The 121,896-nt window shown below is 44.4% G+C and overlaps 6 protein-coding genes, 1 long non-coding RNA gene and 1 pseudogene across 15 annotated transcripts; 1 reads left to right on the top strand and 7 right to left on the bottom strand.

The window, feature by feature from the left end:
- The first annotated feature begins 1,116 nt into the window (after positions 1 to 1,116).
- On the top strand, positions 1,117 to 9,564 carry LOC139564955 (transmembrane protein 98-like). 3 transcript variants are annotated; one of them, XM_071384901.1, is made up of 8 exons: positions 1,118 to 1,278; positions 5,011 to 5,246; positions 5,524 to 5,595; positions 5,845 to 5,976; positions 6,190 to 6,223; positions 6,314 to 6,429; positions 6,527 to 6,586; positions 6,850 to 9,564. In XM_071384901.1, exons 2-8 carry the CDS (start codon positions 5,116 to 5,118, stop codon positions 7,049 to 7,051), a joined length of 747 nt encoding a protein of 248 aa, XP_071241002.1. In that variant the 5' UTR covers positions 1,118 to 1,278; positions 5,011 to 5,115; the 3' UTR covers positions 7,052 to 9,564. The 3 variants fall into 3 exon arrangements, with proteins under 3 accessions (XP_071241003.1, XP_071241002.1, XP_071241004.1); XM_071384902.1 differs by lacking the exon at positions 5,524 to 5,595 and having other exon boundaries at positions 1,117 to 1,278; positions 5,824 to 5,976; XM_071384903.1 differs by lacking the exon at positions 5,524 to 5,595.
- Positions 9,565 to 9,847: 283 nt separating this feature from the next.
- Positions 9,848 to 42,061, bottom strand: LOC139564954 (supervillin-like). 4 transcript variants are annotated; one of them, XM_071384896.1, is made up of 32 exons: positions 41,699 to 42,061; positions 33,373 to 33,956; positions 32,228 to 32,401; positions 31,541 to 31,566; positions 29,955 to 30,016; positions 28,689 to 28,837; positions 27,152 to 27,386; positions 25,994 to 26,511; positions 25,605 to 25,713; positions 21,732 to 21,782; positions 21,470 to 21,532; positions 21,209 to 21,283; positions 20,957 to 21,113; positions 20,758 to 20,853; positions 20,583 to 20,663; positions 20,225 to 20,426; positions 19,789 to 19,961; positions 19,428 to 19,583; positions 19,087 to 19,223; positions 18,683 to 18,830; positions 17,466 to 17,611; positions 17,062 to 17,237; positions 16,825 to 16,963; positions 15,975 to 16,436; positions 15,641 to 15,743; positions 15,316 to 15,523; positions 15,073 to 15,206; positions 12,689 to 12,844; positions 11,278 to 11,421; positions 10,869 to 10,981; positions 10,475 to 10,630; positions 9,848 to 10,035 (listed from the first exon to the last, which is right to left on the bottom strand). In XM_071384896.1, the coding sequence occupies exons 2-32, from the start codon at positions 33,693 to 33,695 to the stop codon at positions 9,949 to 9,951; spliced, it is 4,959 nt and encodes a 1,652-aa protein (XP_071240997.1). In that variant the 5' UTR covers positions 33,696 to 33,956; positions 41,699 to 42,061; the 3' UTR covers positions 9,848 to 9,948. The 4 variants fall into 4 exon arrangements, with proteins under 4 accessions (XP_071240997.1, XP_071240998.1, XP_071241001.1 ...); XM_071384897.1 differs by lacking the exon at positions 21,470 to 21,532; XM_071384900.1 differs by lacking the exon at positions 32,228 to 32,401 and having other exon boundaries at positions 41,699 to 42,060.
- Positions 42,062 to 44,770: 2,709 nt separating this feature from the next.
- Positions 44,771 to 47,007, bottom strand: LOC139564839 (cyclin-dependent kinase 4-like; annotated as a pseudogene).
- A 122-nt stretch (positions 47,008 to 47,129) lies between these two features.
- Positions 47,130 to 56,987, bottom strand: LOC139565527 (all-trans-retinol 13,14-reductase-like). Its single transcript, XM_071385940.1, has 11 exons — positions 56,494 to 56,987; positions 55,443 to 55,625; positions 54,575 to 54,816; positions 53,531 to 53,732; positions 53,136 to 53,333; positions 52,927 to 53,046; positions 52,037 to 52,175; positions 49,567 to 49,676; positions 48,724 to 48,893; positions 48,352 to 48,511; positions 47,130 to 48,165 (listed from the first exon to the last, which is right to left on the bottom strand). Exons 1-11 carry the CDS (start codon positions 56,651 to 56,653, stop codon positions 48,020 to 48,022), a joined length of 1,830 nt encoding a protein of 609 aa, XP_071242041.1. The 5' UTR covers positions 56,654 to 56,987; the 3' UTR covers positions 47,130 to 48,019.
- Positions 56,988 to 60,785: 3,798 nt separating this feature from the next.
- LOC139564996 (uncharacterized) lies at positions 60,786 to 67,800 on the bottom strand. Its single transcript, XM_071384969.1, has 8 exons — positions 66,554 to 67,800; positions 66,104 to 66,300; positions 65,777 to 65,976; positions 65,545 to 65,644; positions 65,090 to 65,452; positions 64,253 to 64,409; positions 63,798 to 63,925; positions 60,786 to 63,584 (listed from the first exon to the last, which is right to left on the bottom strand). Exons 1-8 carry the CDS (start codon positions 67,104 to 67,106, stop codon positions 63,213 to 63,215), a joined length of 2,070 nt encoding a protein of 689 aa, XP_071241070.1. The 5' UTR covers positions 67,107 to 67,800; the 3' UTR covers positions 60,786 to 63,212.
- A 3,709-nt stretch (positions 67,801 to 71,509) lies between these two features.
- On the bottom strand, positions 71,510 to 72,169 carry LOC139565518 (uncharacterized). Its single transcript, XR_011672915.1, has 2 exons — positions 72,041 to 72,169; positions 71,510 to 71,662 (listed from the first exon to the last, which is right to left on the bottom strand). It is a non-coding gene; the product is annotated as an uncharacterized lncRNA (long non-coding RNA).
- A 1,557-nt stretch (positions 72,170 to 73,726) lies between these two features.
- LOC139565517 (glycylpeptide N-tetradecanoyltransferase 1-like) lies at positions 73,727 to 90,769 on the bottom strand. Of its 4 annotated transcripts, none has more exons than XM_071385928.1 (12): positions 90,592 to 90,769; positions 83,340 to 83,445; positions 82,913 to 83,057; positions 78,051 to 78,169; positions 77,774 to 77,865; positions 77,455 to 77,571; positions 77,099 to 77,269; positions 76,853 to 76,961; positions 76,531 to 76,701; positions 76,092 to 76,259; positions 75,244 to 75,381; positions 73,727 to 74,940 (listed from the first exon to the last, which is right to left on the bottom strand). In XM_071385928.1, exons 1-12 carry the CDS (start codon positions 90,699 to 90,701, stop codon positions 74,920 to 74,922), a joined length of 1,467 nt encoding a protein of 488 aa, XP_071242029.1. In that variant the 5' UTR covers positions 90,702 to 90,769; the 3' UTR covers positions 73,727 to 74,919. The 4 variants fall into 4 exon arrangements, with proteins under 4 accessions (XP_071242029.1, XP_071242027.1, XP_071242028.1 ...); XM_071385926.1 differs by having other exon boundaries at positions 83,334 to 83,445; XM_071385927.1 differs by having other exon boundaries at positions 83,340 to 83,448; positions 90,592 to 90,727.
- Positions 90,770 to 93,365: 2,596 nt separating this feature from the next.
- On the bottom strand, positions 93,366 to 121,459 carry LOC139565045 (1-phosphatidylinositol 4,5-bisphosphate phosphodiesterase delta-3-A-like). The gene is made up of 15 exons (XM_071385058.1): positions 120,213 to 121,459; positions 110,724 to 110,891; positions 103,458 to 103,686; positions 102,397 to 102,526; positions 101,121 to 101,346; positions 100,601 to 100,802; positions 100,276 to 100,420; positions 99,675 to 99,827; positions 97,279 to 97,419; positions 97,010 to 97,163; positions 96,658 to 96,774; positions 96,329 to 96,507; positions 95,960 to 96,095; positions 95,517 to 95,666; positions 93,366 to 95,422 (listed from the first exon to the last, which is right to left on the bottom strand). The coding sequence occupies exons 1-15, from the start codon at positions 120,304 to 120,306 to the stop codon at positions 95,274 to 95,276; spliced, it is 2,373 nt and encodes a 790-aa protein (XP_071241159.1). The 5' UTR covers positions 120,307 to 121,459; the 3' UTR covers positions 93,366 to 95,273.
- Between the last annotated feature and the right edge of the window lie 437 nt (positions 121,460 to 121,896).

Here is a 121,896-nt window from a genome sequence, read left to right on the forward strand (position 1 = left end):
GATCCCTATTCATTAAACCATCTCTCTTGTCTCAATGGACTTTGGGTGTAGCCACAGGAAGTAATTTGGATCTGGGGGTGCTGTACATCTTTCCTCCAACGAGGCAGGGATTAATCTTTTTGCCCTCGCTGGTGCTGCAGACTATATATCATCCACTAATACAGGACTATTAAATGCCCAGTGCACTACTAAATAAAACTATTAATATATTTTTTTTTATTACGATTTTTCAGGAGGTGCTGCAGCACCCTCAGCACCCCTACTTCCCACAGCTATGCTAACTTGATACCTGAAAGCAAGGGTTTGAAGGAGTCTTCAACCATTGAACCTATGGCTTGTATGTATTTGATTTCATAATTGACCCTCGCCACAATGTTACGACTACATTGGCTAACATGCTCCCCTCCATCTAGCTTCTTTTGTTTTTACAAAAAGCTTATCTTCATCCAAAAGAGGTAGGCCTCCGAGATCTGACGGACGGGCACGCCATCAAGCGGGTTTTTGAAGATCTGCTAAATGTTGAATTTTAAATCAATAGCCTATATCGGAAATGGTAATAAAAAAAAACGTATGCATTCTATATTTAACAAAACTGTAACCAAATAAAGGAATGATATGATAATAATACTAGACCTATCTGCTGCTAATAGGCTGCATAGCGTATTAATTGGTGTTACAAGTGTCCTGAAGGCCTTATGGTCAGAGTTACGTCAATAACGTCAAAAAGGTAGTAGGCTAACAATAAACCCTAATTATTTATCACCTCTGAAGGGCCCGTGGGTTCGGTTGGAGTCTGGTTACAAGGAAGTTCCTTTCTATAGTTTAATTAGAATCCAAGCGAAGTTAGCCTGGCTGACGCAACTCATGTGAGTCTCCACTAAATACATCTGGGAAGGGTAGACTGTTGTCAGAATAAAAGTCCCTAATATCAAGTATCAAGTAGATGACTTGCCGCCTAAAGGTTAAATAAATAAACTAGGCCTATTTCATAGCCGGTTACAAACAAAGTATTTCAGCAAGCAGACCATACATTCTTGTGCGCGCGTACCCGTAATCCTTTGCTCATGCACGGCACTGTTCATTTGAGTTCACTCCTGCAAAGTTTAGGCGAACTTCCATCACTGCTCACTCACTGGCCGCCTGCTCAGTGCTGAGCCGTTCACGTATCGCCTGTGCGCGTTCCCGGTTTGGAGAGGTCCGTGCCATCTCCACCCGCATAGGGGAAAAGGTGCTTTGCTTCTCAAAGCTATAATTCAAGAAAACGGACTAAATGTATCGGTAAGTACATTATTCTCTAACACATGTATGATAGGTGTGTTTCGTTTTCTTTCTGTATTCAGAATAGGATGATTCAAGTGTGAATTATATTAGGTTGGGGGGAATTCATTGTATCACTCTATGGAATGTGTACTGTTCCTCGAGGAACAATAATGATTTGGGGGTTTATTTGGAGTTCGCTGACCTAACAATTCTGCAAATATTGAAAATGCAGTTCTGATACCACAACACAACTGAGAAACTGTAACTTTGACTAGTGCACAGAAATATCTATTTATTTATCATGATTTATTTACTCATTTCAAACGTATTATTTCAAAGATTGGAGATGATGAGATGAGGCGCTTTTGCTTTTTTTGCAGAACATTGTTCCATGAATGATCTGTAGTTGGAAATTCAACTTGATTCAGTTAAATCGTTGTTTTTAAAGAGCTTGGTCTCCCATTGCTGATATTCCTCAAATGACTGGATGCACCTCTGTGTCACTATTCCATCATAAACATTGTTGGTGTAGTGAATTTGGGGGTGTGGGAACTGCAATCTGGGACAGAATGTGGCCCTTTGTGAGGGGGCACAGAGATGTTTACATTAAGCCTACAAAATGTCTCCAGGCTCTAGTATACTGTGTCTCACTACAAAAGAATCAAAGATGGTGACCACAATACTGATGGAGATGCATTAGGATCAAGTTGAGAAATGCCAGAGCATGCCCCCTGTGACCTAACTAAAGGGGTAAATTGACTAAATCAGTTTGACGATCAGTTTGAGGTTCTAGTGCAGGGATCATCAACTAGATTCAGCCATGGGCCGATTCTTTCTTGAGTGGATGGTCAGGGGACCGGAACATAATTACAAATAACTTGAAGCCTGCAGATTGACCGCAAGAAGCCCAAACAGATATAATATTTGACTAAAATATAAAAATCTCAAACCTGGCTTACATTTGTATACAATCACATATATTCCTCTTTTATGCGTGGGAATACTTTGGAACAAATTTCCAAAATAAAAATCACTTGGAGCTGATTTTATGTTTTTTTACAATCTTTTATGTCCAACAATAACAAATTCTAAAAATATAAAGTACCAGTTAAAAGTGTGGGCATACCTACTCATTCAAGGGTTTTTCTTTATTTTGACCATTTCTACATTGTAGAATAATAGTGATGACATCAAAACTATGAAATATCACATATGGAATCATGTAGTAAATAAAAAAGTGTTAAACAAATCAAAATATATGTTAATTTGAGATTCTTCAAAGTAGCCATCCTTTGCCTTCATAACAGCTTTGCACACTCTTGGCATTCTCTCAACTAGCTTCATGAGGTAGTCACCTGGAATGCATTTCAATTAACAGGTGTGCCTTGTTAAAAGTTAATTTGTGTAATTTCTTTCCTTCTTAATGCTTTGGAGCCAATCAGCTGTGTTGTGACAAGGTAGGGGTGGTATACAGAAGATAGCCATATTTGGTAAAATACCAAGTCCATATTATGTCAAGAACAGCTCAAATAAGCAAAGACATGAAGCTCAGCCAATCAGGCAAATTTCAAGATCTCTGAAAGTTTCTTCAAGTGCAGTTGCAAAAACCATCAAGCGCTATGAGGAAACTGGCTCTCATGAGGACCGCCACAGGAATGGAAGACCCAGAGTTACTTCTGCTGCAGAGGATAAGTTCATTAGAGTTAACTGCACCTCAGATTGCAGCCCATGTAAATGCTTCACAGAGTTCACGTAACAGACACATCTCAACATCAACTGTTCAGAGGAGACTGCGTGAATCAGGCCTTCATGGCCGAATTGCTGCAAAGAAACCACTACTAAAGGACACCAATAATAAGAAGAGACTTGCTTGGGCCAAGAAACACGAGCAATGGACATTATACCAGTGGAAATCTGTCCTTCGGTCTGATGAGTCCAAATTTGAGGATTTTGGTTCCAACCGCTGTCTTTGTAAGACGCAGAGTAGGTGAACGAATGATCTCCACATGTGTGGTTCCCACATTGTAGTACTTCAATCTTCAAATGGTTTAATACATCCTTCACTCATCTGACCAAAGAATATTCTGGAATAATGTCACGCTGGTATAAAGGATTTGGAGACAGGCGCAGGAATACACAATAGGGGTTTTTAATACACCCAAAACAAACACGTATACAAAAACAATTGGCTGTACCCAAACAAAAGAGTGAAGATAAACCTCGTTGAACGACACGGGACGATACCCGTAATACACAATATATGAAGCACGCAGCACGTAGACCTCCGGAACTGGTGAACAGAATGAGCATCAGTACCGGGGGGGGATCTGTGACAGTTCAGGGGATCTATGTGTTTGAGGGTGTGAGTTGGAAGCAGACGTTACAGTTTGGCCCAATGGATCTGCCCACAATTACAGAATAAAACAGTCCTCTGTCTATCAAATCATCTTTTTGCAATGGAAACGTGTGGAGAAACCAGTCGAAACTCCACCCTGAGTGAGTGCCTCTGAAACCAACAGGCTTTAAAAGAGACCGTTGGCCGTTGAAGAGAAAAGGAGTCAGAAATGCTTGATTGAAAGAGAGGGGTGAAAGAACTGTATGATTCGGCCAGTGTGCTGCAAATTAATCTGCTTAAAGAATTACAACATTCCAAATCAGAACCTCATATAATCATCTGGATCAAAATGCTGGTTGGGAATGTTGTAATTCGGTAATTCCGTTGCCCATAGTGACTGCATAAAAGCTGTGTTTCAATGGTGTCTCTCCACTGTATGAGTACCAACTAATTCCAAAGCTATTATGCTATACCAGAAGGAATTCTGTCTTTCTGCTCATGGCCTCTTATAGTAGTAGTGACACGCACGCACGCACGCACGCACGCACGCACGCACGCACACACACACTGGGCTCCCAGGTAGGGCAAGGCTAGGATAATGAGTGACTACACTAGGCAGAGGACAGGTACTGTATGTTGTGTAGTCTTGTTTTACACATCCTGTGTGAAAACTACTCACTGTGGTAAGACCATCAGAAGTACATTACAGATTCGCACAACTAGGACTTGAGAACCCCAAAAAGGGTAAGAGGGTAGACAACGGATATTGTTCATTCTTGAAAGGATATCGTTTATTTTGCTGTGTGTATATTTGGATCCTGAACAGCTGGTCATAAAGTATGTCAGATACCAAAAACACAACACTCACATAACTCTGATTAAAAGCTTTTGAGAAACTCCGGTTTGGATCTGAAATAGGTTATAAAACATTCACATCATTTATCATGGGTTTCTTGTAGGATGTGGCTGCACCGAGTCAAAAAAAGTGTGACACATGCAATAACCTGTTAATATCTTCCTATAATGTATGATTATATCATTTTAGGTTGAGATTCGGATGTTATGATCAACTAACTGTGTTGTATTAATGGACAGTGTGTACTCTGCTACAGTAAACGAAACAACCACAAAGGGCTTGTCCAGCTTTCTATCAGTTCAGATAGAGATCAGAGTTTTGTGTGTGTTTTGGAGTTGTTTCATATTTAGTAGCCAAGTCACAGGGCATGTTCTCTGTGGTTTGTGACGTACAGTAGGCTATGTCTAACTACGTGGTTACACGTGGTCGAAATGGAAGTATGTCGTCTTCAGACAGATTTCTCAGCTAAAACTTATTTTAAGATGTAACCGCATGTCTACAAATCAACTGTCTGTAACCACAAAACTACAAACCACTAATGACCAACTCAACTCCACAGATGAGCGAGCAGCCATAAACGCAGACAACCAGAACCCTGGTCTGATCAGAACCCCTTTCTCTCCCCCTGTTACCGACTGCCGACGCCCTGGGACCCGTCGTCACCATGGAGACGGTGGTGATCGTGGCCATTGGGGTGCTGGCCACCATCTTCCTGGCCTCCTTCATTGCCCTGGTGGTGGTGTGTCGACACCGCTACTGCCACCCCCACCACCTGCTGCACCACTTCAACTCCAAGTCAGTGCCTAGTATACCTACTAGCTACATACAATACATCTTGGAGGGGAGGGAGGGAACAGTGGCATCTTGGGTCGCCTAGTATACCTAGCTAGCTTCATCTGGGAGGGGGAGGGAAGGGACAGTGGCATTTTGGATGGTTATGGGTAGGGCCCTGAGTTTGTCCAGACCAGGAAAACTCTTGGCCCTAGTGATGGGGTATGGGGCCTATAGTGCATTAGGTGGTGGTAAGGGGTCCTGGATATATCTGATTCAACTGTATCCCACTCTAACCCAGGTCCAATGGACTGACCTGCTGGTTTGAAGCTATAAGTCTATGGATTGAACAGAGCGACTTCACAGCACTAAGGTCAAAACGATACATGGGATTAATACTAAGTCAACATACAGGGGCAAAGTTCTAGAGCCAGTAATATCTCTCTGTCTCACTCTCTTGTTCTCTCGCTCTCCTTCGTGTTCCCCCTCTCTCTCATACACACACGTATTCTATTCAATACATTCCCTCCCTCTCACACACCTATTCAATACACATTCCCTCCCTTTCACTCTCACACACTCTCTCTCTTCCCTTCATCAGAACTTCTCTGCTTCCCCACAGACCCAATGTTGACCTGATCGGTGCCATGGAGACCCAGAGTGAGCCGTCTGAGCTGGAGCTGGACGACGTGGTCATCACCAACCCTCACATCGAGGCCATCCTGGAGAACGAGGACTGGATCGAGGACGCCTCGTACGTCTGCCATGTGACACTGACATGTGCCAGGAGTAGATCAGGCTAGCTGTTGTAGCTATTCGTATATATATATATATAGCCTTCCATGGTTACAAGAGTAACAACTTCAACATGATCATAACATCATCAAGTTCAAATAGGTGCTACATCTCTGACATGATCATACAATAATGAACCCTTATTTAAAGCTATTCTCTCTTTCTTTAACAGTGGCTTGGTTTCGCATTGTATATCCATCTTAAAGGTAATGTCTGCGTGCTGTACACCCTGCATGAATACGTTGTTTTCATTAGGATCTAACTCAATGATATTTACACGCTCTCTCATTTGGCAGATCTGCCACACCCTGACTGAAAAGCTGGTTGCCATGACAATGGGCTCAGGCACTAAGGTGAAAGCCCCAGCCAGCCTCAGTGACATCATCACTGTCGCTAAACGCATCAGTCCGAGGTAACTGTCAGGTTATACAGCACTATCACACAACCCGTAAATTGCCTGACCGTCCTACGTCCTTCATGACCTCCCATCGTCCTGTGCGTGTCTGTAGGGTGGATGACGTTGTGCGATCTATGTACCCTCCACTGAACCCCATACTCCTGGATGCCAGGTAGCTAATGACGTTTTCTTCTGTTAGATAACATCATTTATAATGGTTTGAGGGGGACAAAGAAAACTGGGCAAATAGACCATATAGATCATAGCTCTGCTGATAGAACTCATATGATGGTCTGACCTGACCAACAAAGTGACTATAGGTGGGGATGGTACAATATAAGCCATGGTAATCAGACAGACTTGTGCGTCAATGTTTCCCTGTCCAGTCTTGATGGAGAAATTCTACATGCCCTTTTGTCTATTTTGTCCCCTCAGGGCAACCGCCCTCCTCCTGTCAGTCAGTCACCTGGTGCTGGTGACCCGCAACGCCTGTCACATGTCTGGCAGCATGGACTGGATCGACCAATCCCTGCACGCCGCTGAGGATCACATGGTGGTGCTGCGGGAGGCGGCGCTAGCGTCCGAACCGGAACGGAGTCTACCTGGAATAGACATGCAGAGAGAGCAGGCTATCTAGAACACACAGACACGTACATACACACACGCACACATTCACATGGCAAGGCACATACACTCCTTCTCTATACATTATACACATCTCGGACACATTCTCACACATACACAATACTTGATAAACACACAATAAAAAAACTCAACACATTCCCAAAACACACATTTCCACTTTCCCACTGCTGTTCTGTGCTGATTTACATACAGATGGGTTGCCAGATAATAGAAAAAAGCTGGTTTTAGAAACTGATAGGTGCCAGATCCTTGTGCTATTTTCCTCTTGATCCTTTCACTTTTACCATGTTTCTGGTTTTGTATATAGTTATGTATAACCATAATGCATGTTATGATTAGGATTTATATAGGTTTTATGTTACACTCTCAGATTCAGATTGTATTGTAAGTAAGTGGAGAGCTCACTGAGATAGGCTTGTGTGTAGTTGCCAGACGACTGGCCCCTTGATATTCATTCCTGAGTGTCTTCCATCTCCCAGCGGTGAGCAGTAATCCGCCCCGTTAGGAGTGCACAGTCACATGGAAGCTTAAATTTAGTCAACTAATCCATGTGGGGGAAAACCCTGGACACCCAATAGGACCAAAGGCCTGGGAAATAGATGCACACCTACTCAGAGCAATACACTCCTATTTAGAGCAATACACTCTTACTCAGAGCAATACACTCTTACTTAGAACAATACACTCTTACTTAGAGCAGTACACTCTTACTCAGAACAATACACTCTTACTCAGAGCAATACACTCTTACTTAGAGAAATACACTCTTACTTAGAGAAATACACTCTTACTTAGAGAAATACACTCTTACTTAAAGAAATACACTCTTACTTAGAGAAATACACTCTTACTCAGAACAATACACTCTTACTTTGAGAAATACACTCTTACTTAGAGCAATACACTCTTACTCAGAGCAATACACTCTTACTTAGAGAAATACACTCTTACTTAGAGAAATACACTCTTACTTAGAGAAATACACTCTTACTTAGAGAAATACACTCTTACTTAAAGAAATACACTCTTACTTAGAGAAATACACTCTTACTTAGAGAAATACACTCTTACTTAGAGAAATACACTCTTAGTTAAAGAAATACACTCTTACTTAGAGAAATACACTCTTACTTAGAGAAATACACTCTTACTCAGAGCAATACACTCTTACTGAGAACAATACACTCTTACTGAGAACAATACACTCTTACTTAGAGCAATACACTCTTACTCAGAACAATACGCTCTTACTGAGAACAATACACTCTTACTTAGAGAAATACACTCTTACTCAGAACAATACACTCTTACTTAGAGAAATACACTCTTACTTAGAGAAATACACTCTTACTTAGAGAAATACACTCTTACTCAGAACAATACACTCTTACTTAGAGAAATACACTCTTACTTAGAGAAAAACACTCTTACTCAGAGCAATACACTCTTACTCAGAACAATACACTCTTACTCAGAGAAATACACTCTTACTCGGAACAATACACTCTTACTTAGAGAAAAACACTCTTACTCAGAACAATAGACTCTTACTCAGAGAAATACACTCTTACTCAGAGCAATACACTGCTACTTTTTTTTTTAGAACCAAGACAAGCCTCCGTACCAGCTGAAGGTGTTGGACGGCTTTATGCAGGTCCCTGTTGCGTTTGTTGGGCGGATGAACTATTTAATTGGCTGTTATCGTAAGGGAGGGTCAAATGTGTGTGTATGGGGGAAGGTTTCTTTGTTAGCCATGTCAAATGAGGTGGAGGTGAATTTGCGTGCCTTGTGCTGACCGGTGGCGCGATGTTATTGGAGCATGGCTCGCTGCCTCTCCATGCATGCCTAATACCGTAGCTAGAACTGAAAACCAAGAGCAGTAATCACAGTATAACCCAGCTTTACACACACACTCTCCAGCCCTAACACAGCTCACAGAGCTGCAAACACTGCACCACACACTCGAGCTCACGGAGCAACTGTAACAGAGCTCACACACTGCTAACCTAAGGAGCAACTGTACACAGTGATACACACACTTACGCAAAGAGACAGCGTCGATACTGTAAATACACACATTAGACTTTTATAGGCAAAACTATACTGTTAAACACACGGTCAAGCTTAGAGACAAATCAGGCGTTTTTTTTTCTTTCCGTTGTCTTTCTGAGAAGACATGCTTTTTTCCTTCTTATATTTCAAGCTCTGATATTCAGCCTAAGAGAAGACTGCCAGTATAACCGCAGCCTACATCAGATAAGCAGAGCTCAGTGATGGAACGATATTGATTTAAGATGAAACATGAAGGAAGTAGCCACTCCTTTATTTTCCTGGTTTCCGTTGTTTATTACAATTGATTGCTTTTGTATGTAACCACTCCTGTGTCCTCTCCTCACCCACCCACCGTTTGTGATGTTTCCTTATCCCTCTTCTTTTTCAACTTTCTCTTTGTTTCCTTCCTTGATTTGTACAGGTAAATTAAAAGTTTCATAGGAAAATGTGAAATGCTGTTTCTTCTTCTTTTTGGTTAACATTTCTGAGGGAATCCACAGTCGGTAGGAAAACCACACACTCCTGTAAGCTCTAGGAATAAGAAAATGGATCCAGTTGATTGATTGGGGATCAGGATGGTTGTCCTTCTGTTTGAAGGTATAGGCAGTCCTGTCTCTCTGCAAGCGAGAGCGATTGGCTGAGAACGAATAAGGCCCTAAAGCACCATACTTAAAGAAGACACACAGATACGACTTAAAAACAGCTACTAAGAAAACACTGTACGCAATTGTCATCACCTGACAAGAAAATATAATTCTCTTAATAATAGAAAATACAACAAAAAAATCTCAGGATATGTTGACATAAATGGGATCTTTTTTGTGTTTCTTTAGGTTTTCAACAGAGTCCTTTGCTTTTTTTCAGGCTGATTTGTTTCCAGTTTGGGAGGGAGTCATACTCATCTCTCTTCATCTCCAAAATAGTCTGAAACATACAAACAAACAAACCTTACTTCAGATACCGTAGAATACTGGAGAAAAGCAAGCATCCACTGGTCTTAGGGATGAACGTTTTGTGAAATATATTTCCATAGAAACATATTCAGTCACATTTTCTCTCAATAAAACATCTGTTTTTATCAGCTGGAGACGACCACACAAGAAGACATTTCAATTGGCCATATCAGACCACAGCCATCATTAAGACGTTAGTGGTGCGCCCTAGTGGCTGTCAGGTGTAGCTGCACTCTGTTTTACATAACGTCATAATACTGTGCATGACATTCAGCAGACAAATTTATCCAAAGCGTGAATACACTTTCATATGAGTGGCACCAGTGGGAATCAAACCCATTATCCTGACGTTGCAAAGGGTCATGCTCTACCAACTGAGCCACACAGAACTGGCGTGTTTGTGTGTCAACCTGGAAGTCGTGGTCGGAGAGGTATATCTCCAGGCGCTGGGGGTCCACTCCCTCTGGCAGAGGGGTCTGCAGCAGCTCCTCTAGGGGGTACTGGGTCTTACTGAGCTGGGCCAGGGCGTCCTGCACCAAGGTCAGCTTGACCCGCCCGGCCTCCCCCTGGACAACAGCATTCACAAGTCAGCATATCTAAATGTAAAACGTACCTGACTTTGAAAGACAAAGACCGTGGTGCTTCTATGACACAGCAGTCTTTACCCCAACCAGATAATACTGAACTGGGTTTACTGCTGTTTTGTGAAGTTATTACCGATGATGCTACTGATGTGTACAGATGCTATTATTGATAATGATAGTGATTGTGAGGAGGATGACGAATAGTCCTCTTTTCCTGTACCTGTGTGGTGGGTGTGGGTCTCTTCTCCCAGCGGGGGAAAACGTTGGTGAAGGTGAGGGGTTCTGCTCCGTCCTGGATGAGGTAGGCCTGAAGGGGGCGCCTCGGGTTCCTCTCTAAAACAACACACCGCAAACCGTCAGAGAACCACAGAACAACTTAACCCCTAACTACAGCACATCCCCAACACACTCCTGATAATGACCAACAGCCATGTAAACACCTCAAATTAAAATCTGGACCTCGAAGCCACTTCCTCTGCATTTTTACTTCCTCTACTTATTCCTCTCCTCTAATCAAGGTGGGTGCAATTACAGCAGTACTCTGGACCACATGGGGTAAGATGTATATACCCCTGATCTAAACAATCAACTATTCTATTAGCTGCCTTGCTTTGTCTACTTGCTCTCACCTTTGCAGTACTGGAGCACTGTCTGCATGGCACACCTTCTCTCGTTAGCCCAGCGGATACAGGCTGAGCCAGCGGTCTCACTGTCCTCAGGTTCACCTGCCTGCCACAGATACAGCTCCATACAGTTATCCAGCAGGAACAGGGCTGGAGAGAGAGCGAGAGAGAGAATATGAGAGAGAGAGAGAAAGAGAAAGAGAGAGAGAAAGAGAAAGAGAAAGAGAAAGAGAAAGAGAGAGAGAGAGCGAGAGCGAGAGCGAGAGCGAGAGCGAGAGCGAGAGCGAGAGAGAGAGAGAGAGAGAGAGAGAGAGAGAGAGAGAGAGAGAGAGAGAGAGAGAGAGAGAGCGAGAGAGAGAGCGAGAGCGAGAGCGAGAGCGAGAGCGAGAGAGAGAGAGAGAGAGAGAGAGAGAGAGAGATGGTCCTGGGGCTGAGTTCACAAACCTGTTCTACTAACACACTGAAGCCTCAGGACCAGAACATCCAATCAATCAGAATAAAACAAATTACAACACAGTCAAAACAAAACTACATTGCTTATTGGGAAACACAAGCACAAACACAAATCAAAATGCAGTGCTATCTGGCCCTAAATCGACAGTACACCGTGGCTAACTATTTGCCCATGGTTACTGATCAAAACCTTAGAAAAACCTTGACAAAGTACAGGCTCAGTGAGCACAGCCTTGCCATTGAGAAGGGTAGACACAGGAAAACCTGGCTCCCTGTAGAGAAAAGGCTGTGCAACACTGCACAACAGCAGAACCTGAGACAGAGCTGCATTTCCTGACAAAATGTAAAAAATGTAAAACAATTAGAGTGTCATTTCCCCAAATTTGAAACCCTTATTCAAGGTTTCAAAGACCTCTCTGATGAGAATAGGCAACCCGTCCTGTTAGGGGAGGATGCAGAGAGCTGTGGGTTGGCAGCGCACTACATTGCTGCCTGCCATAAGATGAGGGACAGTGTCTGACAGACCAATCAACCTGCACATGTCCTCTACTGTGTGCTTTTTGTTATTGTTCAATGTATGGTTATTTTGACTCTTGGTTATTGTTGTCACTGTTGTCCCGTTAACAATTTTGATTCTTATTATTTTAATATGGTAAATATTCAAAATAAACTTTGGCAACATGTACATTGTTACGTCATGCCAATAAAGCAAATTGAATTGAATTGAATTGAGAGAGTGAGAGGGAGAGGGAGAGGGAGGGAGAGAGAGTTAGAGAGTGAGAGGGAGAGAGAGTTAGAGAGTGAGAGGGAGAGAGAGAGGGCAGAGAAACAGTGAGAAAGGGAAAGAAAAGGAGGGATATTAGGTGAGTGTTTTGTACCTCAAGTCCCTGTGATAACAATGGAAGTTGTGTTTATGAGTGCCTGCGTGCATACGTGTGTGTTTGGGCATTGAGCGGACACTCACCTGGCTGTGGCACAAAGTACAGGCTCTCCTGGACAAAGGGCATTGCCATGACAACCCCTGGCAACCGGGCAGGGCTCTGCAGCTCCTCCCCCTGGAAGTTTCCGGAACGGGTGCTCAGATGGAAGAGGCGTGGCGTGAAGTTATACTTCCCTGGATCTGAGCGATAACAACACACAGCATCTCATCACATCAACCTCTCAACCTTCCAGCACTCAGAGAAGTTCAGCTGGTGTATACCTTCTTACATTAGTCATTTGTGTGTTCATTGTCAGAACAGAAATGACAAGATTATGTTATAATGCTGTAATTGCATCAAAGGGTTGTTTAATGCAACAGAATAACGGGTTGTTAGATCACTCATCTGTGTGTGTTCTACTGAGGATGGGCCTCTGGAAGATTTATGATGTCTTTGGGTGATACCGCATTCCAGAGCATGAGTTAATGTTTCTGTTCTATAAGGTACCAGGGAGAGATGACCCCAGGGCGAGACCCTGGTCTCTACACAATGAGTCTGCTGTGAATTCTAAGTATCTTTCATACTAGTCTTAACCTTGTGACCCATTCCATACATCTGTTGTTTGTCATGTAGCCTGAAGGGGGTGTATCTTGGCTATAAAAAGACCTTTGTACTTTTGTCTCGAGGCTCTCAACGAATCATCTGAGGGGGATTCGTCGACCAGTCATCATTAACGTAGTGCACTCAATCGATTCACTTTATGTGTGTGTGTTGTATTGACCTGCTCTCTTACTAATACGTGAATAAAAATTTAGTTTAAGTATAACTCTGACTTGTGTGATAAGTTTGTCTCTCCTCATTTGATAGTAAAGAAATGAACCACCACATCATTTAAAAAGAAGACATTTGGGCTGGGATATCTGTTCAGGTTATTCTGAACTTTCAGGTATTCCGTTAAATACAGTGGCGTGAAAAAGTATTTGCCCCATTGGTAATTTTCTCTACTTTTGCATATTTTTGATATTGAATGTTATCAGATCTTCAACCCAAACCTAATATTAGATAAAGGGAACCTGAGTGAACAAATAACACAACAATGACATACTTATTTCATTTAGTTAATGAACGAAGTTATGCAACACCTAATTAATTTCTGTGAAAAAATATTTGCCCCCTTACACTCAATAACTGGCTGTGTCACCTTTAGCTGCAATGACTTCAACCAAACGCTTCCTGTAGTTGTTGATCAGTCTCTCACGTCGCCGTGGAGGAATTTTGGCCCACTCTTCCATGCAGAACTTATTTAACTCAGCCACATTTGTGGGTTTTCAAGCATGAACTGCTAATTTCAAGTCCTGCCACAACATCTCAGTTGGGATTAGGTCTGGACTTTGACTAGGTCATTCCAAAACTTCTAATTTATTGCTTTTTAGCCATTTTCATATAGACTTGATTGTGTGTTTTGGATCAGTGTCTTGCTGCATGACCCAGCTGCACTTCAGCTTCAGCTCACAGACGGATGGCCTGAATGACTACGTGGAACTCTATTCCACATCAGGTAACTGATGCACGCAGTAGGAAGAATGTTCTATGGACAGATGATTCAAAAGTATAACTTTTTGGACGACATGGGTTCCATTATGCCTGGCGAAAAGCAAACACTGCGTTCCACAGTAAGAACCTCATACCAAAGGTCATGCATGGTGGTGGTAGTGTGATGGTTTGGGGATGCTTTGCTGCCTCGGGACCTGGACGACTTGCCTTAATAGAAGGAACCATGAATTCTGCTCCGTATCAGAGAATTCTACAGGAGCATCTCAGTCTCTGAGCTGAAGCTGAGGCGCAGATGAGCTATGCAGCAAGACAATGATCCAAAACACACAATCAAGTCTACATGAAAATGGCTAAAAAGCAACAAATTTTACATTTCGGAATGGCCTAGTCCAGACCTAATCCCAATTGAGATGTTGTGGCAGGACTTGAAAGGAGCAGTTCATGCTTGAAAACCCACAAATGTCGCTGAGTTACAGCAGTTCTGCATGGAAGAGTGGGCCAAAATTCCTCCACAGCGATGTGAGAGACTGTTCAACAACTACGGGAAGCGTTTGGTTGGAATCATTGTAGTTAAATGTGGCAAAACCAGTTATTGAGTGTAAGGGGGGCAACTACTTTTTCACACAGGGACATTGGGTGTTGCATAACTTTGTTCATTAAATAAATGAAATAAGTCTGTAATTGTTGTGTTATTTGTTCACTCAGGTTCCCTTTATCTAATATTAGGTTTTGGTTGAAGATCTGATCACATTCGGTATCAAAAATATGCAAAAAGTTGAGAAAATTAGAAAGGGGGAAAATACTTTTTCACGGCACTCACTGTATGTCCAGGTGTGTTTTGTTCAGGTATGAACAGGAGCTGAGGGGTGTGTACCTTGTAGCATGCAGTCATAGGCCTTCTTGTTCTGCTGCCCAATAGCGTTCCCAAACTCCACAGGCTCCGCCCCTTCCTCCACTTCCTGCACCCTCGAAGGGCTATCACTGCTGAGGCCCAGTTCAGGAGGGCACCTAACACACAGACAGCAGAAAGCACACATACCCACGTATTAATACTGTTGCATTCCAACAAATGAATACATACAGAAGCACAGGAACACATCCATGAAGTGAGACTTACATCTGAGTGAGTCGCTCCACAGCCCTCTTGCCTGCCTCCCGGGTGCTGGCGTGGGCCTTACAGCCATGCCACAGGTAGAGCGCCCCCTGTTGACTGTTGAGCAGTATGAGAGAACCTCGGGAGCGCAGGCAGCCACAGCTACAGTCCACCTCCAACAGACTGGCCTCCTCAGGCAGCTCCCCACGCACACAGAACAGACGCCAGACTCCTACAGGACATAGTGAGACTGCAGTTAGGAACACACATCTACACAGAACACATAGACACACAATCAGACACACACCCCGCCTAAATTAGAGGAGGTAAGGCCAAGGTAATATCCCACCTGTGTTGTTGGTGGTGTCCGCTCGGCAGCCTTTGTGGATGACCAGACCTCCCTGGAAAAGCTGAAGGAAACATGGAGGCTCCTGCCCCTGCGGTACCATCACCTTCAACAGGGCAACAACAACAACACGGGTAGGAACATCAGTCAGAGAGCCTACGGCACTCAACAACCAAAGGCATCCTTCTCAGCAATAACACTGGTTTAAACGCAGGCCTCTGAAATGCTAGGCAGGTTTAACCATAGACATCCTATCATTTGCATGTTCTATACGTGATTCTATGGTTTTAACTGAGGCTATGGGTGGTTTAAGAGTGTAGATGGAAGAACCGCCCACCTGTGTTCCCTCATGACTCGTGAGTGCAGACGCGCCTCGCCCATTGATACTGGAGTGCCGGCCCTGCCAGATGAAGACAGCAGAGCACTCCCTCCCAGGCTCCCCGCTTTGATCCGCTGGGCTGAGAGTATAGGTCCAGCGGACCAGGTATGTGTCTCCTTCATGCAGCTGCCCTGGGCTCTCCAGCTGGGCCTCGCTGTCCTCAAACTCCTGAATGTGCCAGGTATCCACGGCAACAGTGCTCAGCTCCACCTGCCGCCCGTCCTCCAGGGGTACGACACCATACCCCCTCTGAACGTCCAACCCCTCCAGGACTGTAGGGACCACCCCGTCCCCTGGCACCGCCACCCCCTGCCCTGCCACCAGTGCCTTGGCATCACACGCACACAGAGACACAGACTCTAACTGCTGCTGGGGCTGCTGGGGCAGGGGGCTCTGCTGGGGCAACACTGGCATGGCAGTCTGCACAGAGAGACACAGTAGAGAGAGGAAGGGAGAGGAGAAATACGGTCAAAGACCAGGCATCTTTCTCACAGTCACTCTGAATCTATACAGGATGGGTCCTATTTGGCTTTGAGTCATGTGTTTCGCACATTGACTCGGGACAGGTACCCCCTGTATATAGCCTCGTTATTAGTATTTTATTGTTACTTTTTAAATATTTTTTTTAACTTTAGTTTATATAAATAAATATTATTTATAGTAAATATTTTCTTAACCATTTTTTCTTACAACGTCATGTTGGTTAAGGGCTGATAAGTAAGCGTTTCACGGTAAGGTGTCTACAGCTGTTGTATTCAGCGCATGTGACAAATACAATTTGATTCGATTTGATCTTTCTCTAACTAACCTGTGCCTCCTCCACCACCATTGCAGCGGTCTCCTCCTTATCTCCAGCCCAGTCCAGAAACTTCTCCCTGAAGAGGGCTGTCTCCTTGTGCTCAGAGACACAGCCAAACAGAGCCCAGCCGGGCCGTCTTTCACCTTGCCTGTACACAAATCGCACACATAATGTGTCAATGAATACAACAGTATGTATTTAAATGAGGTATTTTACTATGTAAGCACATGTGTGGTGTGTACCTACGGCTGTATGCTGGGGTTGCAATGTGTGGGGTCCAGTGGGTTGACCCTACAGTTGCTGTAGTCGTAGGGACCGCCCCACACCTGCTGGGCCAGCAGTACAGCCACACTCCTGTCGCCAGGGGCAACATCCTTCCCATGCCACAGGTACACCTCGCTGCCAAAGTCAAACACCAGGGCCTGGTAGAGAGACAGAGGCAGAGAGAGAGACAGAGGCAGAGAGAGAGAACTATTCAGAGATCAGATACTATCTGTCAGTGTTGAAAATCACACGAAAGTGGATAGATGGCATTCAAGTTTATAATCTTTTGTATTGAGTTAAAAACCCATTGATTGGTATGTAGCACCAAGGCAGCAATGGATGAGAAGCCACAGAAACACACAGGGGGGGTCCAGGGAGGGACTGACCTCAGTGGATCCCAGTAGGGAGACAGTGGGGATGGCTGCCCAGGCCTGCTCATGAGGCACCAGTCTGTTCTCCACCAGCCTGTACAAACAGTTAGACTCCACCACCCCACTCTCATACAGCTCATCCTCTTCTGGAGCTCCCGCCCCTACAGGGAACACACACATATACGATCACACATACAGTACACAAAGACAGACGCAAATGGTCACTTACTGGTTGCTTGCATACTTACTTTCTTGGTTTCTTGCTTACTGACTGATTGACTGACATAGTTTACTGACTGCCTGACTGACAAGGTTTACTGACTTACTGACTGACTGACTTACTTAATTACTTACTGACTGATTTAGTTTACTGACTTACTGACTGACTTAGTTTACTAACTTACTGACTGACTGACTTACTTAATTACTTAGTTTACTTACTGACTGATTTAGTTTACTGACTGTCTTAGTTTACTGACAGACTTAGTTTACTGACTTAGTTTACTGACTTACTGACTGACTTAGTTTACTGACTTACTGACTGACTTAGTTTACTGACTTACTTAGTTTACTGACTGACTTAGTTTACTGACTAACTGACTGACTTAGTTTACTGACTTACTTAGTTTACTGACTGACTTAGTTTACTGACTGACTTAGTTTACTGACTGACTTAGTTTACTTACTGACTGACTGACTTACTTAATTACTTAGTTTACTGACTGACTGACTTAGTTTACTGACTGACTGACTTACTTAATTACTTAGTTTACTGACTGACTGACTGACTGACTTAGTTTACTTACTGACTGACTTAGTTTACTTACTGACTGACTGACTTACTTAATTACTTAGTTTACTGACTGACTTAGTTTACTTACTGACTGACTGACTTACTGACTGACTTAGTTTACTGACTGACTTAGTTTACTGACTGACTTAGTTTACTTACTGACTCTCTGACTTACTTAATTACTTAGTTTACTGACTGACTAACTGAATTTACTGACTGACTCACTTAAGTGTACTGACTGACTGACTCACTTAGTTTACTGACTGACTGACTCACTTAGTTTACTGACTGACTTAGTTTACTGACTTAGTTTACTGACTTACTTACCTAAAAGGCTGTTCTGGTTGTTTAATTAGGATTTTCACATAGTTTGTACAGTTCTTATGGTTTTGTCTACTGAGTGAGTGACAGAGTGGTTGGTGACTAGTTCTAGTCCGACCTCTGTATTGTGTCTTTCCTCCCAGAAGGTTCCAGAAGTCAGAGGCCAGGCTGTTGTCAGTATTGACCCCCTCCTCTAGGTGGATGACCCCACAGGCCCGGCAGCCCAGATCCCCCTGGGTCTGGATCAACGATGCCAGCTCTGACGCCTGGACAGAGACAGCAGAAGACAGGCAAACATCATCACCACTTAGAACTGACATGAATCAGTGGCTTCACATTGTGTTTAAATGTAGAATGTAAAATGTACTTCAATGGGATTATTCAAAAGTCATATATGGTTTGAATTACAGATGAATAAGACGCTTAACGGGAATCCCTCATGAACAATACAAGCCAGGGATCTAGTTAGCCAAGGAATAGAGAGTAGACAGTCAGTATGTGTGTGTAGTGTCGAAGTCGTACCTTGGCTTTCTCTGTTGTGTTGGCGAACTCTCCGCTCCAGAGGATGCAGTGAGTGGGTGTGACCAGCAGGAAGCAGTCTCCACTGTTCAGAGACCTGGCTGTGGGCTCCACCAGACGCACTTGCACATGATGCCAACCTGGCACCGTACGAGACACACACACATGTTGATTAGAGAGTGTGTATCCACACACATATGCACATATACACACTCATAAACGTAATCATATGCACACGCACACACGCACGCACGCACGCACGCACGCACGCACGCACGCACGCACGCACGCACGCACGCACGCACGCACACACGCACACACACACACACACAATCTGTACCGACCTTTGATGTGAATGAGCATGAGGTTGCTGATGGGCAGGTTGTTGTTGTTCGTCATTGACTCTGGGGAAGTGACATCGCGCAGATCGACGTTACTGAAGTCCTCTGTACTAGCCAGACCTGCTAGAGTTGAGTTAGCCATGTTGGAATTCTTGCCCACTGAGGGGTAGGACAGACATGGCACAGAGAGATCAGAGATGAGAAAGTCAGAAACAGTATATAAGCAGATTGAAAAAGGAGAGAGAGAGAGAGAGAATGAATGAAATACAGAGATAGCGAGAAAGAGAGTGAAAAATATAGAGCGAAAGAGAGAGGGAGCAAGAGAGAGAGAGATATCTCTCTGGTATATTTTAACATCACTCACTCTTCTCCACTTGTGTCCTGTTAGTGTTCACGGTAGCCATGGTGACTCTCTCTCCCATGAAGTCCTGTCTGATGTCATCGCGGGCCGCCAGAGCACGCAGAGGGTTCCGGGAGCCCTGGGTCCTACGGGACGGACGCACCGACCGCCTGTGCTGCGCTACTTCTGATGTCAGCCTGCACACACACACACACACACACACACACACACACACACACACACACACACACACACACACACACACACACACACACACACACACACACACACACACACACACACACACACACACACACACACACACACCACAAAGAGGCATTAAGACACAAACACCCACAACGAAGACAATCATACAATTAGATAGAAGTGTACATGTAAACACATACACACAACCACCCCCCCCCCACACACACACACACAAACAAACAAACAAACTCACATGGGTGTGTTGGTCTGGCAGAGGGCACTGAGGTCCTGTTCCGGGTCAGTTCCAGTGGCAGCACCAGCCCCAGCAGGGAGGGCAGAGGGTGAGGGGGGCGACACCTCCCTGTAGAAACCACCACACGTCTCCTGGTCATCGGGGGTCATGACCTCCTTCACCCTCCCTGAGGTCACCTCCAGGGGCGTGTCCTGGGGAGCGGCTGGGGGAGGAGAGGGGTAGAACATGAGAGAAGTTACAGGTTTTCCACTTCCTTAGGATGCTCAAAGCATCACTGAGAAAAACACAGGAAGTTAGACAATAGACACTATTGGATAGACTTCCTCTCTTAATCTGAGGTTTGGACAAATCATCGTACTATTCAGCCTGTCCACAATGGAATCCAGTTTGTCCAGCTTTGTGTCCTCTTCCACCTCCATCCCAGGGTGACTGGAGATCTCTGTTGAGAGGAGAACCAGAGGTCAGGGAGGAGGATCTACAATCACAAACTAGACACAGACATCTTTTCTCTTTTGTGGATGGGGTATTTTTACCTTCATATGGGCATGCTGTTGCTGTGGCTCCTGTGGAGGGTCTCTTGGTGCGAGATGGAGGGGTCTCGTGTATGTCCGATACAGGGGACACCAAACCTGCAACGGGACAATCCCACACGGGTCTGAGTGAGGGAAAGAAAGAGAGAACGAGAGAGAGAGAGAAAGAAAAAAAGGAGAAAGAGAAAGAGGGAAACCTCACCTCTTTTCGCCATGCGTCCGGCCACAGTGTACTGGGCTGAGTCGTTGGCGGCCCCTCTCCCTCTGGTCTTCCACTGCTCCTCGCTCTCCTGTAGGGTTCTCATGCGCTCAGCCACCGACGCCTGTGGCAGCTCCTCCTCTTCGTCTGGTCTAGCGTGCTGCATGGGCAGAGACAGGGATCAGCGACCGAACAGTAACACCTACCAGTATGTGTGTGTGTGTGGGTTTGCGTGTGTGTGTGTGTGTGGGTCACCTTCTGTCTCCATTGGGGCTGAGAGAGGGTCTGGGTAGGAGAGGATACCTCCTGGGCCTCAAAGGAAGAGCTGGTCTGAGGAGGGAGAGAAAAGAGCATATGTGAAGGGGAGCTACGTCGACATGTTACACTGCAGTATCAACACAACTCCAATCACAGCACTCCAACAAGTACATTTAAATGGAATATTGAGGGGCAACGGCGTGCCATGGACACACTGCACACTCACGCAGCTGAACGCGTGCTTGCACACACACTCACCTGACTGTAACACATGACATATTGAGGTGTACTGTTGGAATAGACAGAGGAAAAGACAGGATCCTGGGAGGGGAGGAGGATAAAGGAATAAGCCCAGGATTGGGTAGAACAGAATAGAATAGATTTGATATGACTTGGACTAGCAGCATAGTCAACAAAGCAGGGTTATAAGTTTGGTTGAAATAACCAAACACAGAGGTGTGTAGGCAATAGGGTGCACTATGTAGGGAATAGGGTGCCACAGAGCCAGCACTCCGCTTACCCAGCACTGAGGGTTGACAGCTGGTGCATCATGGGAGATCTCGCTGTCTTCCTAAAGGGGGTAGCATTGGAGCAGAGAGGGGGCGTGGTCAGCAAAGCCAAGAACAAAATATGGTGAGAGGAGTGAGCATGGCATAAAAAGAGATGGCAAATAGGAGAAAGAGAGGGTGAAGAGAGAAGTGTCAACACTGTCCAGCTAAGGGGGCCGAATGGGGTCAAGAGGGTGTTCATGGAAGCCTCTATCTGTTAAGTCTATCTGTTAACATGCCATGTCATTCAGAGCCATTCAGCCCATATCCTGGGCATTAGCACCAGTAGAAGCTGCACCCATATCTAAGTAACGCAAGGTAGCTCTCAGTGATTGAATACATAGTAAGATATGGGGCTGGTGTAGGGCTGCTATGACATTTAACACATACCATAGTAAGGTATAGGGCTGGTGTAGGGCTGCTATGACATTAAACACATACCATAGTAAGATATGGGGCTGGTGTAGGGCTGCTATGACATTAAACACATACCATAGTAAGATATGGGGCTGGTGTAGGGCTGCTATGACATTTAACACATACCATAGTAAGATATGGGGCTGGTGTAGGGCTGCTATGACATTTAACACATACCATAGTAAGATATAGGGCTGGTGTAGAGGTGCTATGACATTTAACACATACCATAGTAAGATATGGGGCTGGTGTAGGGCTGCTATGACATTAAACACATACCATAGTAAGATATGGGGCTGGTGTAGGGCTGCTATGACATTAAACACATACCATAGTAAGATATGGGGCTGGTGTAGGGCTGCTATGACATTTAACACATACCATAGTAAGATATGGGGCTGGTGTAGGGCTGCTATGACATTTAACACATACCATAGTAAGATATAGGGCTGGTGTAGAGGTGCTATGACATTTAACACATACCATAGTAAGATATGGGGCTGGTGTAGGGCTGCTATGACATTAAACACATACCATAGTAAGATATGGGGCTGGTGTAGGGCTGCTATGACATTAAACACATACCATAGTAAGATATGGGGCTGGTGTAGGGCTGCTATGACATTTAACACATACCATAGTAAGGTATAGGGCTGGTGTAGGGCTGCTATGACATTTAACACATACCATAGTAAGGTATAGGGCTGGTGTAGGGCTGCTATGACATTAAACACATACCATAGTAAGGTATAGGGCTGGTGTAGGGCTGCTATGACATTTAACACATGCCATAGTAAGATAGGCGGCTGGTGTAGGGCTGCTATGACATTTAACACATACCATAGTAAGGTATAGGGCTGGTGTAGGGCTGCTATGACATTAAACACATACCATAGTAAGGTATAGGGCTGGTGTAGGGCTGCTATGACATTTAACACATACCATAGTAAGATATGGGGCTGGTGTAGGGCTGCTATGACATTTAACACATACCATAGTAAGGTATAGGGCTGGTGTAGGGCTGCTATGACATTTAACACATACCATAGTAAGGTATAGGGCTGGTGTAGGGCTGCTATGACATTTAACACATACCATAGTAAGGTATAGGGCTGGTGTAGGGCTGCTATGACATTAAACACATACCATAGTAAGGTATAGGGCTGGTGTAGGGCTGCTATGACATTAAACACATGCCATAGTAAGATATGGGGCTGGTGTAGGGCTGCTATGACATTTAACACATACCATAGTAAGGTATAGGGCTGGTGTAGGGCTGCTATGATATTTAACACATACCATAGTAAGGTATAGGGCTGGTGTAGGGCTGCTATGACATTAAACACATGCCATAGTAAGATATGGGGCTGGTGTAGGGCTGCTATGACATTTAACACATACCATAGTAAGGTATAGGGCTGGTGTAGGGCTGCTATGACATTAAACACATACCATAGTAAGATATGGGGCTGGTGTAGGGCTGCTATGACATTAAACACATACCATAGTAAGATATGGGGCTGGTGTAGGGCTGCTATGACATTTAACACATACCATAGTAAGATATGGGGCTGGTGTAGGGCTGCTATGACATTTAACACATACCATAGTAAGATATGGGGCTGGTGTAGGGCTGCTATGACATTTAACACATGCCATAGTAAGATATGGGGCTGGTGTAGGGCTGCTATGACATTTAACACATGCCATAGTAAGATATGGGGCTGGTGTAGGGCTGCTATGACATTAAACACATACCATAGTAAGATATGGGGCTGGTGTAGGGCTGCTATGACATTAAACACATACCATAGTAAGATATGGGGCTGGTGTAGGGCTGCTATGACATTAAACACATACCATAGTAAGATATGGGGCTGGTGTAGGGCTGCTATGACATTAAACACATACCATAGTAAGATATGGGGCTGGTGTAGGGCTGCTATGACATTAAACACATACCATAGTAAGATATGGGGCTGGTGTAGGGCTGCTATGACATTAAACACATACCATAGTAAGATATGGGGCTGGTGTAGGGCTGCTATGACATTAAACACATACCATAGTAAGGTATAGGGCTGGTGTAGGGCTGCTATGACATTAAACACATACCATAGTAAGATATGGGGCTGGTGTAGGGCTGCTATGACATTAAACACATACCATAGTAAGATATGGGGCTGGTGTAGGGCTGCTATGACATTAAACACATACCATAGTAAGGTATAGGGCTGGTGTAGGGCTGCTATGACATTAAACACATACCATAGTAAGATATGGGGCTGGTGTAGGGCTGCTATGACATTAAACACATACCATAGTAAGATATGGGGCTGGTGTAGGGCTGCTATGACATTAAACACATACCATAGTAAGATATGGGGCTGGTGTAGGGCTGCTATGACATTTAACACATACCATAGTAAGATATGGGGCTGGTGTAGGGCTGCTATGACATTAAACACATACCATAGTAAGATATGGGGCTGGTGTAGGGCTGCTATGACATTAAACACATACCATAGTAAGATATGGGGCTGGTGTAGGGCTGCTATGACATTTAACACATACCATAGTAAGATATGGGGCTGGTGTAGGGCTGCTATGACATTTAACACATACCATAGTAAGATAGGCGGCTGGTGTAGAGCTGCAATGATGTTATAATGCTCCTTCGGTTTCAGTGGACTGGCAAAACCACAACAAACTCTCATATTAAGCCCTCTGCTTTCTGAACCAGCCCACACAACATATCTGTTCAACCTTCAAGAACAGAAAGGACAGCTAACTAACTCCTACCTGGCCAGGCACTACGCACCTTTTAACTTTTTCACCTTTTTCAAAATAAATATATTATTTCGATTTAATTTTTGGGCAGTGTGCGGACAGCATCCCCTCTTTTAAAATGCATCCCAAATCCAGGCCATCTCCCCTGTGATCTGTCCCCCTGGTGACCCTCATCCTCCCCTCTTTCCCTGACTGACAGGTTACACTAAACCCACTGGTTCCAGAGAGCCACCCCGAGGATTAGAGATCACAAGTGGAAGACAGGGCCTTTCCTCTGGGCTGGGCTGGTATGGAGTGTTGGGGCCAAGCCATAGTATCACAGACCCTGGGGACTAGGGATTGTCTGGGAGCCTCCTGTGGTGGATCTATCTATCTATCTGACTGAGAAGGATGTGTCCACAGCTGTCCGCTGCTCTGCTTTCCAGGCTAAGACTGGATTTGCCCCATTGGGATTCTGAGCCTACAGATTCAATATGCTAAACACAAGTGCAGACCCAAATCCAAAACAGATGAGCTCAGTCCGTGTGAGAATTCCAATGCAAATCAGTGATGTCAGCATCTATCCACTGCCCACCATTCCCAGTAGCTGGCTGCTCTGACTGAGGTCTGAGGTCCAGTAAGATGGCTGCTGGTCTCACCTTCCTCTGGTCCGCCAAGGTCACCTGGACGTGTTGTCTAGGAGGGGTGTCTCTCCTCACCCTGCTCCCCCTCTCCTCCTCTTCCTCCTCCCTGGAAGCATCTGACAACCTGCACAGAGACAGAGGGGAGGTCTAAGAAATAGCCATGCAAATCTCTCTCTTGTGCTCATGCTCGCTCGCACACACACACACACACACGCACGCACGCACGCACACACGCGGGCACCTAAAAACACAAGGACAAACCTTCCATGACACTCAGCAATAGAGATCCCTCCTGCAGCACACACATTTCAATACACACTCAGGGTTACAACGTTCCATCAACGTTCACGCACAAACACATCATTTAAAAGGCCTGTATGTTGGCTCGTGTGTTAATTGTGTACCTGTCTCTCCCAGAGGTGTTCCCAGGGGGGTCCATCTGCCTCTCCTCCTGGGGGTGACCCTGCTCTGAGGATGGCCTGTCTGAGGCACACACGGCCACTGTCTCCCTCCTGTTCCTGTTCCTCTGTCTCCAGGGGGCAGAGGAGGCTGGTCTCTCTCTACGAGGCACTGGTACATTATCATGTCTCTCTGCCCTCCTCTCCTCCACCCCATTCCCCCTCTCCCCTCCTCCATTCTGGTCCTGCTGTCTGCCCTCCCTCATAATGTCTCCGTCCCATTCTGGTCCTGCAGAGGGGCTCTTCCTCAGGATGCCTCTGATCTCTCCTGGCTCAGAGTCCCTGCGCTGCTGCAGGCCCTGCTGGGACGGGTCAGGTCCTGTGTTAGGCTCCACATCGGCCCCGGGTCGAGGCTGGGCCTGACGCACCTCACTGGGCCTCAGGTTGACGGACTGCTCCTGCTGCCGGTCGGAGAGGGTGGGGGACAGGCGCAGCGGGGGCAGCTGGATGGGGCCTTTCTGGAGCTGAGGGAGGCCAAAGCGAGGAGAATACTGTCAGAGACATGGAGATTACAGATTCTACTCATCACAATAGTGTAAATCAGTATGAAAGCTATAAGAAGAAGAGGTTACTACATATTTCTGAGTCATCATTTTGGACCTGTCTAATTGTAGTGGGATTGAATTGGACGCGGGTGTAGTGTTACCCTCTGGACAGTGTTATGGTCGACATCGGTTTGATACTGATCAAATAAAACTATTGATCAATCCAGTGCTCAGAACAGTTAGAGGCTCATCAGAGTGTGACATTCAATTTGGGATACATACACTTATTCACCCACTCATGCTCACGTCCAGTACACACGCGCGCGCACACACACACACACACACACACACACACACACACACACACACACACACACACACACACACACACACACACACACACACACACACACACACACACACACACACACACACACACACACACACACACACACACACACACACGCACACACACACACACACACACACACTGAATCACCTGTGTCACAATCCACAATTCTCAGTTAAAGAAAGACACACACACAAATGCCAATTCCATCTCTAATATTCCCTCTTCCATTCCTCTGAGGATGTCTTTCTTGGTCCCACCCCCACTCACCAGGCTGACCTCCTCCACGGTGATGGGCTGTGTGCGGTAGCGTGCCCCCTTCTGTCTGCGTCTCTCTGGGGGGGCATGGGGAGCGGCATCCCCCTGGTTCCCTGGCAGGGACAGCTTGTTGAACAGAGCCAGCTTCTCACTCATAGTCAGCTTACTGTTCGCATCGTCCTCCACCGCCTCCGCCTCGGCCTGCACAGCCTGGGCCTCGACTGACTCCGCTGGCTGGGGGGTGCTGCTGGGGTAGATAGGTAAGAGAAGATGGATGGTGAATGGAAGTCATGGAAGAATAGTTCAAATAGAGAAACAGCCCTGTTAATTAAAATGCGGACTGACGGGAACTGTGGAACACAATGTGAGATATTTGCAACATTAAACCTGTTAAATGTAATGGCAAAATGTAGATTTCTGCCTAAATAGACATAGCCAAAATGTGTATTTTATCATGAGAAGGCCATAAACAATACCTAGTAATGTTTAGACTGCGAGAAAGATTAAAATCTCACCTTACTGGTAAAAATAGGTATAAATTCCTGAGGAGCAGTCACTTTTGAGGACACAAACCCAAGTACACAGTAAAAAAAGTATTTTCACAGTATTTTCTATTCGACAAATCAGTATGAATAGGGCTTGAAAATATGATATGCTTTCTAAATATAGTACAATCAAATTACAAAATGACTAACTGTAAGATTTCACCTTCCTTGTATCTGTAAAATACATATTTGTATGTTTAGTGTTAGAACAATTTGGCATATTTTCTTAAGGTCTCTCTTGATTAAGACTTCTGCCTCCACCCTTCTGAACATCACACAGGGTTCTAGCTTGGCTCCCTGAAGTCGTTATGAAATCGCCTTTCATCTCATATTAATATGACAAACAGAAAGTGTTTTTTGTTTAAAATCTATGAATTATTTTCGATTACTTTGATAAAATTGGCTATAAATCGATATCTGAATGTGCTAGAGCGACGAACCCAGGCTCTCCTGCTGCGCTCGGGTCTAACGGATTGCAGTCATATGCTTTGTCAGTGGCTGTGATGTGTTCAGCCAGGAGTTGATGGACAGTAGTAAGAGCGAATTAAATGGTAGGCGGGACATCGCAGCCTCAAGTGATGTCACAGCCTGAGTCACACAAGCGGAAGAGGACTAGGGCTACTGCTGAATGCAAGCCTTTTCGATCTACGGTGTCCACACATCGATTTATAAGCAAAAATGTTGGTCGAAACCGGTACCAAAAGCACGCTAGTCCCCTCTTTAGGGGAGTTTACATCTAAGCGGTACCATACCAAAAGGTCTTACTATAATGCATTATCTAGAATGCTATACATAAACCGTATACCATAAACCGTATCACAACTTTAATCAGTTATGATCTCATAACCTGCCTTCCATGTGGATTCCACAACCCACTTGGCAAGGAATTTTAATGTGTGAGAGGCCAATGTTTTTTACATACGGTCTGCCAAAACCTCACTGCCAACCGATACAATATATCCTTGTCCATTGACCACTGAGGTGTGACCCTTGACCCTGCTCACCTGGTGGCCACCACCATCTCCTCACAGGTAATTGGCTGAGTGAGTGAGCGGTGCTCGTTGCCGCGGCGTACTCTGCGTTCATACGTGGCGCTGCCAGAGCGAGGCTTCAGAAAGGAGGAGGCCTCGGGGGCTGCAGTCTTCTCTAGCTCCTGCAACAGAGAGAAATAGGGAGAAGAGAAAAAGAGAGTGAGAGAAATAGTCATTCATAACATGTATGTTGATAATTGATACGTAATATCTGACCATTACAGGTTGCACAATAATGCCTTTGCCACAGGTGTATAATCAACATTTAGATCAAACAGAGCATATAATGGTTGAAATGACAGAGAAATGACAAAAATGTCCTCTCTTTTTTCATCTCTTTCATTGAAAGTCTCTCTCTTTCCTGGCATGTGAATGGAGGTGCGGTACTGTACGCAGCAGAAGTGGGTCGGATAGCTGGTAAATAAACCAGGGATCTGTAAGGTGCTGTGGGTGGCCTATGTAAGAAGGTAGAGGAGAGGGATAGAATGCCAGGGCTGCAGGTCACAGTGTAACCAGAGCTCCCTCAGTAGTGTACCGTTACCTCCCTGGCCCTCCCCTCAGCCCCCTCCCTCCTGGCCCTCCCTCCCCCCTCCACCAGCCAGCCTGACAGGAGCTAGCTGCGAGCTAATTACAACCACCTGTTAATGCCTGTTCATGGCTTGATAGTCCCTGGCAACTTTTCACCTAGGTTTCGACAGATGCTACGCTACGTGACTAAAACCCACCAGACTAAGAACAGAAGGGTCCACCTGCATGCACTCTGTGGTCTGGCTTCCTGTATGTCCTATACTACACTCTGTCTGCATACCTGGTCTTATTTAGGCCTTGTACTATTATACAAGGCCCTGTCTGGATCAGAGAGCAGCACCTGTTTGGCCATTCACACTCCTCAACATTCGTTTGGTGTGTTCAGCTCTGCATGCTCAGCCCAGCCTGCTGGCTCATCATGAGTTGCTCCGTGACTGTAAGGTGAGCAGCTGCCAGGACTGGTACATGAGATCTCTCTCTCTCTCTCTCTCGCTCTCTCTCTCTCTCTGTCTCTCTCTCAACATGGGCTCTGTTGTGTCTGTTGATGTGCAGTTGTGAGACATAAGCCCTGTGTAGCCCCCCTGGTCTCCATGGTGATGACCTTTTGTGATCAGGCATGTAGACGGACAACATGGTACAAGGGAACAGGAGGGGGGTCCTGTTAGAGGGTCCTGTTTCACAGCAAAGGCTGAGCTAGATGGGCGTGCTTACTTTAAACAAAGACATCTTGGCCGCCACACTCATCTTGGCTCTGTCATCTGTCTTCACATCAGCTGGGGGGGGGGGGGGGATACATGACATTAAATATATACATCCAGTCAGGCAAACAGAGACAAATACATTAGAGTTAAGTACATGCACACTCAAAGACACACCGTGTTAAAATGCTAAATCCCTGTGAGTCTGTCTGTGTCATCAGCAGGGGACATCATTTTGGCATCACTGAGCCTGCCAAACACATTAACCCTCTAAATAAAAATAGGCAAACCAAAAAAACTGAACAGCACCCAACTGATCACATAGCAAACTCACAGTCCCTGTCACACGGCAAAAACAGTTCACCTGCTCATAGTAGCAGTCAAGCCTGTCAGTCAAGCCGTCAGTCCACTGCGACAAAATGCGATAGACAGATCTCTGTGACTGATCCCTTCGCGTGAGGCCATCGCCCTGCACCTGGCCCTTACTACACTGCCACATGGCACCACTATCTCTCAGCTGGCACCGCTAGCTGCCTGCTTCTCCTCTCACCTGGCTTGAACTTAGTGACCACACGGCTCATCCTTTTGACCAGGCAGTTGGACAGCAACGCTGATCGAGTGTCAACTGTCTCTGTTGTTTCTAACACCGCTCTCAATGGCCATTTAATCGTTGTATTTTAGGTGGACAGCCAAATGAACGCATGAGAGAGAACTTATTGGACAGCTACTGCGTACAAGCGGGGACTATTTTTTTTTATAGTGGCGGTGTGGTGCTCAGGCATGCTTTTATGGCTCATAAATCCATCCCCACCGAGGAACTTCAACATTCTACCGTCACCCTGTTCCCATCTGGGTCTGGTGGAGTGTTTAAAAATAAAAGCCCTTGATTTATTTGATGTTCTGTTTATTATAGACGTTCTGTAAAGGCAGCTCCGGAGTGGGGTTGAGTGTAAGTAGAGGTCAGAGTGTATTCATCAGGTTTAGTGTTACGAACGCACTGTCATACAGTAACTATTAGCTGATATAGGTTTGTGTGTTTATATATTCGGTTGTTTTTGAGTGAAAATAGAGAGAGAAAAAAACAGTTATTCCTTCTGACCCTGTGTTGTCCACCCCCTTTTTATCTGTCTGTCTGTCTCTCTATCAGCTAAAGTGTGATGACAAACGCCTATTATAGTAGCCTGCTGAGCCATTTTATCACACGCTACTTGTGGAGACAAGTGCTGATCAGAGCGCTTTGCCACCTCCTGTCTCCCATGTCGGCATTTCTGTGATCGAGAGAGAGAGTGGAGAGAGAAAGAGAGGGGTGGGAGAGAGAGAGAAAGAGAGAGAGAGCACCTGCTCTTCTTTGTCACTGTGTTAAACGTTATCTCTGGCAAGCCACACAGCACTATGCCTGTTACCCTCTCTCTCTCTATTTTTCTCTCTCTCTCTCTCTCTCTCTCTGTGTTCCTCTCTGTCCCTCTCTCCACCCACTCAGTTAACACAGAGGCAACACAGAGGCAGTACAGAGGCTGTACAATAGGCAACGGATCAGCCGGTTGTGTGTGGCAAAATAAAACAGGCCACGTGAGAGCCAGGTGGGCAGGGGTTCGTTACCTTTAGCATTCCCCTCTTCTAGCAGCCTGTGGGGCAGAGAGAGAGAGAGAGAGAGAGAAGAGAGAGAGAGAGAGAGAAGAGAGAAGAGAGAAGAGAGAGAGAGAGAAAGAGAGAGAGAGAGAGAGAGAGAGAATCAACACGAGGTCATTGGCTGAAACATGCACACAAGACAAAAGATGAGAGGAGTTTGAACATGCTCATTCCTGCCTGGTGTAAATTTCTCTTTTCACTCTCTCTCTCTGATGTCTGTGTGTGTTACTGTATCTCACACACAGACCCAGGCTCCTGGGTCATATCTGCACGCTCAACAAAGCAACACTGTTCATGTCATGGTTGCTATTAAGCGCCATGAACGGATGCAAACATCCACGCAAATCATGCCGCTTGCCAGTGTACCAAGGCCAAACTATTTCAATACATAACCACAAGGACCCCCAGAAGAGATGCTCCTCTATGAGAGGACAGTAAATATCTGGAAAGCATTTACATGCATACAAACCGTTACCACACACTGTCAAAACAATCAGAAAAGAAGAAAGAAACACAGCAATGGCACAAAACACTGCAAACCTCTCCACCTGAAGAGTAACCAAACTAGGGCAGAGTCTTCCAGATGAGCCCCAGGCTTGACCTGCATGCTCTGATATGACATGGTTGATATGACTGGCCGCAGCACACAGTCCCTACCCGCCGCTCTCCTGCACCTCACAGGCTGTGATCGGCTGTGTCCTGAAGCGCTCGTTGGTTTTGCGGCCCCCACCTGACACCCCAGGGTGGTAGCGACGGGTGCGCCGCCGTCCCCCCTCTGAGCCCGGCTTTACAGCTAGGTCAAGGGAAGAGGCCGCACGGCCACTGTCAGGACTACTATCCCCAACCACAGAGGAACAGGGTGAGCATCAGGAGAGAAGGGGAGAGAGAGACAGTGAGAAACTGGAAGCAGTGGGACTGACGCCCACACATATTCAGAATAACAACACACACACAGGCCGTTTCATGCAGAAGACCCTACACTTTCTCAGGCTGTGTTCCAGTCCCGGTCTGCTGCAGCAGGGCACTCCTCAACTGGCCCACCGACACCCGCGTTTGCAGCTGGGCCGCATCGGGTCCAGGGGGGCCTGGGGGAGCTAGGGGCTCCCCCCCACTCAACATGCCGGCAGAGCCAGAAGAACACTGCCTGGAGGCGGGGGAGGAGGTGGGGAGGAGGGAGGTGGGAGAGAGGTGGCGTAAGGAAAGTGGCAACCTCCCACAACTACGCCAATTCCTAAAGAGCACCCCTGACAAAGTATTGTACCTCTTAAAGGAAAGGGAGTCCAGGTCCGGAGGGTATAAAACACGCATGGAGGAATCAATGTGATCTCTGCTGTACTAGTACTGCATGACGCTGGGAGTCGGGTTTAGCTCGCTCCGTTTGAATTAGCAACAAAGGCCATAAAGCACAGGTGAACTCTGACAACTGTTTAACGAGGCTGAAAGGTCACCGGAAAGAATTTTCACTGGAGAAGGAGCTTGGTGACTGGTGGGGGGGTTGTTTTAAGAGGTGGTTACACATAATATGATTGTTTCTATTCATCAATCTGTTGTTAGGGAACAGGGAAAAGGCCAGTCTGTTGGGCTGTTACTCTACGTGTACATGGCCTGATACTGTATAAGACAGCAATTCACTGATGGCCAGCAGGCATTAACTGCATACTTTCAGCATAACTAGGTTCAGTGGTCTGAGTCAGCATGTGGGGTGACATCACGGTCAGTGTATGCAATCTGTCTGCCGCATCACTCTTTGTCTTCTTGGTGGGGGTTGAGACGGCTAATGGCTACACATGCAAGGGACTCACCTTCGGAGGTGTGTTGGGTCTGCAGCAGTGTCTGCCTCAAAGCCGTTGGAGACTCTCCTCGGTTCTGACTCCAGAGGGGTGTTGCTCTCCCTCCTGCCCCCCTCCGGCCCCGCCGCTCTGCCGTTCACCCCCCCAGAGAGGATCCTGTCTGTGGAGGGAGGTACGCCGTCTGAGTTCATGCGAGTCCCATCCCTCCTCACCCACTTGGATGGGAGCTCCTCCATGTCGCCATAGCGTTCTTGTAGCTCCCGCCTCCTCTCGGCCTTGTAGCGGGCGATCCGCTCCGATCTGGGCTCCAAGGCGGGGTTCTCTATGGTGTCCATGCTGCCTGTTCCTCTCCCTGTCTGTTCCTCTCCCTGTCTGTCTCAGTAGGCCTCCTTTAACAATGACCAGGGCATTGATGACTCAAACCTCAAGAGATTCCCTCCTACGTCACTTCTCAGCTATCAGAGATAAATGGTCAAAAAGGTCCAAAGTTGGCATGTAGAACCAATCAGCACCTCCGTTGTTGGCATTGGGAATGTCTTCTTCCAATCAGCAGGCTGTCAAGACAGACGAATCATTCCTTTGAGCTCATTGCACCGCTGAGACAGAGGGAGCAATAGAAACATCAGATAACTGCGCCATCTCACTTTCTCAACCAGGTAGCCACACATTCATTCACTACCAGTTGAATAATTCATTCACTGTTTGTTTCACATCCGTATGTTCTTGGTTAAGTCAATCACTACGGCATAAACATACCACCAGCCTACAAGTGCACTGTTACATCGAATAACATGACGCTGTGATGAAACGAAAAGATGAAGAATTTACAGTGGCCCGATTTGACACAAATCTCTCTCACTCACATAGCACTGACCCAAAACAAACCATACCTAGTTGAAATGTCCCTTATAAAATCAGCGTCTTGCTTCATCTCATTTTATAGCAGCATTATGACTGCCCCCTCCTTCCTTCCCATGTCGCCCGTCTCTCTCTCTCTCTTCTTTCTCCCTCCTCTTCCCTGCTGAAGCCCTGTAAGACAACCTGTTGTAGGCCGGTCTGCAAAGCAGGAATCTCCCCTTGCACTGAAACCCTATACCACTGCCAGCCAGTCAGCCAGCCAGTCAGCCAGCCAGTCAGCCAGCCAGTCAGCTCCACTTCAGTCGTACAGTACATGGCTGCAGGTTTCCCAGTAGAATTCCACTTGTGATCATTAACGTTGGACAGGATCAGTGCCTCTTGCTTTCAACGTTAGTTAGTGCCTTCCTATGTCAGCGAGCTGAAAAGTTGGAGACGCTGTCCGGCAAGTGATAAGTTCACTAACAAAACAAAAGATTACATTTATAAAGTAAATCATATTTTAAATAGGCCTACCCAGAGTTGGTACAGTTCGCTGGTTGTTCAAACCCAGTCATGGTTTATGTAGGCTACAGCATTCATTCTGATCCTCTACCAATAACATGGTACGAAACATGTCATTGGGAATGTATGTCCCTAGAAATGTCCCTGAGCAGGACTGTCCATACTCACTCATCTGACAGTCTAATGTCTCTCTCAACAAGAACAAATATGCGAAACCTACATCCGGGTTACTAGGTTACCTGGCTGTTTGAACACAAACAAGGATCTGAACCACTAATCAAATATAAATAATGACATCACCACATTTGTATTCTCAATCAGTAGGGACTTGAGCCATTTGATAGGCCGCCAAAAAATTGGCGTGTGAGCGTGTTCTGAAATGGCTAAATGTTAGCGTCAGCATTCCTGTCTCTTTCCCACCACAGCTGAAACACAATGGGGCCTATGGAACAATGAGCAGAGAGGGCTATGGGACTCATAGGACTTAGCACAGCAGAGCTACTGCAGGCTTAAGGGCACTGTACTCTGTGGTGGTCTGTAACAGTCATGGTTTCACCATAAACAGATAAACACAGACATCGATTACACTGTAGATACACCGCTTGCTCTGGGTGTATTGGGAATGGTGTGAGACAGAGTGTCTTCCAGATTGCAAGCTTATATACGGAAGACATGATTGACTTTTAAATAGATTTTGCATTCCCTCCTCACTCTTTGACTGCAGCTCTCAGACAGTGTGAGCAAGCGACTAACATAGAGCCAGGTGAATCTGCAAATCTCACATTGCCGCAGACGACAGCAAAAGGCCATGCCCCGAAAGCGGAGCTGTCAGACGCAGTGATCCCCATGGGACATCAAGATTCAGAAGGGGAGCTGTGTTTGTGTGCTCACGTGTGTATGTTTGTGTATGCGAGGTCAAGTTCAACACAACCACAACATTGACTACCACAAGAAAAGAGACAGCTTGGTTAGTATAGCCCTACCTTCTCAAGAGTAAGAGAGGGCAAGATGAGAAACGTCCCAATACCGTGTAATTGAGTGTGAGTAAGACAATGAAGACGGAGACAGAGAGAGTCCATCTTTTGGGCAGACCGGTGCAGAGGTCATGTGACGGGCTAGGCAGGGCTGGATTGGGCGAGAGAGGTTGGTTGCCATTGGAGCTCTGCATGGATCATCAGCCCCTAATCCAGTAACACTAGTTGACAAGCTTGTTCTAAAGCACCCGGATGAACAGACTAGTTAGTACTCGCTAGGAATACACAGAGAAATGAGACTGTATACACTATTTGCCAAGTAAGTTCATAGAGGTTTTAATGAGGCAAAACGGAAGGTTTCACCCTGGTCCCACGCTGACCCTGAGGACACACAGGGCATTGAGGAACTGCAATGAACAGCATTAATGTACACTATATATATACAAAAGTATGTGGACACCCATTCAAATTAGTGGATTCGGCTATTTCAGCCACACCCGTTGCTGACAGGTGTATAAAATCGAGCACACAGCCATGCAATCTCCATAGACAAACATTGGCAGAAGAATGGCCTTACTGAAGAGCTCAGTGACTTTCAACGTCATAGGATGCCACCTTTCCAACAAGTCGGTTCATCAAATCTCTGCCCTGCTAGAGCTGCCACGGTCAACTGGAAGTGCTGTTATTGTGAAGTGGAAACGTCTAGGAGCAACAACGACTCAGCCGCGAAGTGGTAGGCCACACAAGCTCACAGAACGGGACCGCCGAGTGCTGAAACGCGTAAGAATTGTCTGTCCTCAGTTGCAACACTCACTACCAAGTTCCAAACTGCCTTTGGAAGCAAGTCAGCACAAGAACTGTTCATCGGGAGCTTCATGAAATGGGTTTCCGTGGCCGAGCAGCTGCACACAAGCCTAAGATCACCATGTGCAAAGCCAAGCGTCGGCTGGAGTGGTGTAAAGCTCGCCACCATTGGACTCTGGAGCAGTGGAAACGCGTTCTCTGGACAAATCTGGGTTTGGCAGATGCCAGGAGAACGCTATCTGCCCGAATGCATAGTGCCAACTGTAAAGTTTGGTGGAGGAAGAATGGCCTGGGGCTGTTTTTCATGGTTCAAGCTAGGCCCCTTAGTTCCAGTGAAGGGAAATCTTAACACTACAGCATACAATGACATTCTAGACGATTCTGAGCTTTCAACTTTGTTGCAACAGTTTGGGGAAAGGCCCTTTCCTGTTTCAGCATAACAATGCCCCCGTGCACAAAGCGAGGTCCATACAGAAATGGTCTGTCGAGATCGGTGTGGAATAACTTGACTGGCCTGCACAGAGCCCTGACCTCAACCCCATCGAAAAACCTTTGGGATGAATTGGAACGCCGACTGCGAGCCAGGCCTAATCGCCCAACATCAGTGCCCGACTTCACTAATGCTCTTGTGACTGAATGAAAACAAGTCCCCGCAGAAATCTTCCAACATTTAGCGGAAAGGCTTCCCAGAAGAGTGGAGGCTGTTTTAGCAGCAAAGGGGGACCAACTCCATATTAATGCTCATGATTTTGGAATGAGATGTTCGATGAGCAGGTGTCTACATACAGATGAGCAGGTCATGTAGTGCAGGACAGTGGCAGCTCCTGAAGGGAGGATGGCTCATAATAATGGCTGGAATGGAGGAAATGGAATGGCATCAAACACATATAAACCATGTGTTTGATACCCTTCCACTTATACAGCTCCAGCCATTACAACAAGCCCGTCCTCCCCAATTAAGTTGCCACCAACCTTCTGTGATGTAGGAGGTATTACCTCTCTGATTCAGAAGGGTTGGGTGAAATGCAGAAGACACATTTCGGTTGAATGCATTCAGTTGTGCAACTGGCTAGGTATCCCCTTGCCAGTGGTGACACGTCATTCAAGGCAGGTAGGGCAAAAAACTAAAAAAATGACTAGTAAAATAAAAATACATTTGGGGGGATTGCCTGTTTTGCATGTTATTTTGGCATTAATACGTGTCACATATCAGTTGGCAAACAATGTAAAAAATATATATATTTTAATAAAGATTAAAGAGTTAATAAAGCCGCATACAAACATGGTGTCTTTTTTTTCTTGAGTAAGGCAGCTCCAAAATGCAGGTGTTTCAGCCTAGCTCAGTGCTCTCTGTGGTGGTGGGGCAAGCCAGCAGAAAATACGGAGCGTTGCGCCGTGATTGGCTCAGTGTTCTGTCACTCATGGGGACACTACTTCACCGCCAAGTCTAAGGTAGAGCTAGAAAATTCAAGCCCCTTGGGTGCTGCCATAGAGTTACATTAGAAGTGCCCATCCAAAAAGGCTCAAGGTCATTGGCCACAGATAAAATGATGTCAAATCAAGTTATATCTACAGTAGCTTTGATTGGACTGATCATGTCAACATCATACTTTCAAAATCTTAACTAGCAGTCATCATCATTAATCAAGTCAACAATATACTGGCAAATCATTTTTAATCCTTGTCATATGAAGATAAATAATAAGAGATAAGATATGAGAAATTATAGATAAAATGTATCGGCTATTGGACATAAACATTACAAAACAAGCTGGAAAACGCAAATTCAACAATGAGTGGTTTGGAAGGAATCAGTGGCTAACTGCAAGCATTGCAAAGTAATCATTAGCCTGCTATTCAGTGGAGTGTCTGTGTGGTCCCAAGTCTGGGATTAAGGGTCTTTTCCTAGTTTAAAATGATAAACATTGAACATTGGCCATGCTGTCAATGAAGCATGATTTGTGCCGCGCTCAAAACAACAGTTAACTCGGAACTGCAAAATCTGACTTTAGTGAGTTCAAGACCACCGGGAACTCGGGGAAAAACGAGCTACGACTGGGAAAATACGTTTTCAACTTTCATCTAACTCAGAATTGTAAAAATTCTGAACTCGGACCGCTTTCTAGAGCTATATGACCTGAAGATCACTGACATCACCATGATTCAACCATTTATTTCTTTGAATGTTCCAGTTGTCTTGAACGCACCATAAATCCAGAGAATGGCAGACTGATGACAAAATTTGCCCACGATGTACCGCCGCATCACCTTCCTGTTCAAGTGAGCACAGCACAACAAAGTGAGTCCAAATATGTCTCGTATGCTGCTGCATAAAACATATGTAATATGCCAGGGAGATATGCATACTGTAGCTAAGAAAGTAATACTAAGTGCATGTTGTGTAGTAAGCAGTTAGTAGCCCATGTGCCTCACCCTAATAATGGTCTATTTTCACCTCTTAATTTCACCTACTGTTCTGACTTGGTGGTGCACATGTAGCCTATAACCTGTTTTTGAGAAATGTAATCATTGAATATTGTAAGAGCTTTCATTGCCTGCTTATATGCCCCCTTTATTTATCCTATGGTTCTGACTTCGTGTACAGGGAGAACACTGTAAGAACGGCCTATGTTCTGAATTCTGTCACTGTATATTTCAAAAGTGTCGAACATATAGTTATATTGACTACGTCCGCTCTAGCTCGCTCATTATTGTCTTATTCTAAATTATGCATTGCCTCTTATCCACTCATTCCCTTATGCCATAGTTTGTGCATCTGAATTGTCAGTAGAACCTAGATTTGTTTTAGCAAGTCAGCCATATCAGCTATGTTTTTTTAAAAGGCAGTAAATGAGGCTGAATGAACTGTTTCACTGCCAGACAAGACTCCGCTGATAGCCAGGTGTAGCAGTGGTAAGGTGTTGGGACTGCTGTTGGGACTCTGCTGTTGGGACAGATTTATATAGGCCCTGACAGTTTGTGGGCACCGTTTGTCACCGTTATAGTGCAATTAATGTATTGTTTAGTGTTGTGTAGTGGCTTTGCTGGCATAAATACCACCATTTTTTGGGGGCCCCACCAAGATTTACATGCTAAAATCGCCACTCCCCCTTACCCTATTAGCATATGTTTTTTTGTTTAACAGAACTCAAAATGCCCACACAGTAATCTAGAATTATAAACGGATTATTCATAGATAATGTCCATACTAAACCTTAGAACTTCCAGTACAAATGCAATGGATTTTTCCCAACCATGGGGTCTCTGATCTCACATCTTCCCCCATTGAAGTTAAATGGGTGATATGTTAAATCAGAGGATGTCACCAAATTCAGGACAGGAGCAGACTGTGAAGTCCAGATTAAAGAGACAGAGAGGAATTACACACGATTAGAACGGTAGCCCCCCCCCCCACTGGGCAGCAGAGTAATTTAAGAGCAGATGAGCGGTGGCTTCCCATCCACTCTTCCCATTCTAAAGGCGTCCGCATGCTTCCCAGCTGAAACAGTTCTGAACAGTTTGTGCATGTATTATGCCAACTTTTTGTTCGTCCTGGTCTTCGGCAAGGGGTTTTTCGGCAGTTTGTGAACATTCAATTTTTTCTCAGGGCAAGCCAAAGTCAGTAGCTGAAGTCTATGCCTCTTCTTCGGTGATTGGTCAATAGTAAGGATTCTTCAATTAAGTGTTTGTCATTCAATGAGAGTCTAATCGTTTTCATGCACATTTTTTTACTTGAGAAATACTGCACCAAACATCTTAGATGGATGTAAAAAGATCTCCTCGGCAGAAAATGTCAAAATTAATGACAGATTTCTTGAGTTATCTTAGATTCATTCTGACTATTTTGAGGAAGTGTACGCTGGCTTCGGCGTCTCAAGATGGACAACCAGTACTATTGCCACTTTTTTTCCCTCGCTTTTCAAGCGAAGGTCTATTAAGGGAGAATGCGAGCGGTCGGCGAGGCGCTAGCCGAACCGAAGCATGCGAAAGGCTTAAGGGGTGTTACCTCTCTGTACCCATGTTCTGGATAATCACTGGACACAATGGACATGTGATGCAGGTGAATTAGGGATAGATTTAACCAGAGCCTTCTATTTAAAATAAAATGCTCTGGGTTTAAATAGCTCAGAATGCTGCTATCACTGGGGCCATGGCAGAGTTTTGCAGAGCCTATACAAATACACTCTAATTGAGTTTAGAAATGATAACTGCAGCTTCTAGGACTTGTGTACACTATGGAACATAATGCCTCTAGAGCAGCTGTAGCTCTCCTCCTCCGCCCCTCATACTGTAACCCATCCCTCCGCCCCTGGAATGTGACACATTAACAGTTGTTTACTGTATGATATCCACGTGTGAACAATTGGGAATATTTTGCTTCACCCATGCCGGATGGCATCCAAAAGATCGAGCCTGAATTACATGCGAGTATGAATGATGACATGACATCACTGTCCCTTTCTGTACATATAGTTCAGTCCTAGTTGATATGCCAGCCCACTCTAACTTCCACCCTCTACATCAGCCACAATGCATTCAGTAGCTCACCACTTCAAGAAAACGCAATGGCAACAAACATCATCACCACCCAATATTTATCCAAAAATAGGATCTCACAGTATAGTATGAAAGAACTCGGATGGAAAAAAAAATGATGACAAAACAAGACATGAGCCATGGCACGAATGAGAGCAATTTTCCTATTCAAACAAGTCTCAAGTCAAATGTTTGGTAAGATAAAGACATTAGGCCGACCAAGTCGCTCTGCAGTTTGATATTACAGATCTATTAACAGAGTATAATCACTATTGGATACCACATTTCAATTAATTAAAAAAACTGGGGGAAGACCTTGCATTCGGGACACAATTACTTGTCAGTAACTGACGCGTAATGGACACAATTCGAGGGTCTATTTTCCTTGCCACTCGTGCGCACTGGAGAGGTTTTCTTCTAACTAACTGTGTAGCTATACGATTAATAGATCAAATTGGACTTTAAATGCAAATTAATTCAATTTAACCATGCCCTTAAATGTGTCAGTTTATTTGAGTCGAATCAATCTAGTTGTGCCAAAAGCGCACTAAAACTCACTGTGTCATTTACAATGAACGAAAAGCTAAACAATGTCCATTGTAAACTGGCTTTCAACATGTTTTGTTTTAGAAGCCTGCATAAAGGAATTTTGCTAGGGTACTTACATGTACTCGAATCGTAGGGGACCGGCTATTGTCGCTAACAACAGCAGGGACTGGGCATTTGTGCGCCGCTGCAGCAGAGAGCGTGGAAGCCCATTTACGGCGAGCGCAGAGCGCAGGCTGTCCCTGTTACAAATATAACCCCCTCCCCTCGCCCGGGCGCTGCTGCATGCCACGTGCAGGGGCCAAGGCTGGGAGAGCTATAGACAGCAATTGACAGAACCAGTAAAATGTCAGCACACTGTCAATAGCGCAGATAAAGTTAGCAACATGGTCTTCTCTATTTTTTAAGCTATGATTGGATTTGTTTTATTTCTTTGCTACAGCATAGGCTACATCTACAATGTCAAGTCTGGCCATTTCATGGATCAACATACGCTTCAATAAAGATAACTTGAACCCTAAAGACACTTGTATTTATCCAAATAGGACGCAGGAATAAAATTCACCTGTTTGAAAGTTATCACTAAATACCGTAAGGCAAACAAATTGGAGAAGTACCCTACCACCTCTCAGTATAGAACACTGACTCCAGTGCCAAAACAGGCACTTTGCCATTTCACTTAAAGGTCGTCACCGAAATGACAACATTGCAATGAGTGAGATGCAAGATGAGCCTGATGCAAACCGTTGCTCTCAAATAGTATCTGCGCTTGCGCACAGGTTCGCATCACACTCTTACAACGTGGTAGCCACGGGACCAAAACAGTGGAGAAGTTTAGCATTGCGCTCCAACGCTCTTAGTTGTTGCGGAAATTAACCCACTATGCTGTTTACTTTGTGCGTCTACGTCATATCGCGGACTCTGCCTTTAAATTAACAGGGTCCAAGGACCAGAATACATTGAAACGGGGATCAGATCGGAGAGCTAGGACAGAGGCCCTTGCACAAATTAGGCAACAAGTGAAGGATGCAGCACTGGCAGTCCTACATCTGAAGAGGCCAAAGAACTTCTAAAATAACACCAAGTCACAGATAACTACTTAGAATAACCTCTCCCTAAGTGCAGTAAGCCAGAGGAAGTCTGACGTTTGATTCATACTCTAGCTTGGGCCACTTCAGGTCTTGAACAATAAGAATATATCTGACCTTATAAACATCATTGCACTTGACCGTGTGTGGCCATACTAAGGTCAACGGTCATGAAAGGGTAAACAGCACTGTGGCTTGTAACCACTTAAGGTCGTGGAGGTGGGATAAACGTGTCTCTTATACAAAATAGTAACACAGACATTTGGAAACATGATATTGTGAAAATATCCTCATTCAAAATACACATAAGATGAGGGTGAAAATCGAAACCAGTTCCAGTGCTGCTCGAATGAATGAATGAAATGAAAACAGTAACATTGTCGAAAGTACTAACAATGAAATTCATTTACATTTGCTCAATTAAAACAAGATCACAGAATGTTCTCCGTCCTGAAAAAAATGCCCCAAACATAAAAATTGCACCTCAAAACTTAAAAAGAAAACCTATGTACAGGTATGACCTTTCCAAGTATCTAAACAGAGAATATATATATGAAATAAAAAGGGCCATAAAGAACCAAATGTGCATTTGGAACAATATAAAAAAGAATGCCATTCCCTTATATGCTCATACAGCAGTGTCATTCCCTTGCAGCAACTTGAGATGAATAATATCACTTGAGACAACAGCAATATCCCTCAGTAATAAATTAAAGCACACACACATTCTGAATTATTAAGAAATGTTCTAGCAGCTCGTTTCTGCATTCTGACTGCCTGGTATCAAATACAGAGTGGAAAACAAATCAATCAACAATGCATTTTTTTATTAAAAGTTGAGGGATGGGCCTGGGGAAATGTAACCACTCTCAAATTCAAAGATGGATGCAAAGACTGACCCTCTCTGATATAAAAATGATAGTTCCCCCACGTTTTGAGGTTATACAGTGTTTACATTTACATCGTTCACAAACATTGGAGTAAAACATGCTTATATTTTGGTTTCTGATGGGGTACAACAGTTGAACTAAGCTCATGAGGCATTTATAAGTTATATTCTTCAAAAATGAATGGTTATATATTATTCATTTATACGTTTTTTTAAAAACGGATGTAGCAACTAAGGATTCTAGCTATAAACTAATTTGTTGTAGTAAAGCAATATATTTGTTGTAATTTAAATCACTGTCAAACTTTCCTTTTCCTTCCACTTTGGGTTTTCATGCCATAAGAACCGCAGTTTCTACATCGCTTGATATAAATGTGTTTTTTCACAACACGAAACTAGTCTTCAGAAATGCATTGCAGATAAAACCAATCAAGATTTGCAAATTCATGTTGAACAAATGACCTTTAAAGGGGCAACGTTACATAAATGTTTTGACTTTTAAATTGATGATATATACCCATTGATTGTTGAAGAATATAACTTACAAATACCTAATTAGCTTAGTTCAACTGTCGTACCCCATCGGAGCCCAACCAATAAGCCCGTTTTACTTCATTGTTTGTAAATAATTGTAAACAAACACTATAAAGCTTTAAAACATGGTTAAATTATCATTTTGATATCATGCATGGTCAGTCCTTAGCTCTCTCTATGAATTTGAGATTCAATTTCTCCACCCCTCAACTTTTCACCAAAACAGTGGCAGGGTGGCCACTTTATTGCTTAACCTGCAGATTTACCTTTTAAATATTTTCACTTACTTTTATTTCCATTCCAAAATTCGACATTTCGATATAGGTACATCAGATCTTACGGCATGGGAACCCTCAGTGTTCTATAGGCTAGGTAAGAGGATTCCAAGGAGAATGAACCTCTGTCCCAGCTCTCCCCTCTTCTCTCCACATCCTGCCAGGTTGTGAGTACTCAGGCGCACGCCAGGGAAGCTGAGCTGCGATTGGCAGGGGCTGAACTCTAGACATTGCTGCCGGCAGAGAACAAGAGTGTGCTTTAAAAGAACAATAGAATTTCAATGATTCATTAACTCTGAAAATGCCTTGTAACAGAAACATGATTCAAAATGTGTATATTGTACATACAAGGAGCAGGTTGTTCTCCTCCTGGCCCAGGTTGGATAAGAGCTGGGTGCAGGGGTCTCAGGGGCACCAACTACAGGTGTATGAGATGGGGCTCTCCCTGGGCCAGTCCTCCTCGCTGGGCAAGCCAATCACCCTGTGGGACATGGGGAAGAGCACAGACACACCCCCAACACAAGGCACTGGTAAAACACAAATCATACATTATTCAAATGCTTTTATCATAAACGACCGATCAAAAGGTGGGCACGGTAGAAGAAAAAAACGAAAAGATTTTCTGGAGCTGCTGAGCCTCAGCGTATCCACGGAACAATGGTCTCAAAAGGAACAGTTTGGCATGTCCATGGAGGACATATAACCAGAGTGGAGCAGCACCTCAGGGGCCCCTGTACCACAGTGTCACCACCTGAAGAGAGAGAGAGAGGGAAGAGAGAGGAAGGGAGAGGGTGTGAGACGTTGGATAGGACATAGAAAGATACTTTTTACTTTTATGCATAGTTCCTTTACCTTAATTAGGCTGGGGGACAATGGCACTGTGACAATTGAACAGATTGTGCATTCAAAGGAGGATGTTCTACTCTGTAGACTTACACAGGGTGTAAGGGCGATGTGTTAGGTGTAGGTGCACACCAGCCCAATGTCAGCAATCTTCACCTCTCTACGGCTACTAACCAGTACATTCTCCGGCTTCAGATCGCGGTGCACCAGCATGTTGGTGTGCAGGAAGTCCAGCCCATGCAGCAGCTGCATCACCACATCCTGTACAGACAGGAAGCAGTATGACAGCATAGCTCAACCACGTTCTCCTTCTGTGGCTTATTCTGACAAGATATGAGGACATCTGGCCAGAAAAGTTCAAAAGAGAGTACAGTAAAATGTTATACTAATTCTTAATGGAGTGCTTTGGAGTCATTGAGGTTTTTTTCAGTTGCAGGTATGTAAGGGAGCTAAGTCACACCTTCATTTTGTCAAGACTCAGTCCAGTGCTGGGGACCGTGGTGAGGGGGGTAGACAGGTCTTGGTCGATGTACTCAAACACCAGCGTCAGGTCCAAACTCCTGTTATTCAGACCAGCAGATGCGTCCAACAACCTTTCAGTAAGATCAGCAATTAAGGGCAATCATTGTGAACCATTTCTGCTGATGAAATGGCATGACACCATGGTATACAATTATAAAACACCATCACAGTGATTTTAACGCCAAAGATCATTATGTATAATTCAAAGGCTATGCAAAAAAAGTTCAGATTTAATTAAATAACAGAAAAATTAAATTACTTTACAATGTTGGGATGGTTGAAATACCCGATCTTACGCAAGAGCGCCACCTCCCGGATCATGAAATAAATACAATTTGATTTGAAAGCAGGAACGCCACTCTCCGTGTCTCCGGGTATGTTCAACTTCTTCACCGCTACAGGTCGCTGTTGATCGCAGACCTCTCTGGTCCTGTACACTTTGCCATATGCGCCTTCACCTCGCTCTGCAAGTATTTCCTAATTCTGATGTTCATCGCACCCATTGACTTCCATGACCGGCCGATTTCGTAGTTGGATGCAACTAGGATGGAATAGACCGTGCGTAAATGTCTGTAAACAAGCGGTCAAGTAATAAACTGGACAGTGGTGTGAACAACTGCTTCCACAAGCCTACGCCTTTGACTGGTAGACAGGCTTATGACTGTTCATGTGGAGGGGGGTCAAGACGTTCACGATACTTATTTAGCTAGCTAGCTAAATGAACTACTTACGCAAGAGTGAACTTAATTATTAAAGAGTCTAGTCAGCTTTACACAAGACACCGATTTTATGCATTGCCGCTGGCTAGCTAACTAAGTAGCCAGCAATCTTCCTCCAGCTCCACCTAGCAACCACTTGCTAGCTAACCAAAGGGAATCTCAAAGCTGCTTTGTGCAATGTGTGGTTAGCTACACTTAGCTAATATTTAATGAATTGTGATTAACTTACCTTCTCACACCATAAACTGCAGAGATATATACATTTTCAAGACGCTCATAAATTATGGGACCACATTCTGGTACGGCCCCTTATTCTCCTTAACTAATCAGAGCTCTCATCACTGCCGACAGACGTGGTCATGGAGAAGACCTCTGTGCATGTGCCATCCTCATGTCTTGCACATTTTCTATATACACACGTTTATCCATGGGATATTGATGAAAGAATGGTAAATGCATTTTGTGACTTATCATCATAATAATCAAACAATATTCCAGGCCAGCCATGATACCAGTATCAATAGAATTCTAAGGGATGATGATGACTGAAAGGTTAGGAAACAAATATATTCACTCTCTTTGATGAATCCTTCATTATCACAGTTTGTATTCTTGTTACAAAGTCCCCCTCATACATTTACAGAGTGGAATAATTCATTTTTACAATGATCCGCATGAAGACGTGTTTGTAATCAGTGTTTAATAACTCGAGGCATGTTCATTCAAAAACAATCCAGTCTTCACATCCGTGTTCAAATGGAGGCATTAGAAATGTACAGTGGTTAGTGTTACAGCATAGAGCGTTTAAACCTGGTTCACAATTTTGTTGTGTTATGGCTTTTTTTGAAACAGAGGGAGTTAGTTTCACCCTACATTATTACATAGGTGAATTTAGCATAGCTGGTTGGAAGACCGTCTGAAAACTCAGACAGAAGCCACTGTTATCCATCCACAGTATATTGAGTAATGATAAATTATTAACATGTCTGCAGTAGTTATTGGTACTGGTATCAAAAGTATTGGTAACTTAATCTACTCCACCCAACACATTTGTTCTCAATATATTAAGCGTGAAAATATTTAGTGTTAAATCACATCCATCTGCACACTTGATTTATGAAAACACAAATGGGGGGAAAAAGCCATCTATCCCTGGGCTATCATTTCCAAAGGTCGATTGGTTGTAAACTCAATTTCACAGATATGATGCAGATAGCATCCACAGAAAGATTAGACTTTCAAATGTGTTTACCCTCAACTGTGAGAGAGAGAGCAGAGTTCTCTTCACTCATTGATTAGAATAGTCACACCCTCAAACACACAGTAACCGTCTTGAGGGATCTTTTCACTGCGTTGACTGTAGGACCAGAGGTTGAAGCCTGTCCCATGGGCTTGTGTTATTGAAGCGTTCGGTGAGCTGGGTGAAGTTGCCCCTAGATGGTGATCTTGGGTCAGTTTAGCATTTTCCCCATTAATGTGGATTAGGAGAGGGGAAGTTTATCCTAGATCTGTACCTAAGGGAAACTTCACCCGGAGCCAAAACGGGTTGAGGGAGATGGTCAGTCTCGTGTTACTCCAACTTCTTAGTGTCGACACGTTTGGTCTTCTTGGCCAGAGCAATGGCATCCAGGTGCAGGTTACGGTTGAGGATGACAGAACCACAGGTGAGAGCCCCAGCCAGCGCACCAGCAAAGCCACACACAAACACGTCCTGACCTGCACACACACAACACAAACATCAACACGCAGTAGAAACCAGAGCCGATATAGACCTTTAGTAATACTGAAGTCAAACTTATGACTTATTCAAATGCAAAGACATGTGTTAGTCTATCAAAAACATAGACATATAGCTTCTCTCCGATATATCCATGGACCCCATCAGCCGTAAAAGATACTGACCCGTGAGGTAGAGGTTCTTCAGGGGTGTCTGGGGCCGCATGGTGACACTGCACTCAGCGCTGAAACGAGCTGTGCCATGGTCTGCTCCGTAGATCTCCCCTTTAGGGGCTCCAATGTAGTGTGTGTTTGTTATGGGCGTTCCAGCCTCGATGAACTCAACCTAAAGACAGACACAGAGAGAGAAATGGGAGATGTATGCATTGTGAACAGGGCATCTACTACTTTCCATCGAGGTATCAAGTTACATCATTTGTCAAAATTAAAAGGAAATTTATCTAGGTTACAGCTTACTAGTGCATCCACCATAGAGATGTTAGTTTCCCGGACAAGGCAGTCTACCAGAGTTTAGTATGAATGGGCCAAATGCTCTACCTTGTCCCTGGTAATCTTGGGGAAGACGCTCATCACCACCTCCAGAATCGAGTCACAGAATAGCTGCTTCAGCTCCTTGTAATCAGTCCCTCTGTTGGTCGCCTTGTCGTCCTTCCACTCCTCAAACCACTCATAGTTAGCAAAGCTCACCAGACTCAGGGTGGACTTGCCTGTGAAGAACGGAAAAGAAAAGGGGTTGAAACACGTCTGTTCAGCCTTCATTCGGATGGCATCAGATGTTGTAGTTGTGTGCATTTCCAATAATCTAAGTTACAAGATGTTTTGGTATGGTGTAGATCAGAGACCAGCAGGCTGGCACCAGGAACACACTGCATCAACATTGGACAGTCAATAGAATGGAACAAATCAACAGACGTTGAAAAGGCATTTGCAACCATCTGGTACCTGATAGAAAACTACAGAATCCTGTAGTATGTTGTCTTTAGTATTTGGTCCTAACTGTTGTCTTGACAGCATGAAGTAAATTCAATAAAAATTAATACATTTTATCACTAAAACAGTCTCACATCAGGAATAAAACTAAAACGAGGCCAAACACCCAACACTGCAACCCTCGGGGAAAAGAAAGGATCAACCCAGAAACACCTAGAGGAGAGATGCCCAGGCCGATATGGCGAGAGCAGCCTCAACCGGTACAACCTGGAAAAACTTGCCTCGAACCGAGTAATATGTAGGATTTTAGCCAATGGATTATGCTCCTTATAGGAGCCAATGGTTTAAATAAGTAAAGTAAGTCAGTGGATGATGCATTTCCAACGATCAAAATAATTCAATCATTTAGTATGGTGAAAATCAGTGCCAGCCCTAGTCTTGTTTCTGCACCTGGTGATCGTTCCTCCCAGGTGGGATCTTTGGCTGATGGAGAGGCCACAAAGAGGAGGGGCACACTTTTCGCTGACTCCTCCCTGTTTCCCTTCAGATAGGTGACAACCCTGTAACATCCAGATAATGGGATTGGTCAAATACTGTAGGCTCTTTAACACCACCGTAAAGAACACTTCACCCTTCTCAGATTCTGGCACAGTCATAAAAACACACATGCAGTGCATTTGGAAAGTATTCAGACCCCTTCACTTTGTTACGTTACAGTCGTATTCTAAAAAGGATTCAATTGTCCCACCCCCCAATCTACACACAATACCCCATAATGACAAAGCAAAATGTTCTTTTTTTATGTTGGCAAATATATATATATATATATATATATATATATATATATATAAAATAAATAAAAATATCACATTTACATAAGTATTTAGACCCTTTAGTCAGTACTTTGTGGAAGCACCTTTGGCAGCGATTACAGCCTTGAGTATTCTTGGGTATGACGCTACAAGCTTGGCACACCTGTTTTTTTTGCTTTGTCATTATGCGGTACTGTGTGTAGATTTATGAGGAAAAAATGCAATTTAATAAGTTTTAGAATAAGGCTGTAACGTAACAAAATGTGTTAAAAGTGAACGGGTCTGAATACTTTCAAAATGCACTGTAGACCATGCTTGTTAAACAGTGTGAATATCTATAGAGGTTCCAAACATGTTGTGAAATAAGTGCAGTGACGAGTGGTGAGTGAACTGATACTGTCTGTTTTGACAACACTGCATTTTAGTTGTTACCAAACAGATTACTGTAAACAGCACAATCTTTCATGCACACAGTAAAAGGGAGTGAAATACAGAATACATGACTACACGCACTATCACAGTCTCATGTACCATAGGTTATGTAATGTCACAGTAACACACTTCTCTCTCAAAGTCCACACCACAAGACCTTACACAATGTCTGTCTAAGCAACACATCAGATAAACAGTTGAAGTCAAAAGTTTACACACAGTCAATTAGAATTTGGTAGCATTGCCTTTAAATTGTTTAACTTGGGTCAAATGTGTCGGGGAGCCTTCCACGAGCTTCCCACAATAAGTTGCGTGAATTTTGGCCCATTCCTCCTGACCGAGTCAGGGTCAGGTTTGTAGGCCTCCTTGATCGCACACGCTTTTTCAGTACTGCCCATATATTTTCTATAGTATTGAGGTCAGGGCTTTGTGATGGCCACTCCAATACCTTGACTTTGTTGTCCTTAAGCCATTTTGCCACAACTTTGGAAGTATGCTTGGGGTCATTGTCCATTTGGAAGACACATTTGTGAACAAGCTTTAACTTCCTGACTGATGTCTTGAGATGTTGCTTCAATATATGCACATAATTTTCTCTCCTCATGATGCCATCTATTTTGTGAAGTGCACCAGTCCCTCCTGCAGCAAAGCACCCCCACAACATGATGCTGCCACCCCCGTGCTTCACGGTTGGGATGGTGTGCTTTGGCTTGCAAGCCTCCCCATTTTTCCTCCAAACATAATGATGGTCATTACGGTAAAACAGTTCCATTTTTGTTTCATCAGACCAGAGGACATTTCTCCAAAAAGTTCAATCTTTTTCCCCCATGTGCAGTTGCAAACCGTAGTCTGGCTATTTTATGGCGGTTTTGGAGCAGTGGCTTCTTCCTTGCTGAGCGGCCATTCAGGTTATGTCGATATACTTATTACTGATATACTGTGGATATAGATACTTTTGTACCCGTTTCCTCCAGCATCTTCACAAGGTCCTTTGCTGTTGTTCTGAGATTGATTTGCACTTTTCACACCAAAGTACGTTCATCTCTAGGAGACAGAACGCGTCTCCTTCCTGAGCGGTATGACAGCGGTGTGGTCCCACAGTGTTTATACTTGCGTACTATTGTTTGTACAGATGAACGTGGTACCTTCAGGTGTTTGGAAATTTCTCCCAAGGATGATCCAGACTTGTGGAGGTCTACAATTTTTCTTCTGAGGTATTGTCTGATTTCTTTTGATTTTCCCATAATGTCAAGCAAAAAGGCACTGAGTTTGAAGGTAGGCCTTGAAATACATCCACAGGTACACCTCCAATTGACTCAAATGATGTCAATTAGCCTATCAGAAGCTTCTAAAGCCATGACATCCTTTCCTGGAATTTTCCAAACTGTTAAAAGGCACAGTCAACTTAGTGTATGTAAACTTCTGACCCACTGGAATTGTGTTACAGTGAATTATAAAGTGAAATGATCTGTCTGTAAACAATTGTAAAACTAGAAGATGTCCTAAACGACTTGCCAAAACTATAGTTTGTTAACAAGACATTTGTGGAGTGTATGTAAACTTCCGACTTCAACTGTATGTTAATAAGGACAAATAAGGTGTGAATTAAAAGAAAGTCATTAGACAGTGGGGCCAAGCCAAACATTTAGGGTTGAACAATGAGAGGAAGGACCTACAGTTCATCAATGTTGTGCTCTGTGAAGATCCAGTAGTTGTCTGCTTTGAGGCCCAGGTCCTCCTTGGTTCCAGTCAGGCCCAGGAAGATGCTCAGACCTCCCTCCCCGTTTTTCATCATACCAAGCTGCTTCTGGATGGCTGTAGGGAATCACAAGATCATACAACATTCAGGATTAGTAGGGATGTGCATCTTTCCCTTTCAAGATGATTCTATATGTTTCTAGATACATGGGCTCCGATACGCTAAGTTTGAAACGATTCAGTGCGATTCGGTTTGATTAGAGGAACAAATCGATGCGATGCACTAACGTTTGTTGCATAAACACATTCATTTCAAATTCAATTCTGCAGCTGATGTATAGGTCTATGATCAGGAATAGGCCTACCCCTCATTGGTCAGCGCGCAAAGCTGCGGACAGCGTGCAATTTAACTAGGCTAATTGCCAGGGGTTGTTAGGCATGCAAAACTACTTGTAGATCAATGACTGTCAACATAATTGCATACGTAGTTCCGACACTGAATGAGAGGAAGCAAGTGTCACAAAAGATGAGGTATTTTTGGAAGGTAGAAAGAATGACATTTTATCCCCCCCAAAAAATGGTGTATTAACAATTCATAACATTTGAATCGATTTTCTGACCGATGCATGCTACATTTGGATCGGTTTGGGGTCTCGATGCACTCGTATCTTAAACATTTGAACCGGGGAACAATGCCCATTGGTGAACTGTTACATCCTTAATGATTAGGCATCACAAGGTCATAGAAACATTATGATTAGGAAACAACATCTGGACAACGGCATCGATACAAGTGTCAACTAACAATTCCGTTTTTTTTAACGCAGATATCTTGAACATACACCCACACCATAATACCCTCACCCACCTGGCATGGCCTGGAGTTCCTTGGGCAGCAGCTGCTGGTAGGTGTTGAAGATGCCGGCGTTGGAGATGACCATTGGAGCATGCACATGGAGCTCCTCCTGACCCTTCATCACGCTCACACCTGAAACCATGGGAACCAGATGTGGTCAAATCTGACCATCTGTGTGATCAATCAATTCACCTTTCAACCAATCAACCAGTCCTATTCACCAATAGCCTCCTTGTTGTCGTCGAACAGGATGCGGTTGACTGGGGCGCGGACGAGCACGGCCCCCCCGGCTTTCTCAATGATAGGGATCATGTGGTAGGCGATCTCACTGGCTCCTCCTATTGGGTACCAGGCGCCAGTCAGGTAGTGGCAGACCAGCAGGCTGTGCATGGAGAAGCTGGCATCCTTGGGCATGTTACCTGCAGTTCCACGCAACAAAATCGAGTCTTATAAAACCAAACACACAACAAAAAGAGATGCAATTCATTTGGTCCATGTGGAAAGCGTGTCCCCCAAATGGCACAAATGAGTGAACTACATAGGGGACAAGGACGCAGGCTTTCATTTGAGATGGCTGTGGTTATTCTCTCCACTATCAGGAACTACAGCAGCCTACCGTAAGTGCCAAAGACGTAGCTGAAGACAGCCCTGAGGTCATTGTTCTCAGTCAGCCCGTTGACCACCTCGGTCACGCTGCGAGACGCCATGCGGAAGAAGAACGACAGACGATTGGCCAGGCCTGTGTACACCAGGAACTTGGCCAGGGGGACAGGAACGAGCTTCAGCAGACACAGGAACCAAACGTTGCGTCCTGCTTTCTGTTGACGGAATTCATACATGTACACTAACGTTCAAAAGTTTGGGGGTCACTTAGAAATGTCCTTGTTTTTGAAAGAAAAGCACTTTTTTTTGTCCATTAAAATAACATCAAATTGATCAGAAATACAGTGTAGACATTGTTAATGTTGTAGATGACTATAATAGCTGGAAACGGCAGATTTTTAATGGAATATCTACATAGGCGTACAGAGGCCCATTATCAGCAACCCTCACTCCTGTGTTCCAATGGCACGTTGTGTTAGCTAATCCAAGTTGATCATTTCAAAAGACTAATTGAGCAGTAGAAAACCCTTTTGCAATTATGCTAGCACAGCTGAAAACTGTTGTCCTAATTAAAGAAGCAATAAAACTGGCCTTCTTTAGTAGACTAGTTGAGTATCTGGAGCGTCGGCATTTGTGTGTTCAATTACATGCTCAAAATGGCCAGAAACAAATAACTTTCTTCTGAAACTTGTCAGTCTATTCTTGTTCTGACAAATGATGGCTATTCCATGTGAGAAATTGCCAAGAAACTGAAGATCTCGTACAACGCTGTGTACACAGAACAGCAGAAACCCTTCACAGAACTGCACAAACTGGCTCTAATTAGAATAGAAGGAGTGGGAGGCCCCGGTGCACAACTGAGCAAGAGGACAAGTACATTAGTGTCTAGTTTGAGAACAGACGCCTCACAAGTCCTTAACTGGCAGCTTCATTAAATAGTACCCGCAAAATACCAGTCTCAATGTCAACAGTGAAGAGGCGACTCCAGGATGCTGGCCTTCTAGGCAGAGTTGCAAAGGGAAAAAAACATATGAGGTTATTGATGACATCACCATACCTTGACCAGCCTCATGTACTCATCGATGGCCGCCTCCTCCCCAGGGAAGAACTTCTTCAGCTCGTCAGGGAAACGGTTCCTGCCGCTGTAGATGGGGTAGATGCGCCTGTTCTCAGGAGGGCCCAGCACCACCTGGTCAAAGGGGTTGTCCAGCGGCTCCCACTGCAGCTGACCATTGGTCAGCTGGTCAAGCATACAGCGGAAGGGCTTGTGCTCCAACAGGTTCCCGATGTAGTGGATACCTGAGGTGGAGGCATGATTGATTGATTTATTGTATTATTAGAATGTTTTGTATCTCAGATGTCTGGCTCAAATCACATGGGCTTATAAGACACAGTATTATTGATTCATAGTTTGCATTTACAGTGTTTTACACTTAAACTCACAACTTTTTTTTTTGAACAAAACCAGGCTAGGGCTAGCCCAGGACATGCGGTCAGGACATGCGGTCAGTTTTTTTAGGAACTAATTTGGTGTCTCAACTTACTGTTGAGAGTTGCAATAGTAGAATACATAACGTACAATTTCTCTACATCCCATGGCAAAATGATTTTTTTGGGGGGGGGTCAAGAGGGCAGGCTCTAAAATGTTTTGCAAAATTTCACTTAGGGCCCCCAAAAGGGTAGGGCCGGCTCTGTCTGCATGTGTGGTTATCTGATGTAGGTATATTCAAAACCGCAAGCCACCATGCAGAACCCCACCATCATCAAAGTTGCCCATCCTTGATTTTGGTCAACAACACATAGACCAGGTTCATAGCCACTACCACCTCTGAGTAAAGGAAGGTACCTACCACGTTTAGTAAGGAAAGGTAAACTGATAGCTGCCTTCTAGGTAAGGAAAGGTAAACTGATAAGAGCCTTCTCACCCACGTCAAACTCAAAGCCTTTCTCTGTAAAAGTGTGGCAGCAGCCTCCGGCCCGATCATGCTGCTCCAGAACCAGGACCCGCTTTCCAACCTTAGCCAGCAGCACCGCCAGCCCAAGTCCACCAATTCCACTGCCAATGACAATGGCATCTAGTTTCTCAGGTACTTTACTGGCCAAGAAACCTGGTTAGAAAGAGTAAAAAACATAGAATTAACAGAGATATTGCCAGTTAGATATTCTTACATTAAACAAATAACGATGTATTCCAGCAATATTATCCCCTGGACTGTGCAAAGGCAGCCTATAACCACGTTTCCATCTAAATCATTTCATGGGGATGAATTACCTGACCCATGAAAAAAGTCACGACCGCATTTTCATGGAAACATTAAAATGCAGTACAATTATGTAGGCCTAAATGCAAACAGAATTTGTTCGTTCGACATGGTGGGATCTTTTTGTGTCGGTAAAATGAATTATGTGCACTACGTAATAACGCACAGCCTTTTTCTTTTCTCCGCAAAAAGTCAGTTTGATGGAAACACATGTCGTGGTTTTATGCAGATTTTTGAATATTCGCATGAAAATCTGTACCAAATTGTATACATTTAACTAGTGGAACTGAAACAAGTGTGTGTGTGTAGCAGCTATAAACATGATATAATGCGGGCTGGATTGCGTTTCAACATGAGTTTAGTCACTCGTGCAGTACAGCAGCAATGTCCAGCTTGTGACGCAGTACTGTAGTTGACAAGTGTAGCCATAGGAAATTGTAAATCGTTGTCAGCGGTTCTAACAAACGAAATAGTTGCCTGACCTGCTTTCCTACTACAAATGAATGCTATTGAGTTACATGTGAACGACAGAGCAATTGAATTATGCAACAAGATATAGCTTTCGAAACACACACACACACACACACACACTGGACAAGGGTGACAGCCAAAATAAGAATTACAAAATGTAAATCTGTTTGCGCACATATTCCTATGAAACTATATTTCGTCCATACATCGGTGATCGGTCGAACCTTGTGTCTACGAGACTCACCCTGCTTCAGAACTTTGTTTTTCTCCTTCTTTTGGGTGACCAGTGGTTTAAGCGGCTCACGAGTGTCGATATCAAAGGGATTTGGTCCGGACGTACGGAACACATAGTTGTATACGAATGCAGCTAAAGCAGCACAAATGATTGCTACAATGATCCACATTTTACGAATTTTAATCAGCGCACCTTCTCACTTTAAGTGGATACACAATTCCGCTTGCGAACAAGGTCTGCAATGGTTCCAGGCCACTTGGAACCCTCCCACGCATGACAGATAGCACAGTTGTTTAATGGTATTTGTAGTCGTATCTCCGTCGTTTTCAGCCAAAGAACATTGGGATTATTAAGTAGTGTAAAAAAACAACGCCCATAGTTGTTACAAAACTCTGCTCATTCTCCCAGATTTTATAACGAGAGGATTCTATAAAACTGTCCCGGGTAGGCGTAGTGTCCACCGGGTGAACGCATTCGTTTTGTAAGCGGGCTGCCTCCCAGGCATGAGCCGGCTGCACGTAAAACTCAGTTTTAGTCGAACAACGTCGGATTTGACTTTTCGCAGCAGGTTATGATAATTCACGTAGCAGGCTATGATGATTAGGTTGAGGTTAGGAAAATGGTTCACTTATAAGCAAAAAATATAGTGAACAAAAATATAAACGCAACAATTTCAAATATTTTACTGTGCTACAGTTCATATAGGGAAATTAGTCAATTGAAATAAATAAATTGGGCCCTAAACTATGGATTTCACATGACTGGGCAGTGGCCCACCCACTTGGGAACCAGGGGAGCCAGGCCCAGCCAAACATAATTAGTTTTCCCCCACAAAAGGGCTTTATTACAGACATAATACTCCTGCTTCATCAGCTGTCCGGGCGGCTAGTATCAAATGATCCCACAAGTGAAGAAGCCGGATGTTCACTTTCAGGGATGCAACAAGATGGCGCCAACAGAGATGGTCGCCTCGCTTCAGGTCCTTAGAAAACTATGCAGTTATTTGTTTTATTATGTATTATTTCTTACATTGTTAGCCCAGATAATCTGAAGGGTTTTTACATACAGCCGGGAAGAACTATTGGATATAAAAGCGATGTCAATGTACCATCATTACGACCAGGAATACGTCTTTCCCGAAGCGGATCCTTTGTTCGGACCACCACCCTGGACATGCGATCTCATCCCAGAGGCTGACCCAAAACAACGCGGTCGCCGCAGGAGAGGCAGACGGAGCGGCCTACTGGTCAGACTCAGAAGGCGAGCACACCATCCTCCGCTTCCGAGCATATTACTCGCCAATGTACAATCTCTAGAAAACAAGGTGGACGAAATTAGGGCACGAGTTGCCTTCCAGAGAGACATTTCATGGAAACATGGCTCACTCGGGATACGTTGTCAGAGTTGGTACAGCCACCCGGTTTCTTCACGCATCGCGCCGACAGAAACATAAATCTCTCTGGTAAGAAGAAGGGCGGGGGTGTATGCTTCATGATTAACGACTCATGGTGTAATCACAACAACATACAGGAACTCAAGTCCTTTTGTTCACCCGACCTAGAATTCCTTACAATCAAATGCTGACCGCATTATCTTCCAAGACAATTCTCTTCGATTATAGTCACAGCCATTTATATCTCCCCCCCCCAAACAGATCCCTCGTCGGCCCTGAAATAACTTCACTGGACTCTATGTGAACTGGAAACAATACATCATGAGGCTGCATTTACTGTAAATGGGGATTTTAACAAAGCTAACCTAAGAACCATACTTGTGGACTGGGATATGTTCCGGATAGCCTCAGACAACAACATTGATGTATACGCTGACTCGGTGAGCGAGTTTATTAGCAAGTGCATCAGAGATGTCGTTCCCTCTGTGACCAATTAAAACCTTCCCTAACTAGAAACCGTGGATTGATGGCAGCATTCGCGCAAACCACCGCTTTTAATCATGGCAAGGCGACCGGAAACACGACCAAACAGTGCAGCTATTCCCTCCACAAGGCAATCAAACAAGCAAAGTGTCAGTATAGAGAGTCGCAATTCAACGGCTCAAACACGAGACTACAGTCAATCACGGATTACAAAAAGAACCAGCCCTGTCGCGGACACCGACGTCTTGCTCCCAGACAAATTAAACAACTTCTTTGCTTGCTTTGAGGACAATACCGTGCCACTGAAACGACCCCTGAACAAAGCCTGTGGGCTCTCCTTCTACGTGGCCAACGTGAGTAAAACATTTAAACGTGTTAACCCTCGCAAGGCTGCCGGCCCAGACGGCATCCCTAGCCGCGTCCTCAGAGCATGCGCAGACCAGCTGGCTGGTGTGTTTACGGACATATTCAACCAATCCCTATCCCAGTCTGTTGTTCCCACATGCTTCAAGATGGCTCCATTGTCCCTGTTCCCAAGAAAGCTAAGGTAACTGAGCTAAACGACTATCGCCCCGTAGCACTCACTTCCGTCATCATGAAGTGCTTTGAGAGACTAGTCAAGGACCATATCACCTCCACCCTACCTGATAACCTAGACCCACTCCAATTTGCTTACCGCCCCAATAGGTCCACTGACGATGCAATCGCCATCACACTGCACACTGCCCTATCCCATCTGGACAAGAGAAATACCTATGTAAGAATGCTGTTCATTGACTACATCTCAGCATTTAACACCATAGTACCCTTCCAAACTCGTCATTAGGGTCGAGAACCTGGGTCTCAACCCCGCCCTGTGCAACTGGGTCCTGAACGTTGATGGGCGCCCCCCAGGTGATGAAGATAGGAAACATCTCCACCCTGCTGATCCTCAACACTGCACCCTTGTGGGGCCCCATTCTCAGCCCTCTCCTGTACTCCCTGTTCACCCATGACTGCGTGGCCATGCACGCTTCCAACTCAATCATCAAGTTTGCAGACGACACTACAGTGGTAGGCCTGATTACCAACAACGACGAGACAGCCTACAGGGAGGAGATGAGGGCCCTCGGAGTGTGGTGTCGGGAAAATAACCTCTCACTCAACGTCAACAAAACAAAGGAGATGATCGTGGACTTCAGGAAACAGCAGAGCAGAGGGAGTTAAGTTCCTCGGCGTACACATCACGGAAAAACTGAAATGGTCCACTCACACAGACAGCGTGGTGAAGAAGGCACAACAGCGCCTCTTCAACCTCAGGAGGCTGAAGAAATTTGGCTTGTCATCTAAAACACTCAAACTTTTACAGATGGACAATCAAGAGCATCCTGTCGGGCTGTATCACCGCCTGGTACGGCACTTGCACCGCCCTCAACCGCAAGGCTCTCCAGAGGGTAGTGCGGTCTACACAACGCATCACCGGGGGCAAACTACCTGCCCTCCAGGACACCTACAGCACCCGATGTCACAGGAAGGCCAAAAAGATCAAGGACAACCACCCGAGCCACTGCCTGTTCACCCCGCTATAATCCAGAAGGCGACATCAGTGCAGGTCCATCAAAGGTATCACTAGTCACTTTAAATAACACCACTTTAATAATGTTTACATATCCTACATTACTCACTTCATATGTATATACTTTATTCTACACTGCATCTTGCATATGCCGCACGCCATCGCTCATTCATATATTTATATGTACATATTCATCCCTTTACATTTGTGTGTATTTGTGTGTATAAGGTAGTTGTTGTGAATTTGTTAGATTACTTGTTACATTTTACTGCATAGTCGTAATAGCACAAGCATTTCTCTACACTCGCATTAACAACTGCTAACCTTGATTTGAGGGATGTAAACAAATTTGTGCACAAAATTAGAGATCAGCTTTTTGTGCATATGGTAAATTCAGGGATATTTTATTTCAGCTCATGAAACCTACATGTTGCGTTTATTTTTGTGTAGTATAAATCAGCTCAAAACAAAAGCACGTGGAGTAATGAGTAGGATTCTGTTTTCACTTGCAAAAGTGATTGCTTTTGAAAGCGTTGTATCTGCCTTCCACATGAAAACTAGTTTGAAAATTCAAACGTATATTTTATGAAAAAGAGATCATGCTGCCTTGTTGACAACATAAGGGAGTGGCGCAGATTGTTGTTCGATTTGAGCTGGCCGCTCCTCCTCCCTCACTGGCTTCGCCTGGTGAAGTGATGGCCCATAGGCAAGTTCAAACCGGGCCATCTTATTCTACTGCTGCCACCGATTGAACATAGACTCCAAAGAACATATCACTTGGTCATGCATTACATAAATGTGTGGACAGGGCAGAAAATGATACCATTACATGCCTCACCCGTATTTCACATTAAAATAGTGGACAGTGAAAACATTCATATTTTTTTATTTTTAAAAAGTCAAACCACAACAGTATCATGAGCAAGTTAAATACTAAAGCAATTGCGCAAAAACTGAAAAGGTATCCCAAAGTACAAAATACGGTATCGTTTCCCCGCACAGAAAATTCATACAAGATGTTAGTTTGATGCAAGTATTTGCATTGTCAATGAGAAATGCAGTGAATATACAGTCAAAAGTTAAGACCCACCTACTCACTCAAGGGTTTGACTTTCTTGTTACTATTTTCCTTCAAACTTTGCTTTCGTCAAAGAATCCTCCATTTGCAGCAATTACAGCCTTGCAGACCTTTGGCATTCTAGTTGTCAATTTGTTGAGGTAATCTGAAGAGATTTCACCCCACGCTTCCTGAAGCACCTCCAAGTTGGATTGGCTTGATGGGCACTTCTTACATACCATACGGTCAAGCTGCTCCCACAACAGCTCAATAGGGTTGAGATCCGGTGACTGTGCTGGCCACCCCATTATAAACAGAATACCAGCTAACTGCTTCTTCCCTAAATAGTTCTTGCATAGTTTGGAGCTGTGCTTTGGGTCATTGTCCTGTTATAGGAGGAAATGCGCTCCAATTAAGTGCCGTCCACAGGGTATGGCATGGCGTTGCAAAATGGAGTGATAGCCTTCCTTCTTCAAGATCCCTTTTACCCTGTACAAATCTCCCACTTTACCATCACCAAAGCACCCCAGACAATCACATTGCCTCCACCATGCTTGACAGATGGCGTCAAGCACTCCTCCAGCATCTTTTCTGCATCTCACGTTCTTCTTTGTGATCCGAACACCTCAAACTTAGATTCTTCTGTCCATAACACTTTTTTCTAATCTTCCTGTCCAGTATGTGTTCTTTTGCCCATCTTAATCTTTTCTTATTATCGGCCAGTCTGACATATGGCTTTTTCTTTGCAACTCTGCCTAGAAGGCAAGCATCCTGGAGTCGCCTCTTCACTGTTGACGTTGAGACTGGCGTTTTGCGGGTACTATTTAATGAAGCTGCCAGTTGAGGACTAGACACTAATGTACTTGTCCTCTTGCTCAGTTGTGCTCCGGGGCCTCCCTCTCCTATTCTAGTTAGGGCCAGTTTGTGCTGTTCTGTGACGGGAGTAGTACACAGCATTGTACGAGATCTTCAGTTTCTTGGCAATTTCTCGCATGGAATAGCCTTCATTTCTCAGAACAAGAATAGACTGACGAGTTTCATAAGAAGGTTATTTGTTTCTGGCCATTTTAAGCCTGTAATCAAACCCGCAAGTGCCGATGCTCCAGACACTCAACTAGTCTAAAGAAGGCCAGTTGTATTGCTTCTTTAATCAGAACAACAGTTTTCAGCTGTGCTAACATAATTGCAAAAGGGTTTTCTAATGATCAATTAGTCTTTTGAAATTATAAACTTGGATTAGCTAACAAAACGTGTCATTGGAACACAGGAGTGGTGGTTGCTGATAATGGGCCGCTGTATGCCTATGTAGATATTCCATTACAAATCAGCCGTTTCCAGCTACAAAAGTCATTTACAACATTAACAATGTCTACACTGTATTTCTGATCAATTTGATGTTATTTTAAATGGACAAAAAAAAAAGTTTTTCTTTCAAAAAACAAGGACATTTCTAAGTGACCCCACACTTTTGAACGGTAGTGTAACTCTGGGTCTTCCTTTCCTGTGGCGGTCCTCATGAGACAGTTTCATCATAGAACTTGATGGTTTTTGCGACTGCACTTGAAGAAACGTTCAGTTTTTGAAACTTTCCAGATTGACTGACCTTCATGTCTTAAAGTAATGATGGACTGTCATTTCTCTTTGCTTATTTGAGCAATTCTTGCCATAATATGAACTTAGTCTTTTACCAAATAGGGCTATCTTCTGTATACCACCCCTACCTTGTCACAACACAACAGATTGGCTCAAACGCATTAAGGAAATAAATTCCTCAAATTAACAATGTTAATTGAAATGCATTCCAGGTGACAACCTCATGAAGCTGGTTGAGAGAATGCCAAGTAAGTGCAAAGGGCGGCTACTTTGAATAATCTAAAATATATTTTGATTTGTTATACACTTTTTTGGTTACTACACGATTCCATATATGTTATTTCATAGTTTTGATGTCCTCACTATTATTCTACAATGTAGAAAATAGTAAAAATAACAAAAAACCCTTGAATGAGTAGGTGTCCAAACTTTTGACTGGTACTGTATAATGAAGGTATAACACACCAGTGTTCCATCAGCATTGTTTAGTTCATTCTGACATACTTTTTATTTTGGGGAAAATTCAGAACATAGTAAAGGACGTGCTCTGTGAAGGATGGCTATGATAAAATTGCAATCCAAAAAATACAAATAAAAAGGTAAGTCTGTGGGGCGAGTTCAATTCATGTGTAGACCTTTGCCTTCTGTCAGGAGGGCATGTGGAGCCGTGATAAAAGTTCAAGCACTTTTGATCCCTTGCCACTGGGGGAGTCATGGTTATCTCGTGGGGTCATCTCCAGCCCATAGAGGTGCTCAAGGAAGCTATACAGGGAGGCTAGCTGATCTGGGTACCCCAGTTCAAACACACGCAGAAGCTTGAATAGCTTGTCCAGTGCATTGCTCAGGCCCTCCTGAGGCAGGGGGATTGCCATCCTATCAACGGGGAACACGATGCAAAGCTGCCGGCCAGGGGCCTCCAGGGGCCCCACGCTCACTATGTAGGGCTGAGCGTGGGAGGCAGACTCTGGGCCCTCCAAGGAGGTAGGGTCACAGAATAAGGAGGACACCTCGGTGTCCATCTGTAGAGGAACAAAGGAGGAAAGGTCTTTCAAAGGGGTTCTTCAATTACATTCCTTCAAAAAGTCATTGTTACCCTTCTAAAGTTGCCAACAAGTTCCTTCTAAAACTCCCCTAGTTCACAAACTGTTAATCTATATAGCAAAGAGGAAATGTCTGAGTTTATTACTCAGTCTGACCAGGAAGTATAAAAAAAATTATAAACTGTTGCTCACCGGTACAATGTCCACCAGATACCGAATGGCCTGCCTGACACTGCTCCTGGAGGGTAAGGAGGCTCTACTGGTGTTTGTTGGTGGTAGTACATAGATCAGGACCTTCAGCATAGTCAGGGTGTAGGAGTCTGCAGAGGAATCAGAGGGGAACAAATACGTGAAACTTGGCATAAAACAACTCAAACAGAACACAGCAATGTACTCTGACCACTGAGTAAATCATTCAGATAATTTTCAGTCAGTCTGTCAATGGTTTATTAGGAGGTTGACTGTAAAGTCTCTATTCCATGTATACTGAACAAACAAAAAATAAACGCAACATGCAACAATTTCAACGTTTTTACTGAGAAATAAACTTTGTGCATATGGATAATTTCTGAGATTTTATATTTCATGAAACCAACACTTTAAACATGTTGCGTTTATATTTCTGTTCAGTGTAGTTAACCTCTGACCTCCTTGCTGTGTGGCAGCCAGCTGGAGAAGTGCAGAGATGTCTGGGTGTTTTTCGCACTCTGCGATCTGGTACACCCTGGGCAACACGAAAGACGACCACTGGGCCAGAAAGGAGTGGCCTTTACCTGGGAACATCCTCTCAAACTCCAGGTCAATCTGAACAAAGAAACACCTTTCAGATCCCAATAATACACTTAGTCACCAATGCGTTGTTCCACTTCAAAAAGCACAAGAAAGAGGATTTTTACACCCACCGACTCAAATTGTTCTGAAATCGTTTGCTGTTTGGAAAGTGATACAACAATCAATTCCACAAATATTCTAGTTTAAAAAAATATATTGTATCGTCTGAGAAATTAAGCTAATTGATCGCATCCAAATAGGCCATTTGAATTTATACGATTCATATCATAATCAATAAATAGACATGAGGAATCCAAAGGAATAGACAAGTGTCCAGTGGGTGGCTTTTGACCACTTCTTTGATTCCTCATACAGTATCTTACCTCATTGTTAGGAAAAAGTTTGGTTCAAATTGGATGTTAGGTACTATAATATTTCAGAAATATATGAATCCTAAAAATAAAAAAACTGGCAATTTTAGGTACAATCAATTAGCTTAATTTCTCAGAGATTTAATTATATATCATTAAAATAATGTTGCAGGAATGCTAACCTTGTCGGTTTCTAACTTCAGAAACAACTTCAGAACAATTTGAGATGGTGGGTGTCATACACCTGTCTGAAATGACATGGAATGAACCTAATACAAGTCTATCTGTGGCCTTTCTAGTCGAGTGAGCATCAGTGGCTTTCTCCATGAAGACTGGACTCACCGTGGCGGGTACGTCAAGAAAACGTGGATATTCGGCCAACACAGCCCTCATACTAGGCCGTGTGTTGTTGATCCACCTCCTGCGTGCGTTGAATGTGAGGTCCATAGCACCGTGGATGGCAGGCAGATTCCTGGTCAGGGGCCTGGTTTTCTTCATCAGCTCCACCCACCTCTGGGTCTCCTCGCTAGACTGGCTCTCCAGGAGCCCAGGTCCCGATCTAGGTCCAGCGGGGTCCAACAGACCTGGCTCTGGCCGACGCCTCTTCAGCACATACTTCTTCTTGTGGTCTTCAAGGGTGCGTCGAGAGTTGCGCAGGCGCGTCTCAATGTAACCCGTACGGGACAACGGGTCGTACAAGTGTTCCTACACAGAGAGAGAGAGAACACGAAAAGACAATTGTCTGTTCAGTAAGTGACAATTCTGTAAATCCTACAGTAATCAATTTACTAACTCACGATGCCATTGATGCCAGCAGAGGGTGCACAGAGCCTGAGTCCTGGGAAGAGCTCCACTATGTGCTCTGCCAGCATGGTCTTCTGAGCAGAGGTAGGGTAGCTGCAGAGAAGGACAGGAGATTAAACGTCAGAAACACTCACAAAACATTGAGTCTAAATGGAAGAGAAAAATCTCTGCTCTCTCAGTCCCTTCCCTTTCTCATCCCAAACACACATACAATCAGCTCCTCACAATCCAAACTCCTCCACGATGAAGGACACAGAGAACTTGATGAGCTTCCTGCGGGACAGCTCACACAGACAGCCCTCCCTCTCGTACTCCCGCACCACCTCAGGACACAGCTGCTCCAGCCACAGGCGCAGGCGACCTACAAAGTCCTGTGGACCAGCCTCCACCTGCTCCTGCCCAAACTCACCGGCCTCCACACCACTCTGAGAATGACAGGTTTAGATAAGTTAAGGACCGAGGTTCACACTGTCAATTAACATTTGGTGCCTAATATGTTTTATGAGATTGCGAGGTCGGCGATCGAGGACTGAGTAGATGTGCTTTACTCACATTGGTAGAATGAGGCAGAGGCAGAGCAAGGGCTTCCTCAGCCATGCAGCATCTCTCCATCTCAGGCCGCTCTGTTTTGATGTTGGCTGGGCTGAAGCAGGGGTGCAATGCATCCTGGGGCTTGGCAGCCATCTCTCCCTCCAGGGGCACAGCCACAGTCCTCAGGTCTCCTTCATGCAGCCTGTGGTCATCTGCAACTGAACATTAGCAGAGAGGAGACAATGAGGAAGAGCATGAGGTAGCCTAGCAAGCCGCCTGATCTCGCGAACTTACATGAATGGTTCGCTGTACGGATATGCCATTCATGTAAGCTCGCGATATCAGGCAGCTTGCGAGGCTACATGAAAATACTGCAAGTCACGATATCGAGAGAGCCTCTCTCACTAAGGCTTTCTTTTCTCTGTAAAACTACATCACAACCATCTTTCACTACATTGAGTCAGGACTTACAGTGAGTGGTACCTCCCCCGTCAATAAGGGCCATGTCTTCATTGTGCTCCGTCTTGTACACTCTGTTCATCAGCTCCCACTCCTCTGGGATCCCCATGCCCTGACCCTCCTCAAAGTCCACCATCACCGGCCCAGCCGACACAAGGTCAAATGGGTCAGGCAGTCCAGCACAGTCCTCCACCACCTCCTGGGGATGGGGCTCCACGGTGGTCCTTTGTGATGCTTGGGAGGTCGAGCAAGTGGTCTGACCCATTGGATTCTTAATGTTGCCACGCCCACCACCCCCCCTCTGTCCTGTGTTACAGAATGCCTCTGAAGACCCAGCCTGCACCCTCCAGTCACCCCCGCTGGGGGCTTCTAACCTCTGCTTCAGTCCCAGGGTGTCCTGGTCCCTCTGGGTCACTGAGGAGAGTCCCTGCTGCTGGTCCCCTTGGAGCCCGGTTAACAGACGCACAGTCTCACACAGCACAGACTCCACTGCTGTACGCACTGCCTCCTCAATGGCCCCACCCAGTCTGTCCCTCAGGAAGCTGATGGACAACTGGACATCCATCTTGGCACAGCTCTACCTGGCTGCCTCTGTGACTTTAGACACCAACTTCAGGTTCGGGCTCTATGGGATGGTATGTAGCTAGTCTATTCAAAAACCACCAAACCTGGGTATTGTCAAAGAATCTCTAGTATAAGTTATTGCTTAAGTTCTTCCTCTCTGATAATTGATATGACCACCTCTCTAAGCCTCTCTCACTTGGAGCGTCAACCAGAGATACACACTGAGTAATATTAATTTTACTAAGAACAATCATATTAGCTCTTCACCCTAAAACTACAGATATCCTGGCAACCCAAAAACCAATGTCAACATAGCTAGCTAAGCTGGATCACTAACTAGTAACATTACTACCATATTATGCAGAAGACACATTTCGGTTGAATAGAATGAGTTTTGCAACTGACTAGGTATCCCATTATGATTGCTAGCAACAAAACAAGCTCCCTAGCTAGCTAATCATTTCCATTTCCTATCTCTGTAAATTAACAGATTCATTCAACTAGTTAACGTCACCAACATTTCACAGCAAATTATCGAAACAATACTTGAAGTCTACGCGGGATTGGGACTTTAAACCAAAGCTACAGTGCGTAAAACATTAATATATAAATATTTGAAGCGTTCTAGCTAGCTAGCTAGCTATCGGTTCTAGCTAGCTATCGTCCCCTAAATAAAACGTCATCAGCAAGAGGCTTCATAGAAGAGACCGGTGTGAAGCCAGTCAGTGTACAGAGATTTGACTATAATTATTCAGCAGTAATGTTGCCAATGATCGAGCCAAATGAATTGTTCATATTGAAATAGTTGATGTCATACATTTCACAGAACATTGGCCTGGACACTGCAGAGAGGAAATGTCATGAAGATAATTGTTTCCCCAGACTCAATCCCTTTGCTTTTAATGGATGAATATAAAAAGCCCCCTGACAGGGTTGAAAGAGTTGACAAAATACACTAAACAAAAATATAAACGCAACATGTAAAGTGTTGAGCCCCAAAATAATTTCTATATGCACAACATTATTATTTCTCTCAAATGTTGTGCTCAAATTTGTTTACATCTCTGTTAGTGAGTATTTTCCTTTGCCAAGATAATCCATCCACTTTACAGGTGTGGCATATCAAGAAGCTGGTGCACCTTGTGCTGGGGACAATAAAAGGCTGTTTTGTCACACAACACAATGCCACAGATGTTTCAAGTTGAGGGAATGTGCAATTGGCATGCTGACTGCAGGAACGTCCACCAGATCTGTTGCCAGAGGATTGAACGTTAATTTCTCTACCATAAGCTGCCTCCAGCGTCGTTTTAGAGAACTTGGCAGTACGGTCAACCAGCCTCACAACCACAGGCCACGTGCATGTCGTTGTGTGGAAAAGCGGTTTACTGATTTCAACATTGTGAACAGAGTGCCCCATGGTGGCAGTGGGGTTATGGTATGGGCAGGCATAACCTATGGATAATGAACACAATTGCATTTTATCAATGTCAATTTGAATGCACAGAGATGCACAGAGATACCGTGACGAGATCCATTGTTGTGCCATTCATCCGCCGCAATCACCTCATGTTTCAGCATAATACCCGGCCCCAAGTCGCAAGGGCCTGTACATAATTTCTGGAAGCCTGCATACCAAACATGTCACCCATTAAGCATGTGTGGGATGCTCTGGATCGACTTGTACAACTGCATGTTCCAGTTCCCGCCAATATCCAGCAACTTCGCACAGCCATTGAAGAGGAGTGGGACAACATTCCACAATCAACAGCCTGATCAACTCTGTGCGAAGATGTGTCGCGCTGCATGAGGAAAATGGTGGTCACACCAGATACTGACTGGTTTCCTGATCCACGCCCTTACCCCCCTTTAAGGTATTTGTCATGTGAAATCCATAGATTAGGGCCTAATGAATGTATTTCAATGGACTGATGTCCTTATATGAACTGTAACTCAGTAAAATCTGATATTGTTGCGTTTATATTTTTGCTCAGTATATTTAATGCATTCATTCATTGGATGTTACAGTACTTTGTGCCAATCATAAATATAGAATCTCAATCTAGATCTGTGGTGCCATTGTACTTGAATCTATCTCTGACATTAGCATTGACAAATCATTATTCTTGAAGTGTGTCCAGTTTGCTCATTTCCAAATGAACAGAATACTAATTTAGAAAATGTGCTTGTTATACAAAGGTATAGACTCCCACAACAATATTTAGTGAAAACATTGCGTTTTGCATGTGCTCTTTTCATTTACATTTAAGTCATTTAGCAGACGCTCTTATCCAGAGCGACTTACAAATTTTCAGCCGCGAGGCAGGACAAATCTGCGAAGTGAAGAGCGACCGATGCTGCCAACCCTCTCTGCAAGAAAGTCCTTGGAAAACAATAGTATGCTCAAGAGCTGAAGATGTTAAAAGACAAAAACAAATCTTTCATTACCCCAGGACACTACAACAGGTGACTATCCCAGAAAAATAAAGAAGAGGAGTAAGAGGAGATCTTTTGTTTTAAGATGATCCATTTTAGACTGTACCTGCTCCTTCTCGCTGTTGATGATGACCAGGTCTCCTTCCAGAGCCTGACAGTGCCTCCTGCTGACTTCCCAAGTCGTGCTCTACTCAGAGAAGGTGTAGAACCCTCAAACTGGACTCTGGACCTCGAAGCCAGTTCCAATGCATTTGTTCATTGTTGCCCTCTAAATCGGGGACTGATTTAGACCTGGGACACCTGGTGGGTGCACTTAATTATCAGGTACAACAGAAAACCGAACCTCATAGGGTAAGAGTCGAATAGCCCTGGTGTTTTATTTATTTTATCTTTATTTAACTAGGCAAGTCAGTTAAGAACAAATTCTTATTTTCAATGACGGCCTAGGAACAGTGGGTTAACTGCCTTGTTCAGGGGCAGAACGACAGATTTTTAACTTGTCAGCTCGGGGATTCGATCTTGCAACCTTTTGGTTACTAGTCCAAAGCTCTAACCACTAGGCTACCTGGTGTAGAAGCTGCAGGCCCTCGTTTTGTCGCACCTGGACTACTGTTCAGTGTTGTGGTCACGTGCAAGAAAGAGGGACTTAGGAAAATTGCAAATAGCTCGGAACAGGGCAGCACAGCTGGCCATTGGATGTACACCGAGAACTAACAATAATATGCATGTCAATCTGTCCTGGCACAAAGTGGAGGAGAGATTGACTTCATCACTACTTGTATTTGTGAGCGGTATTAACTTGTTGAATGCACCAAGCTGTCTGCTTGAACTGCTGGCACACAGCTCAGACACCCATTCATACCCCAAAAGACATGCCACCAGAGGTCTCTCCACAGTCCCCAAGTCCAGAACAGAATATGGCAGACGCACAGTACTACATAGAGCCATGACTACATGGAACTCTATTCCTCATCAAGTAACTCATGCAAGGAGTAAAATTAGATTTAAAAAACATAAAAATACACCTTATTGAACAGCGGGGACTGTGAAGCAACACAAACACATGCACACACACGATAACATACGCACTATACACACACACACGTACACATGGATTTTGTGTTGTAGATATGTGGTAGTGGAGTAGGGGCCTGAAGGGAACACACACTTTGTGTGTTGTGAAATCTGTTGTGAATGTATTGTAATGTTTCAAAAAAAATTGTATAGGTGCCTTCGTTTTGCTGGACCAGAGGAAGAGTAATGTGGATCCATAATTAAAAAAAGGCAAAATAGTAAGAAGAGGGGAGAGGGCCTATTTCTCAGAGCAAAAGAACAACACTATGGATGATGTGCAGATTATAACTTTAAATCACCTTTTTTGCCGACTTTGTTTAAAATGTAGAAAAATAGCCGTTTGTTTAGGTACCAAAATGAACACTAATAAATAAATGAAATAATCTTACAGGACACGAGGGAGGGAGAAAACAAATAGACGTACCTTTGTCTGAGCAATTCCTAACTGGCTTTATATCACACTTCACTGGCAGACTGCCAGGCACAGGTTACTTCTATGAACTGTCAAATACACCACTCAATTGCCCTTAAAATGATGTTCACTAAAGTGACTCGACCATAGTTGCGAGACATGGAGAGGAAACCAGTGATTGATAAGGCCTTCACACTAGTAGGCAAAACATACAACCCCTTTTTGAATTTCATCCAATATATTCCATCTAAAACGTGTGACATTGTTTTTTCACGCAATGCTATAATGGTGGAGAATATTCACAGTAGCAAGTATACAGTTGGTCAACAGAAATAAGGCGTAGAGAATGGAGACAGGAACAGGATGTCTTCTTTTTTTATCTGTACAATGCAAACAAAATATTAGGTTAAGTATAAATAACAAATGTGTATGACACAGGAAGGCACACTGTTCATCTTATACATTAATCCACCCAAGAGTTGCACTTACCTCTACGTAGCCCCCCTGGTCTCTCTCTCGGGCCTGTTAATATCCATCTCCAGATTGTTACTCTATATGCTGGAGTCCACGTCCATTCTTTTCATGATACTGATACAAGGACAAGGGTTGGTTGGTGAGGAAGGTAGGATGCTTCATAACTGAGAGGGAGAAAGGGGGGGGGGGGGGGATGGTTTTACAACACTACAATTACGTCGTCATTGATATTTTTCACCATGTCCTTATTAGGAATGATTCTCATGTTGTAGTAATGTGTTCTAACCATCTAATTTATTAAAAACCTAAAGATATTGTAAAGACAATTTAAAGGGAAACTGATGATTTTTAGTTCTGTGGATCGTGATAACTAACAATGAGGGAATGTATTTATATTTTCAACTGTTTTCAGTATTTTTTTTATATATGTATATCTGGTCAACTCATTACACATTTGATATTTGTTCAGTTTCAACAGATCATGTGAAACAGTCAAAGATAGAGAAAAAGAGCAAAGTTGAAAAGGCCATAACAAAACCTACCTGCATAGTAATATAAAGTCTAAAAAGGTCCTCTTTCTTCTTTATGCAGGTTATCTTGATCTAATCAGAATGTCAAGTTGCCAAACCAGTCTTATCTGAGAGCTGCAGGTTCAGGTTAATCTCAATCCTAAACCAATTATTTTCAGAAAGATAGTGGTATAGTTGTCTGGGAACCATTCTCAGTAAGAACCTAAAACAGAGGTCACGGTGGGTAAGTTAGTGATGAAAATAACATGTGGCATAGCAAGGAGACAGGTTATAGTATATACACAAGTTGGCCTCACAAATAATTAATAATATACAAAGAAAGTTAAAGAATCTGTAGTTTTAGTGATTGGCTTGGGTGTATGCTGCAGTATCACCACATAGCAAAATACCGACATTTACTAAATAAAGTAAGATAGATGGCAAAGTCTTTAAATCAGAGAAAAGTATGCACATAGTGGTGGAATTGGAGTGTGTAGTGCCTTACAAATTGTATATCTCCATGAGAGATCAATTAGATAATGTTTGTTCATGACACTAGGGACACAATTCTGTTTTGTTGATCAAATATGCACTAAACAAAAATAAACCCAACATGTAAAGTGTCCTGTTTCATGAGTTGAAATGTTCCATAAGCACAAAAGAACTTACTTCTCTCAAATATTGTGCTCAAATTTGTTTACATCCCTGTTAGAGGGCATTTCTCCTTTGCCAAGATAATCCATCCAGCTGACATGTGTGGCATATCAAGAAGCTGATTAAACAACATGATCATTACACAGCTGCACCTTGTGCTGGGGACAAAAGGCCACTAAAATGTGCAGTTTTGTCACACAATGCCAGTGATGTCTCAAGTTTAAGGAGCGTGTAATTGGCATGCTGACTGCAGGAATGTCCACCAGAACTGTTGTCAGAGAATTGTATGTTAATTCCTCTACCATAAGCCTCCAATGTCGTTTTAGAGAATTTGGCAGTACGTCCAACCGGCCTCACAACTGCAGACCACATGTATGGTATCGTGTGGGCGAGCGGTTTGGTGATGTCAGAGTGCCCCATGGTGGGGTTATGGTATGGGCAGGCATAAACTACGGACGACGAACAAATGCATTTTATCGATGGCAATTTGAATGAACAAAAATACCATAAGATCCTGAGGCCCATTTTTTATAAGGTATCTGTCACCAACAGATGCATATCTGTATTCCCAGTCATGTGAAATCCATAGATGAGGGCCTACTGAATTTATTTCAATTGACTGATTTCCTTATATGAACTGTAACTCAGTAAATGAAATTGTTGCATGTTGCATTTATATTTTTGTTCAGTATACATCCATTTTGGAAACTGGTGCAGTGACTAGAAAGATGATTGTAGTCTGCAACCATTTGAGCCAACTCAAAAACAACATCTCTTAAGTTTAGTAAAGGGAGATGTTTAAACCCACTTCATGTTAAATTCCTTTGAATGTTATAACCTTTATGTCTGCACTAAAATAGCAAACTCAAACGGCTCATGGGAAATTATTTACAGAACAACAAATACAAGTATAACAAGAATCCAAATTAATTGTTTTGACGTCACACCTCTTATTAAGTAGAATTTGACCACAAAGGGGTGATGGGTAAGGCAGAAGTAACCCAGTGAATATCCTCATGATAAACTAAAGGATAGAAATCACCTGAGAGCAACCATTACAAAACCTCACAGCAACTTCTATATTTTATTTTGCACAAAAATTCCCCTGCATCTTCACATTTGTTTTCCTGCATCATAAAACCACGAGACCCGTTTTTCATTTCGGTTTGCATCCCATCCAACACTCTACATAAAAACAAAAAGTTTACTTGGGTGTTACCCAGCCCCCTCCCTGGCCCAGGTCCCCAAAATCCTTGACAGTTTTGATTCTCAATTTCAGAGGTGTTACACCCACAAACAGTATCCAGTCCCTTCCGTGCCCCCTCTCAGCAGCCCCCACCCAACCATTCCCCTACTCCAGATATCTGCTCTCCCGGCCGCAACGTTAAAAAAAGAAAAGAAAAAAAGAAGTCCAAACTACTCCAAATTGTTAAGTTCTTGTTGACAGCTATTCCATTTAACGGTCATCGTTGTATTTTCTTCTGAACAGGGCTTCTAAATGGATCACGGCAGTTAGTACAGATAGGATCAAAAAAATATATTAATAAAAAAATAAAAAATATAAAGGACAAAACCCCTCAATCAGCTGTGTACAGTCAACTCTAGAACGCCTACAGTGAAGACAATTGAGGGGTTGATAGTAAATCTGCAGGTTCAAGCCTCAATAGCGCGAGAAAAAAAAAAAAAACGGACAGAAGCCCTTGTCTTGTGTCCACTTTGGATATTAATTACCTTATTTTTTTTGTTTAGTTGTTCTTCCTTTGAAATGTTGTTGATTTTTAGAGAGAAAAATCTAAACACTTTACTTTTGGGATGATGAGATTTGTTTCGAAAAAGCACATCGCACACATGAAGGAAAAGAAAATGTTAGCATCTAGTGAGTATGTGTTAGTATCATTTTCCTGTCATGTTTGTCTTACTGTACATGTATGTTGTGTAGTTACGTGTGTGTGTTATATAGCGAATTGTGCAGTGTGTATAAGATATCTGGTACAATCATGACAGACTTCAGTTGGGATGGTAACTAAAATGGCTTAAGGTCCATGTGATGGGAGGGAGAGAGAGCGTGGAGTGTGGAGAAGGACCAACTCCCCCGACTCCCTGCCTGGCAGCGGTAGTGCAGGTCAAAGTTCAAAGGTCAAGAAATAAAAATGGGCGGTGGGTTCTTTCCAGGAAGTCCATCGGTCCATCTGTCAGGTGGTCAGTGCGTCGTGTGGTCTCCTGGCCTAACTGTGACGCTCGGGGGGTGAAGAGGGATGTCACTGTAGTACTAAGCCAACCTGTGAACCACAGAAAATGGAAGCTTATGATAGTTTCACCAGAAGTTAAAATGAGAACCCAGATGATGACATCTGTGAGGCCGATAGCAAGATAATCAAGTCAATGGTTCCCTCCCTCTCTCATAACACTTCCTCCTTTTGTATCAGAAAAAGAAACAACTACAGTACAGTCTAGGTATCACAAAACACTGTTTCAATATCATCATATTACCATGAATAATTTATATCAATGTGAAAAAGAGTCACCGCTCCAGGAACGGACTGAACTATCAGTAAATATGAACTACGGGCATCATGACGCACCTTCTCCGATCCCATGCTAGGACACTTCCAATTGTACAGATAATACTGTAGATTCCCGTCTCCGATGCCAAACTTGAGCTTCTCCAGGAAAGTCTTATTCTCCATCAGGTCCAGTGCATTGAAAACATCAAACCCTTTCTGGATATTGACAATAGATATGGAGGAGAGAGGGGGATGTGGAGAGAGATGGGGGAAAGGGATTGAGTTCAAGATGAATTATTCACTGAGTACACAAAACATTAAGAACACTTGCTCTTTCCATGACAGACTGAGCAGGTGAATCCAGGTGAAAACTATGATCACTTATTGATGTCCCTTGTTAAATCCACTTCAAATCAGTGTAGATGAAGGGGAGGAGACAGGTTAAAATGATTTAAAGTTGAGACAACTAAGATATGGATTGTGTGTGTGTGCCATTCAGAGGGTGAATGAGCAAGACAAAAGATTTAAGTGCCTTTGAACGGGGTATGGTAGTAGGTAACAGGCGCACCAGTTTGTGTCAAGAACTGCAATGCTGCTGCATTTTTCACGCTCAACAGTTTCCCGTGTGTATCAAGCATGGTCCACCACCCAAATGACATCCAACCAACTTTGACAACTGCGGGAAGTATTGGAGTCAACATGGGCCAGCATCCCTGTGGAACGCATTCGACACCTTGTACAGCCGATGACCCGACAAATTGAGGCTGTTCTGAGAGCAAAAAAGTGGGGGTGCAACTCAATATTAGGAAAGTGTTCCTAATGTTTGGTATACTCGGTGTAAACAGTCAATATTTGACATTGTACCCAAATCCAACTCCCATTTGACCTCCAACCCCCAGCCGCCTGAACCAAGAGAAACAACTCACCGACTTGGCCAGAATGAGTGCGTCAGACATCAGGTCCAACAGGGTGGTGGTGGTATGCACGTTGTAGAAGGAGTAGGCTGCCTTGAGGCTGCGGTGCACTGGATGGTTCATGATAGTAGATGGGAGCGTGTAGAAGCTCAGGAAGTCCGTCACCTTGCCCCCAGAGGTCTGCCACAGGGAGGGAAAACATATCCTCCAACTTAACATTCACTCCATTTTAGATGTGTGTGAAATGCATTTGCAGAGCTCTGAAGGTGACATAAGGTGAACAATGTTGTCTAGAGGTAGAAGAGTCTACAAAGGGTATCTGGATAGGTGTCCATATATGGTAATGTGTAACGGTCTACTCAGTGTATACCATTTACTAGGTGTGTAAGGTGTTGCAATGTGCAATGTTATAGGTGTCTACGGTAGTGTACATTTTAACAATGGTACTGACCACGACCAGGTAGGTGTCGATGATGTTCTCCTGGGGAAGCAGCCAGTGCTCCACCTCCTCGGGGCTCATGACGGGGGCCAGGTGGAACTGGCTCAGGTACTCCAGGAGCAGGCGATGCACCGCCGGAACATCCTTCCTGGTCATTGGCCGCAAGCCAGACGTCTTTGGGGCCTGGAGAGAAGGAGACGGAAGGTCATCCCTTTCAATGGAGAGTTTCACGTCAACACAATAGACATTTCAAATAGAGGCATCAGGTGACGGCTGGGCGGTCGGGTGTGGTGCAGAGGATAGCCGCTAGATGGCGCTTTGCTCACTGACTCACCTCATTCAGACGGTACAGCTTCATGGTGCGCTGCATAGTCATGTTCCGGCTCAGGTGAGAGAACTTCACCTCGATCAGCTTGCGTGGGTTCAGCGAGCGATGCCAGTACCTATACAGACGATAACAGATCACTTTTCGCTTACTTTGTTTTTGTGTTTACGAGCATATGAATTTGGTTGGATGGGTATCTGTCTGGTGTGGGTGTAGTGTGGTGTGGTGTGGTTGGTGCGTCTCTCAGTGACCCACCTGCAGGTGCCCACGGGTTTGGGCAGTACCACGCCAGCGGTGTAGACAGCCTGGAAGATGCCCTTCAGGTTGACCCGTCTAGTGATCTCTCGGATCAGGACTGGCGCTACCCGCTTGGAGCGCAGCTTCTTGTGGACGCACAGGAAGTTGATCTCCACCATCTTCTTATCTCTAAATGACAAAAACAGTCTAAAGTGAGTAAGGCCTCAATGTCTGACTCCTTACAGCAAATTAACACAAGAAATTATATAATCAAGGAACAAATATTACATTCCTATTGTTAGCTTTATTAAAATACTACAGTGTTTGGGAGTAACAAAAGTGTGTGAACAAGAGCATGATGCATATTCACTGACTGGTCATAGATGCGGATGTTGGCAGGGATGGCACTGATGAAGCCCACCAGCTTCTGGTTGGAGTTCACCCTCACCCCACAGTGCCACTGGGGCAGCCAGCCTGGGGGACGCAGAGCCCTGTGGGAGAGACATCACAATTACAGCTCAGTTCCCAACTATGACAGAAAACACGAGGGCCAAGTTTTGCTGGTCAGAAAAAAACTCCTGCCTTTAAAAGATAACACATCTAACATAAGAGAGATATCTATTGAAAGAGATTGTTACATAAATGAGACAAGCTGAGCAACAAAGGTGACGTAGCTAAGTAATAAAAAGTTACCAGAGCAGGAACTCTGGGGAGTAGTCGAAGCGGAACATGTTGTCATCATCCTCCACGTAGTTCTCATTGAGCAGAGTGTACAGCTCCTTCAGCTAAGAGGAGGAAGAGGAAGAGACTGAGCAACGACTGAAAGGTCTAGGGTTAAATTAAGTAGGGTAAAGTGGGGTCAGCTGATGGAATAACCACCAACCAAAAGTGAAGTATTTTGATTGCAATCGCTATATTGTTTTTGGGACACTCAGTCTGGGGTGGAGGGGTTGTAGAGAAGCCGCCTCACCACAGCGGCATCGCCCAGGTCCAAGGCGTCCCACGTGAAGCCTGGAGGAAGACTGTAGGGCACCTCCCGGATGTTGTCTTTGTCAGGCTCGATGGAACCGTGCGATGTCACCATCTCCCCTAAGGTTAACAACAAAACGCAATGTAAGAGGATATTAGCAATCTGCATATTCAACGTAACTATACAAAGCATAACATTTATTTTATTTAACCAGGCAAGTCAATTAAGAACAAATTCTTATTTTACAATGACGGCCTACCCCGGCCAAACCCTCCCCTAATCCGGACGACGCTGGGGCAATTGTGCGCCACCCCGTGACTCCCGATCACGGCTGGTTGTGATACAGCCCGGGATCGAACCAGGGTCTGTAGTGACGCCTCTAGCACTGAGATGCAGAGCCTTAGAGCGCAACGCCACTTGGGAGCCATCATAGTAGGTTTAATCCAAAAACAAAGAGGCCAATTGGACTATTCATATCAAATCTCCTCAGGTCACTAGTCCTTTCTGGGAAAAAAAAAAAATCATAGGCCTATTTTAACAAAGAAAAAGCCTTGTCTAAATTAAATCATTTACGTGACATTTCTACACAGAGTGAGTTATTATTTAAGAAACAAATCTTAGGCAAATTTTAACAATGAAAAGCCTGTCTAAAATGTAATAAACATAAACAAAACATGCAGTGTTGGTCCCATGAGCTGAAATAAAAGATCCCAGAAATGTTTCATATGCACAAAAAGCTTATTTCTCTCAAATGTTGTGCACAAATGTTTACATCCCTGTTATTGAGCATTTCTCCTTTGCCAAGATAATCCATCCACCTGACAGGTGTGGCATATAAATAAGCTGATAAACAGCATGATCATTACACAGGAGAACCTTGCGCTGGGGACAATAAAATTACACTCAAATGTGCAGTTTTGTTACACAACACAATGCCACAGATGTCTCAAGTTGAGGGAGTGTGCAATTGGCCTGCTGACTGCAGGAATGTCCACCAGAGATGTTGCCAGAATAATGAATATTAATTTCTCTACCATAAGTACAACGCAATGGTAGAAAACGACACTGTAGTTAAAGAATTTGGCAGTTCATTCAAATCGGCCTCACAACCGCAGACCACGTGTAACCACGTCAGCCCAGGACATCCACATCTGGCTTCTTCACCTGCAGAATCATCCGAGACCAGCCACCCAGACAGCTGATGAAACTGGGTTTGAACAAATCATTTCTGCAAATGGTCAGAAAAAGTCTCAGGGAAGCTCATCTGCGTGCTCGTCGTCCTTACCAGGGTCTTCACCTGACAGCAGTTCGGCGTCGTAACCGACTTCAGTGGGAAAATGCTCACCTTCGATGGCCACTGGCAAGCTGGAGAAGGGTGCTCTTCACGGATGAATCCCCGTTTCAACTGAACCAAGCAGATGACGTGTATGGCGTCAAATGGGCCAGCGATTTGCTCATGTCAACGTTGTGAACAGTGCCCCATGGTGGCTATGGGATTTTGGTATGAGCAGGCATAAGCTACAGACAATGAATAATTGCATTTTAGTGATGGCAATTTGAATGCACAGATATACCGTGACGATATCCTGAGGCCCATTGTCATGCCATTCAGCCACACCACCATCACCTCATGTCTCAGCATGATAATGCACGGCCCGATCTGTACACAATTCCTGGAAGCTGAAAAATGTCCCAATTCTTCCATGGCCTGCATACTCACCAGACATGTCACCCATTAAGCATGTTTGGGATGCTCTGGATCAACGTGTACGACAGTGTATTCCAGTTCCCGCCAATATTCATCAACTTCGCAAAGCCATTGAAGAGGAGCAGGACACCATTGCACAGGCCAAACAGCAGCCTGATCTCTATGCGAAGGAGACGTGGCACGCTACATGAGGCAAATTGTGGTCAGACCAGATATTGACTGGTTCTGGTCCACACCCCTACTTACATACACTGAAAAAAGTATATAAAACGCAATATGCAGCAATTTCTAAATTGCTACACACAAGGACCCACCATGACATTTTAAATTCTTAATTCCATAAAACCACCTTTTCAATGTCGTTTTTATGACGTGCGACCCATAAAATGACAACGTAGCCAACACGGGTTTCACGCTTCTGTTATTATTGTCAGCCAATCAACGTGGCACTAGCTTTGTGTGTAGCAAGCAACATGGGAGATTAGAGACCAATACGAAATGGAATTCAAATTACAAAATTAAGTTAGCTAAATTTTGTTACATTACAGCTTTATTCTAAAATAGATTCAATTGTTTTTGATTTTTTTCATCAATCTACACACAATACCCCATAATGACAAAGCAAAAACAGGTTGAGAAATGTAGAACATTTATTTAAAAAATACATAAGTATTCAGACCCATTGGTATGCGACTCGAAATTGAGCTCAGGTGCATCCGGTTTCCATTGAGCATCCTTGAGATGTTTCTACAACTTGATTGGAGTCCACCTGTGGTAAATTCAATTGATTGGACATGATTTGGAAAGGCACACCTGTCTATATAAAGGTCCCACAGTTGACAGAGCATGTCAGAGCAAAAACCAAGCCATGAGGTCGAAGGAATTGTCCGTAGAGCTCCAAAACAGCAATGTGTCGAGGCACAGATCTGGGGAAGGGTACCAAAAAATGTCTGCAGCAGGTACGGTCCCCAAGAGCACAGTGGCCTCCATCATTCTTAAATGCAAGAAATTTGGAACCACCAAGACTCTTCCTAGAGCTGGCCGCCTGGCCAAACGGAGCAATCGGTGGAGAAGGGCCTTGGTCATGGAGGGGACTAAGAACCCGATGGTCAATCGGACAGAGCTACGGAGTTCCTCTGTGTAGATCGGAGAACCTTCCAGAAGGACAACCATCTCTGCAGCACTCCACCAATCAGGCCTTTATGGTAGAGTGGCCAGACGGAAACCACTCCTCAGTAAAAAGCCCATTTGGAGATTGCTCTCAGACCATGAGAAATAACATTCTCTTGTCTGATGAAACCAAGTTTGAATTCTTTGTCCTGAATGCCAAGCGTCATGTCTGGAAGAAACCTGGCACCATCCCTATGGTGAAGCATTGTGGTAGCAGCATCATGCTGTGGGGATGTTTTTCAGCTGCAGGGACTGGGAGATTAGTCAGGATTGAGGGAAAGATGAACGGAGCAAATCACACAGAGTTCCTTGATGAAAAACTGTTCCAGAGTGCTCAGGACCTCAGACTGAGGCGAAGGTCCACCTTCCCACAGGACTGGCTTCGGGACAAGTCTCTGAACGTTCTTGAGTGGCCCAGCCAGAGCCCAGACTTGAACCTGATCGAACATCTCTGGAGAGACCTGAAAATAGCTGTGCAGCGACGCTCCCCATTCAACCTGACAGAGCTTGAGAGAATCTGCAGAGAAGAATGGGAGAAACTCCCCAAATACACGTGTGCCAAGATTGTAGCGTCATAACCAAGAAGCTTCGAGGCTGTAATCGCTGCCAAAGGTGCTTCAACAAAGTAAAGGGTCTGAATACTTATGTAAATGTGATATTTCAATTTCTAAAAACCTGGTTTTGCGTCGTCGTTATGGGTAATTGATGAGGAAAAAAACGATTTAATACATTTTAGAATAAGGCTGTAACATAAGAAAATGTGAAAAAAGTCAAAAGGTCTGAACACTTTCCGAATGCACTGTAGCTAGCTAAGAGTTAGCTGGCTAACATAGCTAGCCTCTTTACATCGAATTGATGCAGTCAAGACAGGCACTACCAGATGGGATGATAGACAAACGTGTAGATGCCTTGGGTTATCTAACTAGGGCAAGTGTGTATGGGTACTGTCTCTCTCCTGTGTCAAACACACCGACCCCTGACTATCCCCCGCACTGCTGCATGCAAGCGAAGCGGCACCTCTCTCCCAAGTCGTGCAGGCTGCGAAGCAAGCCAGTTCGTAAATTGAAACATATATTATTTTTTAAATATACATTATTTTGCCTATCCGGATAAATGTCATGATATTACTTGAATAGTGAAATTCTTTCAAATGCCCATCCAGTCACTAGGGATTCATCTTTTCCTGAAAATCTACCAAGTTTCAATATTGGGAATAATTCATATTCATCCGGACTCCCGAACTTGTGACATGGTCTGTCAAAAACAATCAACATATTCGGATAAATAAGGGGGGGGGGGGGGGGGGGGAATTCAGAAGTGCCCATTTAAAGCATTTAAATCCAAGATATGGTCACTCAGGGTTCTCCCAAAATAAGACTGTCACTGCGCCACTATGTAAAGGTTTCTAAGCAAGTGAAACTGATATTTAGTAATGATAGAGTAACTGATCGTCAATGACATTATTTTGAATTGCGAAACAGGCCCTTCATAAATTCAGAGCATTATGTTCCTGAATGAATTCAGCGCATTTCAGCAGTAGGCCTAGGCTCTCGACCCAGAGCGCACCCAGGACACCCAGAGCGCACCCAGGACACCCAGAGCGCACCCAGGACACACAGAGCGCACCCAGGACACACAGAGCGCACCCAGGACACACAGAGCGCACCCAGGACACCCAGAGCGCACCCAGGACACCCAGAGCGCACCCAGGACACCCAGAGCGCACCCAGGACACCCAGAGCGCACCCAGGACACACAGAGCGCACCCAGGACACACAGAGCGCACCCAGGACACACAGAGCGCACCCAGGACACACAGAGCGCACCCAGGACACACAGAGCGCACCCAGGACACACAGAGCGCACCCAGGACACACAGAGCGCACCCAGGACACACAGAGCGCATTGCGAGTAGGCCATAGCGTTGTCAAATCCCTACAGTGAGGTTCTGGAGACATTTTGGTACCCCTGCAAAATGTCATACCTAGCTTGGGGACGGGCTGTGTGTCCCAGAACTGGTAGCTGCGTCGGCTTGCCTCCTCCATGGTTTTGGCAGGGCCCTGGCCTACAGAGAACAGTTCAATGGCCTTTTGGATCTCCTGCAGCTTATCAGCAGGCAGCGAGTTCACCTGTGTGTAGAGAGAGAGAGAAAAGAGAGTAATGTAGGGTTGAAAAGGAAACAAATTGTCAAATGCAAAACAACAATCCTTCACAGACATTCAAAAACACACCCACTAATCTCCATTCAATTTTTTTGAGGCCGTTTTCAAAAGTTACAGAACAATAAGTCAATGTCGGTCCTTCTAGAACTCCTCTCTCTCTCTCTAAGGAACAGAGGGACACAAACAAAGCAAAAACATTTGCCCCCACTCACTCACTCATGTAGCCTACACACATGTACATACATCTACCTTGCCTAGCGGATCCTCCTCCGCAGGTTCTTTAGTTGCCCCAGACTTCTTCTTCTTTTTGTTTTTCTTCTTCTTGGCACCGCTGTCATCTCCCTGGCCCTTGTCACTACCATAGGACAACAACAACAAAAAAACATGTAACTATAAGACTTTCCATAGGCCAGGAGCGTGCCACAACTGTTTCAGCCCTCTTCATTACCAACCTAAAATACCCAGCATCTTATAAGATATGTTGGAAACAAGCATGTGGTGACCTTTTGTCCCAAATACAGATAACTTACAGTTTATCCCTAAGCTAATTTAAATTGGTTGGAGTTATTCCTCCATCCCCTGATCACCGAGGACTCTAGAAAAGCCCCCACCCTGAGGCCCATTTCCTGGGCAGGACAGGGAGACAGCAGTATACTTACAAGAACGGGATGATGGGATGATCCCATTAGCGCCCAAGGGGGGAGTGAGGCTATGGACTGGCCTGTATTTGTAACACCAGGACAGATGGTAAATCACATGACCCCGGGGGGAGTGTGTGTGGCTATGCGTGTCTGTGTGTGTATGAGGGATGTTAAGGGGACACTGACAGGAACAATAGACGACCAACCATTCAATGGCTTATTCGACAGGCTTCCATTCCAGCAGTCGAGCCTAACTACCATCCAGAACCATTCACCCTTTCATTTCATTTAGCTAACTAGCGTTAGCTATCAAATATTCATGTTAACTTATTTAGCTACCTAGCAGGGTTCCAGACGCTCACATACACGCTGACATCAAGCCACACAAGGGCTGTAATCCACACCCAGTTGAAATAGGTTGTTGTTGATTGTTGGCAGAACCAATAGCTTCGATGCAACCAAGAGAGTTTTGACAATGGTTGCATCCCAGCTAAACAAATAGCTACATGTCACTATATGGTTAGGTCAACCCCGCAATTTACAGAAGGAACGTTAAGAGCAGTTACTTACATTTTCTTCTGGCAAAAATGACGCTCACATCGGTGCTCTAGAAAGACGCCTGTGTTTCCGACTTGGAATTCCAAGATGGATGACACTTCAAAATGTTTTTCCCCCAGTCGGAGCTCGTTTCCAAATGTCATACCCCCCAAGTTCCCAGTTGTCTTGAATGCACTGAAGTCTGAGATTTCCGGCATCAAGTGTATCACTCATGTCAGACAGCTGTCACCTAGCTTAACTTGGTCATTCCATATATGCAGTGCTTTTTGGACCTCATATATGCGGTGCTTTTTTTGGGGGGGGGGGGGGTATTTTTTCCCCCGTGCATTCTATCAAAAAAATATTTTGGTCAAACTCAGGCACTTATTTTTTGGGGTGCATTTTCCAACTAACAGCGTGGAACCAAACTGGGTGGAAGTTTGGAACACAAATTAGCCATAGCGCTCTGAGTGAGCAAGATTGAGCTAGTATAATGGTGAACACTTGAACAGGATTTTAACTTCTCTATCAAACATATGAAAAGTGGTTAATTTTCTGTATAACTTAGCCTAACGCCATACCCAAACCTGACGCACACAAATGTATTTTGTCCCACCCACACCAAACGCGATCACGACACGCAGGTTGAAATATCAAAAACTCTGAACCAGTTATATTAATCTGGGGACAGGTTGAAAAGCATTACACATTTATGGCAATTTAGCTAGCTAGCTTGCAGTTGCTAGCTAATTTTGTCCTATTTAGCTAGCTTGCTGTTGCTAGCTAATTTGTCCTATTTAGCTAGCTTGCAGTTGCTAGCTAATTTGTCCTATTTAGCTAGCTTGCAGTTGCTAGCTAATTTGTCCTATTTAGCTAGCTTGCTGTTGCTAGCTAATTTGTCATAGGATATAAACGTTATTGTTATTTTACCTGAAATGCCCAAGGTCCTCTACTCCGACAATTAATCCACAAATAAAACGGTCAACCGAATCGTTTCTAGTCATCTCTCCTCCTTCCAGGCTTTTTCTTCTTTGGACTTTATATGGCATCTTTAGATTGGCATCTAACTTTCATAATAAAAGGTGTATTACCACGACCGACCGACGTCAGTTCATCTTTTAATCACCCATGTAGGTATAACCAATGAGGAGATGGCACGTGGGTATCTGCTTCTATAAACCAATGAGGAGATGGGAGAGGCAGGACTTGCACCGCGTTCAGCATCACAAATAGAACTGACTTATATTTTAGAGCCTGGCAACGCAGACGCTTGTTGGCGCACGCGAGCAGTGTGGCTGCAATGATTGAATAACATGTATGTGTATATTTATTTTGTAATGTGAGCAGTGTGGTCAGCATGTGTGGTCGTCTGAGACACCTAAAGATCGGAAAGCTGCCGCGGTCATACCCCTCTTCAAAGGGGGAGAGACCCAAACTGTTAGACCTATATCCATCCTGCCCTGCCTTTCTAAGTCTTGGAAAGCCAAGTTAACAAACAGATCACCGACCATTAAAAAAAAAAAAACACAATACCTTCTCCACTATGCAATCTGGTTTCCGAGATGGTCATGGGTGCGCACCTCAGCCACCTTCAAGGTCCTAAAAATATCATAACCGCCATCGATAAAAGACAGTACTGTGCAGCCGTCATCATCGACCTGACCAAGGCTTTCGACTCAGTCAATCACCGCATTCTTATCGGCAGACTCAATAGCCTTGGTTTCTCAAATGACTGCCTCGCCAGGTTCCCCAACTACTTCTCAGATAGAGTTCAGTGTGTCAAATCGGAGGGCCTGTATTCCGGACCTCTGGCAGTCTTTATGGGGGTGCCACAGGGTTCAATTCTCAGGACGACGACTATTTTCTCTGTATAGAGTTGAAGTCGGAAGTTTACATACACCATAGCCAAATACATTTAAACTCAGTTTCACTTTTTTTTTTTTTACCCCCGTTTCTCCCCAATTTTTCGTGGTATCCAATCGCTAGTAATTACTATCTTGTCTCATCGCTACAACTCCCGTACAGGCTCGGGAGAGACGAAGGTCGAAAGCCATGCGTCCTCCGAAGCACAACCCAACCAAGCCGCACTGCTTCTTTAACACAGCGCGCCTCCAACCCGGAAGCCAGCCGCACCAATATGTCGGAGGAAACACCATGCACCTGGCTCCCTTGGTTAGCGCGCACTGCGCCCGGCCCGCCACAGGAGTCGCTGGAGCGCGATGAGACAAGGATATCCCTACCGGCCAAACCCTCCCTAACCCGGACGACGCTAGGCCAATTGTGCGTCGCCCCACGGACCTCCCGGGTCGCAACAGAGCCTGGGCGCGAACCCAGAGACTCTGGTGGCACAGCTAGCGCTGCGATGCAGTGCCCCAGACCACTGCGCCACCCGGGAGGCCCCAGTTTTTCACAATTTCTGACATTTTATCTTTGTAAAAACTCAAAATAAGAGAGAACTATTTATTTCAGCTTTAATTTCTTTCATCATATTCCCAGTGTGTCAGAAGTTTACATACACTCAATTAGTATTTGGTAGCGTTGCCTTTAAATTGTTTAACATGGATCAGACGTTTCGGGTAGCCTTCCACAAGCTTCCCACAATAAGTTGGGTGAATTTTGGCCCATTCCTCCTGACAAGGCTGGTGTAACTGAGTCAGAGTGGTAGGCCTCCTTGCTCGCACACGCTTTTCAGTTCTGCCCACACATTTTCTATAGGATTGAGGCCAGGGCTTTGTGATGGCCACTCCAATACCTTGACTTTGTTGTCCTTAAGCGATTTTGCCACAACTTTAGAAGTATGCTTGGGGTCATTGTCCATTTGGAAGACCCATTTGCGACCAAGCTTTAACTTCCTGACTGATGTCTTGTGACGTTGCTTCAATATATCCACATAATTTTGATGCCATCTATTTTGTGAAGTGCACCAGTCCCTCCTGCAGCAAAGAACCCCCACAACATGATCCTGTGACCCCCGTGCTTCACGGTTGGGATGGTGTGCTTCGGTTTGCAAGCCTCCCCCTTTTTCCTCCAAACATAATGATGGTCATTATGGCCAAACAGTTACATTTTTGTTTAATCAGACCAGAGGACATTTCTCCAAAAAGTACGATCTTTGTCCCCATGTGCAGTTGCAAACCGTAGTATTGCTTTTATGGCGGTTTTGGAGCAGTGGCTTCCTCCTTGCTGAGCGGCCTTTCAGGTTATGTCGATATAGGACTCGTTTTACTGTGGATATAGATACTTTTGTACTTGTTTCCTCCAGCATCTTCACAAGGTCCTTTGCTGTTGTTCTGGGATTGAGTTGCACTTTTCGCACCAAAGAACACATCTCCTTCCTGAGCGGTATGACGGCTGTGTGGTCCCATGGTGTTTATACTTGCGTACTATTGTTTGTAAAGATGAACGTGGCACCTTCAGGCGTTTGGTAATTGCTCCCAAGGATGAACCAGACTTGTGGAGGTCTACAATGTTTTTTCTGAGGTCTTGGCTGATTTCTTTTGATTTTCCCATGATGTCAAGCAAAGAGGCACTGAGTTTGAAGGTAGGCCTTGAAATGCATCCACAGGTACACCTCCAATTGACTCAAATGACGTCAATTAGCCTATCAGAAGCTTCTAAAGCCATGACCACATTTTCTGGAATTCTCCAAGCTGTTTAAAGGCACAGTCAACTTAGTGTATGTAAACGTCTGACCCACTGGAATTGTGATACAGTGAATTATAAGTGAAATAATCTGTCTGTAAACAATTGTTGGAAAAATTACTTGTGTCATGCACAAAGTAGATGTCCTAACCGACTTGCCAAAACTATAGTCTGTTAACAAGACATTTGTGGAGTGGTTGAAAAACGAGTTTTAATGACTCCAACCTGAGTGTATGTAAACTTCCGACTTCAACTGTATATCAATGATATCAATGATGTCGCTCTTGCTGCTGGTGATTCTCTGGTGATTCTCTGATCCACCTCTATGCAGACGACACCATTCTGTATACATCTGGCCCTCCTTTGGACACTGTTAAAAAACCTCCAAACGAGTTTCAATGTCAAACACTCTTTCCGTGGCCTCCAACTGCTCTTAAATGCTAGTAAAACTAAATGCATGCTCTTCAACCGATTGCTGCCCGCACCCACCCGCCCGACTAGCATCACTACTCTGGACGGTTCTGACTTAGAATATGTGGACAACAATAAATACCTAGGTGTCTGGCTAGACTGTAAACTCTCCTTCCAGATTCACATTAAGCATCTCCAATCCAAAATTAAATCTAGAATCAACTTCCTATTTCGCAACAAAGCCTCCTTCACTCATGCTGCCAAACATACCCTCGTAAAACTGACTATCCAACTGATCCTTGACTTCGGCGATGTCATTTACAAAATAGCCTCCAACACTCTACTTAGCAAATTGGATGCAGTCTATCACAGTGCCATCCGTTTTGTCACCAAAGCCCCATATACTACCCACCACTGCGACCTGTATGCTCTCGTTGGCTGGCCCTCGCTACATATTCGTTGCCAAACCCACTGGCTCCAGGTCATCTATAAGTCTTTGCTTGGTAAAGCCCCGCCTTATCTCAGCTCATTGGTCCCCATAGCAACACCTACCCATAGCACGGGCTCCAGCAGGTATATTTCACTGGTCATCCCCAAAGCCAACACCCCTTTTGGCCGCCTTTCCTTCCAGTTCTCTGCTGCCAATGACTGGAACGAATTGCAAAAATCACTTTAGCTGGAGACTTATATATCTCTCTCACTAACTTTAAAGCATCAGCTGTCAGAGCAGCTTACTGATCACTGCACCTGTACACAGCCTATCTGTAAATAGCCCACCCAACTACCTCATCCCCATATTGTTATTTACTTTTTTTGCACCCCAGTATCTCTACTTGCACATCATCTATCACTCCAGTGTTAACGCTAAATTGTAATTATTTCGCCACTATGGCTTATTTATTACCTTACCTCCCTAATCTAACTACATTTGCACACACTGTACGTAGATTTTTCTAATGTGTTATTGACTGTATGTTTGTTTATCCCATGTGTAACTCTGTTGTTGTTTTTGTCGCACCGCTTTACTTTATCTTGGCCAGGTTGCAGTTGTAAATGTTCTCAACTGGCCTACCTGGTTAAATAAAGGTGAAATATATATAATATTTTTTTAATGTAACAGGGTGGAAATTTATGAGTGGGAAATACAGACTAACATGAAACATGGAAAAATAGATAACAAAAATGTGTGTTTATATTGTTGTACCTTTGCACCACAGTTTTCCCACCAAACAAATGATGCAACTTCCTGAATGTGGTGTCATTTTAGAAAGGAGTTGTTTTCTTAAAATGGAGAATTACAACAGACTAACAGGGTGGAATGTGATATCAGGGACACAAAGAAAATATTAAATATTAAATACAATAATCATGAGAAAAAAAACGTTATTGAAATGAGAATTTAACAAGGGCTATAAAATAATGAAGATTTAAAATATTATTATAAGGCTTATATTTCTCATGTAAGTTGATGAATAATGTACAAAATGAATAACATTCCCTTTCAAAGGTCATATTTCTGTGTTAAGGTAAAGTACACCTGACCTTATATTGAAAGCTTTTTGGAATTCACATTTTACACTAAAAATAAGTGACATTTCCTGGGGATAGAAAAGGCACCGCATGGTAGGAATGAGCCAACTATGCTAAAGCGTTTAGCACCTATCATGATGGTGTTGCTGTGATGAAAAGACAGACGATGCATCATTATTTACCTGAATATGTTTGTTATTTTTGACAGACAGCGTCACAACTTCGGGAGTCGGCTAACTAACAGGTCAACGTCGTAAAAGGGCATAGCTGGCTAGCTAGCTAACATTATCAGTTTCGCATTTGACTTAAGACGTTGTATTTAACATTTGGGCGCTGTTCTCTATTCGAAATCAAGTGTTCCAGTTTAATATTGTACTACAATCTGATTTGTGTTGGTCTTCACCGCATAATTGTATGTAATTGATCATAATATGGTTCAATTTCTTGTACAGTGACCAATGGTAGTTAGCTAACGTTATGCCTCGCGATAAAAGCAAAAGGAGGAACAGCATGAAACCCTGCCCATAACAGGAACATAACCAATTTAGATCAAATCAGAGCGAAAAGCTGGCAATAAGTAACGTTAAACCGTTATCACCAATAATCCAAAAGAAAGTGGGAGGGATTAGTTGAATTGGGTTTCTCAAGACCAGCTGAGTTTAGCTTACATCGTATCTTTAAAACGAGCGCAATAGCATGACACATTTTATATCGTGCTACAAATAGGTGTGCACCCTTACCCATCATCAAAGTGATGCTCTTCATTTTCGCAATCACTGCAATGTCCATGGTCTTCTTCTACCTCCTCTTCTTTCTCCGGCTTCGGTGCTGTCTCATTCTCATCCGCCATCTTTAACCAGGAAGTGAAGAACCACCGCGTGCATTCAACGCCTCAAAACAACCTGCGATACTATTGGCCGACTGTTGTGATGCATTCTGGTTCCTGTAGTTATTAATGTGACAGGTTATGTTTTTTTTTTTTTAACACTTTCGAAGCAGGCAAATGGATGCATAGGGCTACGTAAGGAACATGTCCCTAAACAGGACTGAGCCTCAGTTGTCTATTAAACAATGTCACGTAGTTGTGACTCACCCAACGATTTATATATACACTAGGTGACCACTCAGATGTGAGCTATAAATAAAAAATGAAACAATTTAATAAAACAATTTTCCTTAAAGTATTGTTTTTAGAAATGACTAATTTTACTGTTTCCGCCACAACAACAAAATACTTAAATACATGTAATTTGGTCCTTAAAATATTTAATTGTAATACTGTAGAAGTACATTCATTCTTAGTGAGGACTGCTCCTTCTGGGGAGTGCCAATATGACCGATATGACATCAGGGTTTAGATACATCATTAGACTCACCTGTGTTGATATGTTCCATCCATAGACAGTATGGGGGTGCCAGCAAATCTTGACCTGGGTAAAATCATATGATGCCAGTGGTGTATAGTACCTAAGTAAAAATACTTTAATGTGCTACTTAAGAAGAGTTTTGCAGTATCTGTACTTTACTTTTTAGATTTTTGACAACTTTTACTTTTACATTCCTAAAGAAATATTTAACTTTTTACTGACAACCCGAAGTACTCGTTACATTTTGAAAAGCTTAGCAGAACAGGAAAAGTGTGCAATTTACGCACTTATCAAGAGAACACGTGGTCATCCCTACAGCCTATGTTCTGGTTGACTCACTAAACACACATGCATCTTTTGTAAATAATGTCTGAGTGTTGGAGTGTGCCCCTAGCTATCTGTGAATTTTAAAAACAAGATAATGCTTTGCTTAATATAAGGAATTTGAAATGATTTATACTTTTACTTTTGATATTTAAGTATATTTTTGACTTTCACTTTTACTTGAGTAACTTCCTACTAAGGTATCTACTGTATAGCCTTACTCAAGTATGACAATTGGGTACTATTTCCACCACTGTATGATGCACTGATTTCTGTCTTTTGATTTCACATTAGTCATACATCTTTAAAACATCTGTATAGGTGAAAAGAGTCAAACTTACAAATGGAGGTTTATTCATCTACACTGATATTCAATTAGTTGTGATAGTTTGATGTTCTCCAAGGAATCCAGCACCACAGACTGACTAGACATGTACACTACCGTTCAAAAGTTTGGGGTCACTTAGAAATGTCCTTGTTTTTTAAAGAAAAGCACATTCTTTGTCCATTAAAACATCATCAAATTGATCAGAAATACAGTGTAGACATTGTTAATGTTGTAAATGACTATTGTAGCTAGAAAAGGCAGAATTTTAATGGAAAATCTACATAGGGGTACAGAGGCCCATTATCAGCAACCCTCACTCCTGTGTTCCAATGGCACGTTGTGTTAGCTAATCCAAGTTTATCATTTTAAAAGGCTAATTGAGCATTAGAAAACCCTTTTGCAATTATGTTAGCACAGCTGAAAACTGTTGTCCTAATTAAAGAAGCAATTAAACTGGCCTTCCTTAGACTAGTTGAGTATCTGGAGCATCGGCATTTGTGGGTTCGATTACAGACTCAAAATGGCCAGAAACAAATAACTTTCTTCTGAAACTCGTCAGTCTATTCTTGTTCTGAGAAATGAAGGCTATTCCAAGCGAGAAATTGACAAGAAATGGAATATCTCATACAACGCTGTGTACTACTCCCTTCACAGAACAGAGCAAACTGGCTCTAACCAGAATAGAAAGAGGAGTGGGAGGCCCCGGGGGACAACTGAGCAAGAGGACAAGTACATTAGAGTGTCTAGTTTGAGAAACAGACGTCTCACAAGTCCTCAACTGGCAAATAATACCCACAAAACACCAGTCTCAGCGTCAACAGTGAAGAGGCGACTCCGGGATGCTGGCCTTCAAGGCAGACTTGCAAAGAAAAAGCCATATCTCAGACTGGCTAATAAAAGATTAAGATGGGCAAAATAACACACACTGGACAGAGGAACTCTGCCTAGAAGGCCAGCATCTGTGAGGTGTCTGTTTCTCAAACTAGAAACTCTAATGTACTTGTCCTCTTGCTCAGTTGTGCACCGGGGCCTCCCACTCCTCTTTCTATTCTGGTTAGAGCCAGTTTGCGCTGTTCTGTGAAGGGAGTAGTAGACTGCGTTGTATGTGATCTTCAGTGATGGTTGCTGATAATGGGCCTCTGTATGTAGATTTTCCATTAAAAATCAGTCGTTTCCAGCTACAATAGTCATTTACAACATTAACAATGTCTACACTGTATTTCTGATCAATTTGATGTTATTTTAATGGACAAAAAATGTGCTTTTCTTTCAAAAACAAGGACATTTCTGTGTGACCCCAAACTTAAGAACGGTAGTGTATATGACTCATTTATATGGCAGAAGGAGGCTCTGTGTGTGTTGCGTGTCAGTATGCTGTGCATACTATCTCCTACTTCACTTCCCTCAAAAATAAATCCGTTTTCTCACAAAGACACCATTCAAGCACAAAAACATTGAAATAGTATGCCAGAATTGAAAATACAGAAGGGCACAATGGGGTTAAAATAGTTTTTATAAAAACTGAACATGCTTCTCTAGGCTTTCACACTTAAGTGTTAAAATAATATTACTCTCTTCTCATTCAGTACAATACAAACCAGTTTGTGAGATGAATGAAGCAAACAGCCAAATAAATACTGTGCTAATGTCACTTACTATACTAATGTAAATGATAATATTGCCCCTGAAGCTCAGGGGAATTATTTGTTTCTATAGTACTATGAAGATACACCATCTTCAAAGTTTGGATGTAAGTGTTTTTTGTTGTTAAATGGACTGGGAGACCTTTCAGATTCGGTGGCTGGATTTAACACTGACCCATATGAATCTGATGCCCACAGATATAAGTCACAACAAAGTACACAATTGAAGAGACATTGAGGTACGTCTTAGCAACTTAGCAATATACTGTCTTAGCAACTATAAGAAAGAATACTAACAGCTGTTTCCATTGAAATAAGGCAAATGTAGTATTTTAAACTGTCAAAACCATTTGCCGTTTTTCAAAATCAAAGTGACTTTGAATTTAAATTTAGAGGACCAGAGGAAAGAATACAAATAATAAAGTCCAGTAACAATAACAACTAGTGCATTGTGGATTACTGCTTCGTAATGAAAACTGACCTTGGAAATTCATGAAAGCTAATAATTCAATTATATGTATACAATATAATCATGGTCAATTGCATAAGTCTTGGTTTGACCCTCTGTGACTTTGATGCTGTTTTTATTTAGCTAAAGGAAGTTAGTGTCAGAGAAAGTACATACAGTATGCAAATGAATTCATTTTTACTGAGATAATTAGATTAGAATACTGTAACTACATTAGAATATAACATTTTACAACAATGTTAAATATAATCTAAAAACTCCTATCAGAAATTGCACACTGAAATAAGTGTGTTTCATCAATTGCAGCAAACACAATTTGTTGCAAACACATTACAAAAACATTAAGTATTCATTCTGTCACTAAGATTAGGCATTCATTCAGTATTTTGGACTGTGTCATGCCAGGCGTGACAGACCAATACCACAACAACTAGACTTAATTTAACGATGAAATTTAGTCATATAACACTATCGTTGTCCTGGAAAAAGGAGCTCAACTACAAGTCTTGCCCTGATAAAACGCTTCTATAAAATTCTGTAATAGTAAAAAAGTTATAATAATTGATTGGATTTATATAGTGCTTTTCTACCAACTGAGGTACTCAAAGAGCTTTACATAGTAGGGGGAAACTCATCTGATCCACCATCAATGTGCGGCACCCACCTGGGTGATGCACGGTGACCATTTTGTGCCAGAACGCTCACCACACATCAGCTAAAAGTAGCAAAAAAGTTACATACTTCTTCACTTTAAATATGTTAAAAATGTTGGGAAACGTCTTCATGATCTTCTCCAGAGGCTCCAGGACACAAACCTGGCTTTGAGTGAGAAAAAAAAACTATATTGGCTTCATAGTAGGCAGACGGCTGCCAGGTAGAGTTCTGGTGCAAAACAGGTCCAGCGCCAAAGTCATGTTTCTATGGAAACACTCTGAATGCACTGATGACAGAGTACAGAATACTCTCACAACAGCAACAGGCCAGAGAGTTTCTCTCCCAGCCAACACTATTCGTCAACAGGCAAGACTCCCATCCAGGTTTGACTGAGGAGGACTGATGTCTTCCTCTCTGTGGCCAGGGAGCCTTATATGTCCTGCCAATTCTAAATTGGGTGTATGAGATGAGTACTAGGACATAGACAGGCAGCAGCTTGTCCTTTTCACCCCAATTAGGGAGACTTCCCCCCCCCCCCAAGATGAGATAAGCATGGGGCTTATGTAACAGTATAACTTTAGACCGTCCTCCGTTACACTTATCAGAAAAGTGTGGCACTAGTTCAGGTAGATAGGGGTCATGCTTTGCCCTCGCTCTTAGCCAAGGGCATGCGCTCAGACACAGTCTTGATGGGGACCCCCTTACGGGACACCTTGACATGGATGAAAAGGGTTGACGGAGAGAGGCTGGAGCCATCTGCCTTCAGCAAGTGGATATGGCGGTAACCTAGAGAAAAAATAGACTCACTGGTGTCAGTGTCACCTCACAGACACACTAGCTACACAAACACCCCTACAATACAGACACAGTATCCAAGTACCTGTACGGAGACTGGTGAAGGGCAAGGTGTACTGGCCCACAAAGTCGTTCTTGGCTTTGTGGTCATGGTCTTCCACTACAAAGCGTACCAGGGCCAGCTCAGGGACCTGCAGCTGGAAGCTCAAAGTGCTGTCCCAGCGTGGGTTAAAACCTGCAGGGGGCATAGGAGAGCTGTCAGACACTGCCGTCCAACACCAATCACAGCCTGAAAGTACTCCACAGACCTGGATAATGGCCTCTACAACGAGAAGTATCATTTTACTTATGCTCATTTATTTATGCTCATTTACCATGAATACTTATGCTCATTCATGGTAAAATGTAAAATGTTCCTAGTACTATTATGTTCTTCTAATTCTATTTCTAATATTGTAAATATGTGAACTCAAGGGTGTATACAACCCGTGAGTATAATAGATGTGCAATAGATGAGTGGAAGGTTACCATTGTTGTCGATTCGGTGGGTTTTGTCTCTGGATTTATCAATGGCCACCCCGTGAATTTCCACCAACACCTGTGGGTCCACAATGGAGTTGGGCTTGTCTGTGTTGATCTTAGGGAGCTGCTGTGCTGATATTATCTGAACACAAAATCACCCCAATTACTTTTTGTGCCTTTGCATATAAAATTCTAATATGAAAATTATTCAAATGATTTTACATGATTTTACAAAATGACTAATAAGGTGAAGTAGTTTACTACCTTGGTCTGTTTCCATACCACTGCTAACTAAAATGTGCACTGCTATTCCAACAAGGCAGTTACCACATATAAACCACCACAACAGAATCTGATTCCCAGAAGGTTTCTCACCCGTATGGTGAGCTGTGTGGGGATGTGTCCTGGCCCGCCTCCTGTGATCTCTGGGTTGAAGTTGGAGCTGGGGCTGCACAGAAAGCTGGGCTTGAGGATGTATCCACAGCGGCCATTAGGCAGGAAACGGCCCTGGTTCAGATCCATCTGCTCCCCTGGAGTCTGAAAATTTAGAGCCACTGCAGGCAGAGAGAGAGAGAGAGAGAGAGAGAGAGAGAGAGAGAGAGACAGAACACACTTTACCAGGCAGCAAAGTAAATAAATGAGCCACCTGTACCATATCCCTCCTCCATCCCACCCCCCACCCCCCTCCAGCCCAGAGTGCTGACCCATCGAGCAGCCGCCGTTCCACATATCCTGGGGGTCGTAGTTGGAGGATTGAAGGCGCTGCCCGGAGGGGTAGATCCGGCTCAGCTGTCTGCTGTTATGTCTGACAAACAGCTTTCCTGGAAGGTGATGAGAGGACAGGGTAAGAGACCCATTACAATACCTCAAACGCAAATAAAAAGACAGACACACACAAATATGCACAACAACGTGATGCACAAATGCACCCGTGTATTCAAGGACTTTCTCTACAACTACAGTGCCAGTAAGAACTATGAGTCATTATAGGATCTCAACAGGAACTGATTCACAGAAAACTGTTCGGTTCGAGTTATGTCTTCCTAAGCCCCTTGCCTGTGTCCTTGATGTGTTTGAGGGCGTCATTCTCACTGAAGGATGACATCTCATCGGGTGGTTTCTGGGTAGAGTGTTGGAACCCGCGGAAGGGGACACTTCGACAGTACACCACCAGTTCAGACAGCTCTGGGCTCAGCTTAGATGAGACCGCCTGAGCCAGCAACACAGAATGCACAAGAGAAATGCTTGATTTACAGCGTGTTCCTGATCAATTTCTGTAGACTTACAGTGCCGTCTCAGTCACATGGAAGGTAAATATGTAGCACCTTGGTAGGGTCCTTTTTGTCCTTTTTGTTGCTGCTTGATGCCTCGTCGTCCGAGCTGGTATCAAAGCTGCTGGTCTTCCCCAGCTGGTTCAGGTGATGAACATCCTTCTTCCCCTTCACCAGGATACGACCCCTAAGCTCCTGCAGAGACAAGACAAGACATGCTTCAAAACATATGTTAATATTCCTGTTAGTATTCCACAATCGTTCCATAAACATGCGCGGGATGGGAGAGAGAGTAGAAAAGGACAACAGGTTTCTTAGGCAGAAGGGGTCAGGGGTGTGTGTCCTAGAGAGCTGGGGACAGGGGGTGAGTAGAGAGCTGGGGACAGGGGGTGAGTAGAGAGCTGGGGACAGGGGGTGAGTAGAGAGCTGGGGACAGGGGGTGAGTAGAGAGCTGGGGACAGGGGGTGAGTAGAGAGCTGGGGACAGGGGTGTGTGTCCTAGAGAGCTGGGGACAGGGGGTGAGTAGAGAGCTGGGGACAGGGGGTGAGTAGAGAGCTGGGGACAGGGGGTGAGTAGAGAGCTGGGGACACGGGGTGAGTAGAGAGCTGGGGACACGGGGTGAGTAGAGAGCTGGGGACAGGGGGTGAGTAGAGAGCTGGGGACAGGGGGTGAGTAGAGAGCTGGGGACAGGGGGTGAGTAGAGAGCTGGGGACAGGGGGTGAGTAGAGAGCTGGGGACAGGGGGTGAGTAGAGCTGGGGACAGGGGGTGAGTAGAGCTGGGGACAGGGGGTGAGTAGAGAGCTGGGGACAGGGGGTGAGTAGAGCTGGGGACAGGGGGTGAGTAGAGAGCTGGGGACAGGGGGTGAGTAGAGAGCTGGGGACAGGGGGTGTGTAGAGAGCTGGGGACAGGGGGTGAGTAGAGAGCTGGGGACAGGGGGTGAGTAGAGAGCTGGGGACAGGGGGTGAGTAGAGAGCTGGGGACACGGGGTGAGTAGAGAGCTGGGGACACGGGGTGAGTAGAGAGCTGGGGACAGGGGGTGAGTAGAGAGCTGGGGACAGGGGGTGAGTAGAGAGCTGGGGACAGGGGGTGAGTAGAGAGCTGGGGACAGGGGGTGAGTAGAGAGCTGGGGACAGGGGGTGAGTAGAGAGCTGGGGACAGGGGGTGAGTAGAGCTGGGGACAGGGGGTGAGTAGAGCTGGGGACAGGGGGTGAGTAGAGAGCTGGGGACAGGGGGTGAGTAGAGCTGGGGACAGGGGGTGAGTAGAGAGCTGGGGACAGGGGGTGAGTAGAGAGCTGGGGACAGGGGGTGTGTAGAGAGCTGGGGACAGGGGGTGAGTAGAGAGCTGGGGACAGGGGTGTGTAGAGAGCTGGGGACAGGGGTGTGTAGAGAGCTGGGGACAGGGGGTGTGTAGAGAGCTGGGGACAGGGGGTGAGTAGAGAGCTGGGGACAGGGGGTGAGTAGAGAGCTGGGGACAGGGGTGTGTAGAGAGCTGGGGACAGGGGGTGAGTAGAGAGCTGGGGACAGGGGGTGAGTAGAGAGCTGGGGACAGGGGGTGAGTAGAGAGCTGGGGACAGGGGTGAGTAGAGAGCTGGGGACAGGGGGTGAGTAGAGAGCTGGGGACAGGGGGTGAGTAGAGAGTTGGGGACAGGGGGTGAGTAGAGAGCTGGGGACAGGGGGTGAGTAGAGAGCTGGGGACAGGGGGTGAGTAGAGAGCTGGGGACAGGGGTGAGTAGAGAGCTGGGGACAGGGGGTGAGTAGAGAGCTGGGGACAGGGGGTGAGTAGAGAGCTGGGGACAGGGGGGTGAGTAGAGAGCTGGGGACAGGGGGTGACAGGGGGTGAGTAGAGAGCTGGGGACAGGGGGTGAGTAGAGAGCTGGGGACAGGGGGTGAGTAGAGAGCTGGGGACAGGGGGTGAGTAGAGAGCTGGGGACAGGGGGTGAGTAGAGAGCTGGGGACAGGGATAAGTAGAGAGCTGGGGACAGGGGGTGAGTAGAGAGCTGGGGACAGGGGGTGAGTAGAGAGCTGGGGACAGGGGGTGAGTAGAGAGCTGGGGACAGGGGTGAGTAGAGAGCTGGGGACAGGGGGTGAGTAGAGAGCTGGGGACAGGGGGTGAGTAGAGAGCTGGGGACAGGGGGTGAGTAGAGAGCTGGGGACACGGGGTGAGTAGAGAGCTGGGGACAGGGGTGTGTGTCCTAGAGAGCTGGGGACAGGGGTGAGTAGAGAGCTGGGGACAGGGGGTGAGTAGAGAGCTGGGGACAGGGGGTGAGTAGAGAGCTGGGGACACGGGGTGAGTAGAGAGCTGGGGACACGGGGTGAGTAGAGAGCTGGGGACACGGGGTGAGTAGAGAGCTGGGGACACGGGGTGAGTAGAGAGCTGGGGACAGGGGGTGAGTAGAGAGCTGGGGACAGGGGGTGAGTAGAGAGCTGGGGACAGGGGTGTGTGTCGTACCTCAGGAGAGGGCAGGTCCTTCAGAGTCTGGTCGTTGAGGGGCTTGGTGAGCAGCCTCTTGCCCAGGATGGTGCGCAGGTGTCTGGCCATGACTGTCTGCTGCTCCACCGTACAGTGGTTCTCAAGGGACAGGATCAGTGGGTACGGGGAGGCCTACGGGAAAACACAAGGGTTGGTTCATAAGAGGCCACTCATTAAAATGTAAGAGAAACCATAAGCTCATTAGGTAATAAGCCAGGGTTTATTCTGGACTACACTGAGGCCAAGTAGCTGTTGGACAGCAGTCTAGTCTTAGTCTTAGTCTTGAGCCAAGACTATGACTGTAGCTTGAACTGAACGTTGGCAAAGGCAGAAAGTCAACTGTCTAGATTTGCTTGTTAAATCTATTTTGTTTTGATGAGGAATACTTTGCTTTCCATAAACAGTCACATATGGAAGACATATGGGCATGATGGTTAAGGTGAAACATTTGGCCTCCCTACAAATCACACAACCATCTGTCCATCATCCCCCCAACCCACTAAGAGGGTCTCACAGGCCAGGTGTGCTCACTTTTTGGGGGTATTTTCTTTATTGTAATTTAAAAGAAAATGTTACTCACCTTGAAGGCATACTGGGCAATGGTCTCGATGACCTCTTTGAAGGGCACCTTAGAAGTAAGGGTGTGTCCATGGTAGATGACAGGCTCTCCTTTGTCCCCGTCCCAACAATCCAGTTCCACACAGCGACAGCCCTGGTTCAGAGCTCTGGTTCACACAGTACATATTCTTAGTGTGTGTGTGTGTGTGTGTGTGTGTGTGTGTGTGTGTGTGTGTGTGTGTGTGTATGCCTGTGTGCATGCATATGTGCATAAGCCTGTGTGTGTGTGTGTACGTCTATGCGCATGCATATGTGTGTTTGTGTGTGCGCACGTGTGTATTCAATACCTGATGTATGGCTCGGCGCTGCTGGCGCTGGTGACCTGGTCCTTGGTGAGGTAGGTGTTGTGTGAGGATGAGATGAAGTAGTGGGCCAGAGGTCTGGTCATGTCCTGGTGCACCCTGGCGTGGTCGGGGTTAAACACATCGTTCTCCAGGGACAGCATGTACATGGTGAAACCATTCTGGGTCATGAACTGGTTCTTCTGGGCTGCAGGGAGGAGCGGCACATCAAACCATCAACCTTTTATGAGGATTATGAACAGGAATAGACGGGTATAGACATGCTCATACGATTGTGGGAAAATAAAGTCAAGGGATGAACTGGCCCTGAATTTGCAGCAGTTAAATATGTCAAATATAAAAACATAAAACATTCAGATAAATAAAAGGACAGGAAATGTAAGGAATGCAGTATGAAAAAAAGTATGAAAATGTATGCACTCACTACTGCAAATGACTAAAATGTAAAATGTAAGGTCATAAAAATCCAAGGCTAAAATGATGTTCAGTGTTTCTTCAGGCCTACCCCAGTCGTTGAGCTCGTAGGTGCGGATGAGGCTCTGAGCGTGGATCAGTGACGCGTCCTCCCCCTGGTCTCCCAGGAAGTCTCTCAGCTCAGCGGTGGACAGAACACAGCCGTTACCAGAGTAGTGTCTGAACACCGCGTCCAGCTCCGGCCGCCTCATCAGCTCCCTGCAGAACTCCTCGATCTCTACGTGATCCAGACGGCCGTCACACGACCGGTCAGCTTTCTGAGAGAGGGACGGAGGAGAGGGACGGAAGGACGGATAGAGGAGAAGGAGGGACAGACAGAGGAGAGGGAGGGACAAAGAGACAGATGGACGGACGGACGGACGGACGGACGGACAGACAGACAGAGAGACCTTCGTTAGGGTTGTTTTGATTAAAACACACATACACAACCCCTACACACATTTTCAAAGCGCTTCCCTAAAAACAGAGGGCTGGATCAAAGTTAATATCTTCAATTCTCATAGGTGAGCCATGTTCATATTATCAAATCTATGGGCGCGCACTGATTTGCTATGGGAGGGGCCAGCAACCCCGTCCACTCCCATAATTCATACCATATAAACAAACATACACTCCACACATTGCTGCACTGCAGTTGGTTTGATATTCAGTCTCTGAAGAGATGGATGGGCAGGGTTGGAGAAGGAAGGAGCAGGAAAACAACTGGACTTTAACGGAGAGGGGAGCTGAGAGACTTAGCTAGCAGTAATCCTCAACTATGGAGAAATTACTGGCTGCCTGATAGAGAGGGGGAAGACGGGGAAGGACGAGACCGCCTGGGGAGAATGAAAGACGGCAGTAGAGAGAAGAGGGCAGGAGAGAGAGAGAGAATGAGTGAGTGAGTGAGTGAGTGAGTGAGTGAGTGAGTGAGTGAGTGAGTGAGTGAGTGAGTGAGTGAGTGAGTGAGTGAGTGAGTGAGTGAGTGAGTGAGTGAGTGAGTGAGTGAGTGAGTGAGTGAGTGAGTGAGTGAGTGAGTGAGTGAGTGAGTGAGTGAGTGAGTGAGTGAGTGAGTGAGTGAGTGAGTGAGTGAGAGAGAGAGAGGGGCCTGCTGGTTGGCTTGCCACTGGGTTGGTAATTGAACACAGACTCCAGGCTGAGAGTGAAACACAGCCCCAATCTACTCCACAGCATAACTGAGTAAACAATGGCCTTCAGCCAACAACAACATCTCGCTCACGCACATACGCACACCCATGCAGTCAAGGTCTATACACATTAACCTACAAGCCATACTGAATACGGCACACACATATACAGTATGTGCTCACCTTGAATAGCGAGCGCGCGTACTGTTCGTTCAGGTCTATGTTGATCATCTGCAGCAGGCGTTTGACCTCGTCGTAACTCATCTTCCCATCGTCGTTCTCATCAGCCCGTCTCAGGTAGCCGCGGATCCAGGTGTGGGGGGTTAAGGAGAGCAACCGGGGGAGCATACCCAACCTCTAACCCGAAACACATCCTTAAAAAGTACATTCTATGGTATATGCAGTAGGTATAGACACAAAACACATCTATACATACAGGCAGGGTTGATGTACGTGCATACTGTATATAAGCACATTACAGCCCACATCCAACTATGGGTAAGGGTCAAGTGCATCATTTCTTAATTCACAGCAAACCAGGAATCAGTTGTGTAACCGTTCAGAGGAGGATAAGTGTCTAATTCAACTACCAGGAATTGAAATGGAATACACCCCAGTCTATGATTCAGATGTGTGTTGACTGTAGACACAGATGTCCTGTTGTGCCAACATCCATCTGAAGTCAAAATACTTAAAGCCTCCTCCAAGGCCTCTAGTGGAATAGAACACAGGGCGGACGTAGAGAGAGGAGCCTATATGACACCTCCCTCTTCCAGGACACACACAACAATAAGAGCTTTCGCAAGGATGGTCTTTATCAATCTACTGCAAACACTGCTGGGACATGCCAGTGTAAAACCGCACCTCAAATCTTACCCAATTACAAGCCACGGCACTAGCCTGGACATGTCCCAGAGCACCTACCGCTCCATCTGCTCTCAAGATCTGGCTTTGCGTTTTACACAAGTGTGTCCGTCGTACACCTGTGTCACAAACAACCCAGCGGCTATACCAGGGATCATGTTTGACAAGATAGTCAGACTATATTTAGACGGTGCTTTTTGCTGGCCCATTGCTGCACATCTTAGGTATGCTGTGGATGTGGGACGGTGCATGTGACAGTGTTATGTTCAGAGTCAGTCACCATAGCGATCCTGGCTGCCCAGCCTGCACTATAATTACTCTGGGCCGAAGGCTGGCAGCCTGGCACAGCGCAGCAAAGGCCCACGGGGGGTAAAGGATATTGGTCCAGTTTCTCCTTCTGGGTCATGTTTGCCACACGCTCCTTCAGCGTGCGTATCCCTCGGACCCAGTGCCTCGCCTCCTCCTCACAGGCGCAGAGGAGGTCCAGACTCTTCCTGGCCCCTCTGAACACCACCGTGAAGCACTGATTCTCTGGTACCGACCCGGATAGTCTCCGCAGAGCCTCAGACTGGCAGCCCTCGCGCACACACTCCACCTCTGTCACTGAGACTGGCACAGAGAGAGGTGGGGGAGGGAAGGTGGGAGAGGAGACGGTGGGGGAAACAGAGAGAGTAACTGTATCAATCTGGGTGTAGGAATAAACAGAATACAAACAGGGCACCAAAACACGTGGAACTTGAAGGGAGGTTCGGAGCTGAAAGGTCGTGAACTTTAGGGGGAGTGTGGTAACATCCACGTAGCAGTGTGACATGGCATCTCGGTGCTGGGGTCCTGATTTGGCTCTGAAATAATACGACTTGTACAGACACAGACCTGCGTCAGCTGCGGCTGCAGGATATGTTTATGACTCAGGTCTACATGTAACCAGCAACTCCACGACACTCAGGGCACAGCAGTCAAACTGTCACTCAAGTGTAGGCAGGACCTTTGGCCCAATGCCATGACGTGTTTGTGTGTGTAAAGAGATAAAGGAAGAACGAAGAACACCGTCTCATTGACTTCTAGAGAGATTAGCATGTATTTCAGCTCTTATTTATAACAGTAACATATGTGGTGAACCCTATGTCGGGGGGGGGGGGGGGGGGGGGGGGCTTTACACGTGATGGCCGACCCTCTGCCCAGCAACACAACACCAGCCTACTACCCTATTACCCTCCAACACATCCAGAATAGAGCCTGGTGAAGGTTTCAAACATAAGACTAGCTCCACCACAACGACAAACCCCATATCCCTTCATTAATTGAATAGCTGGAATTGTGGTTGGGTTTGTGGAGTCGCTTTCAAATCAGTCAGTCGGTTATTTAAGTACATATAGCAGTGCCTTTCTACACTGGGATCAGCTTTCCAGGGGCCGAGGCAAATAGTGACACACAGACCAACGATGGCTCAGCCACAGGGCTGACTGTGCCAGAGCCAGGGGCCTGGGGCAGCCACTAGACAACTGTCTCTTCTGACAACGGCCTCTTTCTGCTGAACAGCCCTCGCCTCTCCACCTCCTCAAAATCGCTGACACATTCCTGCCCATCGCTCCATGACAAGGGTGACATTTCAATGCGGAGAGTAGGGGGAAGTGTGGTGTGTGTGTGTGTGTGTGTGTGTGTGTGTGTGTGTGTGTGTGTGTGTGTGTGTGTGTGTGTGTGTGTGTGTGTGTGTGTGTGTGTGTGTGTGTGTGTGTGTGCGTCTGCAGCCGCTTTTGTGTTATCAGTAGCTGCCTGCTGAAGTGGTCAGCCTGCCTTTGTCGTTGTTCTGCTCTAACTGCGGCCCGGTTGGGGGAAGACGACGTCACCTCCCACACCAGCCACCTGGGCTCTCACCCTGTTGTACATGAGGCCTTATCCAGAGACATACAGCGCATTTGGAAAGTATTCAGACCACTTTATTTTTTCAAAATTTTGTTAGGTTACAGCCTTATTATAAAATTGATTAAATACTACACACAATAAAGCAAAAACAGGTTTTAATAAATCTTTACAAATTTTGGAAATATCACATTTACATTAGTATTCAGACACTTTACTCAGTACTTTGTTGAATCACCTTTAGCAGTGATTACAGCATCAAGTCTTCTTGGGTATGACGCTACAAGCTTGGCACACCTGTATTTGGGGAATTTCTCCCATTCTTCTCTGCAGATCCTCTCAAGCTCTGTCAGGTTGGATGGGGAGCGTTGCTGCACAGCTAGTTTCAGGTCTCTCCAGAAAAGAGAGAACCCCTAACCCTAAACACATCCTCCAGTGGTGCTCTGGAGCAGCTTTTCATCAAGGATCTCTCTGTACTTTGCTCCGTTCATCTTTGCCTCGATCCTGACTAGTCTCCCAGTCCCTGCCACTGAAAAACACCTCCACAGCATGATGCTGCCACCACATGCTTCACCGTAAGGATGGTGGCAAGTTTCCTCCAGACATGATGCTTGGCATTCAGGCCAAAGAGTTCAATCTTGGTATCATCAGACCAGAGAATCTTGTTTCTCATTGTCTGAGAGTCCTATAGGTGCCTTTTGGAAAACTCCAAGTGGGTTGTCATGTGCCTTTTACTGAGGAGTGGCTTCCGTCTGGCCACACTGTCAACTTTGGGACCTTTATATAGACAGGTGTGTGCCTTTCCAAATCATGTCCAATCATTTGAATTTACCACAGGTGGACTCTAATCAAGTTGTAGAAACATCTCAAGGATGCTCAATGGAAACAGGATGCACCTGAGCTCAATTTCGAGTCTCATAGAAAAGGGTCTGAATACTTATGTAAATGAGGTATTTCCATTTTTAAAAATGAATACATTTGCGAAAATTTCTCAAAACCTGTTTTCGCTTTGTCATTATGTGGTATTGTGCGTAGATTGCTGAGATGTTTTTATTAAATCCATTGCTGTAACGTAGCAAAATGTGGAAAAGGTCAAGGAATCTGAGTACTTTCCGAATATACTGTGTATTTAGAGAGTTGGGCCAACTTGTAACATGTTGAATATTGCTCTAATTCCAGACATTCAGTGACATGGCATTGGTTACATATTCACCATGCGCTGTTAATGGGGAGCTAACATGGCTGCCATAGAATGCTGAAGAGTCATGTAAAATGCATCATAATTCCAAAAATCGCATTGGCCCAACTCTCTAAAGGCATGGCTCTGGCCTTATCCATTCCCCACAGCAGCGGGTGCTTCCTGGGTCCCCGAGGGACAGCGATGGGAGAGAACTGGGACCTAATCGGAATTCCATGACCGAGGAATAGTCCTTGCTGAAGTGACATAGTGGAGGGTGGATTGTGCAACGAGTGAAAGAGAGAGAACGAGAAAGAGGAGAAAGAGAGAGCGAACGAGCGGTAGAAAAAAAGAAAAGAGAGAGAGAGATGAAGGTAGAGAGAAAGAGAGCGTTACAAGGAGGTCATGCAATTACAACCTCCCATCAGCATTATCCCATTCTTAACCGTTGCCCCTCAGCTTGCCTCCCAGCCCAGGGTGTGTTAGGTTAGCAGCAGTGTTCTCAGACTCAGACTAGTGGGTGTTAGACGGTAGTAAGGAAGTGTTGTGTTCCACTTGAAGTGAACCACTGTGGCTCTATGCTGTCTGAGTCGACGTGATGAATGTACTCGCCTGACCTTGACATTCATAACCCGTCACAAAACACCTCATAAACCTTGTACTCGTTAACTGGACTTTGGAATTGAGTGGACATAAACTTGTCTGTGATGTTTCCACTCTGTGTTTGGTGGGTGTGTTTGCATGTGTGTCATCTAGGTCACTAGTATAATATGTTTGTACAGTGCGACTCGAAAATGAAAATAAAATCGGATTGACTCAGGCAACTCCAAAGCTCTAACGACCGACCGCCAGCACTAACTCGTAAAATGATGTGTCAGAGACATGTTTAAACTCTTTATATGACAATCTCAAAGATAGTAGTGTAGTAGTGGTGGTTGTTACGTCACGTCCAAACCCTGCAGTCATAAAAGAGGTTTACCCATTTGGTAGGGCTATATTCTGACACAAGTGTGCACGCACGCACACACACACACACTCATCCTTCGTCACTCATGCCAACAACAATAATTAGCCTGTGCCATCAGAGCCCTATGGGCAGGGCCAAGGAGCCCAATATTTGTCCTATGGAACATGGAGGGGCCAGAGCCATGGCCTCTCATTTACCGGAGGGATACTTCAAGAGCAATCTGAGAGGCAAACCCTGTAGGTGTAGATCTATTAAACTAGACTGAGATATACTACTGGTTTAGGAGGCCTGTGGACTCTAAGCGCTTCCCTGGCTGCCCACCTATCCCTCTCCTTAAACCATTGAACTTTGTATGTGTGTTTTTGGCTTTACTATTGTCACACCCTGGCCTTAGTTATCTTTGTTTTCATTATTATTTTAGTTAGGTCAGGATGTGACATGGGGAATGTATGTGTTTTGGTTTGTCTAGGGGTTTGTCCGTTTAATGGGTCAGTGTCTTGTCTAGGTGTTTGTATGTCTATGGCTGCCTAGATTGGTTCTCAATTAGAGGCAGCTGTGGTTTATTGTCTCTGATTGAGAGCCATATTTAAGGCAGCCATAGGCATTTGGGTTTTGTGGGTAATTGTCTATGTTGTACGTTTGTTGCTTGTGTTATGCACTTACGTCGTTAGCTTCACGGTCGTTTGTTGTTTTGTTTAGTTTGTTATCAGTGTTCGTTTCTTGTTTTTCCCTACTCTAAATAAAAGAGAATGTATTTTGCACACGCTGCGCCTTGGTCCTCTCTCTCTCCGCAAGACGATCGTGACAACTATCCTTGTGGGGACCATAACTCACAAGGATATCAAAAACAAGGAAGTTAGCACAATTGGGGACATTTTGCCAGTCCCCACAAGGAAAAAGGCTATTTTAGGCTTAGGGGTTAGGTTAAGGGTTAGAATTAGGGTTATGGGTTAGGTTTAAGAGTCAGGGTTATGTTTAGGGTTAGGGGTCCAGGAAAATAGGATTTTGAAAGGGAATAAATAGTTTGTTCCCCACAAGGATAGTAAAAGAAATGTGTGTATTTTTTTGTTGAACTATCCTTGTGGGTACCAGAAGTCCTCACAAGAATAGTAAAACAAGGAAAATTTGACATTTTGCCGGTCCCCATTAGAAAAAAATGCTATTTTAGGCTTAGGGGTTAGGTTTACAATTAGGGTTAGAATCAGGTTAGGGGTTAGGTTTACAATTAGGGTTAGAATCAGGTTAGGGGTTAGGTTTACAATTAGGGTTAGAATCAGGTTAGGGGTTAGGTTTACAATTAGGGTTAGAATCAGGTTAGGGGTTAGGTTTACAATTAGGGTTAGAATCAGGTTAGGGGTTAGGTTTACAATTAGGGTTAGAATCAGGTTAGGGGTTAGGTTTACAATTAGGGTTAGAATCAGGTTAGGGGTTAGGTTTACAATTAGGGTTAGAATCAGGTTAGGGGTTAGGTTTACAATTAGGGTTAGAATCAGGTTAGGGGTTAGGTTTACAATTAGGGTTAGAACCAGGTTAGCGGTTAGGTTTACAATTAGGGTTAGAACCAGGTTAGGGGTTAGGTTTACAATTAGGGTTAGAACCAGGTTAGGGGTTAGGTTTACAATTAGGGTTAGAACCAGGTTAGGGGTTAGGTTTACAATTAGGGTTAGAACCAGGTTAGGGGTTAGGTTTACAATTAGGGTTAGAATCAGGTTAGGGTTTAGGTTTACAATTAGGGTTAGAATCAGGTTAGGGGTTAGGTTTACAATTAGGGTTAGAATCAGGTTAGGGGTTAGGTTTACAATTAGGGTTAGAACCAGGTTAGGTTTACAATTAGGGTTAGAATCAGGTTAGGGGTTACGGTTAGGTTTAGGAGTTAGGTATAGTTTTAGGGTTAGGGTTAGGGTTAGGGGTTAAGGTTAGGCTTAGGGTTTAGCATAAGGTTAAGGTTAGGGTTATGGTTAGGTTAAGGTTAAGGTTAGGGTTAGATTTAGGGTTTAGGGAAAATAGGATTTTGGAAGGAAATCAATTATTTGGTCCCCAGAAGGATAGCGATATAAAACTGTGTGTGTGTGTGTGTGTGTGTGTGTGTGTGTGTGTGTGTGTGTGTGTGTGTGTGTGTGTGTGTGTGTGTGTGTGTGTGTGTGTGTGTGTGTGTGTGTGTGTGTGTGTGTGTGTGTGTGTGTGTGTGTGTGTGTGCATGAGAGAAAGGGGAAGCGGTCAAAAGTTTATGATTACAAATAGCTTTCCCACAGTTTAATGGGCCAAAACATCTAACATCTGTCAACATTTTCTCTCTTTTTCTTTAAGGGGATTGTAATCATTAGAGTACTAATATAAAGTGCCTGCTTCCCTTTCTGATTGGCCCATTGCCTGCAAAAGATTAGCTAGCTGAGGTAAGACAATATCTTGAGGCTAACGGATAACAAGTCTATGTACATTGTTTCTAATGCAGCTTTTATACCTCTTTGTAACAGTGGTTGACCAATGTGAACCTTCAGCATGTTTGGAGTTTCTGTGTGTACTATATGGATGCATTACTACAGGTGACACTGCCAAAATAAAGGAAACACCAACATAAATCGTGTTAATAGGGCGTTGGTCCACCACGAGCCAGAACAGCTTCAATGCACATTGGCATAGATTCTACAAGTGTCTGGAACTCTATTGGAGGGATAACAACACAATTCCTCATAAGAGAAATTCCATCAGTTGATGTTTTGTTGATGGAAACACTGTCTCAGGCGCCGCTCCAGAATCTCCCATAAGTGTTCAATTGGGTTGAGATGTGGTGTCCATGGAATATGGTTTAACACGTTTTAACGCTCATCAAACCTCGTGCCCTGTATGTAGATGGGGACATGGTAGGCAAAATAACAGCATACTGAGCATTTTATACATGACCCTAAGCATGATGGGATGTTAACTGCTTTCAATATACCTTGTATCCCTCATTTACTCAAGTGTTTCCATTATTTTGGCAGTTACCTGTATCATACAATTACACAGGTTATAGCATCTGACTTAAGTCCTGGCTCACAGCATAATATCCCTTTAATTATTTACAGGGAAATGTAGACAGGAAGGCATTATTGTTGGCCAACATGAAAAGCCTGAACGGTTTAGGACAAAGAGCTGGCTAAATTAGTCTACTGAATCAGGTCTAAGAGGAGGGTTGAATAGACTACAACAAGGGACTGTGCTTGTGGAAGTCCTGTTCGTTTGTTTATACATGATTATGTTCTTGTATATAGCCTTCCCTTCATTCAAAGCTACTTTTCCTAATCTGATATCGGTTAAGTTTCCTTTCCAACTATTGCAAAAGCCTCAGATCCTGAAAATCAAAAAAAAAAAAACATCCTCCTCTCGTGACCACTCCCTAGCCTTCTTCTCAATCTACACCTACCCTCTACCTCCCCTTTCCCTTAATCCACACCCTTATCCTTTCTCCTCCTCTTCCCTTATGCCTCCTTTTCTCCTCACCCACCCCTCTCTTTTCTCTCCCCCTCCCCATACCTATTCTTTTCTCCTCTTCGATCCCTCTCTTTTCTTTCCTCCTTCCCCATACCTCCCCTTTCCCCTCATCTACCCCCCTCCTCCTCTGGCCCCTCCCTCCACCCCTCCGTCACCCCATTGTATACTCACAGGTCTGTTGTGCCTTGGCCTTGCGGGAGCTCTTGGTGGACTCACACCACACGGTGACCCCGTCCTCCAGCAGACGCAGGCTGCGGCTCTTCTGCCACCTCTGGGAGCGTACCTTCACCATGTTGGAACCGTGCATCATCGCACGGACATCCTCATCATCCAGCACCCCTGGAAACACACACACACAGTCAAATACACTGTTACACACTTTTAGGTAACGTGCAGTGTCACTGAATTTTCCGGTATGATGTAATGTAGTGTGTCACTGACACTGTGTCATTGTTGAACACACCCTCCAAGTCCTTATTTCATTCACTCTAGTCTAATTCAATGTTAGGCCATCCACACCAAGCTCCACTGGCAGTTCATTGAGAGTTCAGTCTGTCTGCTCTACTGTCGTAAATGTCAGTAGAATTCTATGAGCCATGTTCCTTCTTGGCCTTCTCTCGTCATGCTATTGCAGTAAAATGACTGTGACGCTTATTTTGTAGTATAGGGACTCAAACACTCAATATCATGTCAGGATGAAAACGGAGGGTTCGGAGTTATTTATGGGTGGGAAAAAACAGGTTTGCTAACAAACCAGTCAAGCACAACCCATTTCAAGATCTCTACTGTGGTTGTATTGTGTGTCGAGGGCTTGGCACCAGTAGGGCGTTCCAGGGATGACTCACTCACCTTTCTACATACAGCAGGCATCTTCCTTTGGAAGCACCACAGCCATGACTCACAAACACAGGCCATGATCTCATAATTACGGCCTAAACTTTGTTTTATATACAAACCCCTGAAAAGGAGCAACACTGAAACAAGGTTGACATTCAGGTTACTGAAGCAGGAAATCACCACAGAATCTAATGAATGTGAGTTAGAACTCGTTGTTTATTTCCCAGCATGCAGTATAAGCCAAGCCAGACTTTGGAACTCTGCACAGCAAAGGAAGAAGTGGAATGCTAGGATTTGAAACGAATGCCAATGTTCCAAAGATGAATCTTCCTCACAGGCCAGAGGCAGTCCAACGGAGAACTGGAAAGGGGGATTTCATGGAAAATGAGGGGTTTACAGAGCTGCAGAAACAGATTGTCACAAATAACTAGCTAGTCAGTGAGTCTGGAGTTGCAGCAGCTCATCTAGGCAGGGAAACCTATCTCCGCTAATGGTTATTTGATACTAATGTGATTCACAGATACAGCCTGCTATCCCTGACGTGCATGTCACAAGGGACCTTTTAGAGAAAAACCAACCTCCAACATCAGAAATGTTGAGCAGCTTTATCATCTATGTTAATAATAAGAGCAGAGTAAACAGACAAATATGGAAAATGGAGAGGAAAGATCGGCAGAGTTGTAATAAGACATGCACCGTCACGTTGTAAGTGTACACGGTATTGTGTACTTGGAACTGCATTCAGACACTATTGAAAAGAAAGAGATAGTATTTTCTCTGTTTCTCCGTCTGACAGTTGGATGCCTCTTTGGTTCTCTGCAGTAGGTGAATGGGACCTCGTACACTGTTCAACTGTGTATTCGACTTCAAAAGAGGATTTCAAAGGAATGCTCTGAAAGAAACTCTCTCCCGTACTCCCAAACTCCCTCCCTTTCCTCCTCTCTTCTCTAAGTCTCTCAAGTATACCCTCAAAGATTTATTTCAAAAACTGTTTCCATGGATGCCCTCATCTATTATTTCTCTTGAATCAGCTAAAATCCCTTTCAGAGTTCTTTATACTGCCAATGCCATGCCAGTCTCTGACTGAGCTCATCACAGGCTTCCAGAGCTGGCCTCTATTCACGATAAAGTGCACTACTTTTGTCCAGGGCCCATAGTAGTACCAAAAGTAGTGCACTATAGGGAATAGGGTGCCATTTGGGTCGCAGACGCAGGCTATGAGAGACAGTACACCATGAGCAGCTCAGTGCTCTCACCCACTCCCCTCCCCCCTATTCCTCTCCCCCTAAGTAGAAAAGAGGGGAAGCAAACTGAGCCCAGCCATGTCTCTCTCTCTCTCCAGCCGTTGGTCAAACACAAAGAGAACCCTCCTCCTCCCCAACCCCAAGCCTCCACCATAACAACCGTGTTTGACACAGTCAGTCACCAAGCTGTTACCACATGCCAGGAATTCCCACAGGCTGAGCACTGAGCACAAGGACCCTATTAACAGCAGGTCAGTGACAATGCTAAGCTATCCTAACGGACCTGTGTTCTCGCTCTGCCCATCCTCACACCACTAACCCCAACCCTTATGAGCCTGTTAAATTATTATTCCTGGACCTACTGTTGTCATCTCACTGACTTCAACCCTATTATTTCTTCTCTGTCCCGTCCCTATACCTCCCCATCCAGGAATACGTATATGGAAAATCTGTGCACATGGGTACATATGCAAATGTTCAGGGATGCTGGATACCCCCACCGCCGACCGAGCCGAGAGTTTTAGTATCAAGCCCTCCTCACCTTGACAACAGCATTACAGACATGTTATATGCTAAGAGAGACCTGTCCATACAGTAATACTGCTGTAATGAAGCACATGTGGGCATGAGGGGAGAAAGAGGAGGCTTTGAGGCCCATGAGCTGGGTACTCTGTTCATCACAGCTCCGACAGCACGCCGAGGATAATTTTGTTGACACGCACTTTGGGCCGGCAAATTGGGCAAGCATAACAACCTGGCTGGCTAGCAACGATAAAAAGGTATATGAAACCAAACACACAACGAGATGGGGGTTCTGAACAGAGGGAGAGGGAAAGAAGGAAATATATCATTACAACAGCAGAAGGAGTGAAGCGGAAACAGAAGGAATTAACTACAAAATAAAAGGTTGGGATATGGAGGAGTGAGACTCGGACATAAGTACGAGGGTGAAGATACAGAGAGAATAGAAAAGGACATTTCTGGGCATTGTTAGACCTAATACCCTAAGACACAGCCAGGTGTCTCAGGGGTAAAACAGAGAACCAATTCTAACATGGGATCGTTCATTTGTTATAAACATAAGTCAACATGTAGTCCATTTGATGTTGGAGAATCACAAGCCCAGTCTCAGACTTCATCTTTCGCTCTCCATGTCTGTCTGTGGAACTAAGTACAGGACCCCATGGGACCTGCTGTGAACATAGGTGACGTGTTGCATTGATTCTAGGTAAGAAATGAGCCAACTGAGGTCGAAACAGCAGTGTTGAACTCAATCGAATCAATGCTCTCGGACACAGACTGGGACCGAAGCCAAGGAAAACGTTGAGCCCTGATAAGGAGAGAAGGGCACATCAAAGAATGGGACTGCTAGACTGAGAGGGTTGATTTTCTGAGATCACACCAATAAACCACCATATATCCATTTTCAGAAATGTTGGCAAATTAACTTTTGATGTTTAAAGAAATGATGAAAGAGATTGGTGTGTTTTTTCACTATCTAATCCTGGCATGGGATTGTTCAATACAGACATGTATTTGTTTAAAATATAGAGCATTTGGAAAGTATTCAGACCCCTTGACTTTTTCCACATTTTGTTACGTTACAGCCTTATTCTAAATATTGTATAAAAATAAGGGAAAAACTGTTTTAAAAACATTTTTGCAAATGTATTCAAAATAAAAAACTGAAATATCACATTTACATAAGTATTCAGACCCTTTTCTCAGTACTTTGTTGAAGCACCTTTGGCAGTGATTACAGCATCAAGTCTTCTTGGGTATGACGCTACACGCTTGGCACACCTGTATTTGGGGAGTTTCTCCCATTCTTTTCTGCAGATCTTCTCAAGCTCTGTCAGGTTGGATGGGTAGCGTTCCTGCACAGCTATTTTTAGCTTTCCCCAGAGATGATCGATTGGGTTCAAGTTCGGGCTCTGGCTGGGCCACTCAAGGACATTCAGAGACTTGTACCGAAGCCACTCCTGCATTGTCTTGGCTTTGCGCTTTGGGTCGTTGTCCTGTTGGAATGTGAACCGTCATCCCAGTCTGAGGTCCTGAGCGCTGTGGAGCAGGATTTCATCAATATACTCTCTGTACTTTGCTCCGTTCATCTTTGCCTCGATCCTGACTAGTCTCCCAGTCCCTGCCGCTGAAAAACATCCCTACAGCATGATGGGGTGCCAGGTTTCCTCCAGACGTCAGGCTTGGCATTCAGGCCAAAGAATTCAATCTTGGTATCATCAGACCAGAGAATCTTGTTTCTCATGGTCTGAGAGTCTTTAGGTGCCTTTTGGCAAACTCCAAGTGGGTTGTCATGTGCCTTCTACTGAGGAGTGGCTTCCGTCTGGCCACTCCACCATAAAGGCCTGATTGGTGGAGTGCTGCAGATCTGGTTGTCCTTCTGGATGGTTCTCCCATCTCCACAGAGGAACTCTAGAACTCTAGACCAACGGGTTTTTGGTCACCTCCCTGACCAAGGCCCTTCACCTCCCTGGAGGCCACTGTGCTCTTGAGGACCTTCAATGCTTCAGAAATGTTTTGGTACCCTTCCCCAGATCTGTTCCTCACACAATCCTGTCTCGGAGCTCTACGGACAATTCCTTCGACCTCATGGCTTGGTTTTCGCTCTGACCTGCACTGTCAACTGTGGGACCTTATATAGCCAGGTGTGTGCCTTTCCGAATCATGTCTAATCAATCGAATTTACCACAGGTGGACTTCAATCAAGTTGTAGAAACATCTTAAGGATGATCAATGGAAACAGGATGCACCTGAGCTCAATTCTGAGTCTCATTTCAAAGGGTCTGAATACTTACGTAAATAAGGTATTTTTGTTCTTTATTTTTAATACATTTGCAAAAATGTCTAAAAAACTGTTTTTCGCTTCGTCATTATGGGGTATTGTGTGTAGATTGCTGAGGATTTCTTTTTTTAAATCCATTTTAGCATAAGGCTGTAACGTAACAAAATGTGGAAAAAAGTCAAGGGGTCTGAATACTTTCTGAACGCACTGTATATTCATCACATATATGAACATTCCATTCCAGCTAAACAACAGATATAGTGTTTGGCCAAAAAACAAACATTTTCATACACATCTAAAATTGATGAATTAAAAATCAAAGATCTATTTTACACACACATGAAGGTACCTATAAGCAATCATTTCTGATGAAAAAACACAAATGTGAAAAATTGGTGGATATAGCGTTTTTGAAATAAACTTTTTGTTCTACTGCAGCAAATCAAATCCTCAATACACAACCATAAATTGCAACTTCCCCACTGTAAAATGATCGCAACTTTTTAATTGACATTTACGTTTTACCTCATAGTTATACCACATAAAGTGAGTTGTGTTTAACTTGGAGCGAAGGAAAAATGCCACAGACCACGCAAGACAACATTGATCCTATCAAATCAATTTTTATTGGTCGCATACACATATTTACCAGGTGTTATTGCGGGAGTAGTAAATTGTTTGTCAAAAAGCAGGTCATGTCATATGATGTCAACCAAACCAAAACAGCTCATTAAATTCTCATATGATCATATAGGCGAGGGATCGTCGACTAGATTCAGCTGCGAGAGAATTTTATCTTGAGCGGAGGGTCAGGGGGTTGGAACATAATAACAAATCATTTATGGACTTCAAATTGACCACAAGAAGCCCAAACAGATTACTAAAACATAATCACTTTAAACCTTGTTTACATTTGTATACAATCACTTATACAGTATCTCTATAATATGAGTGAAAATCCTTTGGAACAGATTTCCAAAATCAAAATCACTTGGAGCTGATTCGCCAGTCTTCTTACAATATTTTATGTCCAACAATAAAAAGATAAAGATATAGCCTATGTACTAACTAGAATATACCAAACTGCAACACTTGGCAAACACAGGCATCGATATGTGTTAATACATGTGTGGCTGATATTGCAGTCTCTCTGCAGCCAGACAGTATGCATCTGCTGGGTTCACGACATTTGGAGAAAACCTTTGACCCCTAACATTTGAAAAACACACGGCCACTGGGAACTAGGTCTATGGAAACATTACTTTGTCAACATACTCTTCTTCTCCGCCATTTGGAAAGCGTGTCTTCACACATACCTTAAACAAATCACCCTACCCTAAAGATTCCATACTACTACTAAATGCTATTTCACATGCTGGCAAAAGAGGGTGAAGTTAATAAATGGTGAATAACTCATGGTAGTTCTGTTTCCCTTATAGAGTATAATGGGGAAATATCCATAATGTCAGAGACATTGTAATAAAAAGCGTATTGTTTTTAAATGCAGGTTCTCCTTTGGTGTGACTTAAGCTGTCCTCGATTTGATGTGCCAAAACAGCTTGTGAGAGGTCATGAAGTCCCAGAGCTGCAAGGCCAGTAGCACTTCTGAACTCCTGCATTCCAGCCAGTTACAGACACAACCATCTGATACTGTTAGTTTGGTCTGTCATGACGAACAGGACCTCGTGCATGGAGAATCTATGGAGTTAGTGTTAGGATTAGGGTTAGGCATCCCACAAATCATTCAATGGCAAAGGTCAATTCCCACCAGGATGCAAAATAGCTAATTAAAAAGTGTTTCAGGTTAGTGTAGTCACATTCTGTGATAGCACAGGTCAGAGTGCTAATCTCAGAGGCTTTCAAAACAAGAAGAAGTCATAGAACCCCTTGGTCATAGAACCAAGTCTGACATACACTACCGTTCAAAAGTTTGGGGTCACTCAGAAATGTCCTTGTTTTTGAAAGAAAAACACATTTTTTGTCCATTTAAAATAACATCAAATTGATCAGAAATAGAGTGTAGACATTGTTAATGTTGTAAATGACTATTGTAGCTGGAAACGGCAGATTTTTTTATGGAATATCTACATAGGTGTACAGAGGCCCATTATCAGCCTCTGGGATGCTGGCCTTCTAGGCAGAGTTGCAAAGATAAAGCCATATCTCAGACTGGCTAATAAAAAGAAAAGATTAAGATGGGCAAAAGAACACAGACACTGGACAGTGGAACTCTGCCTAGAGGTCAGCATCCCGGAGTCACCTCTTCACTGTTGACGTTGAGACTGATGTTTTTCGCGTACTATTTAATGAAGCTGCCAGTTGAGGACTTGTGAGGCATCTGTTTCTCAAACTAGACACTCTAATGTACTTGTCCTCTTGCTCAGTTGTGCACCGGGGCCTCCCACTCCTCTTTCTATTCTGGTTAGAGCCAGTTTGCTCTGTTCTGTGAAGGGAGTAGTACACAGCATTGTAAGAGATCTTCAGTTTCTTGGCAATTTCTCGCATGGAATAGCCTTCATTTCTCAGAACAAGAATAGACTGACGAGTTTCAGAAGAAAGTTCTTTGTTTCTGGCCATTTTGAGCCTGTAATCGATCCGACAAATGCTGATGCTCCAGATACTCAACTAGTCTAAAGAAGGCCAGTTTAATTGCTTCTTTAATCAGAACAGCAGTTTTCAACTGTGCTAACATAATTGCAAAAGGGTTTTCTAATGATCAATTAGCATTTTAAAATGATAAACTTGGATTAGCTAATACAATGTGCCATTGGAACACAGGAGTGATGGTTGCTGATAATGGGCCGCTGTACACCTATGTAGATGTTCCATTAAAAATCAGCCGTTTCCAGCTACAATAGTCATTTACAACATTAACAATGTCTACACTGTATTTCTGATCAATTTGATGTTATTTTAATGGACAACAAAAATGTGCTTTTCTTTCAAAAACAAGGACATTTCTAAGTGACCCCAAGCTTTTGAACGGTAGTGTATGTTTAAATTGAAACAGTGTTATCTTGTGGAACCCATCTCAATTTGATGTCTTAATGAATGGTAGGGAAAAAAACTGTCAAGTATATTTCTAAGGTTTATAAATTGTTGTTAGATCATATGCTAGTAGACACAGATGTTACTAGATTGAAATGGGAACAAGATTTACAGGTTGAAATAAGCAGAGAAGTTATATCTGTTTGAAAGCACACACAATGTTCCTACAACCTCAGACACAAGCTCCAGAAAAACTTCACAAAATGAATGCTGAAATGTCTTTCCCTTGTTGGTGCTGTAAGAGGCAAAAGGGTAATTTTTAATCACATGTTTTGGTTAGCAAGCACATGCAATCTTATTTCAATGTTTTGGGAATCCGTAATCAGCACAATTTCAAAATGTTTACAGATTTCTATCCCTCTCATGCCCAGCTTGTGTTTGTTTGGGACTAACGAACCAGATCCATGGAACAGGAATCAGAAAAAAATAGATTGATCTGTCTGTGCTCGTGGCAAAGAAATCCATAACATTATTCTTGAAATCAGATATTACTCCTAATTAAACACACTGGCTAAATTAAATATCTAGCTACATCTGTTTGGACAAGATTTTCTATAACCACATATATGGCCTTCCCACATCCCATTCATGGCAATAAGGGCGAATAAATAATGAGTGACATGTTTATTCATTAATTTTTTTTTTGTGTTGATGGTTTTGTTGGTCTGATTGTATGCATTGCTGTACTTTTTTAGGTACTGTACTAGCGAGCATCTGTGTGTATGCAACACATGGGGGGGTGAAAAACATGTATTATTTCATTAACTGTATCATGCATTGTGGTGAAATTGTACTGACACATGCTAATAAATACATAGAGTATATACACAACACAAGAAGACGGAGCGTGCGTGTTACATGTAAATACACACATACATAGTATGACATGGTTCTGTCGTCTAGACTGACAGATATCCAGAGGCTTTACATGGACTTTGACAGGTGCTCTGTCCATCCTCAGCAGTTCTCTATTTTAGTTGAGGTGTGACCGTCAGCTAAGGGGGTTGGGGCATGGTGAGAGGGTGGTGGGAGAGCTAGGCACAGGGTCAAAGATGTTCACTGGTAAGTGTGTGTGGGAGTGGGGTGGAGAGCCTGAATCACAAGTGGGTCAGTGAGCTGTCGGACACCACACAAACACATGACCACTTGTCAGCACCCACACACTCTCCACTTGAGTTGACCTCTCTTTTCACACAGTGTGTGTGCGTGTGTGTGCGTGTGTGTGTGTGTGCGTGTGTGCGTGTGTGTGTTTACAAAGACCATTGCATCAGTGGATTTCAAGCAATAGTATATTTCGTTTAGCAGAACTGATTACTGCCAACGCCAAGGCATATTGTTCACCATTTATCTTCCTTGCATTATAAGTTGTCAATGAGAAGAAGTCTTCATTTCCATATTTAAACATTCAATGCCTCCTGATAACTTGGTAAAATAAGCACTGATGCCAATTGATGTGGAACGCAATAGCCTAACTGTCATTAACCTTACCTTACCCTGCACTGATTTATTTCCCCTTATGGACCAGAGCAACACACAAATACACAGGAAAATAATAGTAATAACTAGTCAAAAAATCAACAGTTGTAAAATGTAACTTTTTTTTAAAGGCAAAGCTGAACTACGTGCTCTTATATCTGTTGTATCAAAATTAAACAAGATTCAAGGAAACAAATGAAAGTAGTTTTGACAGAAGAAACGTTTTTAACCTGAGAGTCACTATTCTCTTACCCAGTTTCCTAAGTGGGTCCTGCGCCTTGGGTTGGGATTCCACTGCCTTGGGTTCATGGTGCGCGGCAGTAGGTTTCTTGCTCCTGCCCAACATGATGCAAGTTCCAATGCCGTCCTCGTTGTAGTTTCCTGTCTGTGGCTCTCTTGACTGATATGAAAAAGTCAGGAGTATGTATTGGTGGAGCGCAAATTCCCAGTACAGGTGCCGTTTTTCAACTCTTCCGCAAGTCTTGAGTTGTGTGTTTCTCCGTTGCGTCACCAGGATAGCGCGCTACATTAATTCATTCCCTTTCCATGTGAAGTCCCTCTCAGCATGATTTAATAGCAGTGCGTAATCTGAGTCCAGCTAAGGGCGCAGAAACTCTTGAAAACTATACCCACTGACACAAACACAAATCACTTGTACCCACAGTCACATGTTCATATAGTCTGCCTGGCTATAGCCGTTCTTTTAACATTGCAGCCTATCAGGGGCATTGTGGTCATGGCCAAAATAAAGTTTAACAATCTCACTGATCTATTTCATAGGTAGGGTCTATTATTATGTTTTACCAATGACAGTCACTATTCTCTTACCCAGCTACCTAAATGGGTCCTGCGACTTGGGTTGGGATCCCACTGCCTTGGGTTCATGGTGCGCGGCGGTAGGAGGTTTCTTGCTCCTACCCAACATGATGCAAGTTCCAATGCCGTCCTCGTTGTGGTTTCCTGTCTGTGGCTCTCTTGACTGATATGAAAAAGTCAGGGGTATGTATTGGTGGAGCGCAAATTCCCAGTGCAGGTTCCGTTTTTTAAAACTCTTCCGCAAGTCTTGAGTTTCGTGTTTCTCAGCTGCGTCACCAGGAGAACGCTCTACAGTAATTAATTCCCATGTGAAGTCCCTCACGGCGTGATTTAATAGCTGTACGTAATCTGAGTCCAGCCAAGGGCGCCGAAACTCTTGAAAACTATACCCACTGACACAAATCAAATCATTAATTGTACCCACAGTCACATGCCTACTTTCTTTTAACATAGAACGTATCAGGGGCAATGTGGTCATGGCCAAATGAAAGTTTCACAATCTAACTGACCTATTTCATAGGCAGGGTCTATTATTAATGTATTTGAATCGATCTAATAGCCTAGCCTACACTTCACGATTCATGAAGAATTGTAATTAATCCTATATCCTACAATCTGCATTTATTTAGTGTTCTTTAGCGCAGTTCCTCAGTCCAAAATGACGGGTGAAATAAAGCAGTGTTTCGCACTCCAAACACAGGCTCGTCACACTACGTTTTTGCGTTACTACATCCATCCACTGACACACACAGCGCCACCCACCTGCAGTCAACGTTCGAAGTCTTATCACTGGGCGCCACCTAGCGGTTATATATGGTTGTACAAATATGTTATCGCAACCCCATTATGGGTGGGTGGGGTGTAGGCAGGAAATACTAAAGTATGAACGCCGCTGTCTTGAGAATAATGTATAATCTGGCTATTGCTTTATTACAACAAAATGCAGTTACATAATTCAAGCAAAGTGCCAAAGTGCACAAACCTTATACATTGAATATGCCTCTAACACAATGATTAAACAGTTTCGTAATATCGCAGAGGCTGCAAGTAGCCTGGCCTACTTCTGAAGACAAAGCTATTTCTATAGCCTATCCTGCTGTTCTCTTCAAAGCCAGGCTGC

Source organism: Salvelinus alpinus, chromosome 36 (assembly GCF_045679555.1).
Source record: "Salvelinus alpinus chromosome 36, SLU_Salpinus.1, whole genome shotgun sequence".
NCBI classification, from domain to species: domain Eukaryota; kingdom Metazoa; phylum Chordata; class Actinopteri; order Salmoniformes; family Salmonidae; genus Salvelinus; species Salvelinus alpinus.

What these genes read in the sequence shown, in the direction of transcription:
- LOC139564955 (XM_071384901.1), top strand. Translation starts at nt 5,116, where the DNA reads ATGGAGACGGTGGTGATCGTGGCCATTGGGGTGCTGGCCACCATCTTC. An exon ending in CTGCACCACTTCAACTCCAA is followed by an intron (nt 5,247 to 5,523) that starts GTCAGTGCCTAG and finishes ACTCTAACCCAG; the next exon opens with GTCCAATGGACTGACCTGCT. An exon ending in GACTGGATCGAGGACGCCTC is followed by an intron (nt 5,977 to 6,189) that starts GTACGTCTGCCA and finishes TTTCTTTAACAG; the next exon opens with TGGCTTGGTTTCGCATTGTA.
- LOC139564954 (XM_071384896.1), bottom strand. Translation starts at nt 33,695, where the DNA reads ATGGACACCATAGAGAACCCCGCCTTGGAGCCCAGATCGGAGCGGATC. An exon ending in TGCCAGACCAACACACCCAT is followed by an intron (nt 19,962 to 20,224) that starts GTGAGTTTGTTT and finishes GTGTGTGTGCAG; the next exon opens with GCTGACATCAGAAGTAGCGC. An exon ending in GGACACCACCAACAACACAG is followed by an intron (nt 15,524 to 15,640) that starts GTGGGATATTAC and finishes TATGTCCTGTAG; the next exon opens with GAGTCTGGCGTCTGTTCTGT.
- LOC139565527 (XM_071385940.1), bottom strand. Translation starts at nt 56,653, where the DNA reads ATGTGGATCATTGTAGCAATCATTTGTGCTGCTTTAGCTGCATTCGTA. An exon ending in CTACGTCTTTGGCACTTACG is followed by an intron (nt 53,334 to 53,530) that starts GTAGGCTGCTGT and finishes GTGGAACTGCAG; the next exon opens with GTAACATGCCCAAGGATGCC. An exon ending in CTGGGAGGAACGATCACCAG is followed by an intron (nt 48,894 to 49,566) that starts GTGCAGAAACAA and finishes CGTTCTTCACAG; the next exon opens with GCAAGTCCACCCTGAGTCTG.
- LOC139564996 (XM_071384969.1), bottom strand. Translation starts at nt 67,106, where the DNA reads ATGGATGTCCAGTTGTCCATCAGCTTCCTGAGGGACAGACTGGGTGGG. An exon ending in CGGGGGAGGTACCACTCACT is followed by an intron (nt 66,301 to 66,553) that starts GTAAGTCCTGAC and finishes GCTAATGTTCAG; the next exon opens with TTGCAGATGACCACAGGCTG. An exon ending in CTGCTGGCATCAATGGCATC is followed by an intron (nt 65,453 to 65,544) that starts GTGAGTTAGTAA and finishes CTCTCTGTGTAG; the next exon opens with GAACACTTGTACGACCCGTT.
- LOC139565517 (XM_071385925.1), bottom strand. Translation starts at nt 90,701, where the DNA reads ATGGCGGATGAGAATGAGACAGCACCGAAGCCGGAGAAAGAAGAGGAG. An exon ending in ACCTGGGCGATGCCGCTGTG is followed by an intron (nt 77,866 to 78,050) that starts GTGAGGCGGCTT and finishes TCCTCCTCTTAG; the next exon opens with CTGAAGGAGCTGTACACTCT. An exon ending in AAACCCGTGGGCACCTGCAG is followed by an intron (nt 76,962 to 77,098) that starts GTGGGTCACTGA and finishes TCGTCTGTATAG; the next exon opens with GTACTGGCATCGCTCGCTGA.
- LOC139565045 (XM_071385058.1), bottom strand. Translation starts at nt 120,306, where the DNA reads ATGTTGGGCAGGAGCAAGAAACCTACTGCCGCGCACCATGAACCCAAG. An exon ending in CAGAAGGAGAAACTGGACCA is followed by an intron (nt 102,527 to 103,457) that starts ATATCCTTTACC and finishes AACCCCCCACAC; the next exon opens with CTGGATCCGCGGCTACCTGA. An exon ending in CAAACACATCAAGGACACAG is followed by an intron (nt 96,775 to 97,009) that starts GCAAGGGGCTTA and finishes ATCACCTTCCAG; the next exon opens with GAAAGCTGTTTGTCAGACAT.